Source organism: Leptosomus discolor, chromosome 2 (assembly GCF_034619465.1).
Source record: "Leptosomus discolor isolate bLepDis1 chromosome 2, bLepDis1.hap2, whole genome shotgun sequence".
Taxonomy (NCBI): Eukaryota; Metazoa; Chordata; class Aves; order Leptosomiformes; family Leptosomidae; genus Leptosomus; species Leptosomus discolor.
This window is the reverse complement of record NC_141392.1, coordinates 35,194,722-35,324,447: the sequence shown is the minus strand read 5'-3', so window position 1 is coordinate 35,324,447 and position 129,726 is coordinate 35,194,722. Positions and strand designations below refer to the sequence as shown.

The following is a 129,726-nucleotide window of genomic DNA, read 5'->3' as shown; positions in this document are numbered from 1 at the left end:
TTTTCAGGGGTTCTTTCTGTTGGGGCTTCCCCCCCCTCCTTTTCCCCCTCCCCATCCCGTACTTTTTTTTTTTTTTTTTTTTTTTTTTTCTGCGGAACTTTGGAGGAAACCTGCCCGGCTTTTAGCATGATGTCTTACCTTAAACAGCCCCCTTACGGCATGAACGGTCTGGGGCTGACGGGCCCCGCCATGGACCTACTGCATCCCTCCGTGGGGTACCCGGGTGAGTGCCCTGTGCCGCGGCCCCCTCCCCGTCCCTGCCATCACCCACCCGTGGCCCGACGGGCGCCTGCCCGGGAGTCATCGGAGGGGGGAAAAGCTCCAGCCCGGGTGGATTTGGAGGAGCCCATGCGGGCTGTTCGGTTTGCGGTGGGCTGTGGGGTGGGTACCCCCCTTTGCCCACAGACTGGGGTGGGCTGTTTCCAGCTGAATTTTCCCCCGTCCCTGTGCCTTCTTCGTTCCCGTGGGGATTTTTGAGGATTAAGAAAAGCTTTTTTTTTTTAAAAAAAAAAAAAAGGCGATTTATTTTGACACAACGAAATCTCCCCATTGCTCCTGCCAGGGCTGGGCCTGACCCTTCCCCAGCCTTGTGCTGCTCACCGGGCCCGCAGCAGGACCGGGTCCAGCTGGGGTGGGCAGTGCCTGGCTGGGGGGCAAGGGGAGCACCACCGCTCTTTGGGGTCACAGCGGGGGATACTTTTCAGGCCCCTGCCCCAGTGATGCTGGGGGTTCCCACCATTCCAGGGGTGTGCGGGAGGTGTGTGGGGACTAGGTGTGACTGGCGTGGCGATGCTCTTCCCTAGCCACCCCACGGAAGCAGCGGCGGGAGCGCACCACCTTCACCCGCTCACAGCTGGACGTGCTGGAGGCACTCTTTGCCAAGACGCGCTACCCTGATATCTTCATGCGGGAGGAGGTTGCCCTGAAGATCAACCTGCCCGAATCCCGAGTCCAGGTACCAGACCTGCGTGGGGAGGAGGATCCCTTGCTGTCACAGGTTGGGGGGGTATGGAGGGCACTCTGGCTCGGCTGGTGGTGCTTGGAGCTGGCTCGCCATCCACACTGTTTCCTCACAGCTGGGATGTGTGTGGGCTCCTGGCCACTGGTCTGTCCTGCTGTGGGGACATCCAGGCAAAGTGGGGCTTTTATTTTTCTTTTTTATCCTTATTATTAATTTTATTTTTATTCATATTTTTCTGTCCCTCTCCACCTGCTCCAGGGCAGAGCAGCCCTGCTACCCAGGTGCTTCCCAGGGACGCTCTTTGCAGCACAGCTCCCCAGATGATGGTGCCCAGCAGGGTGGGATACCGAGGCTGCACCCCACACAGGATCTGTTCCCCCAAAACCATGTTTTGTCACTGTGCTGGGGACGTGCACAAGCTGGGATCACCCCAGCTGCTGGCCCTGGGTATCCCTGCTTGGGGCGGGATGTGGGGTGACCTGGGTGCCAGGTGGGGCAGGTTTTTTTATGGGGTGCAGGGGTGTGTGGTGCTAATGGCTGGGTGTGGGTGCTGGGAGAACTGGTGCTGGGGTGAGATTGGCTGGGTGCTCCCGGAGTGAGGAGAGACAGCAGAGCGAGCGCTTATGCTCTGCCCCTGCTCACCCTGCTGCTCATCCCCCTGGCACCCCCTTTTCTCGCTCCAGGTCTGGTTCAAGAACCGCCGTGCCAAGTGCCGGCAGCAGCAGCAGAGCGGCAGTGGGGCCAAAAGCCGTCCGGCCAAGAAGAAATCCTCGCCGGCTCGCGAGAGCTCGGGTTCGGAGAGCAGTGGGCAGTTCACGCCGCCGGCGGCAGCCTCCAGCTCGGCCTCTTCCTCCTCCTCCAGCTCAGCCTCTTCGGCTCCGGCAGGCGCCCCAGCATCTCTCAGCACCCCGGCATCGTCCATCTGGAGCCCGGCTTCCATCTCTCCTGGCGTGGCGCCGGCGGGGGTGACGGTGCCCGAGCCCCTGCCACCGGCCGCTGCGTCCTGCATGCAACGGGCCGGCCCCGCCGCTGCTGCCGCCTCTGCCAGCTACCCCGTCTCCTACGGCCAAGGCGGGGGGTACGGGCAGGGTTACCCCGCGCCACCCTCCTCATCCTATTTTGGGGGCGTGGATTGCAGTTCCTACCTGACGCCCATGCACTCCCACCACCATCCCCACCAGCTCAGCCCCATGGGGCCCTCCTCGGTGCCTGGCCACCACCACCACCACCCGCTGAGCCAGAGCTCGGGCCACCACCACCATCATCACCATCACCACCACCACCAGGGTTACGGCAGCACTGGGCTGCCCTTCAACTCCTCCGACTGCCTGGACTACAAGGAGCCTGCTGCTGCCGCTGCCGCCTCCTGGAAGCTCAACTTCAACTCTCCCGACTGCCTCGATTACAAGGACCAGGCATCCTGGCGCTTCCAGGTCTTGTGAGGGGCCGACCACTGTCCCCCCCAAACCACCATGGACCCCCTGCTCGGGGTCTCCCAGCTGCCTCCTGGGCAGGACTCTGGCTCCAGCTCTTTCTCCTCCTCCCCCCTCTATGTTAGCAGTGGTGATGCCCCGGGGGGGGGGGGGCGGCGGGGTCCTGCCACCCCCATCTCTACTGACTGATATTTATTTGCTTCCTGTGCCCCTTGAGCAGGTTTATTATAATTATTATTTTTTTAAACGAAACAGAAGAGGAGTTTAAAAAAAAAATAATAAAAAGCCTAGCATCCCCCCTGCCGCTCCCCCCCTGCCCGCCGGGCAGAGGCGCAGGCTGGCTCCTGCCCTGCCGGTGCCCCCCCAGCTTCATGCAGGGACCCTCACCCCCTCGTGGGTGCGGGACCCCCTGGCTCGCTGGTCCTGTACAGTCTCTTGCCGCTGGGAGTGGCAGGAACGATGTAAATACTAGGTCCGTTCCAGTGACCATGATTATTTTTAGTTGATGCTGTTGGATTGGCATTTATCTAGAGTCTAACATGGAACAGAACTTAAATTTTTTTTTTTTTTTTTTATTTTAACTTTCTTCCCTAAAAATGAATTTTTCCTTGTCTCGTGTCCTCCGTCCATCCTTGAGGGCTCAGCACACGCTCGCTCGGCCGTCCCGTCCTGGGGCTGGGGGGGAGGCAGCAGCCCAGGGGGGTGCCCAGAGGGGAGGCAAAGGGGGAGGGAAGGGCTGCCCAGCTGATCAGCACCCTGCAGACCAAAAAAACCATAACTTTTGGAAAAAATAAAAAAAAAAATAAATAAAAAGGAAAACGAACAAAAATAATTTAAAAAGTTTTGGTTTATTTTTGAGGGGGAGGGTTGCAGGGGAAAGCACCTCTGTGTTGGGGGGCATGACTTTTTGAGGGTGTGGTTTTTTTGGTTTGGTTATTTTATTTTTTTTTAGCCCCTCCTGTGGGTTGGTGCATTCTTTCGGGTCTGGGCTGCAGCCCTGGGTGCCCGGCTGCTTCACCCACCCCAGGCTGGTGCTTTCCAGCAGCTGTGCCCCGCAGGGGGAGAGGGACTGTGTATGTATGATTTTTGATGCCGTAACTCCACACTTACCCCTTCAACTGTAAGGCAACTCCCCTCCCTCCACCCTTCCCCCCACCCCAATAAAATCCAAGCTAATAAACGTGGTGGTGTCCTGTCCTCCTTCCGGCTTGCTCCATGCCACCCCTTCTTCCACCCCTGGGGGCATCGAGGTGCTGGGAAATACTTCCCTGGGGGTCTCAGCAGGATGGGAGGGGATGTGTGTGATGAGTTTGCAAGTGCTCTGGATGGGGGACCTACCGATGCCTCCGCAGGTGTGGGCTGGGGACCCGCTTTTATGTTATTTGCTGCTGTTAATTACTGATTTATTGCTGCTCCATGGTGCCGGTTGCGTCCCATGGGATGGGCAAACACTGGCTCAAACGGCAACCCCACCACCCCGGGGGGGCAGCCCCAAAAAGTCGGGAGCCACAGGCAGGCCTGGGCGGTGGAAGGGTGCGAGGACCACTCAGACATACAGCCACCCAGACAGACCTCTGCCCCCCTGAGCGGGCAGGAGCAGGGAGGGATGCTCAGCACCCGTGCTTCCAGCCCTGGCTCCTAGTGTTTCCCTCCTCAGCCTCTGCCAGCTTCAATCCAGCTGGGGAAGGGGAGGATGAATTATTTCTCATGACAATCTACCCCTCTTTTTTTGTGTTTTTTTTTGGTGTGTGGGTTTTTGTTGTTGTTTTTTTTTTTTTCTCCCAGACCTTCCTTGCTGTTGGAGACTGCCTGCTGGTGCTGGGGCTGTTCCAACTCTCATGGGACCAGGGATGAGGACCACTGAGACCACTGTTACCTTGCTTGGGCCACTGACACACTAGTGGGGGGGGGGGGGGGAATCCCTAAATTCCCATCCTCTTCCCCGTGGTCTTGCAGCACTGCCCACTCCAGCTGGGAGCTCTGGGGCTGTGCCATGTGCTGCCGGCCTTGGTGCTCCCAGGCCCCCCTGCGGCAGGGGGGACCACGTGGGGTGAGAAATGTCAAGGCACTGGTGCTCCAGTGCTGCAATGTGCTGCTGCGGCTGCTGGAAATGGGCTGCAGCTGGGAAACCAGCAGGGTCAGCCCCAGGTGTCACTGGGACAAGCCCTGTGCATCCTTCCAGGGTCACAGCCCTGAGGCGAGGGGCAGCCGATGGCCTCAAGCACCTTCACGGTGCAGCAGGGAGAGATGGAAGTGGACAGGTGCAGCCAAGTCAATTTTAGTTCTGTGTTTTTTTTTTTTTTCTTTAAATGGTTCTTTTCCTTGTTGTCTTCTTCAATGCATTTATGCATACATATATTTAGGTATTTTTATAATATATCTATACATGTAAAATAATTCTTCTTTTCTGAAAGCACCAATAAGGCACTCATCACACCAAATGGTGGCTGTGCAGGCCATTTGAGGAACGATCATGCATGTTGGGTCTGGGCACCACCAGCCTATGCATCCCCGTGCCCTTCTTTTAGAGGGAAAAAGTTATCACAGTCCTCCTGGAGCTGCAAAAAAAAAAAAAAAAAAAAAAAAATCTGTGCTGGGCCCAAAGTGAACCAAAGCTGCTCTCCCAGATTTAGTGAACACCTGAGGGACATGAGCCAGCAGTTGTATAACACATCCCCCCCACCCCCCTCCCACCCCCCCCCCCCGACCCACCCCCCCCGCGGGACTTCATCTTCTTTAAACAACAATTATACACATCCTTAAAAATTGTGTTTCATTATAACTCAGTAGCTCAGTAATGCTGAGAGATACAACCAAGTGCGGGGTGGGGGAAGCCTGAATTTTGGTTTTAGTGACGTGGTCCTAAACCTCTTCATCCAGTGCCCCAGAGTGTGGCTGGACCCAAGCTCTGATTCGGGGTTTGGGACTCCAAGGTGAACCCCCCCCCGCCCCTCCCAAATTGGGCACCCAGCAGCACCACACCACAATTTGGGCATTTTCTGTCCCACTCATGCAGACCCAGAGCATGGCAGCAGGGCCAGTGGCTGAGCCCAGCCGCAGTGGGGGCACAGAGGAGACCTGGTCCAGATCACATCAAATAATGGCTTTGCCCTCAGTGCCTGCTTTAATTTTTTTTTTTTTTTTTTTTTTGTGCATTTCTCCCAGGTCTGTAGTTTCTTTAAAGTTTGACCAGCACGCCTCAAGTGGGAACAGGCAATTTGCTGGAAAGCAACTAAAATTGTTTATTTTTTTTCTTATACTTGGTAGAATCCCCCTGGAAAACCAGAGCAGTAACTAACCAGTGTGATGCCCGCCAACGAGCTGAGCATGGTCAGGCCTTGTCGTCCCTCCGCCACCCATGGGTTGGTGCCAGCAGCGTGGGCAAGCCGCGGCTCGTGCCTGTTGGTGGGTGCGAGTGGGCCAGGGAGGGTCATGCTTGTTTTTTTTTGGGGGGGGAGGGGTCTCCAGCACGCCCCCTTTTGCTGGCAGCACACCCTCACTGCTGGGGCTTGGGCGCTGGAGCAAACTTCTCCCACTGTGGTCTTCCCCGAGGCCTGAACAGGCGCTGCCGCCCTGAGCGCAAGTCTTGGCAGGTAAAGCAGGGCGCCGCTCGCTGCCTGGTGCCCGGCGCTGGGGCTTTTTTTTGGGCAGCCCGGTTGTGAAACAGCCATCTGGGTGACTCGGTGCCTCATGTCTCAAGCAAGAAGGCTGCTGTGTGCACGGCTACTATTAGAATCTCTTCTCTTTTTTAAAAAAAAAAGATAGCATTTGCTGCTGGAACATGGTGATGCCATCGGCCCAGGGGCTGGTGCCATGGTGCCAAGAGGCCGGGTTACCCAGAACAAACCCGGTGAAGCTCTTGCCTCTTGCCCAAGTGCCGGCAGCTGCCTCCACACGTGAGTGCCTGCTCCAAAGGCACGAGGTGCTTTCCTGCCTGTAAGTCAAGGGACAGGACTTTGGGGTGCTGGGGGAGAAGAGGGGGAGAATACTACCCAGCTTGGGCTGTCCTTAGTTTTTATACTTGGTGCTTCACGGACCTGGAACAATTCATCACCTGTTTGCTGTTATCAGAGTATTGGCTCAGTAGAATCCCCACTGGGAAAGCTGTGCTTTTAACCCCCACCCCCCCCCCACCCCCGGACATGGCAGGGAGCTGTGACAGGCGGTGGTGTGAATGCCCTGAGCAGTACACGGCCACGCAGAGGCCAGGCAGGGTTGCTGCTGTCGGGGAGGCGGCGGGGGGAGCAACTGCCGGTTCAGGTGCAGGACATGCTTTGGGGATGCAAAGTGTTATGGCCGAGCATGAATTGAATTATTAAAAAATTATGATTATAAATCATAAGTTTCAGGAGACGTACCCACTAACACAACTTAGTACAGTTTTTTTGTAGACAGCCTTTCTGGCAGGGCGCAAAGAAAACATGATTAGAGCTGAATAAGGAGCCATCGCACATGACCATTTGTGGTTTTCCCTGTGCTGACCTCAACGTTAGACAGTCACTGCTAATTCACGCACTTTGAGTGGCAATTAATGCACATAAAAGCGCACATTCATTCCAAATCTATTTTGAATTTGTCAGTAAAAATCTGCTGGTTCCCAGCTGAGGAACCTGCTATACTGGAGAGCTCTTCTTTCCTGTCGTGTGGTCGAGCACAAAAAGCTGTGGGGAAGGAGGAGGGTGAAAATGGACAGAGGGCTGAAGCCTAAAGGAAAATATATTCCTATTTCTAGTTCAATCCCTATTCAACACTTCTTTTTTTTTTCCACAACAGACAGGACTTTCCCAAGAAAGCCATGAGAGGAATTTTTAAATTATTATTATTTTAATGAAAAACTGCAATTTTAGGAAACATCATTTTGGATCTTATGTACATTTGTAGTATCACTTCCTGTATATTTTTAAGATGAAATCCTCTTAGCATGCAAAGTAAATAGATTATGATATACCGAAGGATTAAGAATCACTGTCTGGTGTCAGATTAATCCCTCATATAGACCATCACTTCTACTGACAGAAATATGGCTGCAATTCAGCAAAATAGCTGTACGACGAAGCAACGCACCTCAGCGTCTGACACAGAACAAGCACGCCATTGCCGCGGCCCATCGTTGTGCCATGTGTGTTTCAGAAATTAAATCTAAATCTATAGGACATTAAAGGTGTGCTCCCCTCCAAGGGCTGCGTGAAGCACAGCCATTACAGGCACGGCTCTGCATGGGGAGGCGATGCAGCAGCCTGCTCTGTTTCAAAGCTCTCTTTATTAATTTTTCCCCGTTGAGTGTACAAAAAGCTACACATTGTGGCCCATTTGCTCCCTTCAACCTGCAAAGCAAAACGTCTCCTTCAAATATACTCATGGAAAGGTGCTGATTGGGATAAAGTGCCGAAATGGGTTAGGAGTTTTTCTGGTGAGATCAAAATCGCCTGTCGTGCAGCAGAAATTCAGCAGGATTTTGGCTTGTAAGGGAAAATGGCTGACCAACAGTAAGCACAAATTTGGGTAAATGCAGGATTTTTGTTAATAAAATACTTCTATTGGCTTGTGGGTTTTTTTGTTTGTTCGTTTTTGTTTTTTACATTATGCTTTTATTTTCAGTCCATTCACTGTACAAATTTGTTCACCATACAAAACCAATTTCAAGAAGCTTGCTGGCTTTGGGTTGCAAACACCCAATGCGCCCCCCCCCCCCCCCCCCCCAAAGCTCAAGCTTAACTCACACACATGTCTATAGTAAGAGTACAAAAATCTGCATCTGTACATGCTGCACCCGATCAAATGGTGGGAAGAAAGACTTGTGGCAATGCTTGCCCCTCTCTTCACCATTAGAAAAAAAACTAGAGGGCTGAAACAGGTTACGTTACCTTCTCAGTGCATTTTCTTTTCGTGGTTAGAGGAGGCAGATTAAAATCTGGAATCCAATGGAATGATGTTTAAGAGGTTCCGTGTCTTTTTTTCAAGGCAAAATAATGGTTATTCAACTAAGATGATATATCTAGATATGAAAATTGAGAGCATTCTTCGAAAAATGCTGCTGACTGTGAAAGGCTGCTCTTTCACAGAGGTATCCTGAGTGAAGATTTTATCGGCTGGTATCTCAATAGGACGGTTTTCAGAGCCTTAAGTGGAAATTCAAATCTGCTTCCAAGAGAAGATTGTTAAAATATATAATGCATAGAGAATTACAGATTTTTCTCCTGAGAAGTTTATGGATTCATCCAAGAACGCCCCCCCAATTTTTCAACATTGTGTTTGTATGGTAAAGGGAGATCTGCAATTACTCGCTTCTTTGATGTCTTTGAATGACACAATGAAAATGTCACCAAATTGCCCTTCATAAGCAAACATGGGGCAGTTTGTGCATGGACACGTTCATGGTAATGCAAGAAATAATTCAGGGGTCTAAGGGAGCGTATTTTCTAAGCCTGGTGTTTCAGGCTTCTGCTAGTGGTTGGATCCACAGCTGGCTGGTAGTTCGTTGAAGGACTTTCCATGAACTTCACCACCTCAGTGACGTTTCCTCTTCTTCGCTTTGGCAGCTCAGTCACACCAGCCCAAAGTGCACCACTTTGAGAGACCCACTGTCTCCAGTCCCCTGTGGGGGGAAAAGACAGGCAGAATCACTCAGGCTGCAGGGACAGGCAATGAGGGATGGAAACACCAGTATTGGAAACACCATCCCAACCCAGGGAGAAGAGACCATTGCAGGTACCATCCCCGTTTGGCCTGGGAATGGAGGATGCAGCCCTAAAGCAGTGGAGACTGCCTTCTGGGTCAAGGTAAGGCACCTCTCCCCTTTTTTTAAGCCCCTTAGCAAGACACACCCCCCCCTGCTGCTCTTGGGGAAACCAGGGAGGGGCTGGGAGCTGAGGCTCCACCTGCCTTTGAGCCCCCTTCCCCAGTGCCTGGAAATTTATTGGCAAAAGTGAAACTTTAGATTTTTGTTACCTTTTAATTGAAACATACTGCAAACACCACAAGGCTGGGTTAACGCCAGTGGGTAGCAAGCCAGGTTTTCAAAGTTACACGGGGATGGCATTTTGCATTCCTCATACAACGCAAATATGTGATTAAAGCACAAATTCACACTCCTCTTTCTGTGCTCTCTCAGTGCCTGTGCGGGTTGGAAACCCCAGCTCTCTGGTTTTGCAAAGGACATGACGACGGGGAGAAGATGTGCCGCCACAAATAGAGGTTATTTCATAACACAGGCTAGCGTGCCTGTGAAATGCATGAAATACTTTGCCTTGGAAAGTGTTGTAGTCTAGTGAGTCATTGCTTTCTTTTGAATTACAGATGAGTAGCCAGCCCTTCACGATGCAAAGAAAAAACTAGGTGTGGAGCTGAAAACAAAGGGAAATGTGTGTTTGTCCTTTCTCGGAGGGCAAGACATACTGCCTAGCGTGGGAAGGGGGGGTGGGCTTGGCCCCAGAATGTGTCCATCAGGCTGTGGGAGTGCTGGTGAGGGAGGATGGGGCTCATGTGAGTGACTCCCTGCTCCTTGACTTCAGGAAAGAGGAAAAAAATAAATCCCCTAACAACTCTTGCAGCTTCGTAAGGAACCTTTACAGAGCAGCAGCTCCATCTCATGGCATATGCATTTCACCACAGAGATAGAGATCATCCTCCGAAACAGCATTCCTGTGTACAACCTCCCCACCTCAGCGCAGAGGGAGAAGTAAAAGTGTGACGTCTCCAAATGAGAGCTGTATGTACACCGAGTTTTGTTTCCAAGCCCATCGCTTGGCACACCCCTTGTAGGGAGATGGCTCTGCCACAATTTGACCCCCTGTTAATTCTCGAAGGTTGTTTGAAGATGATGAGAAAGCAACACCAATACAATGTCCCATCCGAACCAGTTCAGTGTTGAAACTTGAAGCACAGCTTCACCGCCAAGACTGCTGCTTAGGCAGATGTCTTCAAGGAGGTTATGAGTTGTCTCAGCAGCTCTCATGGGGGGCCGTGTGTATGTGCCTTGGTTTCTGGGTGTCCGCAAGCTTCCTGTGGGCTCTCCTTGTTCTTTGAATGGCACTTGTTGGAGGCTCCAAAAAATATGAAAGGTTTTTCTTGCAGGGGTGCCACAGCAGTAAAGCCTTGAGGAGCATCAGTGACTAAAGGTAAGGGATGGCTCTTTCTTCCCTAGAGCTGTGTCAGTGATTGATCCCGAGGGGTTTCTGCTGGTGCTTGCTCTGAGGATTACAGGAATAGGAGGAAAGGTGAAGGCAGGCTGGAGGAAAAAAGCCCCATGTTTGATCATTTAGAGTTCAAATCTGTTTTGAGCCCTGTTGTTCAAGGCTCAGGGTCCTGAGTGCATCAGGTAGGTATCCAACCCAGGTTTTTACCTTTGTGATTTATGCCTCTGTCTGGGGAGAGGTTAACAAGAACTCTTATCCCACACCAACCCAGCTCTGCAGACCTACCTAGTTGCTGTTTTGGTTTTTTTTTTTAAATACTTAAAAAAACCCCAAAACTATTTGCAAACCTCTCTGGTCACACTACAGCAGACTTGGTGTCGCGTGGGATGGCTGTGATGTGGCTTCAAGCTTGTAGAGGTGTTTAATGTTAATCATAGGCTGAAGAGCGATAATGACTGGAACTCTCTTCTGACATCTGTATCTTTTCTGATATAGCACCTCGGCAATAAAAGAAGCCGTAATAATTTGACAACAGTTGATTTTCATAGTGCAGGAAGAGGGCTGTCCAGGAACAGGGGAAGCCAGCACTGCAGTTCTGTTGCCTATGGTAATGAGCAGCTAGTAATACAGAGAAGGAAAACATGAATATCCTGACAGAAGAGCATCCACTTGTGCCCTGGAGAGTTCGGATCGTGGGGCTTTGCATGGTAATGATGTGGTCCCGCTCCGGCAGGTGAAGGGAGGAGCGGTACAGGAAGGCACACCCTGTAATTGAAAAGCCACTAAGCCATCTCAGACCTGCAGGGATAGCAGGATGGAGGCAGTGGTTTGCTTGGTCTCCCCAGGTCTGAGGCAGAACCGAGGATTCCTGTAGTCTCCTGGAGCAGGAAATACAGAGAAACCTCTTCCCCATGCTGCCGTATCGCTCCCAGGAGGCTATGCTTTTTCTCTTGGGGATTATTCTCAAGGGCATGATGAAGGTGGGAAAGGATGAGAGTGGGAGAGAGGAATAAATGGAGCCACAGGGAATTATTTTAAACACCTGTTTTCTTCAGGCAGAGACTGCCCAATCCCAGGCTGCAGGAATGGTTATGTGGAAGGACATGCCTGTTGTTAGGACCCATAGGTACTGCTCCCTTTCACTGGGAATGCCATTTCCCTTGGATAGAGCACCATACAAAACCTTTCTGGCTGACAGGTATTTACCTGAGTGATAATATACTAAAACAACCATAAGGCACCATTGGCTTCAGCATCTCAAGTGCTGTAAATAAGACCAGTCTCCAGTCCAGAAACGACAGAGGAGTCGAGATTCACATTTTCCAAAGGGTCTTGTTTGTACTGAGGTTTGTGACCAGGGTGTTTGGAGGCTTAGTTTTGCTTATCTAAGGCTGGGTGCTGCTAAACGGAGACTCTTTGAACCAACCTACATAGTTTGCTCAAGATTGTCAAATCCCAAATAACGCAGGCCAGGCAGGACCTCTGGAGATCACCCTGCTCAAAGCAGCAAGGGTAGGCTGGGTCTTGAGCAGCATGGCCCTTGAGGCTACCGCCATCCCACTTCCAGCCTCTCCTACAACACAGGACTGCACATGAACACCAAATCCCAGCCCCACCAAATATTGTAGATGGGACGCTCATTTCTCATTTGCTTTGCCTCTGAAGAGCCATAACCAACCAAGACATGCACAGGGCAAGAAAAGCTGCAGTTTATCCTCGCTCCTCCAGCAACTACCTATGCTGCCCCCACCTTTGTCCTTAGTGATGGGATCCTCTGGCCAGCGCTGGTACCAAAACCAGCTTGGTAGAGGCAGGTAGTCTGCATTTGGCCTACCTGGGAGCTGAGACCGCTGCAGCAGCCCTTGCCCATCATCACCCATGGACCAAGGGGCTGCGGCAGGGTCACGTGTGCCCTGTGCTAGTGCAAAGCCACTGGCACTGCTGCGGGGGGAACATAGGCAACCCCCATGGTAGCACAGTCTTGCCTCTGAGCTGCCTCTTGCATGCTGTAGGGCTAATGCTTTCCTCTAGAAAACAAATCTTGTTCAACTGCTTGAGCATGGTTTGGCTGTGAGGCAGCCAGCTGCTCTGGCAGGTGACTGGTAACATTTTGTTGCACGTTCTCTATAGTTTCAGGGAGGAGAAGATTCTTCATAGCTGAAAGCGGCAGCAAGCGAGTTATGATGTACCTAAAAAAGATAGGGTCCATGTTGGACACAGCTCCCCTGAGGCTGCCACAGCCATTTGCTCTAGGAATAGATCGCTTCTGGCTCCAGCCTTTTGCCAGCCAACTGGCAAAGGGGTGCAAAACAAATCCTCCAGCTCACAGCTGCAGAGATCTTCCTGCAGAATTGACTGTGCAATAAGGGCTGGGTTTTGGGTGTGCTCCCCTCGTGTGGCACTGAGCCCAGTATTGTGAGGGCTCCCTCTGAAGCAACGTGCGGGAAGTGGTGGTGGAGGGATGCCAGCCCAGGGGAGCAGGAGGGTGAAAGTGGGACCTTGGAGATGGGCTGTCCCTCAAATGCTGGCACTGATGCAGCAGGCTGGTGATGGCATCCAGGTGTAGAGCGGCTGCTGATGGTGGGTTTGGGTTGGATTTGGGATGGGTTGAACCAAAGCCAGAGTTCGGTCCAGCTAGAATGAGCAGCTCTGAGTTCCTGAGTTTACCCAACTGCCACAAGACTTCTGAATTTCCACATGCCATTAAGAGTCAGGACAGAATGGTGTTGGAAATGTATTCCCAGAAGTGCGAAGTTAGTGTTGTGTGGATGGCTTTTCTACTCCAAAAAGCCTCGTTTGTGCAAGAGGCTCCCCCTTACCCAGCAAGTCATTTCCCTCTGCAGCTCGAGCGCTCATCAGAGCTTCTGCCTCCTTTCTCTCAGTCCTGTGAGAAGCAGAGCAGCTCAGCAAGGATGGAGGTGCCCCATTTTCCTGTGCACAAGCAGCTCTGCAATGTGTGGTGAAATCAGGGCATGGTCCACTGGGGTCACAGAGGTCACACTTTGACCGAACAGCTTTTAGCAATGGTGACGGCTCAGCTGCAGTAACTTTTTGGAACCAAAGGACGCTTTAACTGCTCCCTTGTGGAAGTCCTTAATGATGTGACAGCAAAGCTTTCTTCTTTGTATCACGCTTGTTATACAGATTGTACGTTTGTGCTCGTGGATATTATTGAGATAGTCCAGAGCTTTCAAATTATCTTCTCAGTTTACTAATTCAATGGTTTACTTGAGGGCAAGGAGCATCTTACACACAGCTCAGCGAACGAGCAGTTAACTGCTCGATAACCCAGCTGCAAACGCAGGAATCCCACCAATATCTCCAGACCATCACCTCTGCTATACTTTACTCTGTAGGCTATTGAAGCCATCAAAAGGTGGCTGGGGACATCCTTTGAGTACAAAGATTTCCCACCAGCACGACCCTGGTGTGGCAAACTCTGGCACCTGCTCCCCAGCCTTTCCCCATCCTCCACTCAGCAAAAATGCGCAGGGGCCCATGGGAGGCTGCAGAGGTGGGGCTGGTGTGTGTTGTTCTCCAGTGCTTCGGGACTGGTAGAACAGCTCTCAGAGCACAATTTTACTTGGCACGAGCTGGTTTTGTAATGAAAGAAATAAATAAGTGCCATCCTGCTCTGCTAGGAGGTTGACGCGTTTCCTTTCTTTCTTTTTTTTTTTTTTTTTTTAATTAAATGATCTGTTTGTACCAAGGCCAAACATTGAATACTTTGGCCTCAAAAATAAAAGTTTCAACAAGAACTGTAATCGGGAGGAGGCTAAAATACAGGCACTCTTGCGCCTTTACCCATGCTGCCGTGAGACAGCTTTTATTTTATTTTATTTATTTTATTTATTTTATTTTTTTCCCTGTAATGTAGAACTGAACTATGTTGGTGCTGCATGCTGCTGACTCATCAGCACTGGAGACAGGCTCACCCTATGTATGTGCTCTACATGCACCTCCACTGACACCCAACCACCTGGGGCACCAACCCAGGCCAGGGGGGAATGTCCCCATGGGAGGCAGGGGTAGCTGAAGAGTATGGGGGATGGGGTAGGGTCTCCCTGCCCATGTGGAGGTCCTCTCCTCCTCTCCTGTCCTGGTGAGCTGGAAGTATGTGAGCACCCGAGCCAGCACAGGAGAGGGAGGAGGACATAGGACTGCAGGCTGGCGGTGGGGGAAGGGATAGTCCACCTTTTTTTGGCAGCACCTTGCAGTTAAATCAGCTTAAAGCTATCATGAAACCATAGGGTAGTATTTCACTCCTCTTTACTGTGGTCTTGCTCTTGAAAGGGCCAATACGAGCGCTGGCTAGTTTGTGTAAGATGAGCGTGGATGGAAGACAATAATTTCTTTCTTAGGTCCCATCCAACAGACATCGGATAATAATAATAATTTTTGACTTTTATGCACTGTGCTCAATTCAAAGCTGCAGACGAAGCCCTGCTCCAGCAGTGCTGTATAGGAGCATTTCTACCAATTTCAGCAAGAGCCCTGCAGGCAGACAGCTTGCAGGGACAGGCTCAGGGAGTTGCAGGAAGCTGCAAAATAGAGTAAATAATAATAAGCAGAAATAAAAAAATAAATCAGAAATGTGTTACCTGCTCTGAAGGAACTGATCTCAAATTTCCTTCAAAAAAAATGAAAAGATCACCATGTTATTTACATTCCATTTAACTCACTGAAAAACCCAAACAAATAAGCGTACAGTATTAGGTAACTCTTTCACTTTTTGATAGGACACAGCTATTTTATGTCCTGTTATTCAATGGATGAATTAAAATATTTCATATATTGCTTATACAAGTCTATACATGCAGGATACGCATATTCTCTCAAACACTACATCAAGTTAAAGCAACCATGATTTTTGTGGATAGGGCAGTGTGGAGACGTGAGGCCAGCAATAGATTTGGGAACCCACAACGTCCCAGCTTGGTGAGGAGCTGTTGTAGAAGTGTGCTGCGCATGTTGTGACAGAACTGTGGCTGCAGGACACCTCTACCTGTAGCAGGATAGTTGTAGGGTAGTGGGGCTTGGTCTCGGCTGCCTGCCTGAGTGCTTGCCTGGTGTCTCAGGAGGGTTTTGCAGCCCATGTGCTGTCAGGTTGCTGCTGGAGGTGCTCAAGGATCAGGCTTCATGTTACAGCTTGAGCCCAATTACCAGCTGCCAACATCAAAAAGAAGTCCAGCTGCAGGCACTGTGCTTCTGCCCCTTACTTGGTGCTGTCTGTGGTGTCCTCTGATCCCCAGGCATGGCAGTTCGGGTCAGCGGATGGACAAAAGCCCACAGGAAAGGAAACAAGTGATTTTTTTTTTTTTTTTGGTTGGGTTAATATGCTGGCAGCCCCCTGTGTGATCCCATGAATCTGGGCAGAAGAAGGCGGTGAGGGGAAAGCAGGACCTTCCTGTTTCGATGGTGGCAAGCTGGTAGTTCAGCTTCACTGTAACATGGAAGCGCACCCGCAGATGGCTCATTTGAAACTATCTGTTTCAGTTGTGGCTATAGGAACTGCAGTTATGCCTTGACTTTCTGCGTCAGTGTGTCTGGAGACTGGCTCAGTTACTACACACCTGTCAGTATAGCAAGGGGAGGCCTGGACAAGGCAGAAGATAAAAACTCTTACCTCACCCCTTGTGCAAATACTCTTACCTATCCCTGCCTGGCTGACTTTACAGGATGACTCTTTAACTATCACTTTCTCATGCTGGACTACTCCTCTGTTATACTTTGACACTGCTATGATGGAGATACCAAACACTGCCAAAGCAAGATGGCCACATCCATTTACTCCAGAATGCCCTGCAGAGGTAGTGTAAAATGCTGCTTCACAAGCCACATAACTGGTGAGGCTCTGCTGCTGGTCATCATACATCAAGTAACAGAGCAACAATGACCAAAACTAACAAACATTTTTCCCGTCTTTGTCAAATCGTGAAAAACGCTGCAAGGTAAGGAGGTTCATACAATCAGTTGATTTATTCTATGTTGCGAGAGCTGGCAGCTGAGTCCTCATGCCTCCCCCTGCTACATATGCACAAACCAAGCTCATGCTGCAATGCCACTGCCTTATTTTTCTTCCTAGATCCAAGTTCTTTTTCAAGATATCAACCACCATTATTTCTAGCTTCATCTCCTTGTGCATATTTGAAAGATACTTGTTCGCTTACCTTCCTGGCTGCTGGAAAAGGGTTTCTCTGTTTCGGAGGTGGTGTGGCCATCCGCTCCTGGCTTATGCTTGGTGTCCTCTGCCTGTCTGCGGCTCGTGGGTCTTTGGAAACAAAACAGAAGTGATAGGAGGGGAGGGAGAAAGGACTGAAGAGTTGGGGAGACACTACATAGTAGAGCAAAGCTGTTTAATTTGTTTTCTATCTTTTCAAGTACACAGCAGCCTGTGTAATTCCCTGGCTACAAACTGTAACTTTTTTTAATCAGATGCCAGTATGTTTGTTGACTGAGCGTCACTAGGATCATTCATTTGGCTATGCAGTCGCTCCAGCACTCTCCTGTCATTCAAAGATGTGGTGTAAAGCTGGTGGGTTTTGGACCAATTAAAAGTTTTGTTAAGCAGGACAGGCTGGGGATGTGTAACACACGTAGCAGGCGCCTGGCACTGCAGCAGGCCCACACAGAATTGGTTGGGCAGATGCCGGGAGAGGAGGATGTCAAACCCAAAAGGCAGCGCTGATTTTCTGCAATTTCTGCAGTTAAACCTTTTCCCCACACCACTTCCATCACTAAAATCCAAGCTGCGAAGGAGCTGCAGGGATGTGTTACGGAAAATGCAGATGGATTTTTTTTTTTTTCCTTTTTGGTTTTGCCAGTCTCGGTTTCCTCACTCATCATTAATGTCTGCTTATGTAGGCAGGTGGAAAGGTAATCCATTCCCAAGGCAGTGGAACTGGAAATTTAGAGGTCATCTTGTGCCATCTTGGCTTGTCAACTTGCTGCTTGTCCTGTCATCTGCAAACTGCCAAGTGCCCCACAAAGTCCAAGGGAGTGTTGCTGTCGGCAAGAGAGTCGAACAGAGAAAATAAACTAAACCTCTCATGCCAAGCCAGCTGGGAGGATTCTCCTCAATTGGTGCTTTTCCTCCTCCGTGGGCATAGTCATGTTTGACTTGAGTAGTGTTTCACTTGAGGGTGGCTTTCAGATATGATAGCAGTGTAGCTGTGAGAATGAAAACGTGAATGCTCTTGTGCGGCACCTGATTTGTTAACTGCCACAGTGTGAAACCTCGCTCAGCTTTGATAATACAAATAATACATTCCACGCATACCCCCCCCCCCCCTTTATTACTGATGAGAACATAAATAATCAAAGAAAAAGCTCAGATTTTCCCTGCGCCTTTGTCTTCACAGTATCAGTTGGACGATAGCTATGCAAGCAGCTGGGCATCCTAAAAGCAACTCTCTTCATCAGCTTTCCTGAGACATTTTTAAGCTGCAGTAATGCAACTCTCCCATCACACTAAGCTTTATTGGTTCAGCATAAGAAACTAAGAATCTTCATTGGAGACCAGATTATACTGGTTGCAAAAATGGAGGGATTCTTCTGCTCTTCGACCCCATTATCTCCTCTGCAGTGTCTTGATCAGCTTTCTTACATACAGCCTCGGATTCTGCCGAGACCGGCAAATTGCTTTTTTGGCTGCCAAATTGCCATAACCCTTCTATTTTTATGTTTTAAAAGAGCTTAAAACCCTCCATCCTCTTTGGATGTGTCTTTAAAATTGACCAGTACTGGGAGGATTTCATGTATATCCGAAGGCTTAGAAGAAGATGTTACCTCTACCTAGCTTCTAGTGTTACAGTCAACAGACATGAAAAGCCCAGCGGGGATAAAAGGAACTTAACCAGTTCTGTCTAATGCATATAAATCTACCTAAGAGCTCAAGGCACTAGAAGTACTCAACGCACTACATTTATCTGAGTCTAAGATACAGAAATGGGTCTTCATCCCACATGCCACATGTCCCATTTCTATGCCAAGTTAATATGAATTAAAAGACTGAGATGAATAAACAAGGTCAGTCTGGGCTGGGCCAAGTTGAATCAACGTAAAATAATTGTCAGTATTTTCTGTCAGCAATGCTGGTTTATCTTGGCTCAGGATTCTCAGTGCTATAGATTATAAAATGTTTTCAGTGGAACAGTTGGCAGACATTTTATTGATTTTTCTTTGTTTTGTGAATGCTGGAAAAATTTCCATTAAGTATACATGCTGCTCATGTGACGAAGCCAAATTGCTTTTTCAAACTTTTCTTTCTTCAAATGCGTTAATACGTTAGCAATCTAATTTAATCAAGAGGACCTTTGTCTGGAATCAAGAGGCCATAGAGTGCACCTCGATGCGTCTCTAGTACTTATGGGCTAATAAGAGTTAATTTTGTATTTTCAAGGTGCTGTACGCACACTGACTAATTCATTTGCCCGCCACCCCTCTGAAGTTCATAACATATTATCTCACTTTTACAGATGTAGAAACTGAGTGCAACTTCACAGAGAGCCACACATTTGCCCGTTGTCACATTCTCCATGCATGTGAAGCTCCTATTACCTTCACTGGGGCTGAGCAATGGCAAAGAATGAGAAGGGAGGCTGCAGCAACTGGGCAGGATGAGCACTGCTGAGCTGCTGGATCCCACTTCTGCAATGAATTTCCTACACCACATCACCACATCCCTGTAGCACTCCTCTTAATAGAGTTACTTTGGAACTGAAAATTGCTAGGACAGATAGAGCAGCTTGTAGGATTACGCCTGGACCCATGGCAGACCACATTTCTCAGCCTATATTCCTCCTATGTTAACAAAAGGTTTGCTTCCTGGTTAAAGAAGACTTTTGGAAAAGATGATTGATGGTGGAAGAACAAACTGGAGTGCCATAACAGTGATGAATGCTTATTTTGTTTAATTGCATGGAACAGTGGAGTAAGAGTAAGAAATCTGTTTAATGAGTTTTTTTACATGATACACAGAAGGCGATAACTCTAATTCTCTCTTTCTTTATCCTGATTTAATAACGAACATATACAGATATGAAATGTCATGCAGCTTTCTCATAATGCTTCCCGAGGTTTGATCAGTGATCTTACAGATTCAACATATAAAAACATGCTTCTGAGCTTAAATAAAAACCTTGTAGAGAAGTAGAAACATGTGTATTTTTAAGTACATAAGCAACAGGAAAGTTTTATTATAAAAATCACTGTGATGATATATACTTTAGCCTTCTATCCTAATCACTTGTATTAAAATTAACCTAATTAAAATAGGAGTAGTCCTGGTTTGGAGGATGGGGACAAGGTAGATGAATAATAAGCTAAAAAACCTCCAACCCAGCTTCACACACATCCTGACACTACCAACAAGTGCAAGACATTTAAACCCACAATGCATTACAGTAAGGAAACAGAACGACACACTGACGGGGAGGAAACCCATGCCGCAGTTACCAATGCCAATGCAGGGGAGTGAGTGCAGCCATAGCTTTGTACTGACTCTTATGTGACAAACTCTGGCACAGTCACAGGTGCTCAATAGTTGACCCATTCAGAAATAAGCTGTCCCACAGGGAGTCAATCAGCTCCTGTAATTGCTGTGAGGATCAATATGCTACCTTGGTCTTCTGAACAACAGTGTTCATATCTTCTGAAAATATTTTCCTCATTTACAGGCACAAAAAGGGTTATGTTGATCAAAACATACGAATGATAGGACAAGAACTGCTAGGCTATAACGTCTCTGACACTTGGAAGGTGAGAATGGCAATGGTCAATGACAAACGTAAGCCAGAGATGAGTGCTTTGTCTTGTAAAATGATTCACTGGACTGCGCATTGTTGGTGATATTTAACTGTCCTGTTCATGTTAAGAGTGAAAGAAATCACACAGCAAATAAAATGCCTCTATCTGGAGGGTTGTCCTGAAATCTTTATTGCCCATAACTTAATCTGTGTGTGTGTGAATGGTTTGGAAAATTGTCTACTGACAGCCACACTGTTGCTACTTTCCTAAAATGTCATGGAGTTAAGCCATAAAACATACTTTAGACTCAAACTAAGTTCTCTGCTTTCCAACTGTCAGGGCAAAAAGAGAAGCCAGATTTTTTCCTAGAACAAGTTCTTAAAGTAATAAACCCCTGAGACTATCTTATGAATGATTATTTTGGTTCCATCCTTTTCTGTCCCTGTCTCCATCCCAGCCTACGTCTCCCTGTTTGGCAAAGGAGATGATGTGAAGAGTTAATTGAAGTGATTTGTTAATCATGCAGCCTGAAAACTGGGCTTCTGTTACACATATGCAGATGTCAGGCTCCCTGAAGGTTGTCAGTAACAAGGTTTATTAAGCAAGTTAAACAGAAACATCTTCTGCTAGTCTTCCGAGGGCCCTTGCCCAGGGCTCCTGCCTAGGTGTAATTCATGAGATATGCCTTGTCTGTCCCAAAACAAAGGTTCTGTCAAAGCTGAAATACATGAAAGAAAGAAGACTGGGTATGTGCTGTAGATGAGCTTCCAGAAACTTGGGTGAGATACAGATTTGGGACAGTATCCGGGTCTGACAGGGGTGGTAAAATGCAGTAATGTAGGTCAATTGATTTCATAGGTTTCGTGTGACTAGCTGGTACAAAGATGAAAAGCCAAGGCATACAACAAAAGACTCTGGGAAAGAAGAAAGAACAGCCTTTCAGTACTCTTGCTGAACATCTGCAAAGTCCTGTCATGATGTCTTAGAGAGATTAGGGGAACCACTGCTACCCAGAAGATAGCAGAGCCTGGGAGTACTTGAATTCATACAGACCAAGCGCACGAGCAGTGCTACTGGCTTACAATTGACTTACAATTAACCGGTACAGATGAGGTTGTTGGGTTTTTATTGCAAGATTAATGATAATGAATACTGATGCTAAACTTGCAAAGAACAGATTGATTTTTAGGTTGGAAGGGAGCTCTGGAGGTAATATGGCCCAACACTCTTCTCAAAGCAGCTTCAACTGTTCAGTTAGATCCAACTTCAATGTTGCTTCGGCTCCGGTCTGCGACCCAGCGGGGACTTGTGCCAGATAACAACAGAAATGAACCATCAGCACTGGCAAGCACCCAGAAGGTCAGAAAGAGCAGCAGTACCTGCCCTCACGTTAAACTTGGAGCAATGGTCAGGAGTCCAGATCTGAGCTGAGTCTTGTCACATCACCAGCAAGGACATTTTCCGTAGGAAGTCATGGTATGCTAACACACAGGGGATGAAGCAAATAAAAGCCAAAGACTAGCCTTGCTCCCCAGACTACAAATCAAGTCCTCAGAGACAATATCTCAAGGATTTAAATTATGCTGAGGAGGTAAATCAACAAATTGCCTACAGTAATACAAAGTGCGTCTGAAGTGACTTGGCCAAGTACGGAGGCTGTATTGTGCGTGGGGTTAGTGAACAGAGAAGAATAGTGGTAAATCTATTACAAAAATGAAATTTTTTTCTTTTGTTTTTCTTGAGGGGAAAGACTTCAGAAGTAAATAGGAAATGATTCAGGATGTACATTTATCTCACGGGTGACCAGAATACATAAGTACCAAAGACTGGTGTTAAACAGCATGAGAAATGGAGAAAGTCAATAATGAAACAAAAAAATGACCAAGCTAACGAACAACGAAGGGCCTTTACAGGAGAGAGAATGTGTCCTGATTATTGATTTTGAAACTGCAGGTAGTGGTTGGAGGCTCGGAAGAAGTGGACAGTGGAAAAGTCAGATATGAATTTGTGATGTGGGAAACTGTTTAGAACAATAATGTTGCTGTGCACTACTAAGACGCTCAGCTGCAACACTATACAGCTGTGATTTCATAAACTTCACTGTGTTTTAGTATGGCATCACCGTTTTTCAAGTGAATTCACTGAGGCAGCAGAAGGCAAACAGGATTTAATTTTGGGTTCACATGTTGGATCGATCTATAGACATTTCCTCAAGTGCTGCATAAGCGCCTACCCATTACAAACTATGTCCTCTGCTAATATCTCAGATTAGGCAGCCAAATCTCTAGTAATGCTGGAGTATCTTGGCCAGAAAGATGAAATATTGCAATGACTGCAGAACCGAGAACGTCCCTATTTATGTAGGCTCCTAACACTCAAAACCTTCCTTTCTTTACACAGATTTCTACACATGAAGAAGTCTGATGCAGACATGGCAGCAGATGCATTATACAAAACAAACTCTGCGAAACTGGAGGCAAAACACAAGCCACAGCTATGTGCCTGTAACCGTCTGTGGTTTTTTTTTAAGCACAGAGAAGAGGTTGTTGGAGTCACCTGTGACTCAGCAGGTGACCTTCCCAGCCAGTTGATGTTGTCCCAGGGTGTGCCTTTAAAACTCAAATTCATGTTGGCAGGCTTCAAGTGGCTGTGGCCAGCCAGGGGAGCCGTGAGAAGTTTTCTTTCACGGCTCTGCAAGAAGTAACCAAAAATTCTGGCCTCTCCTGGGGGAGGTCAGCTGCAAGCACCGGGTGTCAGCAGGTGGAGGAGCTGGTCGTGTGGGTGGCGAGCTTGCTTTATACTCACCAACCTGCCAAGAGGCAAACAAAAGCCTTGGGAAATCCCAGTAGTTTATGCAGCTCTGGCGATTGCAAGGAGCCACTTGTGAGGCTCAGCAACTTTTGGGGACCCACCTGGGCAGGCGCAGGAGAACGTGGTCAAGCCGGGGAGCCCAGGAGTAGGAGTAAAGTTGAACTCTGCAATCTGTCTCCCAAGACGCCTGACGAAGGCAGACACGGGACCGCCAGAGATGTGTGAGTCATAGCAATCTCCGAAAGGGAAAAGGTGAGCTGAAGGGAATATAGCGTGTTTATACCTTGGGATCAGAGGCATGTTGGGATTAGTCTCTGCTCTTAGTGCTCTGTTAAAGAGCTCCTTTTATTGGAGCACTTGGAAAGTCCTCTGTAGTCAATACAGTCTCCAGCATGATCTTACTGTCTTTATTATTTGCCTGTATCAGTATCGCGCCATCTCCATCTTGAAAGTTAAGGCAATATAATTGTGCGCTGTATTTTTAAAAGCAGGCCCTTTCTCCAAATCCATTAGGTAACTCCAAAAGCTTTAGACAGCGTTCTGTATCCTAAAAGTTGCAGGCTATGTAAAAAATAAACATTTCACTAGTGGTGTGCAGCTGGTATAATGGATATTATATCTAGTACTGCAAAAGCTCAATCTCTTCATGTGAGGAAAGACAGAAAACCAGGTAATATAGAGATTTCCAGAAGGAGAAAGAAATGTGCTTCTCGCCCACACGAAGAGCATTCAGTGGAGTTATATACAAATGGCTAGGATGATTTGTCAATGTGGAAGTTCAATGTTGTACTCACACTAGATTGACTAAAAATGTTCCTATATACGGTAGGCATAGAAAATAAAAGTAAGTGCATCTATATACTCACTGGGAACAAACAATTGTTTCTTTTCTATCAAGAATGCATGAAGAAAAATAAGAGAAATAAATGCTTTTTTAATCTTTGCAGAAGAGCTGTTTCATTCTAATTTCCCACCCGTTGCAAGGCAGTGTGCTGGCTCACTAGCCACGAAAAACCCCAGTTGTCAGACCCGTTGTTTCTCTTCTAACAGGTAAGTTCCAGGTTTTAATCAACTTCAGAAGAAGGACACTCTTGAAAGATCATCCCAGGGATTTTGATCACAGGCTAGTGATGAGCTTACAGAAATCTGTAAAGATCATGTCAGGTTTTGGAAAGTTCTGTTTACCACCCGTAATTGTAATTCGCTGCATTTCCATTACTGTATTTTTCTCTTCTGCACATTCATCAAGGAAGGCTGTATTTGCCCAAATGGTTTAATTTGAAAATGGTTTTACTAGTGTGCGTTAAATGCTCGCAAACTGTCTTATGTTTCTGGAGATTGATTTGTGTCCATGCCATTGTCCTTCTGGCTTCCAAGTTTTTCTTAGTTCCCACTTAGTGTCCTAATGTTTTATTCTGTTTACAGTCAAGATGCAGATGACAACTGAGGTTGTCAGGAAAATTTAGAATATCAAATGTACATTTCAAAAGTATTTTAGTTAATTGTTCCCCTCTTCCTTCCATTTTCTATTATGGAAATATAGGATTTTCCTTGGCCTTACAAGACAGCTTTGATAGCTGCCTGTGCGCCCTTCCTTATGCTGCTCACCTGCAGGAGCAGCTCTGTGCTGGTGGTCTGATGGCTGGACCAGGAGCAGGCAGGTCACAGTCTCCTCTGTGCTCTGAAGATCGGTCAACAAAAGCTTTGCGAGACGGGTCTTCTTCGTCTGACTGCCCCAGAAGTTCTGTTAAGATGAATCAAGATATGATATCAGGCTTACTTAATTTAGAAGTGTCAGTCAAATTTGCCAACTGTTTGCCTTAAATGTCAATAAGGACAAGGGTGTCCTCTCTTGTAATGGATCAAATCAAAGGGAAAACCATACGCTTACACAGCTTTCACCCTTGACTTATCCCCTTGAAAACGAGGCCAAGTAGCTAACAACCAGCAACAATGACACATTTTTGGAAGGGAGGGAGTGAGTGTCTGTTTGCTTTAGTTAGCAAGAAGGCAATGCCTTCTCTAAATTGCCAACTATAGAAGGTCTAGCTGGCTGCCAAAGGCTGTTGCATGCGAGTATTTCACTGTTGCCATACAGATCAAAGTCTTATCAATTGGACTGTTCCCCCATAAGGGTATGTGTAACTCCTTCCTTTAAAAATAGAGACTTTCCTTAGCTTTGTTTCAAAATATTTTTGTTCGCAATCAAGACCTGAAGTCTTAAAGTGGGCTGAAGGAGTGGCCTCCAATTCCCAGGTTCCAGTTTGAGCCCTTTGGGGAAAGAAATTGCTTGAAAATATCCAAACCACTTAAAAATATAAAGGAGGAACTGCATATTCTAGGTGTGAGACTTAAAATACATAAAAAATGTAATCAAACCCCAGGCTAGCAGAGTTTGGATTAAGGAAAAAAATCCTGTTACAGATAAAGACTTTAAAAGATTTTTCTCAAAATTGTAAGACCCTTTTGCGTTTTTTCTTTTTTAATCCTGTTTTTCTCCCCTTGTTCTCTGCCTTCCCAGATCCTGTATAAGCTAATCTCCACGATACCCATGGCAACACCATGGGCAGTGAGAAGAATATAATGCTCTTGCGAGCGTTGCCATACTGCTAGTTTACATTTTGGCTGGAGATCCAGAATGCTCACCGGCTTAGGAGGGCAAATCTACTTGTAAGTGCGTTTGAATCTCTGAGTCCTAAAAAGCTAATGCTGTAAGATTGGTGCAGACTATTTCTACTCTTCATGCTACCTAAATATTATTAGCATCTGTGGTGTGAGAGAGGGTGAAGTGTGGCAACCAATTTGGCTTTCTCAGGTAACTGATACGCTCCACCTGTGCTGCCTTTTCCCACACATGGAGCAATGTGGGGAATGGCTGAAAACAACCAGCTTGGTCAGGGACAACACACCTCCAAGCATGCACACCATGTTACAATAAATAAAGGAGCTAAACTGGCCCTGGTGCAATTTCTCCTCTACCTTGAACAAAAAATCTGAAGAGAAAAAAGGAGGGGGGAAAAAAGGCGTACAAGCAATGCTCCACATCTAGGAAACTCAACTCAAGGGCAAGTGAAGCAGGTCTCTCTGGAGATCTCTTCTTGGAGCCTGTTGCAGAGTGAGCAGCCAAGAGAAGGAGGGGAGCAGTATGGAGAACTTAAAAAGGCACAGGAGAAACTGCTTTTGATATGTGTGATGAACTCTCTTAAACAAAACTCCTGTTGATGTGTGCGTAGGCAAAATCCACCGCAGCTCTTGTGGGACAAACTTTGACAGCCTCTGCTCTGGAACACAGCTCTCACTGCCATGCTTTCACCTGCAAATTGAGTCTTTGGTCCTGAAGAGCCTCCCTCTTCATTTGGCCTTAGCTTTTAAGGAGGGAAATGTTAAACCTTTAGTTTTCTAAATGTCAAAGCTAAGACGTACAGTGTGAGTCAAGGTGTAACTAATATTCTTTTTTTCTCTCCTTTTTTCTTTTTCCATCTACTCAGTAATGTCTAAGGCCTACAAAACTTACCTCCTTAAAGTTACAAACTTCCACCAGTATACAATGTCCAAGGCTTCTCCTTAGACGTCAGTCCTGAGGCTGACTTAGCTGCAAGTGGCATTTCAGAATGTAAAACCCTGAGAGATGCTGAGAGAGGAGTGTGTATTGAGAAAGGAAATAAAATAGGATTGGGTCAGCTTTTGTCTTGATCTCTTTCCATCTTACTATTAATTTGCATTTTCTCGTACCTGCTGAGAGCCAGATCTGCATAAATCACAGCCCTCTCATGTCAATCACTTCAGTGTAACTCACGCACGTGCTCTGAGAGGGACCTAGCAGTTTTGTAACATGGAGTGGGCTACAATTTGGATGCATCCAGTCCTTGTGTGCCATATTTCTAATATATGGATGCAATGAGCAATTATAACCATGGCCACTGACTTTGATATTTTGTGCTGAGGATGCAGCACAGCTACACTTTGTTAAACAATGCTACTGGTTCCATAGGAACCTCATGGAAGACAGAGCTACCTGTCATATATAAGCACACTCGTAGCCAAAATTGGGGTGAGGGGGGTTCTTACCCACAGGAGCACAAATAGATTTCTTTGCACTTTCATATCTAAATTAAATATCTGAAACCGACCTCCAGTTACGAGGATTGAACCTATTCTGGTCTGGGTATACAGCTGCAGTGTTGCAGGAGAACATTAGAAAGAATCAGATGCCAGGAGTGGTTCAAAGCCACAAAACCATCAGATATGAGCTCTGGAGTAACGAAATAAACATTTTTGTTGTGGGACACTGGACTATGTACCCTGTGAGAAGTGCTACAGCAGGAAAAACAAACACGCAAGGAACACTGTTTAAACAACACAGCCCTTCCCAAACCAGAGGCAACACATCCCCCATTTAATTAAAAAGGGAAGGATTTTGGCAACAACACTGTAGAGCTGGGAGAGGGTGGTGGTCCTCACATCTAGATGAGGGCTCTGGCTAGGGTTTGGTTCTTTATAAAGACTTGACTTTGTGCTAGAATTGGAGGTATCACAAGCTGCACCTAAGATCCTGTGTTCAGGTAATCTGGTATCTTCCCTTGGCTTATTGCACAATAAACTCTTGTTGTTTATAAGCCTAACGTAGTATTTGCTTATCATGTTAGGATCTGGGGATTTGAATCTCAATTTGAATTTTAAAAACTTCAGAGTTGATATTGCGGCTAACATTGTTGTTTCATCATTAAAGTCATTTATTGGATGCAATAATCTGAATTATATTGTGCTAAAAATCTTTATCTACAAAATCCCATTGTCACGATCAATATTAGGACAATATTGTACACACATAACCATACAAGGCACATTCTGCATTTCCAAAATTTGCTGATAGGTGCTATTGCTACATCTTGTGCCTGACTGAAACTGCCAAATACGTTTCTTTACAAGTCCATTACAACTTTTCCTACGCTGTAATGAGCAGGATGCTCTCTGAACACGGCATGCAGGTGACGAGATCCCATGCCTTTCCTGCTCATACATGTGTCCTTATTTAACCGTATCTATTCTGTTTTGGATATGTGTCTACAAATCACAAGCTGTTTGTGTTCTCCAGTATCCTCCACCAGACTTTCAGGGATAAATACGCATTTTGAAATGTGCAATCCCATGGTAAAATGAAAATCTTCTTTTAATATTGTTTGCAAAACTGACAGCTCTGCTTAACGGAAGCCATTAAATTAGTCACAAAACAGCAGCTGCTCTTGTAAAAATATAGCCTTTTTTGGGCATGAAAAATAAACTAGTTGATAAGCGAGAGATAAGCCATTTGACTTCTTCTTTGTGTGTCTGGCATGGTATGCAGAGCCAATTCTGTACAATCTGATGTTTACAGAGCAATCGTAATGTACGACCTCCTTAGGCAACAGGGACACAAGAAGCCTTTAAAATGCTGAAGCAAGCATTTAATCAGAACTCTTCATGCTGATCTTTGAAAAATTCAATAAGTTCAAAAAATGTAACTCCTTCTAAAGATAAAATACCAGTTTTTTGCTTCAGGAGTTGCAAATATATCCCAGGGAACCACACAGACTTCAGACATACTGCTCTTATTTTTTAAAAAATAAGTAAACAGTAGAGTTTTTCTGAAATAAACAAATCAAGGGCCTGAAGAAATGCAAACGGTTAAGCAAAGCAAATGCTGGAGAAGAATATAGTTTTGTAATAACCCAAATGATCACACTTTTTTTTTTTTATTTAGCATTTGAACAAATTCTTTTTTTTCCCCCTGAATAGCTATTTCCATGTGAATAATCTAATGGTTCCCTTTATTATGTATTAAATTATTTTTTTATTTTAATTTTTAATTTTGACCTGTTGAAATCAAACTCTCATGCTTTTGTGAGTTTCTGTTTGGTTTGGGGGTTTTAAGACAAATAACTGCTGGAGGAGGCATGAAATTGAGCATGATCTCACACATTATCAAGTTACTCCACCTTAACTCTACCCCAGGTTTTCTCAAACTACACGAAAGTATTTCTAAAGCCACTGGATAAAATTTTTTTGGTATCAAAATTAGTAGGAACTTCCATTGCTGACCTGAGTGCAGTCAGCTCTTTTTCTCTGGCTACAATTGATTTCCTGAAAACGTCTTTCTAAATAAACAGATTCTAATAAAATTGTTTCATTTCAACAAATTCCTGCAGCGAAACCACACAGCTTTGTTTGTGTGCGTGGAAAAACACAACTCTCTCTGCTTCTTTTGGTTTAGTTTTCCATGGCTTCTTATTTTTAGATTATTTTTGTTTGTTCTGTTAACTCCCAGTGCTGAGATGTTTTCATTTGACAAATACAAATTGTCAAAATATTGTTTTTATAGTACTTTTAAAACTCATTGAGAATAGCTGTTACTGCTGAGAGAGCTGGAAAAGGTACATTAAATCAGAATCTCTCCCATTTGTGTTGTAATTTAACAATTTGATACCTGAGAAGATAAGGCACTTCAATCACTATTAAGTAGAAGCAACCCTTAATGGTAGCTTAACATGTCATTATTTCACTAGTTGGATATTAGGCATATTAGCAGCAGCAAAACTATTCCAGTAGGTGCGCCAGGAAATTTAAGAATTAAAAGTTATGTGGTAAAACTAAAGTAGTTAACATTTACAAACAACTCCTTTTTTTTTTTTTTTTTTTTAATTTTTTTGTAGCACAGACAGTTATATTTCACTTAGCAATCTTCTGCAGCTTGCAGTGAAATCTGGCTTTAAAACTTTCTGTGAATGGGAATGCCAAGTCTTTACTAGCTCTGGCTGAGATTTCAATCTCTGCTACTCATTTGCTCTGCTAGAATCATACACAAAATTAAGCTAACCACTACATAGGCTGAATAGTTAATTTTATATCTCCCTGGAGCCTAAGTAATCAGGCTCCTTAGGAACTGCCCTAGCAGTGCCAATACTACTCTTTTTTTTTTTTTTTTTTTTAAAGGTGTGTCTTACAGGCTCATCCAGATGTGGTAGTACCAAGCTGTGATGGGTACCAAGGATTTGCTTTAATTCCAGGCCCTTTTACTTCAAAGGCTTGACTAGTGTCTCAGCAATAGAGATCTTGCACCTCTAGATTTTATGGGGTTTCCTGGACCATGTGAAGTTTGCCTCGTAATCTTGGCAGCGGGCAAGTGGCTCTCATCTCAGCTGCCGATGCATGTTAACAAGCTGGAGTGCCAAGATGAGCAACTGCTATTGCTCAGTAATTACAGCAGGCACAGGAGGGAGGACGTTTCTTGTGACTAGGCATTTTCTTTGTTTGGTAAGTGGTACTTTAGACCAGGTCTTTTTTTTTTTTTAATTTTAAGCGACTATCTAGAAATACCTGTTCCAAAGGAAAGCTGGGCAAAAGCTGCTGGTGAGCAGAGACATTCCCATTGTTTGGGGTGAAGGCTGCAGCAATGGAAATGTGGGTGCCTGCTCCAGAGCATCTCAGTGAAAGCGTTCAGGGAAGACCTGATTATTCTTAAGTGATGCTCTAAAGACTCCACAGGGCAAAAGTGCCTCCAGCATTGCAAGCCCTAACCCACAACGGGCAAAGCAGGCGCTGCTGAACTGGCATGTTCCTTCAGCTGCTCTTCATGACGCTTGTGTACAGGGCACACCCTTTGCTTGGCACTTCCAGCCCAAGGACCTGAGCGTCTCTGCTCCTGGCTTCTGCCCTCCAGGCATCCAGAGCAGGAAGATGTGCTGGCCAGACCAGAGGCAGGTAGGCTCAGGGGAGAAGAAAACCATTTCAGGGGTTAATTGAAAGAGAAATACATCTGCAAACACAAGATGCAGAATGGAAGCCTGCAAATAAATGCTGCCAGCTGGAAGCTGGCCAAACTGATAAAGCAGAAAAGAAATTGGGGGTTAAATGTTTTGGATGCTGAAGGCTTGGAGTTCAAAGAGGAGCTCAAGGAAACTCCCAGCCACCAAGTCCATACAAAGAAGCTCTAGGCAAACATAAGCCTTCTGCAGGACAGCTTTATCCAAAATAGAGCTTCCAAAAGGGAATAGATCAGACGAATGGTTAAGGGATATCATTTAGCACCTGGGAGCTCTTGTGCAAGGGAAGATGAGCTATGGCTGAGGGGCAGAAGGAGTTGCTTTCCACAGGGAAATGGATGAGAAGTACATCTGCCCACACTGGGCTGGAAGAACAATGTGTAGCTGTGGATGTATTTTCATTGCCTGGTAGAGAGAAGCAGAAGTGAGCTGCTCCTCCAGGCCAGGAGGCGACGGAAACCAGGGCAAGGCTGGAGGACATTCTGCCTTCCCTGGAGCATCAGCTCCTTGTCCACGTCAGGAGGGGGGTATCGTATCTGATGGCAACCCAGTTGTCACCAGGTACATAAGGACCGAGGGACTGCAACTAGAATCTCCTGCCTAAATCCCAGGGACAAAACAACAGTAGAAGGATGCGTACTTTTCCAGAGAAAATCTGTTGCGGGTCTGCCCGGGCTACCGTTTTCTACGCAGGGGACTGGGGGTAGGAAAGCCACCTTTTTCCACTAGACCAGGAAGCTGCACTCAAAACAGAAGATGGGACAACTGGTGATGTGTCTCTCTGATATAACACTCTCCGTGCCAGGCCCTTCTGGTGGTTTTGTGACAAGAACCCTGCGTTTCCAGCACTGACCCTCCCCTGGAGCCTATACAACAAGACCACCTTGGTCTGCAGACAGCCTTTTTTTTAATCAGCTGAGGTCAGAGACCTTTATGAACGAGGTCTGCATCGTTATCCCATGCTACAGTGGAGTACAAGAGCAACACAAGGACAGCAACACCGTGTAACACTAAGGCTCGTAGCACAGGAATTACATTTACAGGTAGGAAAGCACTAGTCATAGTATCAACACTTTTTAAGCAGGTGCATAGCTATGCCATAGCACTAGAGCAAGGCTAGAGTTCAAGAGTTAGCTAATCGTATCTCTCTCAAAAAGGAATTGCCTCAGACCAGTTAATTTGTCAAGATAACGAATTGCAGCAATTCTCCTCATTTGGAGCTGGGCCACTAACACTGATCTGAACTGTATTTAAACTCTTGATGACAGAGACTGAAAAAGATATTGCAATACTGGAGGTGCAGGTTCCTAAAGCAAAACTGCATGTAAAGCTGGGGTTGAGAGGCAGCAAGGGCATGCGAGTACACATCCTGCATATCCCTTAGATATGAAGAAACTTCCTGGGGCACTGACTCTGGGGCCTGGGCAGGCACAGTTCATCTTGAATCTGGGAGTGATTGAGGTCCAAAAAGGATAATATAGTACCCATCAAGTCTCAATTTCTGCAATATCACATAACAAGAGCAGAATTTTTACCTCCCCCTTCCAGAAAAAGAAAGAGATCCCAAAAGTACTGATTTGAAGTTATTGAAGGTTTTCTGGCAGCCACAAGAAAACCCCCTCCATGGGCCTGATGCTGTGATGGTATGTACTGTATTCTCCCAAGCCCCTGGTCACTACTGCATTTTTCTTTTCTGTGCAGCAGTAAACATGAACAAGTTTGAAGGAGAGGAAAAGCAGAAGAAAGCTTCTGTGAAAATGCAGGCTTAGTCCAATGACTATCCTCTATTTCTGCTGAAAGTGAAGTAGACAACATCAGGTAAAATTAAATGACATATGTTCTTGTAGCAGACCTTCTCCTCTGGCTGCCAGGCATTCCTCCCCCCACAAGAGAAATGTGGACCAGAATAAATCCTGTACATTGACTCAGGGGAACTGAAAAGAATCGTGGGTGAGCAATACTGTCTCTGAAGAGCAGTACCATCCCTGAAGGACACTCCAGATATGCTTAGGTTGGGGAGCAGGACCAACTTTCCCTACACTTAACTGGGGTGCTCCTCCAAAGAAGCTAGGACAAAGACTCTGCTGCTACTGGCATCTCCTACAAGTGGAGTAGGACACAATGAAGTCTCTTCCATTCGTGCTCCATCAGTGCTTTTTGGCATTAGAAAAAGCAGGAATGTTTTCAGAAATGATTTCATGCTGCTATGTTAAGCAGAAATAATGCCAGGTAAAGACAGAGAAGTATGCAAGACCTTTGACAAAGACAACCTGACTCTTGCCTTGCATTGGCACACCCTCTCCGGGAAAAAGATACACTGAAAACAAAATTGGTTGTTCATGACTGTGCAACTATGTCAGTGCCTTAAAATCATCAACATGAGAAATTAGCCAGACAGCTCATTTCAGAATATTCCTGCTGAATGGTCTACTTAGGAATGAAATTACTTTCTTTCTCATGTTATTCAGAATAATCATTCTCTACCTGGAAGTCCACTTAATTTAGAAAAGCAAAGTGGCTTCTATTTTGGAATAAGTGCATCCACGGGCACAGTTCTTTCAAAATAGCTCATCTGGTCATTGCCACATGTAAACAAGCCTTCATAAATTGATGGAAATGGTAAAAAACTCATGAAGGTATGGCCCAGGACTTCTTACTCAATTTGCAAACACTTAGACCTATCTTCCTCAGGGCTAATATGGTGATCAACAAAGCCTACAGAAAGCCAGGTTCAATTTAAACCACATAGTCATACGTTTGAAAAAGAAATGAGCTTTTGAGAACTGTCTCCTCCTGTTGTCCCCGCAAGTTGCAGGTCTATCTTGCTTGAGTTGATCCTCAATTTTAAATACCACAGTCAAGTGGTAATCTAGGATTTAGCAGATCTCAGAAGCGTTGATTGCCCATAAGGCTGGGTCTAAGGCTAGTAGGGGCTGGAGATGAAGCGTGTACAGCCTCTTCTAGAACAAGTGAGTGGCTGGTAAAGGGTAACTTCACGTTGCTTGCAGCTGGTTTCATGGCTTTGGCTGCAGTAGAAATGTCTTGCTGCGCAAAGATTGCAGAGAGAGGCTTAAATGTTACAGTAGAAAATTATAGAAAGAACAGATCTTTGCAGGATGGGTAATGTCACCTTGTGCAACATGTAGGGTGCTTATCTATTTTTCTTCCCAAGACTTCTCTGCTGCTGGAGTGCTCCTGGGAAAGAAAGGGCCATCTCAGACTGGAAACCTGGGCTGAGGTTGCTCTGACTGGGTTTGTGGTGGCTTAGTGCATGTGTCCACCCAGTATGGCAGCACGAGCTATGTGGGAGATGCAAAGTGACCTAGATCAGCACCCCTAATTCCTGCAGCTGTGCTAGTTGCTCCGTCCTGTGCAAGTGTGATGTGAACCAAATACCAGTCATGTTGGAGACTGACCTTGTTTTCTTGGAGAAACCTGTGTAAAAATTGGTATAACAACACTCTTGACACTTACCTCACAGGATGTTGTGAAGCTTAATTAAATGTGCGCAAAAGCATTTTGAGATCCTTAGATGAAAGATGTTTTTATAAATGCAAATTATTATAATTATGGCTAGTAACCACCATCAACTACTGAAACAATTAATTCAGGTTGCCACAGGCCATCACAACAACGTGTGCAAAGAGGCATCAGCCATTTAATGACATATATGCTGCGTGAGAACTCAAAGCCTTAAAAATGCTGTAAACAAAGAGGAAAAAACTAGACACTTGGGGCTTGCCCCTGCTGGGTGCAATTGGTGTAAGTTTCCTCTACTGCTTCCATCACCCCTGTGTTTGCACTGCGACTTGTCCCCAGGCAGAAGAGCCCACGTTAAGGACTGCACCAGTGTCATTTTATGTCCCTATGATTTTTGTCAGCATTGCAAGAACAACTGCAAACGGCTTGGCTCACAAAAATCGGGAAATACATAAATATAACTGTTTTTTTGTTAAGTGTCGCTCTCAAACCTCCCCCCCCCCCCCAGGCCGAGCCCACTTATAGCATCTACCCTGTAGACTTTGTCTACACGGTATTATCCAGCTGACTTTCCAAGGGCGAAAACAAAAGCTAAGCAATCAAGATGTGTCTGGCCAAATACTTAAAGGCCCAGTGCACACATTTAGTTGACAACTGACTGAAATCTGAACCATTTTGCTCAGCCTCAGCCTTTCTTATTGCTTCAAAACTGATTTGGGCTTAAATAGCTAAAACCTACAGGTGTTTAAATGCTCTCCCTTGTCAGCAGAACAGCCTCATCAGACATGGTCTGAGGATGTGGTCAGACTGGAAGAGATATCCAAAGACCCCACAGGTGAATCCCAAAGAGCAGACTAGCCCACCTGTGCCCCTCAGGCTTATTTCATTGCTTGCCTTTAAAGAGGAAAATTCAGAAAAGTAGTAGTTACTAAGCACCCAACTTACCAACGCAATTAGGCTAAATGCACTGCAGCTAGAAATTTAAGCAATGCACTGAATTTAATTTGAGAATTCATGGTCATAAGACTGAAACCTTTAACATTTAACCTAGCAGCAAATTAAATCAGCTTTCTGATCAAGTGAAAAATTCCATGCTATTGAAGTTGGAAAGTGTGAAGCACACATTTGCTAAAAGGAGGTTTTTTTTTTTCTTTTTCTTTAAATGAAGAAAAACTTGGGAACAGTTAGTTGCCTAATCCAAATAATGGAAAAATGGGAATACTATCTCTAAATAAAGCTCAAACTACAAAACAGTATTGCTTTCTGGCCTCTAATGTGCTCATAGTCAGTGGGTTTCACGGAAAAAAAAATGTTACTCGTGCCGGAAGGTTGTATAGACTAAACTTACTCTGATATCAACGACCTTAATACCTGCAGAGTTTAACAGGAGCTAGCTTTCCACGTACCAAAATCGAAAATGCTTATACGTTTTTTTCAGTCCCTTTAAAAATACTGACTTTCTATAATACCTTTTGTGCTTTAAGAATTGGGATACTAAGTTGGGAATTTCTTGGGTAAGTTTTGATAAAATGAGAACCAAGTTTTTATAGGGTCCGTGTGTATGCATATATCTGCATAGAAAATTGGCAATACTGGTGGAATGTATGGAAAACATGCTATGCAGTAGGTACCAACATGTTATTTTAAACCTACAAAGTCTAAAGCTTTAGTGTGATGTGTATATATGCAAGTTGTGTGTTCACACACACATGCACACATAGCTATATATACACACACGATATGCATACTGACACCCTGTTGCTAAGCTCTCTTAATGACTCTTATACAGTTCTCTGTTCAATGTCTCTTGGCTAAATCCTACAATAAGAGATAAAACTTGGATGCATTTTCTAAATGCACCTCAAGGCACTAGGACATAAAAGAAGTTGGGGTATTAGAGCACATCTTGTTTTAACCATCTCTGGAGCACTCTGACTGACACTTTACAATTTACAAGAAAGGTGTGGCTAATAAAGCCACTGAAGCAGATATAAGGGCAGGTCCTCCCTGATAGGCATTTATGGCCCGTCACTCACCCTCTCCAGTGTTTTGCTGCACAGACTTGCCGATAACCACCAGCACATTCTGTGGCTTGGGTGCCCAAAGGCCTGAAAAGCTGATGTGACTGTATCGGCATCTGAAAACCCCCACTGATGGGTTGACACTTTCCTTCCTGCCCCTTACCATTAAAAGAGACTAATTTAGAGGGAAAACGTAAAGCTGTGGAAAGGGGACACACTATGCTTCACATACGCTTTCGATGGGGAAATGCAACCTTGTGGAAACAGCAGATTTTTCATTCCCAGGCTGTTCCTTCCACTCCCTGGGAAGATCTTCATCTGACTGGTATCCCTCAATCACAGAATGGCATGAATACGAGTGGTTTGTTGTTGGTTTTTTTTTTAAAAACCTCACAGAGGTAGTTTACACTATATGCTGCCTTCTGCAAACACAAATACTTTCTCCCTGCCTATTTAAATAAACTCCATCAGCAGGAGCAGTTGCTGCAGATGCCCCTTGGGAAGCTCCCTGGAGGGAGCTGTGGGCAGCTCCTGGAGTTGCTTGTCCTTCTGAAAGTAACCAGGAGGAAAGTCCACGGGAAGCAACGCAAAGAGCTGATGCCTGATGCCAGGGGAAAAAAAAAAAAATCACCAATCACTCCTGCTGAAGTCTCCTCGCTGCCCCATTTCATTCCCTTTCTTGCTCTTCTTCTCATTGAAGTAGACAACAGGAGTTTGGAGATAAGATTCTGTCTCAGATGCTCACCTTTTCAGAGAAAAACTTTTTTTTTTTTTTTTTTAAGAGAACATATTTAACCTAGACTGCATGCTCTGATATCTGTTGAATACAGCATTGCTTGTGAGCCACTCCTTTCATCACTTCAAGTGCATTTTGTATCCATGGAAAGCAATTAAATGTTCAATAGGGAAAGTTTGCCCTTACAAAGCATCTTTCCACATTCCTGCATTGCTGCAGCGATCTTTTTCTTTCCTTACATGCCACCACCAGCCCTTCTTGCACAGATGTGCATCACTCAGAAATATTTACTATCTACCTGGTTATTACTGTGTCCTTGTAGTCCTTCCTTGCAGCCTGACTCTGCTCCCTCTGCCTCTTCTCTGACTTTGGGTGGAAACTCTTGCTTGCACTTCATGTTTTGTGGGACATTTTTGGACTGGTTTAGGCTGCAGGTGGGAACTTAGCCCATTGCAGGGAGAAGGGATCAGTCAGAGGGAAACTGTCACCATGATCCTTTCTGATCTGTAAAAGCTGCTTGAAGCCACACCCTCTCTACAAAAACAGTGCTCAGTTTAAAGCAGCCTTACAGCTCTCTGCCGCTTTCAGGTTTATTTTACTAATGATTTTGCTTCAAAATCAGCAAAATTACCTTCGGACTCACCTAAATTAACTGCGGGTGAGAGTGCCATGTGAGCAAGTTGTGCCTGGCCCTGGAGCCTCTCTACTAATACCTACTCTAGGCCCCTGAAGGAGCAGTGGGTACAGCCAGCTACCACGGCCCGTGCTGGGGGTTTCCACTAGCCCAGCTGGTATTTTCATCTGCTCCCTTTGTACTACAAACAAGAAGAACCTGGTCTGAAACCATATGTGAAAATAAGGAGCTCTTCAATTTATATTTCTGAAGTCAAACCAGCAGTGTAGGATAGCAGGAACTTTCAAGACCCCACCAGTACCAACATAAGGAAAGGTTTAGTCACTGCTATTTAAAACAGTACAAAGTGAGAGTTAGGATGCAAGTCAACTAAAGTAGAAGAGAGAGCTTTCTAGGCAAGCTGAGTAGCATAAGGAGTGGAAGAACATAATTGTAGCAACTCTTAATATGAAAATGGTCAAGGATTACTCCACAATCTTGCATTAGCAGGTGGCTGGAGCCTTTTAATCAGGCATCTTCTCTACTCCCAATGCCTATAATTATCTATTGTAAAGGCAAGTTCAAATTGGCACATGAGATTTTCCTTTCCCCACCTCCAAACTGAAGTGCGTCAGGGCTGCCAAATTTTCGAAGTCTTGCCCTCGTAAAAAGAACTGCAGCTATCCAACCTGGGTAGTTCTAGCAGAGATGGTACCTGAGGATCCTTGCCTTGGCTAGGATTACTCTGGGCTGTGCCATGCATGCTCAGGACTCCTGTGTCATGCAGTTACTAGAAAACTAGAAGTAGCTAAAAGAAAAGCCAGCATGCTCAGATGCTTATCACAGTAGCATGGTGCTACTCAAGATTTAATCTATCGATACAAAAAAATCCCCACCAAATTTAAGCGATGATCACAATCTCTTCCATCTCAAAGGAGAAAAGAAGGCAAAGGTGAATCCAAATCATCTTCTTGCACATGAGTCCCTGATCCTGGTGAAGGCCAAGCTCATTGAGCCATTATGTTGACCTGATTTAAATCTGATTAAACTTAATTGTGGAAACATTTCCAATTCAAACATAAGGCAAAAAAATGTTATCCTACAAATACTTGAGGTATTCTCAAGACTAGAGGCAACTGGAGAATATTTTAAAAATAAATTTTCTTCTGAAAATACTTTTTTTCCCCAATGTGATTTTTATTTTAAAACTGTACTAACTTTCAAAACTCCCATGTAACCAAAACCTGTTTGCTAACTTTGCCATCTCATTTTGGGAAGTGCCTGAAACTTTGTTTAAAAACAATTGCAAACTCCTTAATACTTCCCATGTTTTTACTGTTTCTTCATTATGCATACCACTGACACACCAAAATAAGGTAATATTACAAACACAAAAAGTTGCTTTCAAACTAGTTTTTAAGTTTTTATATTCTTTTCTTCAGAATGAGTGGAACTTTTAGTTGTTTTCCTAATACAGCATTTCAACCAACTTGTGCAGGACTCATCTATAAGCATCAACATTGGCAGGGATCGACTTACAAGAGCAATTTAACATTTGCATATGGGCAAAGCAGTTACCTCCTGCGGACTGCAAATTACTACAGTATTGACTGTTTCTTTTGCCCCACAATAGGGTGTCAGATCAGTGAGTGCAGAAGCTCTTGTCTCGGTTTTGTAAATATTAACTTTTGACAACTGCAGCTCTGAGAACCTGAGACACACTGACGGATGTGCAGCATTATCTGTTAGTAAATAACTTCAATTAGGTGATGGAAAACCCTGAAATAAAATGTTTCTTGCTTTCTTCAACCTTCTTCCCTCGGTCGCATATTGTATTTTCCCTGAGACGAAAATGCGAAGTTTAGGATGTGGTGGCATCCCTGCACGCCCCGGCATAGCCTTTGTGCATCATGGTTGTTGTCACACTGACACCTAATGGCAGATATGAAGTAGACTATCACGGCTGATTTCCCAGGGGTGTGTTTTTATCCTATGTTGTAAAAATTCCTTCAAATTATAGAAAATAATTTGGGGAAAGCCACATCAGCGGGGAGAAAGTGAGGGCGCAGTGCTGAATTAGCAGGACAGGAGTGAGGGGCTATGGCATGGGACTCGGGTGCTGCCAGAAGGATGGGCAGCCTGTCACAGAGAGCTCACACAGTCCCCAAGGGAAAACAAAACAACTGAAGGCTAAAATGAGCTGGCCAAAGGCATCCATTAAGTTGGTGATAGATGGAAAGGTCTAATTTCATCCAGTCCCTGACCTGCTGTGTTGTTTCTGATCCCAACAAGCCGGCAGTAAAGCTCTCAAACACACAAGGGAACAGGTTGGGACAGTGTAGCTGATAATAACGTATGAAAATAAGGCACTGACTAAAGCTCATCCTTCCTTCGTGAATTTTTGAGGAAATCAGGAATTTTTCCAGAATGTTTTCCCGTTAAAATTCTGTTTGTTATGGTGATCAGTGGAGTGCTCTGTTCCAAATTATTCCCTGACGTACCTAAAAGTCAATAGCAGCACAGTCAGCAGGACAATCTGGGCTTACACTGAAGCAGACTATAGCCACACAGGCTCCATGCCCGCGGCTGTGAGCTAAACATCTCACCATTTGGTGGCTAAAAGTAAGGGCCTAAGGTAAGAACTTTGTAGCTGTTTTTCTTCGGCCACAATGCATCCGATGTAGTAAAATAAATAACTAATTGTAGCCATAATCTTTCATCTGATTAATAAAAGTTTGTATTATTTAGGCAGAGGTGTGGTGCAATTTCACAATGAACTTCAAATGATCATTCAGGAGAAGTTTAGACCGGGTCCCAAATCCTTCCTTCCAAAGGTTACGTGGCACAGTCAGAGGGTGAGCTCATGAAAGGCTCCTGATGGTTCATGAGCATCAATGCTTCCAGGTGATGTAAGATCAAGTCCTGGGGTTATTGTGCAAGGTCTCTGGGATGGCCCCAGAATCTGCTCTTCAGCCGGTGCACTTCAGGTGTATTTGGATATCTCCAGGGGGGATTTTCAGCAGTAAGAACATTAGCAAAGGAAATAATTAAATTTAGCAGAAGTATATGAATAACCACAGTAAGATGTAGCAGAAGGTAGGTTACATCAAGTAAAAAATACAAGCTAGCAGTTGCTATGAAAAAATGTCATATTTTTGAAAAAAAACAGAAGCCAAGCATAGGTTCTTGACACAATCCTACAGGAAATAATATTGTCTTCCATGTTCCCTTACAGTGAAAATTTTTAAACTACTGGTTAAGTGGCTAAGCCATGGGATCTAATTTATGTGAGAACTATACCCTGACTTTTTACTGATCTTGTGGTATGCAAGGACTCAAGGCTGTGCTCAGAGCCATCACTGGTGAAGGACTGCAAGAAAGTCCTTGTAACTCCTGCCACTGGTTCCACACGAGAAGTCAGGCTGAGCTCTGAGCACCATCCAGCTGGTGGAGTCAGGCACAGCAAGGCTCCATGCTGCCATCAAACATGGCCTTGCAGATACATTTGAAAGGGATCACTTTAAATACAGGCAAGGGGAGGGAAGCTGTGCCCTCCCAGAGGGCAGAGAAGCAGGCACACTGTGCTGGGGAGCCTGAGTTCCTGGGGAAGGAGAGTGTTACAGCCAGGCCCTGGGCTGGGAGGGTAGGAGGCAGAAATCAAGTGGCTGGTGCATCTTTGGTTATCATAAAGATGAAAAGGTGGGACCTGCAGTAAGTAACTAATTATAATGATCACCATCCATGCTTTTAAGCTATTATTAAATGGTATCTTTTCATCACATTACAACATATTACCATATCAATGTTGCAGAGATAAGCAATGCTGCTTCACAACCTGTTTTTAAGATCGAATTTTACAGTTCGAAATCTAGCGTGATTCAGGACTTTTGGTAGCTTGAATGCTGTGAAAAATATTATTGAAAGGCCCATATTATTCACGCATGAGTTCAGGAGTTAGAGCAGTCTCATGACACTGCGATTTAAAGTAAAAAGAAGTCTTGGTGCAGACTAACCAACAGGAAGGATATTTAGGGAAAAGATATTTCAAATAGCTGAAATGAAATACAGAGTGTACGTTGAGGGAAGAAAAAAGTCATTATTCTGGATGTACTTACTGCCTTGTATTATGCACTGTTGAATAGTTTTTCACCAACGCTTTTTCTTAAACAGCCCATTTCTATTCTTCTTCTGGCCAAGTTTGGCACTTTAGAAAGTGCAAGACTGACAACAGCGATGGATGCAAAGCTTACTCTCAGGCCTCGCTAAGCTTTTCCCTATGACTTTCACCAGCAACATCCTGATCAGAATGTCACCAGCCCTGAGACAGGATTTTAACAGGGAACTTGGTTTTGCTAGGCTGAAAACATTCAACAAGAACTAACATCAGGTCATCAAACACCTTCAGTTCTGTTGTGGGAGTTTTTCAGGGGTGAACCGTCAAGTAGTCTCTTGTGCAGGAGTCTTTGAAGGAAAATGGCCTCAACCTCTGATTTTGCCATGGGCAATCCCATGGTATCCTCACTTAAGGGCCTGTGGTGTGGCTGGGGAGTGTAGTGAAAGAGGAGGCAATAAATAAACAGTCCTTCACATTTTTGTTTTTTTGTTCGATCAGAGATCAGATGTGCAAAATTCTCATATTTACAAGAGTTGGTCCTTCTGAGCACAGGAATCTACAGCCTTCTCCTGATGTTGACTATACCATATCTGGTCACTACTTCTGAAACTCACCCACATGGGGAATATTGGGTGATCGTTCTTCAGGAGGCCATTATAAAAAGACTTTATGTTGAAATATTACAATCAAACGTTAAATTGACACCTCGCATCAGCGCACCATTATACCTCTTTTCCAATTCCTCTGCTGTCATGCCACTGATGTAATGAATTGCAGCCTGTCACATCAGATTACGATACGCAGAACAAACAGGACAAAACACATACCAACTGCCACGCAAATATGTGTTTGCCAACTCTTTTTGGTGCGTAGAAATGCAGCCGGCAAATTGCCCTATCAGAAAACTAGAGGATCAAGGATGGCTCTAGGCTGTGTCAGACAAACATGCCTCTGACACACCATGAACGTACAGATATGCGGCTCTCAGGCAGCTACGGCAATTACGAAAGCACCTCCTACTGCGATCATTTCTTGTTTCAGAAAAAAAAGCAGCAGCGGGTTCTGTGGCTGCTGATGTCATGAAGCAAAATATAAATACGTAATAATTAATCTAGCGCTTGTGTTCAGATTTGGAGTTATTTTTATGACTGGCCAGATTTTGGCTGTGTATGTGTAAATATAACACCCACTTATGTACACACACACGTGCATACCATGAGATGTGTGAATATACATTATGTGGCTTTTAACTGCAGCCTTTTAGCCTACATGTGGGCCTTTTGAAGCTAATGGGAGATTTACCAGGGGCTTTTTCACAGAGCTGTAGGCAAGACTGGAATCCAGAACATATGAATATTATACTATAATGATACAGTGTAAATCATCTAGTTTGACCTACAGTGAATTAGAGGTCATTAAATTTCATCAAGGTATCCTACACCAAGCCAGAAAAACTTGTGTTTGACTAATGCATAAACCGTATTTGGCTAAGTCCTATTTCCCAGAGAGGTATTCATTTAGTCTCCATGCAAAGACACTTTCCATGCACCCATTTCTTTGATAGTTTGTTTCAACAGTTATTTTAACTGTGTGTGCTTTTTATTCAAGTTGATTTCATTCTATGGAGTCAGGGCTGAGAAGTCAAATTCCTACTTAAATTCCTAGCGATAATGTCAATGGATACTTGAGTACTGACTTGCTTCTCTTTACTTCAATGCCATGCCATGGGCATCCCTTCGAGATATTTTATGCTGAACTGTTCTTTATCATGTAACATCCTCACCCAAGGAATATCTCTGTGAATTATTTTCACTTTTGTAACTTACTTCTCGATATGCTGCCATGGAAAATACGTTGTTTACTTGGTAATTAGTGTTATCCATTCTCTGCTAGGTTCACCAACTTTGCTGGAGGTTACAGGGATAAGATGGAAATTACTGAAAAGATCTAAGAAGAGAGACCATACATACCTTGCATCAACCTGTTAGTAGAATAAATACAGATCAGACACAGACAACTCCTTTGAACTTCCAGAATTTGGAAATACTGTATTTTTTTTTGTTTATAAACCAGCCATAGTATGTAGCCACAGATATAAAAAAATTAAATCCCTAAAGCTGGGTCTTCCAGTTACTGAGTTTTCTTTTTTTTCATCATTTAAAATGAAGGCAAGAAATTATTAATCTATGACTTCCTGGTAAGACTTTTTCATATTAAATAGGGAACAATTTTACTGCTGACAGATATTACAAAATATGAGGATCATTAAAATTAAAATATTAAGGAGAATAGTGTCTTCATTTCAGGCATACAGTGGTGCTTTTTAAATCAGGTTCTGTAGTGGGCAAGAATACGTCATAATAAAGAAGGGAAAAATGGAATGCCATGATTATTCTAAAGCTTGACACAAAACTATAAATCTCTTTCAAGTGAAGATACACAGATCTTTGTGTAGACCTCTGCAGCTAAGCAAACCAGCTAGCCTTTGATGTACTTACAATTATTAGGGGCTAAGGATTATGTCTTTAGGCAAAGCTGTCTAGCAGTGGGAAGGTATAGATCAAAACTGACATCATGACACAAGCAAGTGGAGAGGTGAGATGAGGTGGAGCCAAAAATAGTTTGACGTTACTATAGACCTTAAGCAAAACAAATGACTCAACTTCTCAAAAAGAACACAAGGAGGGGAGAAATTAGTGCCTGTAACCTCTTGATAAGAGTAAAATCCTCACTACTAGTTGGAAAATTAACAAAAAGCTAAACATCAGAATAAAGAAGAAGATTCAGCAGATCCACTTAGTTATACAGGAACATATTGTTACACTCCCAGTGAGGCAGGTATGCCAGGCTGTACATTCAGAACTACCATTGCAACAGGTTTCCATGCCGTGAGTGCTGGGTGCCGCTAGCTCCTCTTGAAACCAGGGGACTCAAGCAGTCTACATGAAGTAGAGCAGCCTTCCAGACCAGGCTCTTTGTCATTTTTTTTGTAGAAGGCAGGAATTCTGGTAATGGAAGTCTATTGCTTGATATATGAAAGGAGTCATTATGGATCAGAAGAGGAACAAATGTTACCAACTAGGCTAATGCAGGGCCAGAGAAGGGTGGTTACAAACACAGGGGGACAATTCTAAACATGGTCTTGAAACGCAAGCGGGATTGCCAGGACTGTCAGGAACAGAAGATCTGAGTAAATTGCAAGTGATTTGGAGGTAGCAGACTCTATGCAGGACCAGGCTATATCTCAGACACACTGTATGGAAGACAAAACACTACAGCATGTGCCATTATTAATTATCACAAAGAACATGTAAGCCATTGAATATAAACTACTATCACTAGACTAAGAAGAAATGAATACATTCTCCACTTAAGGTTCAAACTGGTTATATTCCTTGCCAGTAAGGTAAAACATTTAGGGCCTCTACATTTTGAATGTCATCTTATGAACAGTATGGGAAATTAGACATCAGTCTGTGAGAACTGATAAGATTTCCTATCACACTTGCAAACATTATGGAATATTTCTAGAAATGTTTCAAAATTCTATTTCAAGTGGGAAAACCTCAAGCGCTTTCATAAGACGTTACTGAACCATCAAAATGTTAGTCAGTCCCACCTAGCATTTCAGAACAATGCAATTATCTCAACATCAGTGTTTTTATTAAGATACCTCTGTTAGAAATATTGTCTAAACATTAGTGTAACTAATATTCTGAGTTTAATTCTAAGTAGAAATACTAGGTTTCCCAATTTGCCTTTCAACTATGCAGCAGTTATCTGTCTTGTCACAACATGAATTCCTTTTGGGTGAAAGCTATTGATTTGAAGGTTAAAATCATCTTGCTGGGCCCTAATGCAATTTGTTGGAAGTTGGCCTTGGGAAACTTTCTGACGCTGACTACATATGCTCTTCATTGGATATTCATTGAGCAATGATGTCTGAAAGGTTGAGTTCTTCACCCCTGTGATCATTATTAGTTATGGCACTTCTTAACAGGCTGTGCCATGTTAGTTCTTTGCAACTCAAATTTTACATCAGCAACCTACAGTTTACAGCACTGAACAGATGCACTCTTCCACCACAGACAATATTGTTCCAGAAACATATATACGAGGTCACACCCATAAATAGAATTTATTAGTAACCCACAAATACTGTCAATATTGAAGAAAGTCCTCTCTGTTTTAATCAAGTGAAATGAGGAATACAGTATACATTTTAGGCAAGGCTAAATGAGAACTCCCTGACCTCATTAAGGAACTCGTAGATCTATTACAGAAATAATACAACAGAAAATCTTTGGCAGAGGAAACCACAATATCTATGGCCACTGGTCTGCTGATCAAATGAGAGTGGGGAAAGAGGAGACAGCTAATGCAGTCTCTGAGATGTATGGTACCATTACTTCAATCTTCTCATGCCTCAAGATGCATTTTCACAGCCTGTCAAACATAAAATCTTATGAGAATAATTTTCTTTAGAAGATTTTAATCAGTTGAACAAAACATCTACTTCTGCCAAAACCATAGTAGGGAATAGCAGCAAGCTCACTTGACACTTCATCTTCCTCAGCAATATTCTCACCAAACTACTATGTTCTGAAGGTCTACAGGTGTTTTTACCACATGCACCCAGACACTCTTAGCTTTGAGGGTGGTTTCTTCAAAATGGTGTATAGCAAACAGCAATCATGTGAGGAACCAAGAAGGGCTAAAATTCAGAAAATTTAAAAATAATTAATGTATTTTTAGTTTTATCTTGACACAAATCTTGATATATGTGAGGAATCTAACAATGATTATAGAACTCTGGCTGACATCTATGAATTTCAGTTGAAATTATATTGTCATTCTACATTATTTGTAGGTGCTTGAAACTTTTCCAAAAGCCTGTTTGAAATATATTACATTTGAAGTGAGCTCTGTACACAGAAATATCTTGACAAATTAAATATATCTAGGGCAAGACAGAGTACTCTCAAGGGCTTGGGAATCAGCCAGGAGCACTGACTCATGGTACTTCCAAGTAGCGCTGAGCTGAGTTTTGGGGATGGGCTAACTCAGATGTTGATATACAAGAACGGTTTCACATTTGTACTATTTAGGACCAAATACTACACTGTAATATATATATGAAATATGTCTTAGAGAGGCCAGATATTATCTAGGGAGGTGTTCAGTATAACTTGGGATCAATAGCACTGATTGCACCTTGCTGCCTCTGTTTGCTTAGGTTGCTGCCTTCTTGTAGGAGCCTGAAGTGGGTGCTCAAGAAGTGTGGGGGTTGATCTGGGAAGTGTGACCATTGGTGAACTGAGTGGCTGAAAGCCCCAGAGAGCAGAGGACTGGGTTTAGGAGATGGTTAGGGGACAGAGACTTGCTTGAAATTGCATCCTAAAGCTTCTGGCTCTGCAATGAGTTTCTCGCCCCCTCTCAAAATGTTAGACAAATACAGTGATTTATATATAAATTACTTGTTACCTTTTGTTTTCACTGGGTCTACAAAGTTCATGTCTCATGACACCTATTTTGCTAACAACAGTTTATGAAATAAAAACATCATCAAGAAAGGACATTGGAATAAAACATAATAAAACAAAATCTGTGGCTGAGGTTTCACGTGTTTAAGGTGAGATCCAATCTGCAGTGAAACAAACTCATGGGAAACTCCTGTTTATTTTCATGCAAAATTAATTGGTTGCAAATTCATTACTGTTTACAGACTGAATCTCAGTGACAGTTTGTCCCAGGGGCACTGAAGTATTTTAAATCATTCTTATAGTTAATTATTCAGCAAACGAGAACACTTTAAAGACTTCATCATACAAAGTGACTTTAATAATTCATGCTTATGGGGCATTATAGAGGTAACTGTAGGACTGTTGTGAAGGAGGGGAAGACTGTGTGCCTGCACATTTATAACCGAATTGTAGTAACACATGTATTACATCTGATATGCAAGTAAGACATTTGTGATCACCTCAGGTTTCTTCCCTATCCCTCTCTTTGCATATATGTCTACAATACTATATAAGGTTCTCAGTAAACTTAAAAATACCCTAACTTCAGAAATCTAGTGACAGCATTAGTTTGCAAGGAATTAAATGAAGACACAGATTAAGGCTTAATCTTCTGGATCAAGAGTAAGAGAATAGATAGTGACCAGATACAAGTCTTAGGTATCTTATTTATACTAGGTGCAAAGGACAATTACCTAAGAAAGAAGAGAAGAGGGAAGAGAAGAGAGAAGGGAAGAGGGAAGGGAAGAGGGAAGGGAAGAGGGAAGGGAAGAGGGAAGGGAAGAGGGAAGGGAAGAGGGAAGAGGAGAGAAGAGAAGAGGAGAGAAGAGGAGAGAAGAGGAGAGAAGAGAAGAGAGAAGAGGAGAGGAGAGGAGAGGAGAGGAGAAGAGGAGAGGAGAGGAGAGGAGAGGAGAGGAGAGGAGAGGAGAGGAGAGGAGAGGAGAGGAGAGGAGAGGAGAGGAGAGGAGAGGAGAGGAGAGGAGAGGAGAGGAGAGGAGAGGAGAGGAGAGGAGAGGAGAGGAGAGGAGAGGAGAGGAGAGGAGAGGAGAGGAGAGGAGAGGAGAGGAGAGGAGAGGAGAGGAGAGGAGAGGAGAGGAGAGGAGAGGAGAGGAGAGGAGAGGAGAGGAGAGAAGAGGAGAGAAGAGAAGAGAGAAGAGGAGAGGAGAAGAGAGGAGAGAAGAGGAGAGAAGAGGAGAGAAGAGGAGAGAAGAGGAGAGAAGAGGAGAGAAGAGGAGAGAAGAGGAGAGAAGAGGAGAGAAGAGGAGAGAGAAGAGGAGAGGAGAAGAGAGAAGAGGAGAGGAGAGGAGAGGAGAGGAGAGGAGAGGAGAGGAGAGGAGAGGAGAGGAGAGGAGAGGAGAGGAGAGGAGAGGAGAGGAGAGGAGAGGAGAGGAGAGGAGAGGAGAGGAGAGGAGAGGAGAGGAGAGGAGAGGAGAGGAGAGGAGAGGAGAGGAGAGGAGAGGAGAGGAGAGGAGAGGAGAGGAGAGGAGAGGAGAGGAGAGGAGAGGAGAGGAGAGGAGAGGAGAGGAGAGAAGAGAAGAGAAGAGAAGAGAAGAGAAGAGAAGAGAAGAGAAGAGAAGAGAAGAGAAGAGAAGAGAAGAGAAGAGAAGAGAAGAGAAGAGAAGAGAAGAGAAGAGAAGAGAAGAGAAGAGAAGAGAAGAGAAGAGAAGAGAAGAGAAGAGAAGAGAAGAGAAGAGAAGAGAAGAGAAGAGAAGAGAAGAGAAAAGAGAAAAGAGAAAAGAGAGAAAAGAGAGAAAAGAGAAGAGAAAGCAAGGGAGATGTAACTGCACACTTTTAAGAGTGCCCAGTAACAGATGACCTAAACAAATGTTGGTTTTGGCAATTCTAGCGGAGAAAGTGCTTACCCAACGGCCCAGTTGTGGTGCAAAAAAAATGCCCAAAGTGACTTAAGCTTGAAAATGAAAGACCCTGAAGAAAAGAGTTCAGGAGAGGGAGAGACACTGCTTGATATCTACTCTGCTGGAGAGGGAAGGAGGTGATACAGTATTGCATAGCCTTGAAAATCACGGATTTATACAATATATAGAAATAGCCACATAAACGCACATACTGCCTCTTTGCATTTCTATAGATTTGAATGGCATTTCCTTGTATGCTCTGAGTAAGACCAAGATGTACAGTTCTAAAGGAATCCTATGTTACCCAAGATCTCAAAGGCTTTGGGACTCCTTCTAAGTTTTAATCATATTCTACTTCTTGGCATGGGACAAGGACAAAAGCTCAGTGATTTCCGCTAATATTCAAAGATGCAGTAGAATAAGCAAAACAGCATTGTGCATATTTGATACAAACATTGTGTTCTTCTTTTTTCCCTTTGTCTACTTTGTCTCTGCTGGAGGTCAGCTACCTAGACTTAGACCCCTTCTGCCTGGTTTGTGCTATAGTCCCAATATCAGAATGGTCTACATATTTGCATACATCTCTTCATGACAATTCAGAGGAAACACAAAGAGAAAGTGAATGAGTTACGAGTTCCCCTGCCTGAAAAGTCGTCTGTGTTTGAGCTGCTAGTCTAACCCTGCAATTTTTGCATTGATATTCCTTTTGGAATGGCAAGAATCCCACTGCATGCAAAGCTGTTATTTTAAAGCCAGGATCTGAGCCTGTGTTCACATCAGTAAATGTTTCACCTGAATGCTGCCAAAGCATTCATGATGTGATGTCAGTTACTGGCACAGTGTGCACAAGGAAATAGTTGGAGGTGAATGAGACTGCCATATCTGGCCTTTAACGCTGGTATGAACAAAGATTTTCAGATTTAGTCCCCTACCTCTTGCACTCAGTTCAGTTTGTACAGCCCGAACTTTTATATATAGCCATAGCATAAATCTTTTTTGCTTTGTAGCTATTGCAATCCTCACGTGGGTACTGAAAGGCAAAGCTAAGTTATTTTATAAGACGCCCTCTTCAGTTATGAATAAAAATAGTCTCACTTTCAAAGAAACCAATGCAATCAAAACAACACCCCCCACCTACAAATATAACATGGTGTTGTACAGGACAAGTATTGATTAAAACAAAAAGGGCTTTTTAAACACCATTAATTCTTACCAATTCTAGTATAATTCTTACCAATTCTAGTAGTTATTGATTCTGCATCAATGTCATTAGCCTTTTTCTTTGCCACTTCAGCTAGTGCCAATTCACCCTTATCTAGTGCAAGGTAATGGATGTCCTTTGGAAATAAAAGAGAGGAAAAAAAAAGATTAATCTAAAATGAATCTCATAGGAGTAACAAAAGGGATTTTGAAAGAAAGAGGTTCTTTTATTATTTAGATCACAAACACAGATGGAACTGATGAACCTGCCATTACATTTTAATTCCCTCCCAATGCAAATTTATTATCTTACTTGCATTGTTGAATACAGCAATGACTAAAACACTGACCAATCATGCACCGATAAAAGTGAAGCTATTGACTCAGTGTATGAAAGAAACCAATCTGTCTGCTTTTAAAGTAACTTCTGTTGGTGCAACATTAATTAAAAGAGGGTTGATAGGAGATGGCTATGTGTAACCCAGTTCTGAAGTACTGGAAAACTTCTGGCTGACAGCCCCTATTTCAAGTGAGTTAAGGCTTCCACCTAGCACACGAGTTTTGGGACTAATTTTGGTTTGGAGGTTGTCATGTTACACTCACTGTTCTTTGGGTAAGGTGCTGGTGGTCCTCCTTGTGTGATACTGGAGGCAATAAGAGTTAACAATGGTTAATCATGGGTGACATGATTCCTGAGTCACTCTTGGACCATGAGGGGCTTTCCAGACATGTTGTTGTCTAGCATGAAGAGTTGTCAATACTCTGGATTTAGTCCTTAATCTAGGGTTAAAAAATCAGTGAGCTGCAGCAGGGACATATCATCACAAGCTGAATTGAAGGCTTTTTATTGTGTGTTAACCTTTGAGGTGAAAACCACCTGTACTAGATATAGGACAGTTTGTGGGAGAATATATTCCTGCTGACGAATGACAGTCTCACTGCCTTTGGCTTTGGCCCTTGAAGTAAAGTTTCATCCTTGACCATTAATAAAGAGATAATTAACCCCCTTCTCCTTTGGCATCATGGCCACAGGCTGCTCTGTGCATGAACTGAGACATATGAAGTGAGGGAAACCCAAGAACAGTTGGCAAAGTTTTTTTCCCCCTGCTTCTTTGCCAAAGATACAATTTGGTATCCAAAGATTTAAGTCATTCCTGGCCATTCTTCCGCAAACTATCTGCATGCAGGAATTTAAAGGGAATAGGACTATTTGCTGGAAATATTGACCCCTGCATACCATACAAGCAACTATATTCTCACTAACGCAGAAGATTTCAGGTGAAACTGTCCTTCTCAGCGTGAGTTACTGCCACCTTCATCAATGACAGAAAGTCTTACAGGAAAAATTGATCTTACTCTAGAAACCGAAGCTAGATGAAAAAAAGTGAGAGTAATAATGCTAGGAGAAAAAGATGCTGCTTTTATTATCCCCTCATATAATAATAATAAAAAAATAAAATAAAAAAAGATGCAAACTGAGAATGTTAGGGAAACTGAGACTGATGACACAGGACAACCTGGTACTGACTTGTAGGATCCCAACAGTCTGCAGGAGACGGCAACATTTTCTAATTACAACCACAGGTGTGACTAAAAAAACGTACAAGTGTCTTGGAGCAAAGTTACGAACTTGTTGCGAACTCTGTACTTCCTTTCTTTGTAGGTCTAACATGGTTGTCAGGAGAAAAGGACCTGAGTAGCAAGGTATGATTTCTATGAAGATTAAACAGCAGATATTGTCAGCTTATTTAGATAACAACAGAAAACCTAAGGGCTCTTGAACAAGTCTGAACTTAAAAAGATTTGAATGTAAAGGCAGATTGCGCTCACTAATTTAAAATACACTCTGACTATGCTTAACAACTGTCTTTTTGTAGTTTAAACTAAAACAGAAGTGTTGTATACTTCAACACAATTTTAAATAACAAACTTGGGGAGGGGATGGAAACAACTGCAGAAAGTGACCAAGTTCTTTCAGTGAAGAGGTTGTGTGTGCTATGTGTATCAAAACATCTGTTACTTTCAGATCTTGTTTTTGCCCATGTTTTCTGTTTTGAGTAAAGAAATGTAAAGATGCTGCATATCCATTGCTAACTAACAGGGGCTTTGTAAGAAATAAAGACAAAGCAGCAGGCTGGTAAGCAGCTTTCTTCATGCTTCCTCAAGCTGCTGTCACAAAAGAAATAAAGACAAAGCAGCAGGCTGGTAAGCAGCTTTCTTCATGCTTCCTCAAGCTGCTGTCACAAAGAACTAAAAAAATAAAAAGTAGCTCTTGTCTCTATCTCTAAACAAGCTTTAGAAAGAAAAGATTACAGATATAAAAACCTCTAATTAGACAATTTCAGATCAAATTTAGGTGTTCCTCATTCAAATAAGCCAGAAAAATTGGATTTTTCTAAGAATGTATAACTCTCTGAGTAGAATAAAACTAGAAAAAAATAAAAGAGAAAGAAGAAGCACTGGATTAGAGGGTGCCTTAAAGAATGACAGAAAAAAAAAAAAAGAACAAATTAGCTGAAGATTCATTGCAGGCTTTTTCACACACTTATCTAAGAATTTATCAGTCTAAAGATCACGTCCCTCTCAAAAACAATGGTGACAATATCAGGAGTTTGCTGAAAGGGCTGTATTTTATCATTTAACAGTTTGATTACTTTTTTGACTACTTCCTTTTTACCCTCATCTTTGTGACTCACAGAGCTGGCCCTCAGTGAGAAGTCATTTGAAACACTGATGTGCAGTTGTCTATAGGATATTTCTGGGCAAAATTCCAATGTTTCTTCGAAACAGGCACTTTCCTCATCAGTGTATCACCCAAGATCTGACAGTTTTATTAAAGTGTCTTTTCCTTGCATTTTTTGCTACCTTTGGTACGTGGGATGGCCTTTTGAATTTTCAGCAGCTGAGAGCTGGAGCATACTACAAAAGGATTTCAAGCTAACAACCCTTCTATTGCTTGATCTTTTCTGTCACAGATTGGATCAGTCACTGTCCAATAAATGCAGCTGTTGTTCACGATATTAGGTCCTTTTCAGTTTTATTTTTTTATTGAACTCTGTAGGAGATGATAATAATTGATGGGCTCAGATGTGACGTGAGGGTAAAGCTTATGGAGAGACACAGCAGTGTGCATGTGTCTTGTTATGGCATCATACTAGTGACGCTATAGCTACAGGACTAACTTTTAAGCCTTTTTTTTTCTTTTTCATTTCTATGAAAGAAACCAGCCCTCAGATAGCACTCTCTCAAACTTCTCTGCAATCTCAAAACAAATAACAGGAAGCTGCAGAGCCCTGGTTGGTGAAAGAGATGCTCAGGATTAATTCTTCAAGACATAGGACATTTTCTTAGAAGTCTCAGAAGATGAGTATTCAACTTTGGATCCTCCTCAGCCTCTGTTATACCTGCTTCTCTCTATCCTTTCCTGTTTTGTTCCTTCTCTGTTCCCCTTTGATAAATAGATTTTTCCTTTCTCATTTCGCTTATGTCGTCAGATGCGTTTCTTTAGTCTACTGTTTTTTCTTGAAAATCCATTAAGTTAATTTGGAATAAGGTGGTGTGACTCCTAGAGCCATATGAGGTTTTACAAATGGCTTTCCTTGGGCTGTAAAACAACAGCACAAATAATTGGCCTATATATTAGTTATTCACACTGCACATAACCATAAATGCTTTAAATAAAGTCAAGTTGTATGTTATTAATTGCATTTTGACCTATATAAACAATATATACAAAGTATTTAGTGTTAAGCAGAAGTGAGGGAAGTACAAACTTTGCTGAGCAATAGTTTTGTTATACCAACACATAGAAGGACTGCAAGCTTTCAGAGAAGAGGTTATCTAATTTTCACACTGTATTTAGTGCAATGAAGCCCAATTCCCTAGAAATTACCATGGCACAAATAAATACTTTTTATGACCTATGCACCTTTAAACTTCTTGAGTCCTGTACTTAGTAGTGTTGCAGCAGTGCCATTGTTAGCTAACTGTAAAGTTTGTTGATTAGTACATTACTTAGGAGATGAATTAGCAAAAGGACATTTCCCCAGAGGAGGCAGCGAGTTAACAGAGGATTCAAAGAGGCAGGTGTGTGTGCTGCTTGTTGCATAATTCATGGGAAACTATGAGGAATCTCAAAGGTAATGCAAGCAGAACAAGGACAATATAGAACTGGTTTTGATCTCGCAGTAATGTAAGCCAGGAGGAACTATGTGGAAATATGTATTTATGTTTAAGAGCATTGGTGAGATGGGAAATGGAGAGTAGATGTTATGAGAGTAAAGGGAAAGCAAGAGTAGGAGAGGATGGACCTAATTTCTCTGTGAACATTGAAACTCCTCTTGAAGGAAGCTGGAGAACTTTTTTTGTTGAGAGGCAGACGTGTGACCACTTGTGGAGCCAGGTAGTGACAGTCCCTCCCTCTCGTTAGCAGCCATAGCACCCACCTCTTGCTTGACCCAACACTGGTGTTCTCCACCCTGGGACAGAGATGCTCCCTCAGTCCTGCTGTCAGCGCAGGAAAGAAAAGAAAAAAAGATCATGTAGGTAATGTTCTCAGCCATATGAGACAGGGCCCTCGGGATGGCAGGCCAAATGCTGGGTCATTTGTTCTGCCAGAATGGATGAAATTACTCAGGAAGAATTTATTATCTCTGCAGTGGGAGAGCCCCCAACAAAAAGCTGTAACCTCCTGCAGACATGCTACAATCTGAATCTTACACGTGGCTGCAGCAGTGCTTAGCTTGATTAGGTATAAAATTTGTATTGAAGAAGTCAAATTCAATAAAAAGAGAAAAGGAAAAACATGAGCTAAAAAGAGGAAAAACTGAGGAGAGTAAACATAAAACACGCAATGGATTTCCTAAAAGTCTGACATTTCCATCACATTCTTTTGATGCATACTTAGAAAAGTTTATCGCAGCATTCACATCTTTCTAATTAGATGGAACAAGCCAGATGATTAGAACCGTGAAAAAAACATCAAAAGGTTCACACAACTTTTTATATAATTAGAAGGGAATTTTCATAACTCATAAAAGCAGGATTTAATTGTGTAATTTAACATACAATTTAAATATCAAGATTGAACTAGCAGGGCAAGTGACTTAATGGGATAAATGATATTAACATCTAGTGTCAAAGCTTAATTTAAACAACAGAATGTCTTCATTATGCAAAAGAGTCAAGCAAACGAATCCATCAAAGGGCCTTTTTTTCAACAAGCCCCTTTCCTATTGTTTCTTTGAAAACAATGAAATCAGCTGTGGAGCAGCAACATGCTGAGAGACTAGGAAAGCACGACTGGCTTTGTCCATCTGACCTCACTCTGACATTGTGCTGCAAGATCTTATAAAACAAGAGCCTCCTGCAGAGCTCACACAGAGGACCTTTAAAGAGCTGGTTAATTTTACTTCTGTAGCTAATTAAATGGGAGGGGGCAGAGAGTGCATGAAACGTAAAACCCCTTGTGTTGATGCTGCTGAGCTTTGTTGTTTTAAAAGTACCTGTAGAAGCGTTCATAATTTGACACTTTTCACAAAGCCCTAAGAGACAAACTAAGAGCATTCAGGATCCCCAGGATATGGCCAGCTCTTGTGTCCAGGACTCAGCAGTTGTACTTCTTAAAGGAATGGATTAGAAATGTATAAGCTTATTAGAGCAAAAGATGACATTCACCCACATCAGGAGAGATGAAGAAGGGGAAAGTTCAAAAACGTATACCTTAATTCCTGGAAAATAAAGAAAAGCCTTTAGGCCATGCTAGGGAAAATGTCAACGACTCTAAAGATAGTCAGTTCCTATTGACGAGTTGCATGATGGCAAAGGGCAAACCAGGTAGAACAGTTCTGTCTTCAGCATGTGTCTAAGACTGCAAATGACACAGATCCATTTTGCTGTGCACAAAAGCTGACAACTAACATCCTGACAACAGCCTCTGTCTCCAGAAATTACTCACCATAAACAGGTCCCGAGCACCTATGTCAACAGCTAGCAGAAATGCTTTTTCAAATCTCTGATACCTGCAAGAAAAAGGAAACATGTCACTCGCTGAGGATAATTTAAGAGCTGCATCAAATTTTGTTAACGGGCAGATGAAGTCCTTCAATTCTCATCAAAAGTGATGCCAAAGCTTTACTGGGGAAACTTAATATGCTCATACTCAGATTGCAGAACTATGAGGTAGGACAGTGACTACCCTTAACCTCCTTCATCGCTTAAAACCTTCAGCAAGTGTTGAGTCCCATCAGACTTAGTGGAATCTGAAGGGAACTGAAGGTATTGTAGATCATAACAAATCAATCCTTTGAAAGATATTAGCTGCAACATAGATAAATGTTGGCCCCAATAATATTGGTAGGAGCCTCAAAATCCCCTACGGAAGAGACTAACCCCAAATCTCCTAAGACTTCAGAAGTCCTTGTAGAAGTTCGCATTGAGTTTTGTCCTCACAGACCCTTCAATACAGCTTTCTCTGAAGATGATAATCCAGTCAAGTCATGCTAAACAGTCATGAATCTCCAGGGACTGAAAAAGGTAGGTGGTGACACTGCTTTTCCTCCTAACTCTCTCAGCTCAGCATGAACACAGGCTGCTAAGTTTTCTGAAGATCCTATGGTGAGGAAGATTGTGTCAATGAGGTAAAACAAGGGGAAAAAGAACAAAATTCACAAGCAAAAACTACCTCTAAATGTGCTCTAGAAGGCACCACCTGAGTATCACCTAGAGATGCAGTAAAGTAGGAAGGGAGCAGTGTGGATGTGGAACTTCACCTAAAGGTGAGGTTAACCCCAGAGGGCTGTACCACGGCACACTAAGACCATTAATTTGTTGGTTGAGGGCTTGCTGAACAACAGCTCCTTCCTTTTGCAATGACACAGACTGCCACCTTCTTCTTACCCAGAGACCATATACCATCTCCTGGCAATTACTGCAAATACATGGGATGGAGATACCATGGAAGGCTATATATATCCTCCTGTTTGCAGAGCTTGGGAATTCCACAGAAGTGGGAGGGAACAAGCCATCCATCAGCAGCTTTCTGAGAATATATACCATATTGCGCTGGCAAACACTAATCACAAAGGGAAATTCTGCATTGGGCGAACGCCTCTCTTCTACTAGTTGTAAGTAACCATTATGTGACAATCACTGTACTCTGAGGAAGTGATTCTCTTTGTACATATTTTCTTCTACTGCACATTCTAAATGGTTCAAAAATACCTGCACAAATAGATTCGGTGATTATTTTTAGATATGCAAACCAACAAAATACTCCAATTTTATTTCAGTTGTGAAGTAAAAGGTTGATTCCATATAGAATGATTTCTGTATTTTTCGCATTACTGGTTAAGTTTTCCCCTTTTCATCTGTTAACAAATTCAGCAATAGATCAGTGGTAGATGCTTGAAGTTTGGGAAGGAGACGACTTCTCTGCCCTGGTGGGGAAAAAGCAGCATTGTGATTTCTCAGTGTTGGAAAGGTGCAGTTTGTGTTTGCCCAATGAATATCATCAGACAGCATCATATGGATGCCAGGGTTTATGCAGTTCTGTAGCCTGAGGGTATCTTAGGAAACAACGGGCAGTGCTGTAGCTCTTCCTCAGGCCAATGTGAACAAGAGGAAACATGGGAATCCTCCTTCACCTTGGTGTACATCCCCATGTGAAGTACCATATTGGGATTCCTGTTTCTGGCCAAAGCCTAAGCAGTTTTCTGCCTGGCTCTTGCTACAGTCGCTCTCTTCTACCACACACTTGGAATGATTCAGCAGATTGCGAGATAGAGCCAGAAAGGACTTTTCCTCAAGGAATAACATTTGTGACAAGAAGGCATAATATGTGAGCTTAAGTAGAAAAGGAAATGCACTTTCCTGGTGAGGTTCCTAAGAGCTGGAATGGGGAGTCCTTTCCTCCCTAAAGCTAATCTCCCTGCTCTGTCTTCTAAGCACTAATTTGCAGCCCTCCTCACAGAACCTGTTTAAGGGAGGGGACGAGATGAATTAAGGTTAACCTCTTGATCACTGGGGAACAGACAGTGCACCACTGTTTTATCACGCACATCTATGTATCTGAAGCTTTTCCACATGCTTTCTATGAAGGATTTTCCATTAAAATACATTGCATTGTAATGCTGCTTCTGAAGCTATGTTTAATTAAGACAAATAAGTACATGTTAAAATATGTGTATCTTGAATAGCTATAATGTATATATTTTTCTGGCACATATTATGGATTAAATATACATTCCTAGTACTTAGATGGGAAATTGGAAACCAAACAGAAACCGGATATATGACTAGCTAAAAAGAATGTCTGCATCATTATTTTGTTTTTCCAAAGTTATAACTATACAGAGTATTTGAATGACATTTGCTTTAGCCAAGCCAAAAATGCCTGCAACCAAAAAATATTAAGTAACTTTTTCGTTGATTGACCTGCAGAACAGAATCATGGCCTTAAAGCTGTCATTTCTTTGCTGTTTCAGAAAGATTTAAATTTCTTTCCTTTAATCAACATACAAACTTCAGTCTCATTATGGCCCCTAGTCATAAAACTGTGAAGTTAGCTCATTATATTCAGATCTGTACTGAGGAAAAAAAAAAGGAGGGGAGGGGAAGACTATCCAAGAAACACTCTCCACAAACCAAGAGAGCTGGAAATAACAATCACAGATACTTCATAAATTATTATAAATGGAATTGCTTTAAAATAAGGTGGAGGTTTCAAACAAGAGTGACAAGTTTGCATTACTTAGGCAAACAGTATTAAATCAGTCAAGAATGTCCAGGGGTTTTTTAAAATTAGCTTTACTAGAAGATACTTGTTATTTTGAGACTCTTTAGCATAGATGTTGTGTTCTTTTTATTCTACAGGAACAATTAGAGAGAGAATTCTGTCCAGCATGAGACCAACTTCAAGTTAATAATGTCTGTTTTACAAGGATTTTGTCATGGGGAGCTTTGCCATTGCTAGCACACTTCACTTACAGTTTATCAGCTCCTCAAACAAACAAAAAAACCCTCAAGCAAAACACCCTTCCTTTTGTTCTTGTGCTACAATTACAAGATACAATATTTGCTTTCTAAAAATGGCATCTACAGGGTACCGGTCTTGAAGCGAGCGTCCTCCCGCCCCTCCCTCCACTTTGTTACTTATTGCTTGCTTCACAATAACTCCAGCAATCGAGACTTATATGTCTCTTGAAAAAGAGAGATAACGAAATCTGCCTGTAAACCATGAAGTTCAGCCACTCGTTTGGTCAAAGTGACAGCCAACAGAAATATGACCTTCAAGATTAAAACACTCAACTAGGACAGATTGAAAACTAACTATCTAGGACAGATAGGAAAACATTTCCCTGCAAGCTGTTTAGCACATACAATATTAAGTTCAAATTCTCACATAATAAAATAATACTGTTATTATATGCACTTAGGCAACCTTTCTATGTATCCTGCAAAAATTTAAAAAGATGACTATTAGTATATCTGTTGTATGCACAAGGAAACAAGGGGAAATGTGGGTGATATGACAAGGGTTATGCAGGTCAAAAACAGTTGAGGCAGAGAAGAATCCAGACCTGCTTTCCATGATGGAGTGGCAGACCCGCTGCCTGCTTGTATTTTGAGAATGTGGCTTAACTGAAAAGATGCCAGGAAAGCATTTATTTTTAAATAAAATATATAAGTAATAAAAAATTAAATATTATCTACTAACTCCAGAGAGGTTATTCTTTTCACTGGCATAAATAAAAAGCGAATCAAATGGCCAGGTTTTCCTCCTGTTGGATGTTCAGAAATAAGGTGATTACAAATACCATAGATCAAAACAATGTGCACAAATTGCAGCTTGCAGAGAATGGAAAAGAAGTCTCTTTAGTTTTTACAAGAGCTTCTACAGATATGTCAAAGGAGAATTTTTTCATCTGTATTCCACAACACCTAAATTGAATGTGGTCACTTAAAGATAGAGATACATTTTTCAGACTGAAAATGGTCAACTTGAAAATACTGGTAATATTTACCCATAATATTAAAACACCTCCTAAGAAATCCAGGAACCAGAAAAAAAGAATCATGTGGAGGGAGGAGGAAGGGAAGGGAGAGAGAGCTCATGCAAGCAAGAGAGAAATACAGTGCAGAAAAGATGGAAACATTTCTTTAGGGACTAGTTACAACCAACAAGCCTTCTTAGACATGCCCATCGACCATGTAAGCATATTCCTTGTGCTGGGCTGATAAAGGAGGGCTGCAGCAGGTTTTTTTCCTTGTCTTCAATAAGGGTACACAACATTTAGAAAATAATCTGCAGGGGAAAAGCTGTGGCACAAATAATATTTATAAGCCAATCTTTTTTAATGGAAGAAATTTCAGAGTCCTCCTCATCTCACAGTCCAATCAAGGGTGATATGCATTCAAAAAGTGAATATTAAATATGCACGGAGCAAACAGAACAGGAAAAAATGAATATTGAAATAATTTACATGTAATCAAACTACACTGAAATTAAGTTTTAATTGTTCAGTATTCTGTGATGCATATGCAGATTTTAAAGTATTCAGAATATCAATCAAGTGTTTACTTACATCAAGCAATTGTATTTAAGCATACAAAACAGATGATGAAAATATGTTCAATCAGCTACAGCTCCCAACATTTACTGCAGGGTTTACATGATCACTTTTAATTCAGTTATTTCATTTAATATTTCAATTTAATAGCTCATTCTTTCATTCAATTTCTAGGCATCTTGCCCATTTCTTAAACACAATAATAATAATTATTCATAAAAGGAGCTGTTTCCCCTAAGTTCTCATATCAGCAATTTTTGGAACAGAAATGGTTTTCATGAGGTTTTTTTCCTTCAAAAAAAGTTGTTATTATCTGAAATATTTTCCTTTTAAATGGGACAATATTAAAATAAAGAACAACATTTGTAAAATGCCTCTGCATCCCGTTTCAATGGAATTCTGAGCCAGAATAATTAGAGATTATCAGGTTAAAAAATGCAAGGAGTGTGTGGCTAGGTTACTAAGTGGTTGATTTAAATGGGGACAGATTGGTTTTCAACAAACTGTTGAACGTAACACCACTGATTTAGGCATGTAGCTGTATTTTAGAACACAGCTTCAGAGCCCATTTAGAAAACCTTGGTCCAGGGCTTAAGGTCTTATATATTTCACATGAAAAATATTGATGCGTAATGAAGTCAGGTATAGATGGTGTAACTTCAGCGCATCCTTAAAATGACAACTCTGAAATTCTACTGACCTTCAAGGAAATATTTTAAAGTAAAAATTCAGTAAATTCTGAAGACTTAGGTTACTATGTAACCTTTCATATATAAATTATAGTATTAGTATTCTGCATTTTATAGCGAATGCTGTAATACTGGCACTTATGAGTTCCTGTAAAGGAATAAATACATCAAGATCTTACCTTTCATTAAAAACCACAAAACATTTTAAACAAAAGTCAACAAAAACTGACACAATTTTACCCTATTGAGTTCAGTAGGACATCCTATTTTAAATACAATGATTGCAGAGAAAATCAGACCACTGAATGCAGCCTGAATACCAGGAACTCTCCAAAGAACTTGTCTTTCCCTCTCTCCCCAAACTGTAGGTTTATGTTTCAGAATCTCATGATTTGGGGGACTCAGTCTCAAAATTTGTGAATTTACTTTGTAACGTCTTATTATTTGTTTGGATAATGAACTGTCTGGAAAATAGACTGTCCTCGATACTACTGATCTCCTTTGGCTAAGATCAACTAATTGCTGAGTACTAGTTTACTGTAGCTAGACTGCTTCAACACCAACATATGTGCAAAGGCATACCAAAAGTTTCATGTATCGCCCTTAGAAATTTAAACCATAACTGCAGTTTTAAAAAGAAAATATTCTGTGAGCAGCAAAGACTATTGTTGATTAGTTTCCTATGCTTCCTCCTACACAGGTCTCGGTTCAGTAACTACCTGTTCTCTATCTGCCCTGCTAAAATATGCTCCAGACAATATACCGTCCTTCTCCCAGCAGGACATACTCAGCTCCTTCCCAACAATGGTTTGAGCAAGAGGCAACGTAGACTGTGTTTGGTGTTAAGCAGTGCATGTCTTCATTGGCAGAACATCTATCTGCTGGGCTTTCCTTGTAGCTTTTTGGGATGGAGATAACATCCTGCACTTTATTTAACCCTAACCAGTTGCCAATTTTCACAAAACTGGCAGGCATTTGCTTATTTCTGAGACTTCTACCCTCTGTAGAGTTGGTTGAGATTTATCAATGTTTCTGTAACTTAGAAGGGAACTGACAGAATAATCAATGGATGCATTAGTAAGTTACAACTTCTGAGATGCTAGTGGTACTATTTTGCCAACCTCTTCCTATTATGCTACTAGTTTTTTAGATTATGAGCTCTTTTGAACGGGACACACAAACTTCTGAGGAGGGTCCGCAACCTCGTTGCCTTCTAAGACACTCTCATACTGACAAAGAGAAAGTGCTGCAGAGGACACCAAAGGCTAATAGAGAAACAGCCACCGGGACTATACGTATGTGAGTCAAGGGGATAATCTTCTAAATTGTATTTTAGATGTAAAGGTTGTCCAGGTATAATCTATACATCCCTTCAGGCCCAAATTTAGCAAAGCATTAATGCATGGGTTTATGACCTATAATTTTCTATGGGCCCTAGATATGAGCATGTTAAGTGAAGTGCTGGATTTGGGGCCTGAGTGACTTGTTTAAAAACAAATCCCTTATGGAAGCTTTCAAAGTCATACACAAATAGGTCTCAAGTAAAAGTTAGTGAATAACCATGAGAAAATTTGAAAAGGGCATAAATATCTCAAGCCACCCAAAATTTCTGTTACTTGAAGTGTACTGCCAAATTACATATCTCCGAACCAAAGGAAGTCCATCTATAACTTTATAGATCGTTAGGTGTAGAACCGAATGCCCTTCACATCAAAGGGTACCCTCTGGTATGAAGCAAGAAAACAAACTGGGCAACCAAATTAAAAAAATAGGAGGAAAGAGAAAGCTAATAAGGGGAGCCAGACAGTATGGCTCCCTGGCCAGAGAAAGCCCTTGAGGGCTGTAACTGGTTGTGAATCTTGAAGACATTCCCAAGCAGAAAAACAAAACAAAACAAAACAAAACCCCAACCTAAAACCAATTTACCATGTGATTCCTATCTTCTTGGATGACATTCTGCTCTAGGAAATCTAAATGTATTCTTGTGTGAAATAGTTCAGATGACTCGATGTTAAACAAGCATTCTTCTGAGGACAGACTTTCTATGCTCAAAGAAAAGCCGTTCAGGCATTTTTGAGTCAGACTTTCAAGTGAATCAAATTAATTTTTGACTGAAGTAGTTTAGTAAGAAGGCATCATTTAAACTTTTAAAATACATATTTAGTAAGAAATAGTCTAGATATGTGAAATATTCTAGAAAAAGTAGTAGGTTTAGCTGTAAAAAAAGCTATGTCATTTATTTGTTGGCCTTTGCTCAAATTAACTATAAAACAGCACTAGTTTAACACTATAGAACTGTTGTATCTACACCAAATAAATACTAATTTAAAGATCCTGATTCTAAGAACATTTATGTCACCCACTTCCCACGTGATGTTGGTGGATCATGTTAGCCTGGGTTGTTGTTGAATGGGCCACTGAAGAGGATGACTGTTGGGAGTAATAGCAACATTTTCCTACTGTGTAGCGCAATTCTTTCATGTCTGTCAAGTGCTCTGAGATTTTCAGTAGTAGGTGCTATAAAATTCTAGGTAACAGGAACTTACTACTCTTATAAATTATTATTATTATATAAATTGAAACTATGATGGTTTATTTCTTTTTAAAATAGATTCAATCTCCTCTCTTCTTGTAATGTGTACTTCCTTTGAATTTCCCACACTCTGTATTTCCTTTTTCATACTAATTTTCCTGCAGAAGAATATATTTTGTTGCCATAGCAATATTTCCCTACCTGGCAATTTTATCATAGTGGCTTGCTTTCAGGTTTCTCTAAGCTGCATCTAACACCCACCCAGCAAACACAGCCTCCCCCCACCCCCAAACCCCTCCGTTCCCCCAACCTCTTACTACTTAGTAACTTCTCAACAGTCTATCTTTATCTTTAAATACAGACACACTCCAACATACTCTTCCAAAGTACTCTGGGCTAAAAACAGGTGTTAATTAAAAATGCTGATAAGAGTCAGTGACACCTGTTGTTTCACATTTATTTTACTCAACCCTGTCTGTTAAATCCTAGCCTTTATTGCGTTAATTCGCTTCTGCTTTTCTTCTTCTCCAGCTTTATCCCTCTCACTCCGGTGATCATGTAAACTTAACAGTATGTCTTGAAAGCTGGATTTTATTGAGCAAACATATCAGCATGTCTACACACTAAAGACAGCTCTATAACAGAGGCCCAGTATCATCGCTATGGTTAAGGATGAGTTGCTGCCTCTATAATAAATCCCTATTGCATATGTGTGATATCTGCAATTTCAAACTGCAGCAGATGGAAATTCTGTATTAAAGTTAGGATGAACAGGCCCTTTTCCTCCTTCACTTTCCATGAGGTACAGAGCCAGTTCTCCCTCATGCCTGACATTGGATAAGATGTGCGTTTTTTTAGTGCTAAGACCTCAGAGAAAACATAGTAGCTCAGTATTTTCTAAAGCTGGCTGCCTGGAGACAAATATCTCATTACAAAGTCATGGTGCAGAGCCAAATTTTGAATCCCTTGTTGAGTAGTTACAGGTCCATTAAGGCATATTTACTCTTTTTCTATCTAGGTTTGTCAATAGCCAATATTACTGCTTTATAATAAAATAATGCAGTAGTAATGCTCATAAAATTCTCACACATAAGAACTCCACTACAGCAAAGATAGCCACAGGACAGCCAGACAAGAAATTCTCTAGAAGTTTGATCGTAAGAATTTTGGCACATTTTTGGAGCAGCAAACAGAAAACTAATGAGTATTTTATGTGTTTTCTGTGCAGCATCACGCACAAGAATATAAAATGTGAGAACGACCATTTGCTCAGACCAAAGGTACATCTAACCTAATACCCTGCCAACAGTTAGGTGCCTAGGAAAGAACCTATGAACAGGGCAAGCTCACAGTGATACTTCCCTATCCTAGTCTCCAAGAACTTGTGTTTGAGGGATTTGCTGAGCCAGAGGTGGTTTCTGTGTTGGTACTCCTCAGTGAATTTCTCTTCCCTGAACCTTGCCTTTCAACTCATACACAATTTTATGATCCACAACATCCTGTGGTAAGGAGCTTCATGTTTTAATTATATGTTACGTGAAGAATCACTGTATTTTGAAACTGCCACGTGTTAAGCTTTGCTTGATGACCCCTTGTTTTTGTATCAGTGAGCAGCCATTTACTGTGCTCTTTCTCCCTCACACTCACAATTTAATAGATCTCTATCTCAGCTGCCCTTCACTTTAGGTTGAGGAGTTTTACTCTATTCAGTCTTTCTTTTCACTAAAGATGTTTCATGCCTTTAATCAACCTGGCTGCCATTCCGAAAGCTACTACATCCTTTTACAGATTATGGGACTCCAAAACCACACACAAAATTCAGGTGAACTGAAGTTCACTGTTTTGGTGTCTGTTCCTTTGCTAAGAATTCCTGTCATCCAATTTGCTTTTTGTACTCCTGCTGAGCACCGAGCTGACTATTTTACAGCTGTAGAGTTACAAGACCAAATTCTTCTTCCAGAATAATGGCGAGCTCAGACTCCATCATTTTATACATGGAGCTAGGAGTCACCCCCCACTGTGTGCTTCACTTTGAATTTATTTACATCTAACTTTATCTTTTGACACTATGTTACTGAGTCCTGTGAAGCCCTTTTGCTGTTCCTCACAGCAGGCCCTAACTTTAGCAGTCTTAATAATTTAGTATCATTAGCAAATGCTGGCACCTCACTATTGTTTCTTTGCCAGGCTACTTCTGAGTATAGATCTGCTATACTTATAATTTCCATTGGTGACCTCCATTGACAACTGACCATTTACTCTTACTCTGTTTCTTACCTTTTAAGGAATTACTTATCTATGAAAGAGGAGCTTCCCTTTTATCTTATGGCAACTTAGTTTCTTTAAAACATTTTGGTGGGAGACCTTCCAAAAGGGTGTCCAATGGCCAAACTTTCATCAGTAGCAGCTGGATATCCACTACTGACATGATTGCTGATATCAAAGAATTCAGAGTTTTGAGACATGACTTGCCTTTACAGAAATCCTGCTGGCTCCCCCCCAATACAATGTGTTTGCCTGTATGTTCACAATTTTTTTTTAATATAGTTTCTACTAATTTCACTAGTACAGACATCGGACTTAAGGACTATAGTTCTTCAAGGCCTCTCTAGACTAGGTTTTGAAAACTGACATATTTTCCATGTTCCTATCCTCAGCTGCTAAGGTCATTCTAAATAAGAAGTTATACACCACAATGTGTATTTCAGCTATTTTATGGCTGACTACCTTTAGAAATTCTGGATGAATTTTATCTAGTGCTAGTCATACATAATTGTTTATCTATCTATAGCATAACCTCTTTTACTGATACTCAACCCTTACTAGTGTAAACTAAGCAACATCCCCACCCTCTCTGATTCTGGCCAACTGGTCTAAATGGGACTTTTAAAGAGAGCTGCATGCCTGTCCGCTTTTTGTGTCTTTCTGTAAGCCTTTCTTCATATATTTTTGCTAGTCTTTGTGCCTCTCTCCTTCTATTACAGAAACTATATCTGAGTATCTAAGATCTTTCTGTTAACTGGCCAGTAATAATGATATACAGGAGCTAGACATTTACAGTGCAAATCATTCCATTTACCTTCAAATAGCTCACCTTTACATGGCTAATTTAAGCTAATCAGGTAGGCTCCCTTTATAGTTAATTGATAGGGACAGGCACTGACATTTGATTCTTCACACTTATCTTGGACATCTCCCTTCAATGTGATTACTCATCCTTTGGGTGCCCATGTAGTTTATAGTAACTACAGAGGAAGCCCAGACAAGCACATAGGACATCTAAATTCCGCATTATTAAGTCAGGAGAGGTGAGGTGCACACCTCAAGACACTACATCCAGTTATTGGACAACTGACTATTGCAGACTTTTGTTCTACATTTTACTTATGGTATGCTTTCTTTAGCAGGCTCTTTGGTTCTGAAGAACCATAAAAGGGAGCTCTGCATCTAAGGATAGAAAGCCTAGGGCTGTCTCCCTGTTCAATTAGCTCTTTCTTGAGGGTAGTGGATGGGAGTGGGAGAAAAGTCAGAAAACCAAAGCTCTTCAGGAAGGAAAACAAACAATTTTTTGCACACAACAAATGGATTACAGTTTGCCAAGCCATGTTCTGTCTGATCTGGTGAGATGAGCTCAAGACAGAATATTGTCAGTTGGTCCATATACAGAAAAGTTAAGTGTAATGGTGGGGCTCAGGAAGACTCTGAAGAAAATGGAGAAAAAGTATCTCGGTAAAGAGATGAGACATGAAACAATCTGGAAAGGCTGCAAGGAAAAAAAAAACCCACCTTAAATTCAGGTTCTTGGTCAGGACCTCAAGAAGAGATTTTTAAGTGTCACTCCAGAAGGAGATACCATTAGTGACTAGGCAGAGTTGATGCGGGGGGAGTAACTGATGACCTGCAAAGGAAAGCTGAGGCTGACTTACTGCAGCTGCTCAAGGGTGGAGATGTGTTGTTAAGAACTTATTCTTGAGTTTTTGTTGATGAATACGGTATATTGGCATTTTTTCTGCAATTGATGTATGCCCAAAGCCCCTCAGACTTCAAGGGAATTGCACAGCTGGTACAGCAGGAAAAAGCCACCTTATGAGGGCAGATTATCAGTTACACGCACAACAAAACAATGGTCTCTATGTGGGCTCAGCTTCTCAAAGTAGCAATATCAAAGTCAGATTAACCAGCATGTGGGAATAGCCTTGGCATAAAGAACATTAGTCCAGTGTAGCTATTCTGTGTTCCTTTTTTCTAGTGCAGTCCCATGGGTGGGGACGTAGCAGAGAACTGGAGGTCTTATGGTACTCTGGGCCACCAAATAGCCATCTGTTGGTGGCTGTGGGAAATGGCTCCACATTAGAGTAGCTCTGGGACTGCTCTAAGTGTGTGGGAGGGGCCATTTTTCCTGTGCTCCAAGCAATGTCTCCCATTAGGTTCAGCAGAAAATGTTGCCCAAATCTCTGACACAGATTTCTTGTGGTTTATCTTAATGGGATTTTATTCTCGAGCAATTATGTCATGTCATTTGTTCCCCCCCAATATTTTGCTCAATATTTCTTACACTGTAATCACCACTAGAGAATTAAATCCTGGAGCCATTCCTGTGGCATCAAAGCATCTGACTGAAATTGAAAACTGTTGTGGAGCTGGTTTAACAAAAAAAAAATCATTAGCAACACAGGATTGAAGCTAAGACATTCTAAACTTTTCCTGAGATATTTAACCTCTTTAACTGCAAAAATAATCTAGTTCCATTAAATAAGTGCCTTTATTTCTTGTTTCTAAAACAGGTCAAGAACCATAACCAGGGGAATCTTTTCATGTGCAGTTCCATCACAGCAATTGAAATTCTCATTTATCAGTGCTGTGGTAACAGGAAAACCTTTGGTTTTGATCGTTTTCACAAGACGACAAAAAATGACTCTTCAAAGTCCTCTCCAGAAGGTGCTACTTTAGTCAGAATGCTGCTACTGAACTTACTCCCATAGAGATGAATTCTGTTCATGTGGCCACCATAGAGAACCTGACTGACATCAGCAGCCATTTTATCTGAAGGCATAATTTAATGCCTAATAGGTTACCTTGTGAATATAAAAGGCATTCTTAGTCCTGAACCATGTCATCATTAATGTTTATACATATTTTGTGACACACTATGTACCAATATAATTACAGATTCTACTTTTAGGGTGCTCTTAAAAAGGATCATAAAAGCTTTTTGCTCACTTTGTCCCTCAGTTCCATACAGTTGGCAACAGACGGGATTGGGAACTATTCCTATGGTGTTGAGGCATTTTTTCACCTTTGATTTAGGTTCCTATTTAGGATGGAATACTCACAGTGAATATCTACTTTGCAGATTGCACTGTAGTGATACGAGAACCTGCTTACCAAGGGGTAGTTAGTACTGCATAAGTGATGTACCTGCAGGGCGAAAGAGCTTTATTTTAGCTTTTCAAAGGCTGCCTTAGACTTAAGCGATAACTGACTGTGTCAAGGCATCATGTCAGGTAGTACAGCTCTTGAATAGTGAAGTGATTCATAAAAATCAGTACTGACTGGAAGCAGATCTCCCCTGATGCTACTGACCACCCACTTTCTCATCTCCTTTATCAGTGTTTATTTACAAATAAGCTTGATCGAGTTTTGCGTGTAAGGTCACAACACTTTATGAATGTTCTGCCCAACATATAGCTGCATTCTTCTTTGCATTTAACCAGTAACATCTTATACTGAACACTGGGAAGAGCACACAACACTTCCGAGAAGATTTGTAGGAGTAAAACCTGTAACAGTAAAAACATGGCGGAGGTTTTAATTTTTGGATTCAGACAAAGGAGAATCTTTCACGAATCCATCCAAAATGCTACCAGTGACCAGAGCTGCACTTTGCTTTTGAAAGAAGCAGGTGCACTATCCTGTTACTTACAACAGAGCTTTGCTTTGTAGGGAAACTTATTTGTACTATGGAAAAAAAAATCCAATGACATTCTCTTAATGGAGTTATCAGATGGAAAGGTCCAAATGGTTTTGAATCTTAGTATTTTTCCATGTAAAAAAAGAAATAAGATCCTTAAACTGCGTATTCACAAACACAAGAACAGAACGATGAAGGAGGAAATGGCACAGCAGAAACATGGAACTGCTGTTGCATTCTAATTCTACAACTCCTGAGCTTCATTTCAGACTTCTTTCCAGCCCAGCCTTTACCTCCAGCTCACGGTACATTACTTTCTCGCTGTCTCTCTGACAGAGACAGAAAAATGTGAACAAAACAGAGTGGGCGTATGTTTGTGCCCGTGTGTGTGTGTCAAACAAACAAGATAATTTCATGCATTAGAAAACATGACAAGTACAATTTACGAATGCTTGGTCAGAGTGAAGCAAAGCCATGACTCAGCGATGCCACAGTTAACGAGTGAAGAACGATTCCATCCCATTCCATGTTCCGTACATGGCTAGATGAGGCTGTTGTACAGAGGCAGGAGGTTGTGCAGCCACTCCCGTATTACACAAATACACTTAGCAGGCAGCGCTCAACAAAAGGGTGAGGGCAAGAAGGTTACAGCTCCCCAAGGCTTCCTAATAAATCCACCTCTGCTCAACATTTTACATAATGATATAATGCATTAGATTATTATAAGCAGTGACATCATAATAAAATACCAGAGTGCTACTCAAGTGGCAAGGAACACCTAAGATATATTTCTATACTTGTAATTCAGTTCCTGTATTTTTTAATTATAGATAAGAATTTAAAGTGAAAATAATTATTCATTCCATAAATACTGTTGTAATGGATCCCTGGCATATAATTAAGAGGCCTGTAATTTTAATTTTGTATACTGAACGCCCGCTTTTGGAGGTATTCCATATTATATATTCAGGGCCTATACCTGCAAAGCTCTAAGCTTCTATTTTAGTGGAAGCTGAAGATGCTGCGTGGTTTGCAAATTTAAGAACTTCGCTTTTGTAACAACGGATACAATAACATGGCTGCATCAAACATGTTGCAAGGCATTTTCCTTCCTTCTAATTGCGATCTGTTTCAATCGTGCTGTCGGTGTTCCTTGGCCCATCTCAGGTTGCAGCACCATTTTCTAACCCATACTTGTAATACAGCCAGTAATGACAGAGCATCTTCTTTCTAAGGTGTCCGACATCTTAAAGAGGGAAGCTACCATCACCGCGTTCAGCATTTTCTAGAAACTGATCTCTTTGATGGTAGAAAAATAGTTAGCCTATAATCTCCCTGATAATGTGAAAATGGATGTCTCCAGCTATTTGCAACTGGATGTACAACCTTTCAGCCTACAGTGAAGATTAAAATCATTGGCACATGATTATTACTAGGTGAGGATAGCCTTTCTGAAAAGGTAACTGTATTTCTCAATTCCAGTAAATACAGACACTCACATCTTTAAAAGTACAACAATAACTGGCACCTTTTTGGCAGACTCAGCAGGCAGGTCAAAGATTGTCTCAGCACGTAGAATGAATTAATATTTCTCTCCCAAGAGTGGGTCCTTCTAGAAAAGGCTTAAGGCAGATTGGTGGGGCATTCAAAGGAAAGCTGGAGAGGGGGGTGAAGACTTGTTTATATGAACATTTTTCAGATTTAGATCTAGAAACTTAAGTCTTTTAATGTTTTAATCTTGTATGAAAGACTCTGCCCTTCCCTATCCATTCCTTATGTGTCTGGTCTCCTCTATAGCCCACCAGACACATCCTAAGCTGTCTTCCCCCATTTCACTCCATATTCCCACTCTGCCTTTTTTGCAGGACTCTGCATGTCCCCATCCCTGACTTTAGGCCTTTGTCCCCAATTCCTTTTCTTTTACTCATGTTTCTAAGCCCACTTTCCTCACTCCTCCTACCCCAGTTCTGAGTTTCTCCCCGTGTTTTAGCTCCTTATCCTCTAGATTTAGCTTCTGCGCATCTGCTGCTTGCTTTCTCTGAAGCCCAAAGGAATTGCAGAAGACCCTACTCTATTCCAAGAAATACTTTTTTAATACCAGCCATACTTATAGTGCATGTAACGTAGGAAGCGCCATGTTTCCTCCACTTCTTGCTGCAATAGGGTACAAAGTGATCACTTTGCTTTTGTCTCCTTGTGCTTATAAAAGAGTAACAAACGTCCCTAGTGCTGCATCAAGTTGGCATTGACAGTTTACAGTGCTTCTGCATTCAAGTCTTCTCGTTTGGTCATGCAGACACATCTGCGGTATAAAAAATTCACTCTGAAGAGATTCATTAACTATTTGTAACTAGCCTGCAAGTATTTAGTGCTAAATGAATAAGGGTAAAAAAGTGAATAAATAAATAAATAACAAGGGTTGAGACAGAGAACATATAACTGACTTAAAATGTAGTCTTCCTGACGCCCTGATACAGTTGCCATCTCTAACAGGTATTGGGAGGACTACTCCGTTTTCAGTGCCCTCATAGGCATAATACGGTGACCTGAAAAGGGAACAGCATAATTCTCTTCTCACTTTTCTTCCTGTTTTGAGCCTATAATTGTAAATGGAGGCTGGTGGAAGTGGTTTGCCTTGCTGGCTCCTCACAGACAGATGTAATAGCAGTGGCTGCAACTTCTGCGTGCCTGAAAGAATTAGTGAGCGTTGTGCCTCCCCATGATTCTCCTAGACATTGCGTTGTGCCTAGATGGCATTCTCACCCAGAACCATGGTTTACCATTCCTCCGACAAATAATGTGGTACTCTCTGCTTAGCCTACATTCAAATAATTCTAGTCACTTAAGAAAACATCTAAGAGGAAATAAACACCAATTAAGGCACAGCCACTTTAATACAATAAAGATCAGCTTTGAACATCATTTCCTTGCTTTCTATCAGATAAATCTCCCATTTTTGAACATTTCATTTTGTACTTAGATTATGTCTTCTCAGATAAGCTTTAAGCATTACCATCTGTTCTGCAGCAATCACATGATCCTATCACTTTGATTCTGTGGAATACAAATCCCTTTGACAATAGGGAAACAGCAAAATAGCACACATTTGTTCCAAAAACTGTCACAACCGTAGATTCTTCAAGGGCTGCTTTATAGTAGGGGTGAAAGACTCGGGGAGACTCTCCTACACACCTCCTGTCTGTGCTACATACTGTCCAGGCAGTATTCTGACACCGAAGCTTCTTGCTTGCTAGGGGGATTGAGTCAGTGTTTCAGCTGTGTTCAGCAGCCCCAAGGGCTGAAAGCTTAGCCAGGGCCCCATGCCTCTGCATGCCTGCTAGCATTTGGAAGCAAATCCTGAGTCAGAGGGAATACACCTTTCTCTTGCAGATGTAAGAGCACTATAGTCACACCTCTCAGCAATCTCTGAGGCGTTCTTTCTGCAGCTATCCTCTGCAGGCAACTGGCCCACAGCCACTACAGTTGGCCACTGCAGCAACAGATCTTCCCTGCTGGTTTCTAGGAGAAAGACAAAACCAGAGTTTGTGCCCGCTATTGTGGCCTCATCTATTAAGAGAGCTCCAGTGAATAGCTAGTGCATATTATGCAGATATTTGGAGCATTCTTCTACTTAGTATAATTTCCCCATTAGAATGGACCCGTTTAGCAGAAAGTGATCTTATTCAGATTCAAAATGCAGAAGACAGTATAAAATATTTCTCTTTAAGATCTGAAAGGAGCACAAACTGTACTATCAAAGTAACTTGCAGTTCCTAGCTTTGCATATGCAGACAACGTATGTAATCTGAATGAATCATCAAAAAAGCGTGCATTGCAAGTCTTCTCACTATGTTCATCTACACTCCTCCTCAACAAGGTGTTACAAATACCATATCATTCAGAAGGTAATGTCTCCTTATTTTCACTCACTGGATAATTCTCAGAGGGAATGTTTCAGCTATATTTGTGGTTGAACACATGGACAGGTTAAACTGCTGTATATTGATATTTATAACTGATTGAAATTTAGGCTATTAATTTATTATGAAGAAAAATATAGCTATAAATCAATGTACTATAAATTCTAGCTGAATTTGGTATTATGACTCTTCTAACGTCATATAATTTACAGACAAATGCAATATTTCATTTTCTCTTATTTCAATGGCACTGAAAATTCACTGAAAATTGCTGGAATATGAATTTCTATACAAGAACTTTGAGGGTGAGAATAACAAAATGCTCAATTTCAATGGTGCAAAGCCAAAATGTCTTGGACCATGCACCATTCATTTGCATTTTAGAATCTGTTTAAACTTGGTGTTTTCTCCAAGTTTGTAAGCTGTTTCAATAGTTAATCTGCAAGCAGCTGGTGAATATAAACCTCTAAGAAGCATGCTATCTTTTTTCTATCAAGCTAAAAGGGAAAGGGTGATTCATTTTAAGTGTATTGATGATAGAAGAGCTCTGAATAGCATTTTATCTGAAATACTCTACTTGAAAGGAATGAAGTGCAAGTTAAACAAACAGTAACAATGAATGCATTTTTTTCAGGGGTGGTCCTCTTGGAAAATGTTACCACATTAAAGTAGGCAGTTATTGAAATATGCAATTAATTTTAAGTTGATAGAAGTTGAAACTGTCATTCACCTGAGCAGGTGGTGGAAGAACCTTCTTGCATATCTGCTGATTGGGTCCCTGTACTCCAGCACGGTTGTATCCAAGAGGGGTCTTGTTGGAGCATAAAAGGTTCCAAGGCTTGCCTCAAGCTGTGCTGTGAAGTTCAAACACAGCAGCAATGAAACAAGTGAAATTGTTTCAATTACAACAAGTTGCTCATGTTTGCAGTCAGTCAAATTCCTCAAGCACTGATGAAATTTGATGCTGTTGTAGGACAGATGAAATTCAAATACTACAGATTGTATAAACACGAATGCGCATAAAAACTTTCACTTTGAGGCAGAGTTGACAATGACGTTGAGCAACAAAAGCTGTGAAAAGGATGAAGAAGTCTATAACACATCAAGTTCTCACTAGCAGCATACAATTAAAAGTGACTCATAAGAGTAATACAGTTTGAACAAGTTTGTCCAGTAGAGATCATCTTTATTAACTCAATTAGCTCAAATCGTCTTTGTCCTCTTAGGCAAACAACATGGAAATTCAGTTTTTCAGGGATTATTGTGTTAGGTGAGCAGGTGACAGAACACTTCTTGTGATGGCCTTGAGGTCTAAGGAAGCTCCTTCAGTCCACAGTTCTTTAAAATCTTTAAATAAAAGGATCTAGAAACCCCTAAGGGTTTGATTCCCCTGCAGTGTGTAGTGATGGGAAACAGGATAACTGCCCTTGTAATCAATAAAATAAACCCCTTTTGTTACAGAAGTTCTCTCCACTTTAAATACTTGTTGACTGCTATACTCCACAGCTGGAGCTCTTAAGCATTTTTCTACATGTTTTTAATAAAAAAAAAATAGAAATAATACAAGAAAATACACAGTATATGTTTGTGTCCCATATGCTTAGCTGAAAGGAAACTTCATGATCAATAATATTTATGTTATGTGACTTCTGCTTGACAGTTAACATGCAGTACAAGTCCTTATAGGCAGAACAGGGAGAATTTGCTATATAGGTTCACCCTTCAGAGTGAATGTGCAAACTGCTACTGCTAATCAGAATTTTGTGGGGGCTTTAAAAGCAAGGTATAACCTACGGTCTCATTAGGCAGACAAAATCTCATTGATTTGCTGTTATTAATGTTTGTTTGAACTAGCCATTTCTGTATTTAGTGATAATGGTTCTTTATTTCCAGGCATAGTTACATTTTATTTTATTAGGCTTGATAGCACTAAATGTGCTAATAGTACTGTGTTAGGAACACAGGCAAACTGTTAGTAAATTAGGTCTTGCGTTATCTTAAATCTAGACAGTAAAATAAGTTGAACTTTAAAGGTATTTTCTTTCAAAGCAGCAGTCAATTTAGATTAAAATTGAATACAGCAGTACCTTTGCAAAAACAAGCCATACTCCCTTGCCATTGCTGTTTTACTGACAGCATGTTTTGTACTTCTGAAATATTTCAACGTACATGGAATACAAGTAACTACTAGCACAGTTATAGATTCATTAGATAGCCCAGCTTGATGTTGAAGGCAGAATAAAGATCTCAAAGATAACTGCCCCATCGCTATAAATATAAGGCCTCACTGGGTTTTGCTAATAAAAAAGAAAATAAATTACCATGCCAAATTTGTTAGATTCATATAGAGTAACTCCTGGACAGAATGAAATTCTGTCTGCTGTAAACACTGTTACGGAGCTACATGGGGGGAAACACACAGACATTTATTTATAATGTGAATATTTTTACAAGAGTTTGAAAACCAGCCCTTTTCATGGGTCCTTTTAAAAGTATGTTTTATTTAGAATTGATATGCTATGTTTCCAACACAGAGATTTTTTTTTAATCAGATCCCCCAAAATGGGATAGCTGATGGCTTGGCAGCAAAGTAGGACACCTTGGAGTTTTTCTATCATCAAACACACCAGAATCCTAAGTATTCTTTCTTGCCACAAAAGATGCTTGGTCCCCAGCTGTCTGCCTGCTAGACTGGAGGATAACACCGTCACTAAATCAAGGCACATCAAATCTTGAGTTTCAAGATAGACAGCAAATCAAGAGGAAGGCATCACACCAGGCTTCAGCAGACACGAGGCTGAACCTAAAATTCATCATTTCTTGTGAGGGAACCCAGCTACTACTGCAGGGGGCCAGAAGATTACAGTGAGGACAAATGCTATAATCCTAAAGGAGGCAGCAGAGGATAGTGTATTCAAAGCTTTTGGATCTTGTAATGAAAGAATGACCCTTCAAAAGCACCTTAAAAACCATACTAAAATCTCTTATCCCCGTTGCAGGAAAATGTCCCTCCTTAAGTTGGTGCCGTCTCGGTGTGAATATATTACAAACATCTGAATCCTGTGTTAACTAACATTAGTCTGTAACATAAGCTAAATTTACGTAATGTAGTAAGTTACAGCACATATAGGATAGTGCTATATATATTGACATGCTTATACCATATATATATATATATCTCAAAATATGCATTATTTTAGTATCACTATTGATACGAATGAACTAAAATGCAATCAACACATTGATCCGGATTTTATTTAAATATCTACATACGATATTTGATTGTGGAGAACCACAAGCTGGCTGACTGCTTGTTTTCTCACGACTGTCTTCTTTATGAAGTCAACAAATATATTGCCAAAATTCACATACGAATTACAAAGACACCACAAAAATGGATTAACAATACACTCAGTCCCTTACCTTCTCTGTCTGGTGTAAGTTTTTGTTTAAGAAGGTGATTAACAATGGCACTCAAGCATATGTAACACTGATGACCCATTGTATTCCAGTTCATGGTGTTCAGGACATTAATTGCCTCGTGTGTCTCATCGTAACGAATGTACTGCTGGATGATTTCCACAAGGCCCAGCTGTCCTCTTGTGATCGCACCTTTCATAGGAAATATTAAAAACAAAGATGGTGTTATGAGTATGTAAACCAGTAGCTGACTACTTTTCACCACAGTTAAAAATAATTGATCTTGGTTAAAATTAGGAAGATTACATTAATGGGTTTCACTATTAAATTTTTAGATGAGATAGCTCCTTATTATCTTGGTATATTTAGACTGAGGGTGCTTTGGACAGCAGAGAAAAATCATCAGTGAACTTCACAAATGGAGCCTGAGTGAATGTGGCCAATACCTACTAGTGACAACATCGTGTAATGAAGTTTGTTTTAAACATGGTAGAAAAAGCTTATTCCCAGTTTTATCATTATTGTAGTGGAGGTAATAAATGAATGTTCCTAGCACCTCTTTCCTGTAGTGAAACACTGTTGGACAACACTAGAAACCAGCATTTGTCTCACCAAAACATACCTATGTATACAAGTTTACAGCAGCTTGAACTTCAAAGCAGCAGTTACTCGATCAGTCTCCATATTGCAACTGTTCTAGAACTTACTTCCAGGTTTGCAAAATGCTTCAAGTGAAGCATTTCTTCTCTGAGGGGATATCATGAAAGGTATCAGCATTTAGGGAGCTTTGAATTAGTTGCGCATGAAACCAAGAACATGCCTGCCATAAGGGGAAAAAATGAGCAACACATCGCTCACTCCATGAGAACATGATTTATCCACAGCACTTTATCTCTGAAAAGTAGAAATTAGAAGACTCTCAGACTTTCTTGACTTGTAGGTCTCAGCTTCTGCACAGAAAAGGTGACTAAAAAGCTGCAGAGAGTATTGTTATTTATTGTCTCTGACCACCTGTATGATCATGTGACACAGGCCACACACGGCATTTTAGCAATTCTTGCTTGCTTTGGGTTGCTGTACTAGAGTGTTCTTTATCACTATTGCTCCAGATATTAGAAACAGACCAGAAGAAATTGACTGTTTCCCTCTCTTTAAATAAAAGCATAATATTATTTTTTTATTTTCTCGATTTATATTCTGATGGTGTTTGTCAAAGCTAATTTTAAGGAAAAAATTCCAATGAGAAAGGGAACAAGCTGAATTTCCATATTGATATTAAAGCCATACGACAGCTGGGGGAAAAAAAGTCTGATAACAGAGAAAAGCAGACCTGATATATAGAACACATACCTCACAAAATTTTTATAAATGTAGTTGTGAATATTGTTTGTGATGTAAAATAAGAATCAAGGGAAAAAAAATAGTAGAAGAAAACATCTGGCTATAGCTCAAAGACAAGTAACCTGTTGAGAACTTGCATATACAGATCTGATGCTTTGGAAAAAAAAAAAGGTTAAATTTTTATTTTTCATAGCAGAGAAATACTTTAGGTTTTTAGTATCATTAAAGAAAACACATGGTTCTCTATTGTATTTCACTTTACTTTTGCATGTATTAAAGCCTATGGACATTGTACTGTGTAATAGCCATGTTTAACTTGTGTATATGTGATAATATCTAATTGTTATGGCAGACTTTATTCTTCCTAAATGTTTAGTGTTTTTAAAGTATTACATAAGTTGGGCAATCTTCACACTATTCACTAAGCGAAGACAAAAATACTTACTTTCATGATAATTAAATGTAATACTATATTTAAAATGTCTTTCGAGGCCAGCAGTGATGAACCACTGGCACCAGTACCAAGTTTGGCATTCTCCAAGATCTGGGTTGACATCAACGACAAGAAGCCACAATGCTTTTGAAAATGAGTTTGGCATTAGACACCAAAAATATTTGCCATTAATGTTTGAGGGTAAATTTAATATGAATCTTTTCCTGAAATAAATCTGGCTAGACAGCACAATGGAGAATTCACAGAACTTGTCCAAAATCGTAATATGTCAGCTGGAAGTTAAAAATATATTTGCCTATTGTTAAGAAACTATGTCAATGACAGACTTTTATGGGAAACAATTCCAAGCCATGAGTTAATTATGGATTTTATTTCAGCCCTGACTGCCTGTCTGGGTTTTGCCATCATGGACCCCTAAATTTTCTGTATAATTTATATTTGCCTTATTTCTAAAACAGCAAAGACCTAAAAACTGCTGAGGTTGGGAAGAGGGGCTGACTGATCAACACAGTGTTACCTTGGTAGTGTGGCAAACTGAGAAGAGTGGTACAGCTGAAAACAAGGATGCAATAGAGAACAGCATATTTTTGCACAGTGGACTACAAAGAGGGAGGGAGGGAGGAAGGGATAAAGAGAGCTTTGCCTTCTTCCTAGAAGAGATTTTACAGTAATTATACAGAATGAATTTTAAAATGTGATAACTTTCAGCTGTAGAGGTCATCATCTTCCCATTTGGATACTTGACTTCTCCTGGGTGGTGCGCTTCCAGGCAACCTGCTTGGGAAAAAGGTGACAGCCAACTCACTGCCTAATTGATTTAGGAACGGTGCCCAGGGAGACAGTCCAATTAAGTTTACAAGCTGGCAATTAGCAGGAAAGGCCTCTAAATCCCTGCACTGAGAGCCTCCTTGCCTTCGTAAGAACATAAATGTGCTAAAGATAGCAAGGGGAAAGCTGTGCTTTCTGGAAAGCTGTTGTGAGAAAACCCCACAAGGGAGGACTGAAGAAAAGCAAGGTAGATGTGGGTACAGTGCCTTTTGCTTGACAGGTAAGAGGTAATTTAGAGGGGGTTTTTTAATGGCCAACATGCACAAAAACATCAAATAGCTGTTATAATTAGTGTTCTGGGGTACTCTGCAACTATTAAACCTGTCATTGAACATAATGCAGCTGAATTATCTCAAAATAAATGATAACTTGTACATGGTTTTTTAATAGTTTTTTTGGATAACAGTAATAATCTGGATCAGCTCTTTTAAAACTACACAAGTCAATCCAACATTTTTGTTGCCATCATATTAATTTACCTTTTTGCAGTGGTATCCTTAGTTGAGTTTTTGTTTAGGTCTGCAGTACTTTTAGACAGGATTTTCCCCCACAAAAGCACATGCATGACTCAGTAACTAGAGAAATAAAGTAGATTTTCAAATCTTACTGTCACCTTTTTTCCTTTTTTTTTTTTTTTTTTTTTAAAAAAAGCTTTCTTCCTAATCTCAGTAGCTTTATACAAAAGAATAATAAAAAACTCCCGTAAAGATCTACCAAAGGCAATCCTGTTTCCTTGGACAGACAACGAGCAAAATGCTGAAATTTTCCAGGATGAGTATATTCGACATGGCTGTCTGCCCTGCTGAAGCAGTGGCTTGGTAGTCAGAAGATTTAAGCATGATTGTTTTTTTTAGCTCTCACAGTGGGTTTGCACCACTGTAACTTGCCTGTCTTGAATGGAATGAATACCGTTCTCATTGATGAGCAACTGCAGGGGTTTTATTCTTAGTTCAGCCACAGACTTGTTGTGTAACTCTTGGAAAGACTTTTAGCTTTCCTTTACTGCTTCTTGTTATTCTGTTTGTAAAATGAAGATAGTTATGGTTTTACTCTCCTAAAATCTCCTTACACCTAAGATGAGGAGTGCTATATAAATTCTAAAATTAGTATTATTACTTCTTCTTCTAGTCACAACTCCTGACAAATTAATTGAGAGACCAAACTTCTCTGAAGGTTATGAAAACCTTCCTTCTTGTGTGAAAAGTCTTCAAGGAAAGAAATGGTGTCACTTCACATACTGAAGTCAGGAAGAAGAGAGTACTGCGACAAATATACATCGTAATGGAAAGGACAGTTGTATCATGCACACAAATAATTTAGGAAAGAAAACAGCATTACTATTCTATTATTAAATATAGCTTATTTTAGTTTGTAAGGGGTATTACTGCAGAATGAACACAATTCCTAAAATTATATACTACACATTAAAAGGATTTTCCATATGAGAAATTGTTATGCTTCATTAAAGTAGCAGAGAACCTAATGGGACCCTGATCCAACAACAGAACAGAGTCCTAGTCTCTCAGAACCCATATGAAAAGATACTAAGTAATTGTGAAACGTAATGAACTCCTTGGTTCACATCTTCAGATATCATTGGAACTATGTGCTTTTAAGGCTATGGTCCCATATATCTAAAACAAGGGTGTTTCAAACTACAAAAACCTTGTGAGGTACCGATGTTGCCCTGAGAGCTCAAAGTTCAATAGATATGCTAGTAACTTACCAAGTTTAAAGTGAAGTACTCCTAAGGGTCCTTTGTCGAACCTAACCAACAAAAGATCATGAATATCTGTGCCATCAGTGCTGGCAGATGCAACTTGAGGAGCAGCCCACTGGATCTGGATGAGGCTGCTAGGTACATCGAAGTGTTTACTGAATTGCAGAGTTGCCTCAGGTGAATAGTCTTGTGCCAAGAGCTGAATTTTAATTGGGGACAGTGCCGTGTCAAAAACTTGCAGCTCCCCTTGAGAGCTGCCAACCATGAATATGGCTCCGGAAGGGTGGTAGGTTATTAAAGCAGGCAGCAGTTCTGCTTGGGCTAACAGAGTCACTTGGTTGTAGGCTTCATACAGAATTATTGATAAATCTTCACAACCCAGGACTAGTTTGTCTTCAGTAACATCTCTGCAACAGCTGATGGCCTTGGATCGCAGTGGTATTCTGGTGACTGTCATACACTGAATTTTGTTCCTAACACACTTGTAGACGCAGCTGTCGGCCATGGGCTCTTTGTCAGCAGACACGGAGTGTTCTACTGTGTAAATCTGATAAGGCTGATTAGTGCTGAAGCTAGCATCAAGTGGATCCCATTCTGTATGGACGTAACTCAGAACCTGAGAAAAAATCCAAAATGTTTTGGTAGTCATTTGTAACAATTTATTCTTACTTTGGTGATTTAAAAAATCAGACTGCTGCAAATACACTTTCTCATGGGTCAGTAAGCTAGAACAAATACACATTTTAGAAATGGAGTTGCAAAATCTACTGTTCTAACTTCTGAAAGATTAATTCCTTTGATTAAAAAACCCTGCAATATAGTTTGAGCCATATTTGTTTGTCCAGAGTATATAAGCAGCTAGGAGAAGATAAAAGAGAGGGGATGGTCCTAACAGTGTCGGTAAGAGGAGAAATGAACAGCTGACTGATATAAAAGAATAACCAATTATTCACAAGTGGGGTGGCGGAGAAATCCCAAAACTTCTGGAAAAATTTATGATAGGTTACTCTGAGCATCACACATAGAGGATTTTTGATCATTTGCTCTGGGCCATGGTAATAGAAAATACTACACTCTAGTGTTAGGAACAACAGCATGTTTAAACAATGTCCACTGTACATTGCCAAATGTGTAGGTGGTAGATGTTCTTGGGTACCATATAACTTCAGATGCAGAATAAATGAATTTTTGACAGCAGAAAAGGGGGACCATTTGGGGACACTTGAAAGTTGAATGAACTGGAAGAAGAACACAAAGGCAGAACATGATACAAAAACAGCAGCTGTCAAAGAGCAAGAATTTGTAGTGTGGAAACATGGGAAGTACCATAAAGTGATGGAGGAAACCAATGAAGATTCATGTCCTACAATATATGGGTTTGTTTGAGAGGTGTTGTGCAGGACCCAAGCAGGGAAATTGTGGGAGAAACACCAGTTGTAAATAAGTTACAAATTAGCTTATGAAAAGCTATTTCTCTGAAAGAGAGAGAAAACCAATGTCTCTAGAAGAATGAGAGTAGTGGAAGACAGTCAGAAACTTGCTGGTGTTTGTTCATGCAGAAATAAAGAGTGAAAGGAAAATGTCAAACGGAGCCAAACCCCACCCTCAGGTATACCCATAGCATTCTTCACACTATAAACTAAAGCTGATGACCTGCCATTAATTTTGGAAGCCCCGTCTTTTGAGGCCAGGTGGCATGCAAGTACCATTTACACAGAAAGGGGTAACAAATGTGATTAAAAGGCAGAGAGAGGGCGAGAGAGGAAATCTGGAAATTTCAGGGTGAAAACAGAAATGCATACATTTAAAGGAGTTTAAATCTGATTTCCACAGATCACAAGACCAACTGAACACATAATTTAGCCTTTCATCCTGCAAAGGAGAATAAGAAATTAAATTTTTTTTTTTTTTTTGGCATACCACCCATTACTTCAGAAGCAACTGATGAATTTATAACCAAGTTATTCGGGATGTTGATCAGACTGATTAAGATGTTTGGTTCTGACAGTTTACTTATTTTGTCAGCAAAAGGGTTTCTCATTCAGATGAAGGAAAAAAGGATTATTGCAATTCTGTGGCTGCAAACCAGCTGCTGGTTAATAGAAAATTCTTAACTACTTTAAGATGAGTAGTTAGGGACATGCAAAGAACCACTTAATGCAAAAGCATCTAGCACAGAAGCCAATGCATCCAACTTGTGAAAACCAGGTAACCAATTTCAACAGAGTAGTAGTGCTCAATGACAATATATACCAAAGAGGAAATAAAAGATTAAATTAATTACATAGTCTGAAAAACATTTTCTCACCTTCACCATTCCCTCACCGATGACTTAGACTCTGCAACTAGCCATTTATGCCCACAAAATGTGCAGTGGCTACTATGCAGACGTTAGAACTGCTGAAATGTGTGGCTTATTAGTGTGTTAACTTGCATAGCAAGGAAACCTGTAAAAGAGGTTATTGTGGACAAAGGATTACTGTGACCACAGAGCTCTCTAACTCCAAATAAAGACAAGGTTACTGTTTGTTCTGCAGTTTCCCCTAAAAGTATGTATAGAGGCCTAGGTAGCTGCCTTTCAAATACGTGAAATAGAAATCTTGCCCAAGCAAGTCTTCAAAGCTTCCATAACTTCAGTGAAATGAGCCTTGAGGCCCTCTGGGACTCAAATTTCTGTCTTCCTGTGGCAGGTTTCAATGCACTGCATTATTCATCTACATATTTTGATCCAAACCCAATGTTCTTCTCTGGACACCTCCTCACAAGCTACAAGAAAGTCATGAAGATGCACACAATAATCAAGCCTATGAGAGATGAAAGACTGAAAGCACTATTAAATTCTGAAGACAGACTGGCCTTGAAGGTTAAGAAAACAGAGAAGAAAACACATGAAATGTGGATTTTACAACTGCATAGGAGTGACTGCTGGAAAACAGCAAGGGAAATAGTCACAGAAAAATAAACATTGTCATCTGATCATTTGAGAGTCAGCAAGCAAACTGAATCCAATTAATAATTTTGTTCTGCCTCGTTAGAGCAAAAGCGGGACAAAACATTGCTCACTACTTTGAATTTAAGAGGAAGTAAAATCTTATCTTTTGGATGGCTACTTTAATGAGCCTTGAGATGAGAAGCTTCCTAGGTTCACACAATTTTGAGCAAATCCTTGAAACGAAGTTTCAGGTAGGGCTGGTTGCTGTATATAACACAATTCTAAACTAGGAAAAAGTTCCTGTGAGGAGAGAAAGACTACTTGCTGCATTTCAAAACATAGGTTTTGACCTAATGTGTAAACAAATCAGGCTTAAAGGAAACTTTTCAAGACGCTACGGTTCTTATGCTGGCTGAAAACAAGAGAAACATTTCTCCTTAGATTGGAACAGATAAGCTGCTTCTCATGCACCAGCGGCCTCATGTGCCTCTTGGAGGAAGAGTACCAAGCCGAGAGACCTCTTTGTTCTGGTTTCCAGTTTTGCTGAATGTAACTGGTATTTGGCACTGTGAAGGGGGAAAAAGAAAGGATATTCTCTTTCATCTGAGAGGGAAGATTTGAGTTTCTCTGTCAGAAATTACTTTTATTATAACTGGAGAACTAAAGCAGAGACACATATGACTACAGAAACATGTTAATAAGGCTAAGATAATGCTTTTGAAAGATAAGAAGTCTAACAATCAAAACATCCTTTTTTTTTTTTTCCCCAAGAAGATGGTACTCCATTACCTGCCAATTGTTTTTCTATCTGGTAAGTAGCCACATGCTAGTAAATGTAGTGCACATAGTGCTTTAGTTGTCCATTTAAGGAATCCGCTGGGATTCCTTCCCGGTGAACAGTAGTTCTCTGGAACCCTAAAGGGGAATATTAAAATAACAACATACATTTAAGTTAACAAAGCATCTGCTTGGGGAATGGGAAGGCAAAAGCCGGAGGAGTTCCCTGAGAACAGGACAACTGTAGGATTTGTGGTGGAGGGGACAGGGCAGTGGATCTAAAAAGACAAGAGCCGTAATATCACACGGTGGGGCGCATAATCCATTCAATGTTAAGGACTTTCCATAAATCTTGGATGAAGCACTTAGCCTTGGATTTCAAGGGAAGATTTCTAGAAGTGCTTTGCATGAAGTAAAACCAATTACGTTCTGTAAAATAAATAAATAAAATTAAAATTTTAAAAGCCCCTTTTAGTTTTGTGACATGTATGCTGTAAAAACATAGCAAATGGATTTAAATATTGTCCAGATAATTTATGCATATTTCCCTTATTAGTGTGGCAGTCATGCACCACTACTGCACATTTATATTGTTTTCCGTTTGCAGTACTGGTCTGTGCTCTGCTATCAGCTAATCAGCAGTATCAGGGATACTATACATGTCAGGCTCTCAAATCCTGGAGTCAGAAATCGTAACAATCCAAGTAAAAGAATCTGTTAATCTTTGTAAACAAGAGGCCTGAATTATGCTAGTTAAAATACTTTCTTTCATTTTATGTTTGAAACAAACAATAGCACTGGCTTGTGCGGGCAGTATCACTCTTCTCAGTGCAAATCTTTGAACACTTAAAATTGAAGTATTTTGCATAGAGTGCTGGGAAAGGATAAAGTCCACATATCAAAACAAGTAAAAGTTTTAACCAGTAGTTCTTAAGCAGAAAATTGGCTTACCAGGCAGATAAAAGAAGAAAACAAAAGAAACAGAGAAACAAGCTTGCTGTGACTGAATTGTGTGTCTTTCAGATGAGAAAAATGTTTGATTTATTTTATGGATGTTAAAAAAATGCTTATTTAATTTCACACAGTGAGGCTCCAAATAACAATAACACTTTAATTAGAAACATAGAGTGGGAAGTGTAGTGTACACTAGAGTAAAATAGTTTTAAATACAGTGCTGTGAAGATGGAAGAAAAACAACAACCCTATTTTTAAACATTTCTAAAATAAAAATGCAAAGCTCCTACTCTACGTTACTTATTTGGCTGCATTATATTTACAGTCCCACATGCAATCTTATTATTTAGATTTTCAGCCAACATTTGTTCTTACTTTCTTTCAAAATTTATCATCATCATAATCTTTATCCCACATTACTCACTGAACTTTTAACCCATGTGACATGCAGGATTTTACATTCTTTGCTATATGTGTGTGAGAGGTATTTCAGCTATTCAGTCACACACGGGAGATGTTTTTCTGAGTGCCACAGTAACGGTAGGATAGCTCACTCATAAAGATCTGTTGTGTTTATTTCATAGGTTTGAGGCACAATGTGGAAGCTGTAACTATTAAATATTATCTCTTGGGAGAAAGAAAAATAATATTCTCTCTCAGGCAAATTATTTTTTCCACAAGATTGAAGTATAACTTCAGTGATTTGCACTAGCACTAAATCGAATGAAAATAAACATGGCAAAGACAAATGCAAAGTACTACAGTAACTGAGCCTTGGCGTCATCACCTCCTGTTAATTTATGTTTTCAGAATAAACTTCATGTTGATTTTAACACAACTTTCTCCCAAAGCATTTAATCCAAGGATGATTTCACATCAGATCCTATTTATTCATAGCAAATTGTTTGAAACGATTTCTGGAAGATTCCTCTTCTGGTTTTGAAATCAAAATACCAGCATTATCTCCCCAGGGAGACAATTTAAATAACATCCTTGGTCATTGGTACTTTAACAGAAGAAACAAGCAAAACTCAAATAATTAAATAAATAAATTGGAGAATGGATGAGTTTACTGGAAGAAACCAATGCACGCAGGAAAGCAGACAAAGGTTCAACAGACAAATACTCCTGCAGCAACATGCATGCATGCATATATAAATGTACATCGCGCACCAAAGCAGAGACATACGTTAAAGAGAAAAACACTTTTATTTCTTCAGGGGACAATTCCTCACCAAATCTTACAGCATTCAACACAGTAAACACTGATCCCAGGAAAAAAAATGAAGGGAATAAAACAAGTGAAGATTTGCAAGGCGAAAGTTCTTTCTGTTTAGAGGAATAATGTCTACCTTTAGTTGTAACAGTAGCAAATGTTAAAACATAAAGCCACACAGCACACTTCAAATTAAATTTATAGTGTATGTAAAACATATTTCCCTCATTAAGTTGGAAAGCTGCTTAAGTACACAATACCCCAAACACTGTATGTGCAATGTGAATCATCCCAATGCAGAACGTGTAGTTACGGGATATTGTCATGATGAGGGGTGGAGTTGCCTTGTCCCAGAGCTATTCCTGTCCTCATCCTAATAAGCACTCTTCTGGCAGGCAGCAAATATCACTCAGAAATTTCTTCCAGCGAGGAAGTAGTATCGCCTAAGTGCCCCATTTACCTTTGCTCTGCCACAACAATAAGAGTGTCAGTAGCTGTCAGATCTTTTTGTGGTTTTCGTAGGTCAGCACCACAGTGCTGTAGAATGGCTGTGGGTAGCACACATCCATTTCCTCAGGCTTGGTTTACTTTTTCATAAACAGGCTAGATAACGGGCAATTCCCGCTTTTCTCTTTATTCTAGATAATGATGCTGGTTTATCCAAGTGATACTACTATTTTGAAGTAAAATGTTGGTGGCATTATTTTACGACACTTCTTTTTGATAAATGCTCCAAATCGAATCAGTTCATGCTTCTCGTTCTTCTTCTGTTGACAATAATAATTTACTGGGAGAAAATTCATATTATTGATCAAATATGACAAATACAGATTTAGTTTCATGCATAACAACGGCATGTCACGTTTTTATTCCAGGTCCTTTATATCTGAGGAACACTACAACTGGTAAAGGCAAACTGGTAGAGACAAAGAGAGGCAAATAAGCATGCTTACAGAAACACTGTACTTTTGTGGTAGCTGACCTAGAGAGTAACTGTTTAGAAGCTGTTTAGAAACACAATGTTTTTGCTCATGTTTAAGCTATCAAATGACCCTCAGAAGTTAAAGGAGTTAAGTTAAAGTTCCCCTCCAAGATATTGTGGGGGAAAAATGTACCTCAGTTAATTGCAGACTGGGGGTTGATGCTACTTCTAGAGCTGCTGGGTTATGACATCCCCCATCCATGCATGGGCATTTAACTGCTGCCCATTAAGAGTGCTAGAGAAATCAAGAAAAAACCAAAACCAAACAGTACCATAGGTTACATGTCGTGGATACATAGGGGAAGCTTATAGGCAGAGTACCTTGAGCTTTACACAGCAGTCTACTGAGCATCCAAGAGATAAGTACATGAACAGGCTCTCTGACAACCAGCAAGACAGTTTGTTATCTATATATGACTAAGTTTTCCAAAGCCCTGGAATAGTGCTTGGTAGTTTATTGACAAATACAGGAAAAAAAATTTCATCCGAAGATCTTAGAATTAAAACAGACAAGTAGAGGAAAAGAATCAGAAAAGGGAAAGCAACTGAACAGTTAAATTTGGCAGTTCTGCTTTTAAAAATAATTTTCTTACATTTATATTACAATATGGGCTAAATTAGAAGGATTATGAGTTTAGCCCTAAAGGCTCAGTGAATGCTTATTATCATTATTGTGTTAAGCACCAGTGATGTGCTTGGGACTATACTAGACAGCCTCAGCCCTGAGCAATTTAGAGTCTAAATCAGAAAAGGATAAAACAAGGTGTACTGAAAGATGCAGAGCAATACTGTAATTTGGAAATCTCCCTATAATATATAAAATGAAACAGGGAAAGCTTTAAACTGACAGGGTGGTTTCTGTGAATTTCTTACAAGAAATGCGTCGCTAAAAAACATCTCAGAAAACAGAGATTGCAAGCTGCTATGTTGGCATGAGGGACCTTTCTGGAAGACATGGGAATGTCACTGTCAGAACCCGGACATACAGAAGTCATGGTAAGAAATAAGATCTGAAATGTTAGTGGGATGAGGTTTCATAATAGCAAACTGGCACAGGGACTAGGCTGAAAAAGCTTACAAAGAACAGGCACACATTTTAGCTACCAGAGTAATTTTTATATGTGATTTGGCATAGCTGCAGGAGGAATTGAGAACTGCAGGTGTATATCAGGCAGAGAAGAGAGATGAGTCAAAGATGACCGCTAGTGGAGAGAGGTCAATTGAAAAGAAGTAAAGAAGGCAGAACTGGAGATAATTTAAACTTAAATTCTACAGTGACTAATGACTGAAATAAGAAAGAAAAGCTGTCTCAACTGCCTCTTCTCTTTTGCTTTCAATACATAGAAAATCCCAATGGAAAAAAACCTCATTGAAATTAATATTAGTTACCACAGTAATAATTCCAAGACATTAAAACACTTATATCTTCCCTAATTAAAGAGAACAGGATGTTGTTTGTGAGAGCAGCTTATTCTAAAGTGTTACTTAGAGTTTTTCCCTACAGGGAAATAGCCTGTAATAGCTACTCCAGAACAGCTATTCCACAGCTGATTCTCAAGTTTGTGCTCTTCTCCCACAGCCACAGCCTTTTTAGTCCATATTTGTAGTGGCTTAAGCTTAACTGAAAATAAAACTCCAGATACAGAAGCATCTCTACAAGATGCTAGTCCAGAACAGTGTTTTAAATTCAGGCTCCAGCTCTTTTCAGCATATGCCCAGATAGCTTCATTTTTAAGTTTTTACTTAACATAAGAAACTGGATTCAAATATTCTTAAATAAAATACAAAGTAGATGAAATGGAAACAACTGCCTAAAAAGGTAAGCCAAGCAAATGCCAGGAGGAGGGTCAGCTTGTAGCCTTGTTCTAACTTGTAGCTTACATTCCCACCTGTAGATGGAGAATTTTGACTTTTTATTTAAGAAAAAAAATTGGCCCCTGATTTGATCAATACTCATAGCAACAATTTAAGCAATAGCAGGGTGTAGCTAAAATTTTGTAACAAAGCATTTCAAATAGATGTAAAATGTCAATCAGTCAACATTGCAGACAACGTAAAACAATTGCATTAGGCAAGCATGCAACAGCTACAGTTTCTAACTCATATTGGAGTTTTCTAATCTGATACTTTATTTTCAGTGTTAGCAGCTCCAAAGCTATTCCATTATAAAGACCTCACTTCCTCGCTACATTTTTCAGATTGCCAGTTTTGATGTGAAATAGTAAACATATTAAATAAGGTGCCTTTTTCATTAAATAATGAACCTTTGCTTTTAAGATTAGAATGGCTGATCTTCCTTTCTTATGCTTTTATCATATCTTTTCTTTATATCTACCTGAATATGCACTGAATAGCAAATATGAAAAATCACGTAACAAGAGAGTTCAGCACTTTACCTCCAATTTGCCATGTGCACAGCTTAATAGCAATAGGTTGGCTCTGTCCCTCTCACAGGAAATAGGAGACCAAGGCCATGCTCCATCACTAGTTGCTGACCACCAGCAAATGACCATATCTTGCATACAGTTTATTGCCAGGTGACGCTTCATCCTTCTACCTTCTGGTCCGCGTATATCAATGTAAGAAATCTGATGGAAGAAAAAATGCAGGAAATATTTGAGGTGATAAAATAGACTAGTAGGAGCAATTGGGAACATTTACTTTGGATATGTGAAAGAGAATATATATATACACAGAGGACTGCGCACATATATCTTCATATAGGCTGTCTGGAAATGTAAAAAATATCTCCTCAGACAGAAAAAGACATGCTCACGCTTTTATCTATGGGGAGGCAATTGGGAAGGAAAGGAATGTGAGTTAAGAAGGAATTTGCTGCAATGACTCCAATCAATACCAAAATGTACAGTCATGGTTGCTTGACAGCATCGACCTACACACAGGATTTAAGCTTAGCCATATTAAATGACAAGTTCTGCAAAGCTGACCAGGGAGCTAAGGCTAGTGTTTAAGACATAATCAAATATTAAATATATTCTACAGTGTTTGAACAAACATACATCTTTCTTTTTCCTCTCTAAATTAAGGAATCCAGATACAAAACATCCGCTCTGCAAGAGAATATATACTTTTCTGCATAACATGGATGAGCTACAGCATCATGCGTAAAGTTTATGCAGCTCTTGAGAATTGTGCCTCTTTCTCAGGAAGGATTTGTGGAATTTATTATTCAAACTCTGTTATTTTGGAGCATGGTTATTTGAAAACATGAGCAGTGCACCATCTGGGTGACACATGCCAAGGAAATATAGATTGCACCGCATTTCTGCTTAAGGAATTAATGGAAGGTTGATAGCTAGGGGAAAAAAAAACCTATCTTGCCATTGCTGGTCAGCAATAATCGAACCACTTTCTGGGGATTAAGCGCATGGCTAAGCCTACTGGACCAGACACTAGCAAAGGGCAGGGGGTCTTCTTATCAGAGAAATGCTTCTGGAGCCAGTCTCACTACATGACAGATTGCTTTCATATTCCTGTCTGCAAGGCAACAAAGGATGGCAGTAATGCGATAATGCCAGAGTGCAATGGGTGTTAAGAACCCGTTGCATTTATGTATTGTATTTAGTAAATAATCAGGCTCATCCAAATTGTGATCTCACCACTCAACCAAGGCCATTAAAATCAAGGTTAATGCTTTAATAATCCTTTGCTGGTTTTTTATATGGTCAAAAAGAACCCTTTTCTATTTGCATGGTCATAATATTATTGACCTCTTCATCCCCTGAATACACATCAAAAGGAACTGAAATCAAAGTAATTACCAATGTTGTTCTCTCATGGTAAACATTTAACTCCTTGTACTGTCTCCTCCTTCAGTAAATTGAAATGGATTAAAAAAAACACAGATGGGAAAAACTTGCAAAAGGTCAATATTTTCAGAATATCCTGTGTTTTATTTGTCAAAATACTTAGAAGTGTAAAGATAAAACACACATAAAAGTTAACAGGTAGCTGCTACATGAATTAGAAACATATATAAATAGTTTAATTTGGTGACACACATTTATTAGGACAGAAAACCACAAATACTTTCACAGATATTAATTAGTCCTGTATTGCAGTGTTAACGGTTCATAACAATTTCACATAGAGTAACAGCCACAAATCTTTTGTAAACCTTTATGTCTTGCATTAGACCATGGCACTCTCAAATATGGACTAATGCGACTGAGAAAAGAGAAATTATAACAGTTGTTTTTATATTTTGCTGGTCTTCAAGACTGTAGTGATTTATATAATAAGTCTTCCTTTATTTTTTCAAAGTGTAAATAAAATCCAAGGTGGTATCGTTTAGAAAGGAAGAGGATAGAGAAAGCAGTTCTTCCATTTAGGTATGTATTGTGTAAAAAAACCAACTTTTGGATAAATATCAAGCTGTGAGGAGGAAAGCATGGTTGACTTGTTCTTATTATCAATAGCGCTCTGACAGTATTGCCTGGTGTTCCCTGCCAATTTTGCCCACCATGAGGCTGGACAGTGAACAACGTGAAGTTGCTTCTGTCCAGGTACCAAAGAAATTACAATGTTAATATGACAGAAATTTAATTATATCATCACATATGATTGTAAGCAAGCATTCCCCTCATTTTAGAAAAAGGAATTTAATCCCAAATACTACGTACATTTCTCAAGGCTACACCAAAAGTCAGAGCCAGAAGTGAAGGCTACACTCAGATTTCCTGAATCTTAGCTCCATATTTTAATCCCGTGGTAGTTCTATACCAGTGCAAGCTACCTTTTAATTCAATTTCTCTTGGGAAAAAAAAAAATAAACAAGAAGGAACAGGGTTTTTTTCTGAAGTGTATATTGTTACAAGTTTGCACATTTGCAACTGAGTACCACCTTTTGTCTCTTTTCTTACTGATAGCAAAACTAGCGCTGACTCTGTCTGTGATCTTTTAGCTTTTGTAAGTTTGACCAAAATCAGCCATGAATAATTCTAACTCAATGCAAAGAGATGACATAATATTATTGCAGTAGTGAATAATATTTTCTGCTAGCTCACACTGGTGCAATTTTGAAGATAATAAAAACTATATTTAGCTGCTTAACAAGCAAGCCTCACACAAAAGAACATTCAATTAAAAAATGCAAATGCCTTTTTTTGGCTGGCAAAGAAATAATCCATAGTGATTCCCACTGATTTCAAGAGAAAGCAAAGTTAACATTGAATATGGAGGCGTTTCTAGAAGCTCAGCTGTGTCAGCAAAGAACTGAACATAACAACCCTATTAAGGAGCGCAGCGGATATTTCTGGTTTCCTGGGGCAGAGAGAGTTTTCTATGGATTAGGCTTTCCTTCTTTCTCAAGAAAAAAGTGCCATAACCATTGGATCCAAAATGTGTCCAGCCATACTCAGAATGAAAATACATTTTCTAAACATAAATTAAGTAAGGAGCTATGGTTCTCACAATTAAATGATGAATGCGGTCTTCAGCTCACCACAGCTTCTTCGTTAAAGTTTAGTGCTACTAAAAAAACCCAAACCCTATACACCACACACCACACTTGCTTCTAAAGCACAGCCTTAACAAACACCATAGGCCAGGCACAAGCACACATCATTTTAAAGTAAACTACATATCAGCTCAGTTCCTGGTGAACAGTGAACTGTCTCAAATCCACGTTATAGTGGTTGGATCAATCTCGCAAACACAAGTCATTGCTGAAAAGAGGCCCTGAACTGAAACAGCCTGGAAAATGTATTAGATATTCATCCTAGCAGAAAGTATTTCTACAAAGCAAGTTAAAATGTATTATGGCAAAACTTAAATTAAACGTATCCTTAAAAAGCTTGCCTTGCAGATGCCAACTCCCTTATGTGAGGAAGCAAATTACTGAGGGGTTGTCAAGGGGAAAATATTTTCTACCACAAGATTGTTTTCCTTAACATTTACCCAGTCTGAAATAAACACAAACTCTCTCTTTTGCTCACTATGTTATTCTACCTTTCTTGGGCAAAGGCTTGTCTCTTCCTCATTCTTGCAGTGAATTGGATGCAGCCCCTTTCCTATTCTGTCTGTTCACAGTTAATTGCCTTTGGCTGATTATTTTTTCATGTTGTCGTAGCGCCAAGCACTTCCACCTAAGGTTGGCCACTGCCCTGATGCCAAACAGCTTATGGTCAAAATAAATTATGTCTGCACAGCCCAGTCTGTCCAAGACAGTGTAAATCAGCTTGAAATGAGCTGGTTTCTACTGTCATCCAAACCAGCTAGTTTAAAGTCAGCTCAGCTATCTCTAGACTACCTTTCAGCTACTGTTGTGACTGCGGTACAGACATACCTATACACAAAGGGCTGGAAAAAAAGGAGTATTTTAACCTTCACTGTGTAAGTAGTGAATTGAGATACAGAGGCACCAAGTCACTTGCCTAAGGTCACATACATAGTTTGTCAGTGGTGAGAAACTCAGCTCCTATATCTTGAGTCCTAGTTCAGTGGCTTAATTGTAAAACCAACTCTCCCAACAATATGATTATTGCAACTAGAGGGAAAATTAAGATTTCTGCAAAGAATTACAAGAGTCTTGGAGCTTAGACAGATGACTGAATTATCATACCTTCGTGAGTTTGTGTATATCAGCTGAGCCATAGTAATTGACCACGCGTGCGTTTTTAGCCCACAGCAAACAAGAGGTAAAACACATTAGCTTAAATCTTTGACACTGAAGTTTACCATTACAGTTTTTGCTTCATGCTTGTTAGATGCTGAGACTGTGCAAAGGGTCAGTCACCGCTGTTCAACTGACACAAGGTAATCTGTTAAGCAGGGGTAACTCAACTGTGTGTATGAACCCTTAACCTAAATACAGTAGAAAACAGAATCCCTCTTAGCACAGTATTTTAACTCATTAACTCAGAATGCCATGTAATTTTTTTTGACTTTTCAGTAACTGCCATTTTTAGAATTTGAGCTGTTCTGGTCAGTTATATAAAGGTTTGCATTTTATACTGCTATACAATATCAGTGAGTACCAATGATTCATAATGTAAAGTCGCTGCAGTATTTACAGACACCATGGACAGCTATACCTTAAAGTCCAAACAAGAGAGTTTTTCCAGTCTTTTGTTTACATTGGGAGAATCCATCTTCTTTGTAAACTGAATAAAGCAGAGTTGGTTATGGTCCTCAAATGACAAGATGATGAAATTGTCTGTAAGAAGAGCTGAAAAACAAATAAAAATTGTCACCACTGTAATACCTGTTTCTAGTAACAAAACAAATTACCAAACCCTCCACTGAGACATTGCAAAAAGCAATTTTTTCAAGACAGTGTCTTAAATATTACACTGAAACCTCTGTAATCTCCTAAAAGACATCAATGTGTCATCCTGCCAGGACCTTCTTGGAAATGAAAAATAAAGCCTAGGGAGTACTCCAATTACATAAACCTGAATAAATTATCTTGTATCAAGTTACCACTACATTCAACTATATATTTTATGCCCTTCCACATTAATTTTCATCTCAGTTCAGCCTTCAGTATTTTTTTTCTTATGGTAACATCACCAGTATTTCGGAAATGCACCTAACACTGCATAGCTTCTGTTAAGGATGATAAATGCAAATTAGTACTTGAGGTCTATCTGGTATTTTGACATTGTAAGGTTCCAGGTCCTGCTGCAGACACCAAAGAGACGGTTACATGCAAGATTATGTTTCAGAGGGGTTATGAATTTGCTGAAAGCTTCACATGGGGGTACCCAAACAACACAGGTAACAAAGATGGAACAGACTCCCTTGGAGTCTGGAAAAGTGTGGGGAATCCCCACTGTTATTGTAATGGGGTGCTAGACAGAAATAATTGAATATAAAAGTGATTAAGTAATTTGACAATGAAAATTAATTAGACAATAGTATCTAGGATTTTTCCCAAGTGCTATTCAGTTGTTCAAGCACTGCCCACATTTGTCTGATGTCTGAGAATGAAAATGAGTCATCAGGGTAACTAGTACCAGATCACCGAAGAATTGTTAAAGAGAATCAGGTTTAAAGTAAAGCTAGCAAGCTGTTTTGAGAAAGTAAACTCAGAAACCTCTGCTAAAAGGAAAATGTCAAGTAAAGTCGAATCAGATTTAAAAACAAACAAGCAAAATCCTGCAGAACAAGCCCTGAAAAACAACAACAAAAAAATGCATTTGTGACTAATATCCTAGATTCTTAAATGTATTTTACATATCCTTAAGAGGATTGATGGTTTAGTCTTACATACAAACACTGAATACCGGCTACTCAGCTTTGCTTTGATTTAGTCTGATTTACAACCAGTTGCATTTTCCAAGTCATGTAGTGGCATAGCTCTGAGGTATCTGGTATGCAAATGCTAAAGGGTAAAGTTTAAAGCCAAATAATTGCCTTTGAAATGTAACATTAACACTAGCTGTTGAAAAAAAAAAAGAAATGGTGATAAAGTATCCGACATGGTGAGTCAGAAGCTATAACCAAGATCCTAAACATACATGAAAATTCAAAGCCACTGAGTATGGCCTCCTCGATATGTACACAGTTAAAATATTTTTATATCCTCACAGATGTAGTTTGCATTAAAGATGACCTACAGCACACTTCAGATGCTTCTGAAATTTGTTTTGGTTGAAGGAAAGAAAGCAGGATTCAAAGATCCCTGGGCAGGTGTGAATAAGACACAATCAAGTCCCTTGATTTTCAGTATTTGTGGTTGTCCTGTGCAGAAGAGGAGACTAGATCGACATGAATGCAACAATGGGCAGAGTTAGTCCATCAGCCAGAGAGCATCCATATGCTGCAGAGTCAGATTACCCTAAAAAGGCAGGCAGTGTCATTAATATTCTATATGCTGGTTGCACAAGACCTCAGTGTCACAAAATAATTTAGAAAATGAGAAATACTGTTTTCTTTTAGGAAAGCATTTTTTTCTATAATTTGTAATTAAATTAATTTTTAAATTTTGCCTATAAATAATAAAAAACAGGAGGACTTTGTTAGAGGCAGGAGGATTATAAATGCAATCTTAATTGCGTACTTTGTGCACACAATCTGACCTTAATTCCAAATGTTAAAGAGGACATGCTACTGTGAGTTGGAATTATAACATTTCATGAGTAACTTTGGCATATTGTAATCCTTATCCATTTCTACATATACACAATTGTTAAAGTAAGAACTGTTATTTCTTGTACTAAATATCAAATTTCTTTTGGCCAATTTGATAATCACAATCCCAATTTCAACCTAGATTTGGAAAGATGTGCAATTATGTTGGATGAAAATTAATTTATTCTAGGGCTACATTATGTTGTGGTTCTCACATAAGGATAATTCAGTATAAAAATTTGTAATTTGAATACTATTTGCACAGGTAATGAAAGCACGTTCTTTTGTTGTTTATGAAAACAAAAAATGTATTGCAATGACAGGTATTGCGGGTTTGGCTTTTACTGCAGCACTCCTATTTCACCTTCAGATATGGGTATTACCAAACATGGAGGTTTAAGAAATTCTTGAATAAGTGAAAATAAGGACAAACCATTATATATCTTTATTTATAGCATCTTGAGTTGTGTAACTGTAGAAAACATATTTGTTGCTTTTTTTATTGCTTTAGTTGTTAGCTTTTCTAGTTAACTGTATTTTTTTTAAAAAAAATTGTATTTCTATGACATACTAAGGCAATGTAAGGCAAGATATGCATAATTTAATTATTATATCTACATTATTTTTTATTTAAAAGACAGAGCATTCTAAGTAAGTTCTACAAAAAACTTCAATTTGGGTATAACCAAAGCGTCCATGCTTTCCTACTTTTTGTCACCTGAAAGTATGAAATCCTCCCTCTGGAAACAGAGGGCAGAAAAATCTGAGATGGAATTGGTAGTCTGGTAACTCAGGTGAAGAGTGAAAAAAGGAGTCAAGCCATTAAATGTGTTCTGTGTTCTCTCTGTAACTAGCTGATAAAAAAATGAGGTTCAGGTTAAATTTTTTGATATTATAGATTCTACTAACATAGGTACATTAATGTTATTTTACAAGATTAATCTACAGTATATTGGTAAGAAAGATCACAGAGACACAGTATTGCAGGTTGCCTAAATAACCAGGCCAATATTCAATAGATGCTTGGGTATGGAAGAAAATAAACCATTAAAGATCAAAGATAAATCTAGCATATATTCTTATTAAAAGAACGTAATTTGAGTCTACTTTTTAGAACTTGGAAGACAATGCACATGTAATTTGGCTCGCACTGAAATTCCATATTCTTGATCATGCAGATGCCAAGATACCTGGTTGAGTTCTCAGTGAAGCTCTGTAGAGAAACACTGAGAAAGGTATAGTTGTACTATAAAGCTGCTGAAAACAGGTATGTTTTCAGAAGTTTTCTTCTGCTTTCAACTAAAACTTCACTTTTGGCAGTGACTAGTTAATAACAGTAGTGAAATTCTGGAAATGTACAAACTAAATCGGAACACCTCCACATAACTAATGTTATGCAGCCTTTTCTAATAAGTAAATATTTTAATAACTATCCCATGTAGTTAATCAGTTGGCTAATGTTTGGTTCTGTCCCATTTTCCTACTTATGAAATAAACACGACAAGTTCAAATGGTATGTTCACAGCGATTAAAACATGTAAGAAACTGAATTTTAGAAACCCATTCAGTATTTGACAAGCCTGAAAACTTTGATGTTAAATATTATTCTTAAGTGTTCTTAGTCCTGAGGGTTGTAACTATGGCATTACATGCAATTACTTGTTGTGTTTGCAAGTCCCCAGTGGCAATAATTAGTCTACCTGTTGACACACTGTTTCTCTACCCTATTGTTAATGCAGGCAATTGATTTGCACGTGGGTGTAATTACCATCACTGATGGTGTCGGAGATGAGCTTCCCCACCAGGGTCTTGTCAATCACCACTTTCTCCAGCTGTGGCCCAGAAAGGCTTAGGGACACCAATATACCTGAGTGAAAGAGGAGCTAAATCCAAATAGTGAGAAAACAAGACATCAAGAATCATTAATAAAGTGAAATGTTCCAAGGTACATATTAGCAGCTGTCCATTATGTAGTAATCCAATTTTCACAATTACAAAAAAGGCTTATCGTTGATGTGAAGTTGTCTTATAATGCCTTTGAAAGCTGTTTCAATGAGAGAGATGTAATACGACACTGAATCACACAGGTACAAGAATTACACTTGCTGAACACTTGAAGAAGATGCATGCTAAGTCCCCAAATGTTGCATAAAATGTACTGAATTAGTTTGTTGAAAATGGACATCAAAATTCTGTCCTGTATGAGCAAAGAGATGATGCTGATCACTATCATGCATGGACCTGTTTTTTTTTCTATACAAAATAACTGCACAGCCTGCATGAAAAAACATACAAAGTTGAGCATCATGTAATTTTATATTATTACCACTGACTAAAACCAGCACCTTTTTGCTATCCTTGCTACTCCTGATTGTTCATTTATTGTTTAAATTAAACAATGGTATCCTACCACAGTGATAGCTGTGGGCTCCTAGTAAATCCACATACTCCTTATCATAAGGGTATAGATGTCTCCCTTAGAAAGAAGGAATTTAAACCATTGGACAGAATAGTCAGAGGTTATTTCAGAGTTAACTGAATATTTCTGCCTAATTAATCTCAATTAACTGATACATATAATCTTGAAGACTAAGTCATGGTACTTATCAGCTCCTTCTGATGACATATCTTACATAAGAGAGAGAATGCTCAGTGGGAGGAGTTATGAAAACCATTTCTTTTTGCATAATTAAACGTCGTCATTTTCTGAATGCAACTGTCACAGCAAAGAAATTCAGAAAATAAACCCCACAAAATTCCCTGCTCCATTACGAGCTGTCCTCACTTTGACAAGTTACTCCAGTAGTAGGAGTACACCAAAAGCTTTATTAAGGAGGTATTATCTTTTCCTGTGTTATTAAGAAAAAGTTAGGGGTTTATAAACAAAATTATTGACCATATTAATTGTTTAACTCATTGCCAAACTTGGATTCTACAGAAACTTTGACGATTTTTCCCCCTTGAAACAGGAGGAAAAATCACTACTCATGCAGTACTCATGCAGATCTTCTCACGCAGTACTGAAAACACAATGCATTTTAATTCATCTTCCAGTGCCATCTCTGATCCTGCAAGCTCCAGGACTAGACGACCTCAATGTATAAGTTGAGGAAGTTTCAGGCTGGCTCTCATTCCTGCTACACAGCAGCAGTTCTGAAGGACTCATTCTGGCAGCTAGGTTCATCATCCTCTAATCAGTAAAAAAAAAAAAATAATTATTTGTTCAGCAGAGGCTAAACCAGCCCTAAACTTGCTGAATAATCTTTTCTGCTGAAGGAATCCTCAGTGGAAAGACTGTTGCAGAAGATTACAGAGGGCTCACCAAAGGCCAGAAATCTGGGACTCCAGCTCTTTACTTCTACCTAACTGCAGATTTTGAAAGAAATCTCTGTGCTTTTAAAAAACTTACTACTAGATAAATACTCGCTCTTGCAGTAGAATTTGGCAGAAAAATCTGTTTGTTTTATGCTAGAGCTCTGAGACAAATATGGTTGCAATACACTTTTTAGAACAACACACATCATAAAGGTCAGGTGAACTTTCTTGCAGTGAGACCTAGTGGATGTATAATAAACAAAAAGTACTAGGGATAGGAATGTAGTGATCTAATTGAGGTTACCTCCTGTGCAATGCTCTGCTCCCAATAGTTTAACGACGACAACTCACGGTTACACATATTTTGCTATATTACTATAGCTCTGTGCTCTCTGTAGCAAAGAACAGGACAAGCATATTTCAATAAATTACATTCTTGCCCTGACTAATATCTTTAACCAACATTTTTCCAATCTATCTTCCTGTCAATTCACAGTAGTTTGAAAATAAATTCTAGTGATGTCAAACACAAACAAAAAATACCTGTGATGTGAGATGAATTTTTAAGAACAAACGATCATTTCCCATCCTGCCAAAGTCTAATCATGCATTCATTTGATAAATATATATAGTCAATGTTTCAATATTCCCTGTCATAGGGAAATGACAGCCCTCAAAGGACTGATGTCCTTTAAGGTTTTGCCCTAGTAAAAATGTTGGACACAGTTACACTCACACAGTTTTTATTACAATCTTTCAAAACTTCAATATCCTTACATTGAAGTTAGATTAGATAAAAATCACAATTTATTTCCAACTTGATAATGTTAAGTCGAGCAAGGTTTGACTACGGTTGGCTATAATTGTCCAAAGAACCTAGTTGACAAAGTGAGGGCTGAAACCCAGAAGCTGACGAACTATGATGCATCAATGATCAAGTATTATTACATAAATACTCTAGAAAGATCAGGTCTAAATTACTGAATGAATATCAGCCTGCCAGAGAAGAGTAAAGCACCCCAAATCCTTCAGTGTTATGTGCCAACATGAGAGCTCTGGTGCAGTCACAGAAATAAACCCTCCAACTTGTGTCTTTCACAACCCTTAGAAAACGTGACTGTAATGGTATAGGAAATCAGAAGAGAAAGCTGGAGTTAACCTGGAAGAAAAACCTAAGTGAACCAGAAGTCTGTAGTCTCTAGGTTTACCTAACAGAGTAAGGATATATACCACCCACCCAGGTAAAGAGGAGAGGCAAAACAAAGGAAAAAATGTGTTTTGATGTGTAGATGGTCAATGATCTTGAATGACTGCATTATGGAATAAGGCCACATGCTTGTCATTCTGCTGACATCTAGTGTGTCCATCCACTACATTGCTTAGAGCCATGCTTGCCAACTCTTGGCTTGAGAGCAACCAATAAGGTTAGGATTCTTTAACTCTTAAACAGTTAAAGAAGTTTCAGGGTGTAAATTAACTTTATGCCTATATGTTCTTTTCCTGGTAATGACACAAACCACATCTGTTACAGAGCTAGAACAGAAATCTATGAAAACTGCTCCAGTGTATGATGACATTTATATAAATATAAAATATTGTGCTGATGGGTATGCTTTGCTTTACAGCTATGAAACTAGTCATTAAACCAATGCTATGTATTTTCAATATTTCATAGATCTCCTTCTATGCAATCAGTATGTTGTGATAGAATGACAAAAAGTAGATAAAAATAATATAATTTCCATGGCTTTTATTGTTTCTCCCATTGCGCTCCCTCTATTTTTACAGTAAAATATTCTTTCCCATTATTCTCCACAGAAGTTTGAGATATATGCACAAAACTGAAATTTTAATTTAATCAATTTTTGCTATAACAACTTACCATGGTTGATAACATACCTGTGGTCCACAGGTTTAAGTCCTTACCTCTAGGAACTTTAGAGTCTAAATTAAAAAAATAAATCAGAGATCTTACAGACTATATGGCCATGTAAGGTCAGTATTTCTTCTAGCTCCCTTTAAAAATCCTTTGGATTAGAATGGGGGCTTTTTAAAAAATAGTTCTTAAAGCTTACCATGAAATATAAGCAGGTATTTAAATAAAGCAGGGAAGTGGCTGAGTCACCATTCCTGGAGGTATTTAAAAGACGTGTAGAGTAGATGTGGTGCTTAGGGATGTGGTTTAGTGGTGGACTTGGTAGTGTTAGGTTAACAGTTGGGCTCAATGATCTTAAGGGCCTTTTCCAACCTAAATGATTTTATGGTTCTATACTATCTTTCATCAAAAATATTCTGCAAAAGAAAAAACATTTATGTGCTCAAATTGAAACTTCACTATTTTAATTCCTTACTCACTGTGTTGTCGATGCAAAGATTGTTAGATGACAATAAGATTTAGGTGCTGTTATACATAAGCTTACATTGTTAAGCTCATATTTTGGGGGATGGGAGCAGTCCAATCATAAGCACAAATGAATGTAGAGCAAATGTGGAAGGCTACAAACTTGGCCTGAACACAGATATACAACGATCCAACTCTAAAACATACCATTCAAGGGAATTGCCCATCATTGCTAAGGAATAAAAGAAAAGGTAAGAGGCATTATTTACACAAGGCACTAAGTCATTCCATCTAACAGATATCTAGTTAGGGAAAGAAACTCAGAGTAATGAAACACTTCACAAATTTTTTAGACTGAAGAGCCATGATGTGAAAAATAGAAATCAGAATAGTCATCTTTACAGCTTTAACAGTCCCAAGGTGTTCCTAAACAAAATATGAAAGCATGACTCCACACCTATTGGAAGAACAGGCATAGCCTTTATAGTACTTGAATGTAGTCAGAGTAAAATGTTTGTGCATCTGGTCATTCTACGTTCTGGGAAGGAAGGGCCACTTAATTGCCTTGTTACTGAGGAGTTGAATGTGAAGAGTTCGACAGAAAGAATCATGTACTTTGTGTGCCAAAAATGGCTCTCCAATGAGCAAGAAAGACATAAGGAGGAGCAGAGGACACTCAGGGGAAGACTTAGTCCTTCCCTTCCCCAATAGCAAAGCGCTCCAACATGTATTTGAGTTACTTTTTATTAAGCGAAGGACTTAAGTACAGGTTCATGACTTAACCGACTTTGGTAGAACTTAAGCATGTACTTAAGCAGATTCCTTTATCCTCGGAAGCCCTAGCCCTGGACTCCTCATTCATGCAGCTTAGCTGCTTATCGACCCTTCTACCTAAAAAGATACCTGCAAAGCAAAGCCAGGATTTGCTTCTATCTGATTAAAATTGGATGAGAAGGAAAATATGCCTGTAAAAAATATTGCTGCAAACTGTTTTCCCTTCCAGAGCCCAACTAACAAAGGAATATGCAAAAGGAGAAGAGAATTGCAAAGCATTTCTTGTTCAAGCAGGTTCCCAGGGTTTTTCCCCACCTCTTCATTCCAGACTGCTTTCTTAGCCACCCTACCATAATTACTCTGTTGCATGCCTTATTTCAGGTGAAGTTACTGTTGTTACATGTTGCTGTTTCACAATAATCGATGCATTTGTACTTCTAGCTCCAAATATCTAAAACCACACAACACCTTAATGGTTGCGATCAAAAGCAACCAAAGGAATTTAATATGAAGGCAGTGTTCCTCTTAATAACTGGTGATGGGTACTAGCTTCTAATGTATTCTAGCCAGAATGTCTTCATTTTGGTATGAGATGCGCTACCGTATGTCACCACATATCTTGCTAAATCAGTTTGCTTATGGGCACTGTAGCTGATATAACAAGCCATGGCAGCAAATATTGCTGTGTATCTCAATTCAGAATCCAGTTCTGTCAATTGCAGTAACATAAAAACCATTCATATACATATGCAAATAGCAACACAAATCAATTTAAATAAAATCAAAGTAATTTAGCAAAGAATACATAAATCTTTTTCATTAGCAGGTAGCAGACATGATTCACAGCTAGTGCTTGGCTTTTATACAATATAACAGTGTTGGCATGTGTTTAATTCTACATGGTAATGCGAACATTAAACCAAAAAAGGTTGGAAATGAAATATTTCAGCTAGATCTCATTAATTTTACTACCTTATATTATAAAACCATACCTGAAACAATGGCATCATTTCATAGGATTGAGTTAATGATTTTGTGGCAAAACTTAAAAGCATTCCAAAGAATTAGAGAAGGAGACCAAGAGGAAGGGAAACAGCCAGAGCTGAGTTGAGTAAACTCAAGAATATTGATAAAATTAATTCCTCAGTTTATTACTCCTTGGCAGAGAAAGCCAAGGAGTAAATTGTTTATTTAATTATAAACAATACAGTGGCATTTTATTGTAAAGATTTCTTGTCTTTTTATGGTCTATTAATTTTCCTTTGACGTCAACTAACTGAAGTTTACAGGATTATTTCAGCAACTCATCACAGGTCATCAGAGCTGGGGTTCAGAAGTACCGTACAGAAATGGTGTGCATTCACATCCGATCACACGAGTAGGAACAAAGCTAAAGACAAGGCCTTGGTCCTTTAGGGCTCAACTGAGCTCTTTTAAGTAGGAGTGCAAGCTCCTTGACAAAAATCCCTGTACAGTCTAGGTTATGCTTACATGAACTGGCACCTCATCTATTTCAGAAGCTCTAAGCAGTACTAAAATGAATCCTTAGGCCTGCAAAAATAAAGGCCAACGGACTTTTTTTGGCAATGGACAAGGAAGTAAACACAAAACTTCTAATGCACTGATTGTATAAAAAAAAGTAATAGGAGAAATTCTGATGCTTGAAATGAAACATTAAGAAAGGTAGAAAGCTGGGCCAGCACTACAGCAGTTCTAGGCAAACTCATACAGAAGAGCCAATTCCGAGAAGCACATTCATACAATGGACAAAGTAATCTGCATGCAAACTAACTACATTTTTCATTAAGGCATATGCATGAAGTCTAATTGGTCATTTGCACACAAACGGTTAACCTGACAGCACACTCATTTTTAGCAGACATATGTTTGAATTTATAGCCCCCAATTTTTGCCTGTGGGATAGTTTGAAGCTGGAAGTGCTGGAGGAAGCAGTGAGGGATTAGGAATAGTTTAGATGTTGTTTAGGTTCCAGAAGGCACACTAGCAGCAGTCCTATGCTTGTTTTTTACAAGATCTGAGGGAAATCATACTACTCTTAAACGATAGTCTTGTTATCATTGTGTCACCTTTCAGATTTTTTTCTGTTTGTTCTGTCCTGCTAAAGGTGCAACAGCCATTGAGTTTTTGGAGAGCACATCGTTATCATGACACATAGGGAATTCTTCCTGGTTCAGCTAAAGATATGACAGATTCAAATACATAGAACATTTATTGAAAAATGTGATGGCTTTTGAGTTAAATGTTTTAATTTCTATAAATTAATTTATTTGACATTGTGTTGCTACTAAGAAACAAACAGCTAGCAAAAAAAAATGCTGTAATTAAGCTATATATTCAGATTTAGCGAAATCACTGGAAATTATGACAGTCAGAGTAATTCACTACATGCTCTCCATGCTGTTTGTCTGACATGTTGCTTTTTATTACACTTGAAAGTTAATGCAAACACAGACTACTCCTCTTCTACTAGCAGATACTCTGGTATCCATCCAAAGCAGCATGTGAATACAGCAGTGCTACAACATAGATCGCACCGTTGTGTGATAAGGACTTTCTGCTGAAACAGTTAATTAGTGTCCTACTTAGAAATAAACCAATAAATGTACAACATCTTCTCCAGAAGATTCAGAACATTCGTATAAAAAAGGAAGAGTCCAGATATTCCTGCAAAATACTCAAAGACAGATGAGCAGCAGAAAAACAAACCATTTGACACAAAAATTGACAGAAGACAGCTTTTCTGTTCTAGACTCTCCCAAGTTATTAATTTTTCTCTGTTTTATTTTCATTTGTTGGAGAACTTATATTTTCAGGAAGACAGAAAGCAGAATAACACAATTGTTTCAGCAGAAGATTCTAAACCCTGTTGGAGATTTCAATTATCAGCCAGTATTGTATAAAAAAAATAAATTGTTTTGTGATTGAGAAACCAAAAGCAGAATTTAAGGACAGAGAAATGACCATGATTTTTATCTATAACTTTAACTCTGGCTATGTTATAAGCTATACTATCACTTATACTCTGGCTATACAAGCCATCTAAAAACCCCTAAAAAACCACTCGAGTTACCAAGCTTCCCCTTTACATGATTTGATCCAATATAGAGCCAGACCTAATATACTAAGATAAAAACATCCATCTCCATTCTTTCCAATCTCGTACAAGAAATAAGTAAAATAGTATTTGTCTCCTTTTTGTTTCTGTAAGCCTGAAACTACTCCAGAGGACGTTAAATAAAAAAAAAAGAAATTTTATACAGAAGTGATAGTCAACCAAAGGTGTTATAAAGGCAGGATGACACTTATGTATTGGTAAGGCATGCAGGTGGATGCAGATAGATGGGACGGGAAGGAAAATGATAGAGGGAGATTGGATGAGGAAAGCAAATGAAGAGACAGCAAACTGGGAAGTAGATGAATACACTCATGGCTAATTGACTCAGTATTTCTTAACCAAATTCCTCTCCTAATCAGAGCAATAATAACAGAAGAACAAAAAAGTCCTCTAAATTAGCATGCAATTAATATTCAAATCAGTTCTAGAAGATTAACATTCACAGATATATACTATGTAATCTGTATCCAAATGATATACATTTACTAGCGATAAGATCTGATAGGCAAATGAAGCTTAGTCAATCACATCTTCGTCATTGATACAAAAAGACTATGCTATTTGGCATGTCAGGTATTGAAAAATTTTGCTATTCTTAAAGCCATTTCTGCATTTCAGCTGAATAATGTTTGAATATTTAATATTCATCCTGCTGACACACATTTGGAACTACTCAAACTAGAAGAAAAAAATTACGAATCTCAAAAAGCATAAAAGTTAGAACACAAAATTTCTTTTTTTAAACAGTACTAGTAACATTTACAAGTATTCTCGACACCACAGCAGTTTCAAATATGATGCACATTCCTCACGAACAACGAAGACTGCAGAAACTTATAAAATACATTATATATGTTTTTCAGAATAAGCCCATGATTAAGGAGCTAGAGCATATTCAGCTCTCCCACCTACTCTACTGTTCTGTGTTAAAGAGGATGTGAAAAGCTGTTTCTTGTATACAATATGTGGAGCTTACATAGAGAACATAGCTACAGCATGCCACGTCACAGCACCTTTTGCTCCATAACTTGGTTAACGATCTAGCTGGTTTATAGTTTCCCTCCCATATTATGCAAGCACAAAAAGATTTGTGATAGACGTAAATAATTAGATATAAAAATGTAATATAACACAGATTCCAGACTTGTCTATATATTTTAACTGCTCCCTTAGCCTGCTATTTTGAGGTACAGGATACTTTCAGTTTTCCCAAATAATAATCATCTCACAGAAGTAGGGCCTTTTAATGTGATTTTTCTTGTTGATAACAACTGTATTTTTGTTTTGTAGCAACTATTTCAGGTTAGAAATGTAAATAAACACAGTCTAGTTAATAAGAGTCCACACATTAAAAAAACCCAATGATTTTCTGCGTTAGTTTTTTAACACACTTGCATCAATCACTGAATGGCTGTTTGGCACTGACTGAACATTGCAAGAGCTTGTCAAAACATTTTACCTGACAGATATGTTTGTTCTTCCATTTGCTCAGCACACATTGACCATTTTGCATTAAGTCCTAAAGGCCAACAGAAAACAGAGAGCAGAGTTAGCAGTACACACTGTCACTATTGGTTAACATACTTCTGATTTTCAAGTTTATAGATGAAGCATGCCACACAAAGATGCAGCTGTTTTAGAACAGCCCGCCGGACAAAAAGACATTTATCGTCACTGGGAGAGTTGGATCTTTATGAAAATTAAAGTTGTTGAAAGAGGTTTGAAATCCAGATTATGTTGCTGTGCTTGAAACTTTCTGGAACATACCTCTACCTCCTTCAGAGTATCTCGCAGTTTGTCTGGTCGCTTGTTTTTCAGTATCCACGGATAATCTCGAGCTGGCAAATAAAAGTTAAAAAAAAAAAAAAAAGAAGATAGAGAAATGTGTATATATAGGCAACTGTATATATATGTGTGTGTATATATATGTATGTGTGTGTGTACAAACACACACTTAAATGTAATAATAAAAAAAAAGTTCTTCAAGTTAGCTTCCTTTTCTGTGGGAACACAAAACTAAGATTTCTAAGAGTTACCTCAAACATAAAACTTATCTATAATTGGAAGGAAATGGCTATGATTTCTATTGGTTTGTATTGTCAAATGATATCCTTTTGAAAGGCCTTGTCGTAGGAACAGTTAGCATGAAATATCCACACTCACAATGACTTCACCATGGCAATTGTGTACAAAGCTCTCAGGATGTAGTATCTTACCCAGCTGCTAAGCACTTGCAATGAGAAAGCATCTCACATTCAATCTGTTAACTCAGATTCAAGTTATCAAATCCTAAACAGATACTACTCTTTTGAACTAGCATTTCATTGTCTAATTTGAAAAATCAGGCACTAACGTGTCTGCAAAACATATATGCATGAATATATGCATATATAGAGGTATTAACAACAGGTAACCATGAACACCATAACTTGTATTATGGACTATAGTTACTTATAGGATTTGTTCTTGAAAATTTGGTCTGGAGAATCCGTAAAGTCAAGCACACGAGAAACTGCATGATGCTACAGTCCTTTAACAAATTTATTAATGTTTAGCAAAGTATTGTGAAAATTCTGGCCCGATACATTAATCCTGAAACCAGAAGGCAAAGCTTCCTCTTAGTAATTGGCTTATTTCATGGCTGAGCATCAGGCTCTAACAACTTGTGAAATCTCATCATTTAAAAGTGAGGAGTTTTCTGTTCATAAGTATACAATAAAAACCATGAGAAACTAGAACACATTGTCATTTTAAAACCTAGCCCATTTAAAGGCAACCTGATGAAAAGTTTTGAGCTCTGAGCTGTCAGTTTGTATGCCAACTTCCAGGCTAAATGACTTAACAGTTGTGTTTAAACCTCCCTGAAAAAAGGAGCTTACAATAGAAGTGCTATAGAGTGAAAAAATGAAGGATTTCATATAGCAACAAAAGAGCATAACAACATACAACTTCTCTTTGTATTTCATTGGACTGAAGCCAGTGTTGGTGGAACTGTTATGATAATATTAATTAGGCATGTAAGATCGCATTTTCAATGGGTGCCTTCATAAATACTGGAATATTTATCCATATATGCAAGATGGGAAATTGCCTGTACAGATACCAAACTATATATACAAATCAGCAGCTGTGAATAAACTTACCCAGTGCCCCTCTTTAAGAAATGAGCCATACAGTGCTTTGTGCCTAGGCTATCCCTCTATTTACAGCAACAAGGGGCAGTAGTTTGTGTTCCTTTCACATGTCATGCATATGAAAGACAAGAGTTTGGGCCTCTGCATAACGGGGTTTATCTGGGTCTGCTTCTCTCTTCATACAGGCAGTGCCTGTAAGACAATGCTACACAGAGCACGAGGGATGTAAATCCATTACGCTCCTCCCTACTCGTAACACTTTCTCACCTCCCCACCTTTACAGAGCTGTATTGATTCTGACTGACACACACCCTCCACAGCGGGTGTAGATCTACCACGTGGCTGCGTGCACCTTTATACCCATCCCCAATGGGGCTTCAACCTGCTCCAAACACACCTTGTGGTGTTGCAAATAACTTATCCTTCCAGAACACATTTTGCCTTCAAACGCACGTGAATTTTCACTATGATAAGATAAAATGTTAAGGCAATTCTTACAGCATACATACTACTTTGTGAAGTCGCTTAAAAATCAATTAGATTATTCAGAGTTGTCATGTAATAATGTTTGAACATTAATGAATGCTCTGAGCAATAATAACTATGCAGGAGTTGTAAAACTTGAGCTAAAGAGAAGTTGTACTAATACAAAAATCTTTAACTGTCACATTGCTGCTGTGTGATTGCATAAACTGAAATTGCTTTTAACCAGATAATGCAGGAACACTGTGAATCTTCCAAAGCTAAAAGCACTCTGTGAAGGCAGCTGATGATTAACCTGGAATTTGATTGTGGCTGGAAGTATTTTAGTTATAATTCTCAGTTTTGAGGCAGTCAGTATTTCAATTCAAGAGCTGATTGGGAAAATGTGTATTGCTCAGTAAAATTTCATACTGATTTACTCAGCATACTCATTGCTGAGTAAATTTCATAAGCAAAAATCTGGTTTGTGATTATTTTTGCAACTCCTCTTGACAATGGATTTGAGAAGCAATACACACCACCATGCTTAGTGATGCAGAGAAAAACAGATTGCAAGTATACCAGGAAGGAATAATTACAACTTTTCAATTGTTTTGTGCTGTATAGTTCTGTGACCGTCTGTCTTAGACGGCACATGCAGAAAGTTACGCTGGAAACAGCCTGAGGTTATTTTAATGCTTTTCCAGGGGCATCACCAACCCAAATTAATAATTGGGTCTTAGTGTAACAAGACACTCAGGAAACGCCCTTACATTCTGCTAGCTTTTGCTTCTCTTCTCGGTAACTGCGCTTTACCTGTGATGCTAAAGGAAAGAAAGGATGAAAAGATGAATGCTAATCCTGACAACTGCTGTCAGCAAATGCGAATATTGGCGAGCAGGTTCATGCAGTTTGTTAAAACACAGAAATTTACGAAAAATCAAGACAGCCCTGGTGTTTTCACCCCGTAAAACAGATATCTCAAATGTGCAGTGAAAGAAAGGCTGCTGCGGCCCAACAACAGGTGGCTCCGGCAGGGAGCGAAGCGAGCTGCGGGCCGGCCGGCGGAGTGGCCGAGTCGGCCCAAGCCGAGGGGGCCCGGCCCGACCTCCTCCCAGCGCGGCCGCAGAGAGGCAGCACCTCTCGCCCGGACAGACCTTTCGGTGAAACTCCCGGGATGAACGGGACCCAGAGGGCGGCCCTTCGGCTCCGCGCAGGCCGCGGGCAGGGCCGCGGGGGCCGGCGCTCCCGCGCGGCGAGGGCGCCCTCTGCTGGGGCGCCAGCGAACACCCATCCCCGGCGTCCTGCGGCGGGCGGGGAGGGCGAGCAGCGCATCCCACATAAGGTAACACGCAAGAACTGAGAGCCTGAAACCCCACTAAGGTTTCTAATAACGTAAAGGTTGCGTTCGTGTCGATATTTTTCCTTTTTTTTTTTTGCCTCCGTGGGATAAAAAGTTTTAAAATACTCCGACGTAACTCGGGAGAGATGATCTCTTCCTGTGCTTCCTCACTCAGAAATAGAGGCACACGTCAACATGAAATTCAAAGTTGCGTTTTTCAGAGCAAGCAGGCGGTGTCAAAGATTGAACATCTGGAAGTTTTGTTTAGTTTTAGTTGTGGTTATTTGTATTTTACCTGGTTCGTTCTTGTCATAGTACTGGTGGATCCCAATATCTTCATCTATAAAATGGAATGCAAATATATTTAATTACAGATGTGACACGGGAAACAAAACACAACTTAGCAAGCAAAGTACAGCATCTCCATTTTTGCTAGCTGGAGCAAAGCATTAGGGATTAAAACACAAGCCACAGTGGAAAAACTACAGCATATAGTCTGAATACCAGCAGGAATTTCCAGAACCAGCAAGCAAGGGCTGAAGGAGAATGTGGCAGGTACTTATATTTATTTGGAGCTGTCATTTCCTTCACATACACTCTGATTCTCTTCCAGCTGCCGACATGCAAAGTATCATGGTGAAAAGTGTACCTCAGAATAACTTAAAATATTTTCTGATGGCTGGCAAAGCTGAGCTAAAGACAACAGGATTTTTTAAAGGCTGCCCTTTCAAATGATTCAATATTCTTTATCTATAGGTATTGTTCCCATGGCAAAGAAATTTGGATGTTTCAGGTACATTGGGACTGCAAGCCACACCAGCCAGCTCCTGATGTGGCTGACTAGTAAATACTTAGGTGTGCCACGGCAAGCTCCACCAAGCATATCTAAGCGTGGTTTGAAGTTGCATTATTTTCAAATAATTAGTTTGACACTGCATCTGTCTACTTCTAAACTCAGACAGGGATATATCATGGGGAGAAATTCCCTACATGTAGGAAGGCACTGGAATGGCAGGCAGCTTTTAAAACAATGCAGCAGTCCCTTCTGCCTCAGAATTTTAGAATTAGGCTTGTAGGCAACAAATAAATGGACAGAGAGGAAGCGAGAAGGTCAAAGGCAGAAAATAGGCACAACAGGCCACAGTACACCTTGAACTACAATAAATCACAACTATGTGTTTACTTAAACCATCAGACTTTTCTATGAAATACAGCTTTTGACTTTTTAATCTTGTTGTTATAGTTCTCACACAAAGATGGGATGCCAAGATACAGTTAATATTTGAGTAATAACATTCAACTGAATATTCATTCATATTCAGTTGAATTGTCAATAATATTCAAAATAATATTTCAACAAAAGTATTGTACACTACAAGTTGCATGGTGTCGTAAATAATTAAATTTAAAAAGATCGTAATAATGTCGTAAATAAATAAATAAATATTTTTATACGGTCCACTTATAAACCAGTGAGGGTTTTGTTTAGTATTATATTTTAGCAATAGCAAGGCAAGTTGAATGAAGGTACATGTGGCTCCTGGAACAATCAATTAGTAAGATAAATATATCTTGTAAGTACAAAATTTCAAGTAATCATGCAAAATACCCAGAACATGCAGTAATTTTTTGTTTTCATGCTAAGTACAAATCACAATGCCTCTGCAAATCATTTGACTACAGATCCTCACTCATCCAAACTAGTCATTAAACTGAAGCTTGCAGTCAAGTAGGGCATAGCTTCCTAAAAAGGAAAACGCAACCAATCAAACATAATCTTAACATTTTTTACTTGAAAGGATGTACCAGTTCTATGATGAGATAAGCAAAGAACTGACCAAGTTCAGACTTTGCTGTTTTGTTTTAGTAGCAGGTAACAGCTCACCTCTAACATGTAAGTTAGTCTTCAAAGACCACAGAAACATCTCAGTCAGGCAGAAAGACATGTGGTGGCAGATGGAGGAGCCTTAGCACTATGAAAAGAAGGAAAGAAACTGCATGAGCAAATTAATTACCCTCTGTCACTGGTGCAACTGCAAGTATTTTGGAAACTAATTGCTAGAAGAACCTAGCACTGACGATATTTTTCTATATGTAAGTTGTAGTTTTTGACTGCAATAAAATGAAGAATGCATGGGAAAGAACAGGATAAGAAATGTATATATGTCTATATATACATCATATACAGAGACAAATCAATGTTTGTTTAAAATTACAGCTGCTCTCACTAAAGTAAATAACTTCGTCCCTGATGCTTCTCATATACATGTTATAATCTACTTTTATTGTACGATTATTACCTTAACACATGCAGAAGATCTGGCTTAGACAGGAGAATTCGACTTTCAGGCCAAATTTTTTAAACACTGTACATTGGAAAGCATCAATATGGTCAAGAAACACTTTTGAAAACACTCACAGACATTAGTTATAGAGCTAAATATAAAAAATTACATCCTTTAAATAAAACAGAGCACCTAGATTAAATCAGTTAAAACTGACAAAACAACAGATGTGAATCATATAAAATATGAGTTGAAATATTATGTACATGGGCTACAGTTATAAACTGCTGTGGTTTTTTGAACAATCCATCTGAATAGTCCCACTAGAGGATGTGTTGTGTTCCAAAGGAGCATTGGGAATCTTCTGAGACACAGTAACCAACAGACTTCCCTGAGTAATTTTCTGCAGCGCTGTAGCTATAAGTGGGCCATCAGAGCTATTACTTTCATGTCTTTTGCTAAACTCAAGAAGCCACTGAAAGCTGAACTTGGGAGTTTACACAAATACAGTACACTTAAGAACCACGGTATGGTACTGTACTCTAGCTTTTTTCTTTTTTTTTTTTTGAAGTGGACTCTTCATTTCCTTTCCATTAGTGCTGTCTAGATAATGAATCATGACAAGATGATTGCGGAATTCCTATCACACAGAGTATGGGATGTTTACGTCAAGAGTGCCATGATGAAAAACATGTGCAAGAACATGGTAGCATCAAGGAAGCTATCACAGTTCCAGAAGGGCTATGAGACCTTGAGGTTTTATCACTCAAGCTAGTATGTATGTTTGGATGCACTGCCTAATCCACTGAAATAGCACCAAGTGGAAATAGCATTTTCTTTATGCTGATCCTCAAATGTACAAAAAGTCTTCCTGACTTACTAAATCCCATAGTTCTATCAAAAATAGGAAAAAATAAAAGCTCACAACACAAGTCTAGTAAATGGAATATACTTTCATCTTGGGTGAGAATGAGGTTTGGAAAAAAAATGCAAGGAGATTAGTAGCATGGTGGCATGTTGAACATTTTTGGTATAAATATGGATGAGGGTAGTCCCCTGTTTTCCATGTGGATGACAGTAAAAGGAAATTGTACAATACAATTTTCTTTTTTTTTTTTTTTTTTTTACTTTCTTTAGCAAGTGAAACAAACTTGCATTCCCCAAGGCCCATAGATGCTAGATCAGAATCTCTCACTAATAGGTAGTCATCAAATTGAGTGAACTTCTCAAAATCCTATCATGGTTTGACCAAAAATCCCCCACAAACTTTTGATTGGCAGATGATCAGCTGTTCAGCTGGAGAGAAGGCACATCTGCCCAGAAGACAAGGTAAGACTAGGAGACTTTGGCATGACAGTCTAACATAAATTCCTCAAATTACTCCAAAGCTCTTGTATGTAGGCTCCAATGGGCCTTTTTAGTTGTGTCCTCCTGTTGACTATAAAGCTATCCTGTAACATTTTAATGCTGCTGTGTGCCTTCCAAACTGACAGACCAGAGATCACTTTCAAGTCCTCATTTTTCTCTGAGTGTCAAGAGACATGGAGGGAACTCTCCAAAAAACAGAAGGAAGCTTTCAAATGAGGCCTACTGTCCAAGACATGGACTTTTAAAAATTTGCCCTAAAAAAAGACAAAAGAAAGCAAGCTTGTAAGAAAATGTTAGAAACCTAGACTTCAGAAGAACTGCATTTCAGTTCTGCACTGAGTAATCTAAGTGAAGCAAAAATCTCCATGTTCTTAAAAAGGGTAAAGAGATCTTGTCAATCATTCTAATCTTGAGTTTAGCTTTTTCCTTCTCCCTTTCTTTGGACTCTGAGCATTCACAAGACAGCTAATTCTTTGAACGCTCACTACTGTTGTGCCAGTGAGAACAGACACCTGCCCCAAAAATACTGCTCCAGTCTAAAAATACTCTAACCTGAAATACCTTCTGATTAGTTATAGTCTACAGTGGAGAAAGAAAAAAAAAAAAAAAACAACAAAAGGCAGAGAGAGAAAATTAAATTTGCTTCTGTCACAAAATATGGCATTGTAAAGTCTGAACATTTTGTTCAGAGGAATTATTCTTTCTTGTTCCTTTTGAAGGAATACACGCGAACTTTCAGAGTTATGCAACTACATCTCACCATTTTTCACATCACTATGTTCCAGCACAACAGGGATGAGGATGATGAGGACAAAGGGATGTCTCTGTATTTGAAAAGTGCCTCTCAGAATTTACAGTGTTCCTTTAACTACATGAGCTAGGCCCTGCTATTGCAAAGAGGTAGGTATGAAAAAATACAAAAATTCCTCCCATTGAGCTTTAAGGACTCCATCCCTCCCTTTTTCAAAATTTATGAGAATTTGGGGAAAATGGGATAAAATAACTATTGTTAAGGTAAAACTGGAAATCAGTTTAATAGCTGGTTCTTTTTCTGGATCATGCAACACTGACTGTCTGCTTTCACAATATCTCCACAAACACTAGGCAGGGATATTTTGGTGTTTGCAAAAGCTTACTGACAAATGGAGATGTTCTGCAATGGTTAGCCTGCTCCAGTATCTGTGTAAGGAGTGATTTCTTTAAAAAAAAAAAATCCCCAGTTTAGTAAATCTTTGTTTAACCACTGATACAGAAAATAACCATCTGGCCACTTCATAACATGAACAAATGTTGAAATTGATATCTAGGGTCCACTCTGACACCTTCAATATAGTTGCTGTCATGCCAAATAATTAGGAACTATGCACTGCATGAGTGGTTCAGGGCACTGATACTGTATTTCTCCTCTTTCCATACAGTTACCTGGACGAGTGGGGTGCTTGTGAAAGGCAATGCCCAACTCCCGAGGCAAGTGCATCCCAAGAACACAGACCTCTGAAAACATGTTAGGAGCGACCTAGAGCTAGGGAATAGGAAATGCCGACTACAACAGACCACCCGAACTTTGCTGTTTACATGCCAGAGGCATGGCTCAGTGTCACAACACTATCCCAAGTGCCCCTCTTAGAGTAAATGCTATAACTGCCAGGCTACAAGACAGCATTTGATAACCATCTGCCTATCCCATTGAAGGTGGGCCAACGTGCTCCCAGAAATCCAGCATTCCTAGCAAAAGAGCAATAAACAAGGGGGATTCCCTCCAAAAATAACGCTGTAGTTTGGGACACGTTCCTAGAAGCATAAACAAGGTAAAATAGAAAGCTAGGCGGAAAGCAGGTACCTCTACGGCACAGCAAAGTTACAAAGCTCCTGCGATAACACATGTACACGTACTCGACTAGGTGCTTCAGACATGGGTTTGGGCAGATGTTATAGGACAAAATGCCCAAATAAAAGAAAAATCTGCAGAATCCATTTTCACTACTCACATGGCATCAGACTTTCTTGGTAAAAAAGACTATACCTGAAATTATTTTGTAAGAATCAGCACAGCCATCCTTTTGTTTTCTCCTACTCCAGACTGCTTTTATGCTCTACAGGTTTAACTTTTTTCAGAAAAATGGAGAATGTAATAGCCACGACAGACTCTAATTCAGAAAAATACATATTTTTTCATTTTACTTTGGATTAATTGCACAATAGCTCTACTAGCTACAGATTCCAGAACAGATTACCCTTGATCTTGTTCTGCCTCCCTTCCTCCACCCCGCCAATGTTAACATCCTATCTCTGGCATCACTATAGCTCATTCCCAATGTCTGATTTGTAACTCAGACACCAAATGTTCATCAAACAAGGTAAGTGAGCAAGTCATCCTACAATTGATTCTATATTGCTGTGATATAATATTTGGAGCAGAAATTATTGTCTGGTTTTTCTTCCTCTTCATGACCAATTTCTCCTTCACCAAGGACAGAAACTCCCTGCAGCACAGATATCATTCACAAATGTAATATTAGACTCTGTAAGATAAAGTTTAGATCGAACTATGTGCATTAGATCAGTAGCTACTTGCTGTACGTTTTAAGCTGATACAACAATTTCTTTGTGTAAAATAAATTTTTAAACATACTATATTTTACATTTTTAGCAACCTCAACTTAAAATTTACTGTCATTATTAATTTAAAAATAGACCAGTAAAAATTTTTATCCATCATATTCCCATAGATCGTAATTGCAAAATATTCTCCCAATCTTAGGCTTCCAACTTTTTGCAACTGTATGAAGCCATAACCTGTCTGACATACAGTAAACGCAGAAATAAAGTCAGTAAAATAATAAGAATTTGTAAAACTTCATTTTGCATTCTGGCATTAAGCACAAACAATCCAGGTTGTAGGGAAAAGTGTGTGGGGTCTGAGACTGCAGTGGATGGGGGAAAGGGGGAAGATGTGAGGATTGTGAAGAGCATGTATTGTATACATCAGCTATACAATTCTTTCGTTCTGTTGCTTGGCAAAAAAATTGCCATATGGACATTGCCAAATGTACTTGTTTCTCACTAATGGATACAAGAGAGTAATCAGGCTACTTCTCATCTGTGACACTGGCCCACATGTTTAGAGCAAATCATGCAAATAGCTATGTGTGAGTAGCTTTTTGCTCCTGTGTAGAAATCTAGTGACTATCAGAGTCTGATCAGGTTTTATGGCCTTGGCTCAATAGGTCTGCTGGTAAGATCAGCTCTGAATTTTTAGCCACAACCCTTTCAAATTTCACCAATGTTTGGATTTAAGATATTGTAGAAACAGCACAGAATGGCATAATTCTAATTTGGTTAGAAGTTAAAAGGGTGCAAAGATGGCATTCTGATCTACCATCCCATTGTGCAGTTCTTTCTTTGCATTGCACAGGTTAGCAATTCTATCACCTATGCAGAAAATAAGCTATTCTCACTCAATTCTTCAAAGTTTCATTCATTTAATTGAGGAAATTTAATTTAACTTTCTGATAAGCAGAGGTTCTCCTCTTCATCTTTCACTTTGTACTGGCAAAGTCTGAGATGCATGTATTGTAAACAGAAGCTCTGCAGTGGATAATAAATAGCAGTCAGGGTTGGAGTCTCATTTACATTAAGATTGTGGTTAACCACAACATCGAAAGCTGTTCTGTCATTCAAGATCAGCCCAAAAATGCCGTGGCTACATAAAGCAAAAGACTGACCTGATAAAATTGAGATCCAACGGGTTACTAATTCTTCTGTAATGGCAAGTGCAAGCTGGCTTTGGGAGTCCCCATTATTTCTGCTCTACTGGCACCCATGACTAGACCTCTTGCAGCTGACCTACTGATATCTCACCAACCCCCTCTGCTTCCTGATCATCACTGTAGTATGCCACCTTCCCCTTTATAAGCAGGCTTGGGCTCGTCTTATTTTTCTTTTTCCTTTTCCTCCCTTTTTCTTAAATGCTTGTTGAACTCAGACCCCTCCTTGCTTGCAGCTACTTTTTCTGAGCCTAGGTCAGCCCCTCCTCACAATTAGTACTCCCGGGACTAAAATCCTCATCTGAAATCTTTGCTATGTTTAGTAGCACAGGGGGCTTTATTCATGTATTTATTTACTTCTCCTTTAAATCCCTTTTCCACTCAGAAAAGAAGTGTAGATCTCATAGTATAAATGAAAATCAGGTCCCTGTCTGTAAGATCAACCTCTGACTTTAAGAAGTAGAGATATAGGCATGCTCTTATAAATCTACTCAGTGCATAATAATTCATATTATAATATTGGTTTAAGAATATTTTAAGCTAATACAAATAACAAGTTGTTCAATTATCATAAATCTTAAGTTCTAGCAAGTATTTATGGCTGTTACATTTATTCTAGGCAAATATTTACTGTTGCTACTTTCTTTCTCTTCAGACTCCAATGACTTGGAATATTTTTGCCCAACACATGAATGAAGCAAAATCTTTTCCTTATTCTATCTTCCCCAGTCTAAATAGGAAAACTGTTTTGTATCTGGATGAACAACACACAAGAGCACTCTGTATTGAAATACATAGTGAAGATTCTATTGTAAGAAAGGCCTAAATATGGCTTGCAGAATAATCTTTGAAAGGAAATACATTATCTGATAACTCAAGAGTTCTGGCATGAAAATTACACACTGTAAATTTTTTCCCGTATGCTGTGAAGTTGTATCATGCTCCATTGAATTAATTTTTGTGAGGTTTGTTTTACTGTTTTGTGAGTCTGAAAATAATCCTCTTCTTTTGCAAAGACAATTACATTTACCAAGTTTGCGTACTTTAAGTTATTTGCATATTTAACTGTAAAATATACCTATAGCTTAAGAATATTAAGATTATTTGACACATACTAAGAACACTGAAATTCTGTAAATGCTGTAAAATAGAACAAACATTTTATCTCCAGTTGATATCAATTAAGATTACTTCTTGTGCAATTATCCTGGCCTTAATACATTTATACGTAAGTATTTTAGTGTTGAGGCCCTCCTCTGGCAACTGGTTCTACAGTGATGGTCTCTTTTACCGCCATGGCAAAGATCATAGTAGGATCATGTCATTAAAAAGCATCCATAAAAAACTACCACCAGACTGACTTTATATTAATGTTAAGCACCAGTGTTTGAGATATTCTTATTTTAAAACAGATTAGTTGTACATGGGCAAATAGCCATGCAGGCCATTGTTCAGCGTGTGAATTGTTGGCCGAGAGACAGCTGTCCAGCTCATCCTCTGAGCTGTAAACTACTAGAGAGAGGGTGCTGAAGTTCAAGGACACATGCAGAAATACTACAGGAAAGCTATATGGGGGTAACTTGTTGCCACCTAATTGCTTGTTCATGCATCAAAACCAAGGCACAATTTTTCCTGAGTTGTTGCCCAAGTAGATAACGACAGGATCAGAAGCTAAGCTCCTGCCTACTGCCCAAACCACACTACCATCTCTCCTACCTTTGGAAATGTACTTCCAATATGTATTACTGCTACACTCATTTCAAAGACAGCTATTGATTAACTGAACAGATAATAAGATTAACAACAGTGAAGCAGAATGAATTTGAGGGAGGTACTGCCATTTGTCAAGCAGATACGTAAACTAAGTATCAGCCACACCTCTGACAACATTAATGACGCTAGGAATCACTCTCCAATTGATACTGCAGGCAAGTATTGCAATCTATAGCAACTCTCTATCAGAGTGGGTGTGAAAAGTTAAGAAGGTCACAGAACACAGATATAATTGACCCAGGTTTTTACTTCACGGAGTGAAAAGTTCATATACACATTTTGATAAAGACCCTGAAGGCCTTTATATAAACCAGATAGTAGATAAGTGATCAAAACTACAGATATCCAGTGCTGACACACGACATAAGGTAATTACAGAAGTACTAAATGTCAAACTGTTTTACACTATTCTTTTAGATAGTGATTGTTGTTGTAAATAAACCAATTTTTCAATACTAAAGGTCAGTAGGTCATAAAATTTCCTAACAGTGATTTCTTACTGTCAGCCAAAAGATAAGATAACAAAATCTCTCTATTTTAAGCTAAGCAGAAACGAGCATCAAAAGGTGAAATGACCTGCAAATTATTCAAGCACAGGAAAAGTCCTTGCTCTGCTGCCCTACCAGTGTTACAACTCCTGTTTGCAAGGAAGGAGGTTTATACCAGCAGGTCTTTAAACTGAGAACACCAGTTCACATTGGAAATTAATTATGTAAACGTGTGGGTTTACAGCAGTACTATTGACAGCAATGGATCTGAATTGTTTCTTTCCACTTACGCTCCTATGCATAGGCATTTTAGTTCATCAACTGGCCTTGCAGCATGGGCTGCTACTATTAAATAAACAGTGATCAGAAACAATACTTAAGTCCACCACAATGAATTAACCATAGTTCAATCTGAATTTCAACTATACTTGCAGCTAAACAAATAAGATTCTTCTTTATTGTTATGCGGTATTTCAGATTTAGCTATCACCCTACTAACCAGATCTGTAAGGATGTCAGTTAATTTTTTTAAGTGCAGCACTGAAAATACAGCACGAACATCTATTTAGGTTTCCTTTTGTTTATGTGTTTACCAACAAATTTTTCACTGAACTGTACAGCTCTAGCTTTTAACATTTTATACTATGCGTGTTAACTGAGTACTTGTTTTAAGAATTTTCAAAAGCACATTGCCAAATACATTGATTTGATTTACAAATCTTGCGAATTTGCAAGCTGTCTTTAAAAACAAATACATTTCTGAGTACATTGTACGAGCTGAATAAATTGACAAGAACAAACAGATTGATTAGTTTTAGATCTACAACATCTTTAAATGTATTTTTTTGAATTATTTTTCAGAATGTTTTGCCATTTAAATAATTTTCAGTAGCTTCTTTATGTTGACCTATTTTCTTCTGGTTTGTTTTGATGCAGGCAATCAATTAGGCAAGCAATAAATTAAGCTTCACTAATATTTGAAAATCACCTTTGAATAGCCATTTGCAAGACTCATTGAGCTTCTTGTTTGTGAGCATTTATTTTTAAAGATGTGTTTTTTCTGTTATACTTGAATTCCAGTTAATCCAGTGAGACTTGTATCTTGCTTTCTTCAATGTAATATTAAAAAAAAACTACAATGCCTGTGTGTCAGGCTTCCTTTTAAGAAAGATTTGATTGCAAACACAAACAAAAAGCTTTTCTTCTTTTGTACTCCTTTATGATCTTCAAACAGGTTTCTATGAAAAGGACTAATATTTTTTCAATTTTAAGCCATACTCACCTTTGCGGTTAAGAAAGACAAAAAATTAAAATTTCATGTTACAATAATTAATTCCTGATTGTAATGCTACTCTATAGTTTATGTTATGTTCTAATTACGCAGATATGCATTACGGAAAATAACTTTGAAGAAAAAAATGCATTTGTTTAAATGTTTTCATAATCACAGTTGAAACTGTTGAGCGGTGGGGTCATATATAAACCAAAATGTATACAGATTTTAATATTGAACTACAAACTACTCTACTACTCTTAAGAGGGCCATGAGAGTAAAATATTTGGTCTAAAAGTACAGCAAGTTTCAGAAAGCTATCTTATTAAAAAGGTATGAGACAAACACCAAGTTGGGGTGGTGAGTGACAGAGAGAAAGAGAGGAGAAAGATCAAGCCAAACTAAGTATTTTTTACAGCAAAAATTGATGATTTAAGCAATCTAGTTACCAAAATAAAAATAAACTTTTCCTGCCAAACAGAATTAACTTGAGGTGCTCAGTTAATTCACTGGTTTACTCACGACATGAGCTTCTCCTTTTAAGCATTCATGTCTCTGGCAGTGATACGGATCTGAATGTGGCCGAATGGATGCGGTCTCTCTGAATCCACTGACGAAGAATCCAAGGTAATCCTGCCTTTTGTCCAGGTTGCCAGACTGCTGTCTGTAAGATGGACAGCCACATGACAGTGTTTTGCTACCACAGCAGTTAAGTGCTGTTCAAGAACACATGCATAAAAGAAAAAATTTGATGGACTGAATCTCTTTCCATTGACTATGTAGGGGAACCAAACTAACTACAGCACTAATAAAAGCATTTCAAGGGCTGAAAGGTCAGTCCAGCTTCATTCTACCTATTATGTGATCAGAGTAAGATAAGCTGTCAGTAAGATACCTGCAGTTGCCTTTGACCAGTATTTAAAACAGTTTCGGTCTCAAACCTGTCCTACCACAGAAAGACAATGAATTTAGTAAATGTCAGTACCATCCCTATAAATTTGCATATTCTTAGTAAAGATAAATTGAGTTTCAGGATCTGCAAGAGATCACAGAGATAACCGATCTCACTGAACATGTCTTAAGGAAGACTTTCCTCTTGCTAATAATACCATTACCAGTGGATGAGAACTGTTAGGTGTCACTTCATGATCAGCTTCCTCTGCCTCAAAAAGCGGAAAATCACAGTATCTTTATTTGATATGCTAGGTATTGATACTAATATAGAGGAAATTTCATTCACCAACCCCAGTTTCACATCTTGAAAGAATATATGTGATTGCTCTAATTTCTGGTTGGCATAGGCTAGTAGTCCTTCTTAATTTCTGTAAAATAATGCACTGGTGGAATTTGTACATTCTATGTTTTATAATCTTTAAATTGATTTTTAGTCAACTCTTAATACTTTAGAAAACAACCGGCTAGCTTGCAGCATCTTCCCAAGATGTAGTCGAATTATGGAGAGAAATGTGAAGAAGTTCTCCATAGAAATTACTATCTATTTTTTTAGATAATACTGGTGATGTACTATCTGGCTTCAGGCTTACCAGCTTACTTGTCCAGCTGTATATTGAGTTTGTTTTCCTAGTGGACAGATTTGAAGGAGACAAGATTGACATAATCAAAACATGTGCAAACTTTCTATCTTTAGTCATGAGTTATCATATCCAGTATATTTGATCATCTTTCTTTTCATGACAATGCTTATTAGCTCTACTCCCATCATTAACTGATAGACTTATGGTACTTCTTGAAAAAAAGTAATACAAAGCAGCTCTTGCTAATATAAGAAATGTTTACCGAAGGAATCCACCTTCCAAAATCTGTTAAAATTATAAAGTATAATACCAGAAGGAGTAATTATCTTACTAAAGTGTAAGATGAGGCAGACGACCTGTTTTCATTTAACCAGCCTTTGTTACCTGTCTGGTTCTAATTTTAAAATACCGGTTGTGAACTCAACCAGTGATTTACAATAGCTACTCAAATACACTGCCAGTAGAAAAAATCCATCTAGCTGATTTTAAAAAAGTTTGTAACTTAAAACTGGATCCTGTTATCATTCAGTTCAGAGGAAAAACTACTACTGGGTCAATTGGTCCAAGCTCCTCATGAGCAGTGTGTGTACACTAATATTTTGTTCCAAATTACTATGTACAAGGTACTACTATGATTTGCACAAGGATAGTATCAAACACACTTACCAGGTTAGGACTAAAGCTTGCTGGGCATTGTATAGACTGTTGTATTACAGAATTCCTTAGTACCTTGTTAAATTGTTGTCATAGGTCAAATCTAAAAATCTCTTTGAAAATCTATGAACAATTACTTTCAAAATGACATGACATAACCTTCAATGCCTAATATCTCCAGGAACTCCCATGCTACCATTCATTCTGTGTATTCATTCAGAAGCTCCGAATTTTATATAGACAGAACAAGATGTTCACAATATCCAATTACTCTGTTGTTTGATATGCTTAAGAAAGATGTTTTATTTTTGGCTAGATTCTACTCCTAGATTAGAAAAAAATTGCCTTGAGTCTGAACTAGACAGTCTATGTACTAAAATGAAAATGAACACCTTTTAACAGCTAAAAGAAACATACATAAGTATTGTATAATCTCTTGGAAGAATTAGAATCAAATTAGTTATACAACAATGCATGTCAGCTTCACAACACACACTCGCTGATGTTGAAATTCATATTACTTAAACATATATGCAAATACTAAATTCCCAAGTTGTTAGGGAGTATGATGTCAGGGAGAATTACCGATTTTAATTCCACATGTTCTTGCAACAAACACAGCCTTTTGAGAAGAAGGGCCCTTACAATCTCAGAAAAGATATCCAAGTGTATCCAATGTATACATGAAATCGGAGACAGCAGTATCAACAGCCCTTGATACAAATACGGTATGACGAGCGTATCAATATATACAGGTGCAATAAAAATGTGGACACTTATGCCTGAAGGAACATTTTCCTACCCTTTTTGTTTAAGGCTTAGGAGGCTATATGGCTTCTTAAGAAGCTCCCGAAAGAAGATTTTTATCCCTCCCCTTTCTGAGCTCAGTGCCAGTTCCTTCAGCTGTCAACTGACATTTTACTAGAGAAGGTATTTGGAAGTTTTGGCAGATTTCAAAAGCAGTTGGATATCAGAAATCCTTAACCCAAATCTGAAAATTTGTACAAAGATGTACCAGCTTCTCCAGGAGCAGTAGTTTCAGAATCACTGTCTCCATGGGCTGGCTTTGACAAAGATTTGCAGGTGGCAGATTTCTTTGCTGAGTGCTCGTGATCTAGACATTACTGGGCATATAACTGAGATGTACTGCTTTGTACTATGTGCCACTTTTGAAATTTAATGACTTTTCTTCAACCAGTCTCAGGAACCGATTCCATAACAGCAGAATTTTCTCTCAGAAATCTTCTTATTTCTGTTCTCCTTCACTCACCTTGCGTCAATGTCCTGGATCAGAAGTGCAAACTTTAAAATGGTGTTCCTGGGATAAATGGCTATAAAACCAGTTCCCTACTCTGCACATTCTTACTGCAAAGACACACCACTTTAAAGTTTGCTACTGAATGAGGAATCACAATGATTCTAGAGAAAAAAAAAACAGCTTTATTTAATGAGTGTTTTATTTTTAAATCTTTAGTAGCAATGGCAGAAATTCACAAACTGCATCTAGTTTACTATTCTTGCTGCAAATATAGGCAGTGAAGTTACAACGAACAAATCTATTTCTAAAAGACAGTAACATTGCAAGCAAGTGCTATAAAGTACAGATGCTGATCTCTGTCATTAATCACGTAAGAGACCACCCCATTTTTCACTTGCATGGGGCCCATGTGTATTTTCTTTTTTTTTTTAATTAACACTTAGAAAACATAATAATTTTGCTGCTTTGAATCATTCCACCCCATCTGAATCACATTTAGTTATTCGCATTTTAACCCTCTGAATTCCAAGAACAGTATTCCACAAAGCAATGCAAATTAAAGAAGAAATTGGGTAACTCTAGGAAACAAAATGATTCTTCATTAAATCTACAAATACTTAAAGTTAAGTAAACTGGGTTTTAAGAAAAGAGCACTCCTCGGTGCAGATGCACCCTCTAATGGCTGGATACTGACCACTCAGAATAGCAACTGGAAAAGCAATTGAATAGCTCCCCTAAAAAGGAAGGGAAATTGCTAAGATGCAAGAGAAATAGAAGCGTGAATATATATATTCACACACACACATTCACATTTCATACGCATTCTCTGTTGCATATCCTTAACACACACACAAAAAAGTAACATAAATCTGAAAAACTTTTTTAAATTACAGCCTGTTATTCCTTTTAAAACAATATTCTCAATTTAGTAGATAAAATAGCTTTTTATGTTTGCCCAGGTTTCAACCAGTCTTCAAAATTTTAAGATAAACAGAAACTGACTTTCCTATCTTATCTCAACTAATTTTTACAAAAGAAAACTAGTCCAAAAAGGCTTTAAGAAAAATGCTATACTAAGTCCAAATCATACAATAACCTAGGCTGGAAGGAACTTGGAAGTCATTGGGTCCAACCCCCTGCTCAGAGTTGGCCAGCTCTGAAGTTAGATTCCAATACTGCAACACTAATTTTAAAAAAAAAAAAAAGTAAGTTACACTTTCTTTGGTGCTAAAGTTGTACTAGAGATACTGGAAACATAAACCATTTCTGCTGCCTAAAAATACGTCTTAATACCTTTTTCTTCCCTTCAATTCTATGGCTTTGCAGATTTTTTTTTTTTTTCTGAAAATCCTCAAAATTTGCTCATATAACTGCGTTATTTTATGTCCACACTAGAATCTGCATTTAGCACACAGTCCTTTGTTATTAAATGTTAAGTCTAATATCTCAGTGTTCATATGAAGCCAGTGCCAGGTAGACCAGTTAATAACATGAAAGTAATGAGGCTAACCGACCAACTTGCTTCTCAGTATCACTTTTCAAATCTCTTTGGGCTAAATTTTCAGCCAGTGTGTGGGGATTTAGACATAGAAATCCCGTCAACGTTAAGGAATGTTCCATGGTTAACTCCCCATGCTCTGTGCTGAAGATTTACCCCTATATCTCTAAAATAAATACATGCAGATGCCAAAATTCTTTTTATAGAGCCTGAAGAAATTAAGGACTCTATTCTCAAATAATTGACTTATGCACATGTACCTTTTTCCCCCATGGATCATCTTCTATATATCAGAATGGGTGTAATATCTGCACTATTCTCATTGAAAAGATTATCCAAAGCGCATGTTTACTACATAAAGGCTGAGTTTAGTTAATTGTATATTTTACAAAAATAATATATTATTGAGTTGGATTTGTCTCATAGCTAAATACACAATGCACAGGTTGGACAGTATTCAGCATCATTAAGAAAAGCATGTATTTTTACCTACATTTCTGAAGAAAAGAGACTATTTAGGAAAGTCATTAGTCTAAAAGAATTGGAAAGTATCCTATATCTGTACAGAAAGACAAAATACAACTAGAGCACTATAAGCCTCTCCAAGTAGTGGCTGAGTCACTGGTTAAAGATGGTGGAGGACAGTCGTTACATCAACTAGGAAAACATGAAGCTGGGAAGGGCTTCCAGGATCAAAACCAGAAGATGCTTCCTGTTCTTGAAAAGGGGGGGGGTGGGGGTGGGGAAGCATATTTCCATCATCTTTTCAACTTCCACTTGCAAGAATATACCCTTGCTATTTCTATGCTTTTAATTTAGCAGTCTACTTGCCTAGGTGGGCACATCATTTCAAGCTCCACTACAGCTTAAAAAAAATTTGCCAAAACAACTCCTTTGCCAAAGCTATGCTTTCCTTTGGCAAAGCACTAAAATTCCTATTTATACATTTTTGGCCTCCCTGGTATTAAAGTACACGCATAGGCACTATATTTATCTGAAGGCTGCAGCTGCCCATAAAGACATAAAATTGTGTTGACCTTTAATGATACTGAGTCTCTTTCAGACTTCTAATGCATTTCAGAGATGTCTCAATCCATTAAGCCAATGAATTGCTTCAAACCATATTCACTTGCTAAAATTTGGGAAATAAATCTTCAGTAACACTCTTTTCATATGTGAAGATTTACTTTACCTTCCTTGAAATGACTGTTCTTGGAGATCAGACTGGAATAGGTCAGGTATAATACCCAATTGTCTGCATCTTCCCTAGAAATAGTTTATTAGAGTGTTAGCACTATAACCTCAAAGAGGACAGCCTACTTCCTCCCTGAATATAGAACCAAAAAATCATTTACATGGAACATGTGCAAAGTGAAAACACAAATATATCAGCTAAATGAAGATAGAGGAAACCCCCTGCAACTATGCAGTGAAACCATATTTAAGAAAATTGAGTCAGAAAAACCACAATCCTTCTTGTTAGACCTGGAGCTGAAGATAGCACATTTAGATAGAACTTCCTTTAGCTTATGTGCAGACTCTTAAAATAATTTC

The 129,726-nt window shown here is 40.1% G+C and overlaps 2 protein-coding genes across 2 annotated transcripts; one reads left to right on the top strand and one right to left on the bottom strand.

Moving 5' to 3' along the window:
* Positions 1-126: 126 nt before the first annotated feature.
* On the top strand, positions 127-2,403 carry OTX1 (orthodenticle homeobox 1). The gene is made up of 3 exons (XM_009956984.2): positions 127-223; positions 804-955; positions 1,645-2,403. The coding sequence occupies exons 1-3, from the start codon at positions 127-129 to the stop codon at positions 2,401-2,403; spliced, it is 1,008 nt and encodes a 335-aa protein (XP_009955286.2).
* Positions 2,404-8,938: 6,535 nt separating this feature from the next.
* Positions 8,939-114,219, bottom strand: WDPCP (WD repeat containing planar cell polarity effector). Its single transcript, XM_086460867.1, has 16 exons — positions 114,159-114,219; positions 112,569-112,613; positions 109,103-109,173; positions 108,795-108,854; positions 99,538-99,652; positions 95,729-95,862; positions 91,070-91,261; positions 81,819-82,428; positions 77,473-77,661; positions 74,780-74,903; positions 56,385-56,448; positions 50,463-50,565; positions 24,696-24,831; positions 16,700-16,800; positions 15,131-15,159; positions 8,939-8,989 (listed from the first exon to the last, which is right to left on the bottom strand). The coding sequence occupies exons 1-16, from the start codon at positions 114,217-114,219 to the stop codon at positions 8,939-8,941; spliced, it is 2,085 nt and encodes a 694-aa protein (XP_086316993.1).
* Positions 114,220-129,726: the final 15,507 nt, after the last annotated feature.

Bases quoted from the DNA above. Each gene is read 5' to 3' on its own strand.
- OTX1 (XM_009956984.2), top strand. From the start codon at position 127: ATGATGTCTTACCTTAAACAGCCCCCTTACGGCATGAACGGTCTGGGG. The intron at 224-803 runs GTGAGTGCCCTG...GCTCTTCCCTAG, and splicing joins TCCCTCCGTGGGGTACCCGG to CCACCCCACGGAAGCAGCGG. The intron at 956-1,644 runs GTACCAGACCTG...TTCTCGCTCCAG, and splicing joins TGCCCGAATCCCGAGTCCAG to GTCTGGTTCAAGAACCGCCG.
- WDPCP (XM_086460867.1), bottom strand. From the start codon at position 114,219: ATGTCTTTCTGCCTGACTGAGATGTTTCTGTGGTCTTTGAAGACTAAC. The intron at 91,262-95,728 runs GTATAGCTGTCC...TTCTTCCATCAG, and splicing joins TCTCTTGTTTGGACTTTAAG to ATTTCTTACATTGATATACG. The intron at 24,832-50,462 runs GTAAGAATTATA...TCATCTTAACAG, and splicing joins ATCAATAACTACTAGAATTG to AACTTCTGGGGCAGTCAGAC.